Source organism: Heterocephalus glaber, unplaced genomic scaffold, assembly GCF_053883595.1.
Source record: "Heterocephalus glaber isolate CG9 unplaced genomic scaffold, H.glaber_assembly_v1.0 deba00001428, whole genome shotgun sequence".
Lineage (NCBI taxonomy): Eukaryota > Metazoa > Chordata > Mammalia > Rodentia > Bathyergidae > Heterocephalus > Heterocephalus glaber.
Window position 1 is genome coordinate 16,519,409 of NW_028258293.1, and position 144,179 is coordinate 16,663,587.

The window sequence follows — 144,179 nt, forward strand, 5'->3', positions numbered from 1 at the left end:
CCAGGCAGAAGAAACAGCTTCAGCAAAAGTGCAGAGGCATCAGCTTAGTGTGTGAGGCAAAGAGGGAGAGGGGAGAACTGAGGAGCCAGATGAAGATAGCTTTATGGACCATACTGAGGAGATCATATTTTAAGGCAATGGGGCAGCCAATGAGTGTCTAGCAGAGGGAGATGATCAGCGTGCTTTAGAAACACTGTTCTGGTCACATAGAATGAATCTGAGGAGTGCCAGAGAAGAGGAAGAAGATCTACTAGGGAGGCTGTTGGACGACTGGGGTGAGAGATTATGAGGACCACCAGAGCCAAATAGTAGAGGAGAAGGGTAGGGGAGAGATTGAAGCAATTTCAGAAGTACAAGGGGCAAGGATGACTCCTAGGTTGCTGGCTTGGGCAACCACATGTACTGAGACTATTGACTAAGACAAATAACATAGAAGAGAAAGTTGGAAGGTGGGAGGTTCCTCTTTGAGGGTGTTTATGATCCATCTTTGGGGGATGACAGGCCGACTGTAGAAGTATGGATGTGAAGCTCAAGGGAGACACAGGAGCTGAGAATATGGACTAGGGAATCACCCGAGGGGCCTCATGCTTGTAGGTGGGATGGTGCTAGAGTGCATCTAAAGTTTAAGAGAAAAGAATGCTGAAGGCAGAGCTTTATGGGACATGGGCCTGAACAAGCAGGCAAACACTAAAGGTAACAAAGAAAACTGGAAAAAGTACAGGGTACACTCAAGTTAGGGAAAGCCAAAGGAGGGGAGAGACTTCAGAATGCATGGCCAACAGACCCAGATGAGGCAGAGGAGTCAAGTAAGATGACAGCTTATGGAAAAGTTTCCATCCAACATGACTAGTAGAGTGCAATGTGAAGTGGCGGGAGCGTGGTAATGAAGTGAAAGACAGAAAAGGCAAACGACTCTTTTCAAGTTTGGAGGTGAGAGTAAAAAGGTGTTAGCATGAGAAGGAACCAGTGGAAGGCGTATGCTGGAGCAGGCTGCCAGGCTGAGGGGAGGGAAGCAGTAGGCAGGAGGGGTTGGAAGGAACAATTAGTAGGTAGATGTCCTGGAGCGGTCAAGGGGAGAAGGGCACTGAGCACAGGGGTCACCCTGACCTTGAGTGGGCAGAGCAGCCCTGCAGAACTGGGCTCTACTTTGGCTTCCTGTTCCGGTAGCCTCGGTGCAAAAGAATTTGCCCCAGCAGAAAACACACACACACACACACACACGCACACACGCACACACGCACGCACACACACACACACACACACACACACACACACACACACGGCCAGAGTTCATATGTGAATCTTCTGTTTTCTCCAAAAGGCAAATGTCTTGGGAAAGCTGACTATACAGCAGCTGTTGCCATATACTCAGCAAGTGCCAGTGCTTTGATGGAAGGTCTATAACTGCCCATAAATAATATATTACTAAAGGGATTTCCACAGACCTCCTCTGGCTGCCTTCTGGTTGACTTCCTGAGGCCACTATCAGGCAATCCTTGTTGGCAGGATAGTCACATGGGACCAGACCTTCCAAAGGCCATTCTTTCAATAGTTGCCTGGATCTACTGTCATAAAAAGGCAGCAATAGCAACTGTTCCAGAAATAGGAGGTATTTCTGAAGCAGGCAGAGAAAGTATTTTGGGGGTGAAGAGTAGAAACTGTAGTTGTCAGATTTGCCCCCAAAACAGCAGAGGCCTGGGAAACAAGGGTGGTAGATTGAGGCAAATCCAGGCCTTCTCTGTTACCACGAGGCCCAGTCTTTGTTCCCTTTTAGTAGCTGGAGCTCTCCACTGTGGGTCACAGTCTGCCAAATGGGTGTTTCACAGGCAGGTGCCCTTTTCTGGACTAATCTTCCTCTTTCTCATTCACTGTGACCTTCGTGGCTTGAATATCCTGATGACAAAGTCCCTTATCAAGCCTTTAATCCAGCATCTTCCAAGGTATGGAAGAACGTAAGAAACCACCAAGCAAGCCCAGCTGAAGAACATGCAGAAATAGCAGCCCTACATCCCAGGAGGAAGTGGATCCTCAAATGCCCTCAAAACCCAGCTCATTCTGTGCAAAAAGACCTGAGTCTTTGGACCAACAGGACTCCCACAGAGCCCAAGGTCTGGCTCTCTTGTGCCTACCCAACACATCCTGAGCCAGGCCTCTTCCAGGTAATTATCTGCCCAACCCTGTCCATGCCCTTGTGGCTAGTACTTTCTCCCATTGCCTGACTTCTCAGTCTCCCAGTTGTCTGACCCTGGCTTTGCACTCAGAAGCTGTAGTAACAACCAATTAGCTGAGACCTTCATGCTGTGGGTCTGATCACCTGCCTGTCACAATGAGAGCTATGTTCCCAGTGATCTCTCCCACACTGAATAAGTTCTTTGAGGACATAGAAGGCGGTGGAGCCACTATCATCTCCCCAGCACCCGATACAAGAAGAAATGGACAGGCGGATGGCTACAACCACATGCTGGAGTCTGCCAGATGACCCCAGCCCACCATCATCCCATTGAGGCACGCACCCTAATTACTACCTGGTATTTCAGAAGATAGGTCCAGTTGGTTCTAGTTTTGATATAGGAGTGTCAGTCAGGTTAGAAAGGTCAGCAAGAGGCAGTTACAGCAACTGTAACTGCCTTACAGTTGCATTTCCTTTGGTGGCATAGATGGAGATGTGTTACCACACTGCTCGTGGAAGACCTGCTGCACCCAGAGAGGGTGGTTGGCTGACAGCCTTAACTGTCAACTCCTTTGGGGGTCTGCCTCAGCTGTAGCAGAGTTGCCATGTCCCAAGTTGTGCTGAATCAGGTTAAGTCCTCATCTGGTGCCTGAGTGAGGCGGTGTATCAGGGTTTGGTCATTTCAGTTCAGTGCAAGGTATGTAACAGGCAATACTGATGCCTGGGCTTCCAGCTGGGAACTAAGGCTTTATAGGTTTGCAACATCATTTTGATGTCTTCTTCTACCCAATTTGGCTTCTACCTGCTTCTTTCCACAAGTGTTATTTAAAGCAAAGATAGTAATATATTGTGATTTTACATAATATTTTCAAAATAACAGTAGCACAAAGAATAGGAGGAAGATATATGGAAATATATTTTTGTAAGACTTCTGTTAAGTGGTGTAACATTAATTCAAGGTTGACTGTGTTAAAATGTTAGAAAACTAAATTTAGTAGTGTATATAAAAGATGATATGCCTTGGCTACATTGGGTTTAATCTTAGGAATTTGAGGTTGTTTTAGCATCTGGTGGCATTCACCGGGTCCACAGATTAAAGGAGACAAAACAAGTAATCATGATGTTTGTTTTATCCTACAACTGTCTTTTCCAGTCTGACAAACTAACAGTGAAAACCTGTTTAATATCAGGCCACTTAGAGGTGCAGAAGTGTGACCAAAAAATGGCAGAGGCATAGCATACATTGGCATACTTGTTTTCTGCAGCCACGACAGACATCATTAAACGACTTCATGGCATTCTTTTCTGCTGAGCCCCTTTTGGACTCACATTTAATACAGATACCAGTTTTCAGCTGATTTGCAATAATAGCTCAGATAAAATTTGGTTGTGATATCTGATGTGGACTGGGTGAATGATGAGGTGGAATTGATTTTCATCAGAACTATGAGAGCCATAATTCAGAAGATGAAGCTATCAAATAATTACTATTATGAGACTATTAAAAATAATAACAATAACAACAAAAACAATATATCAATACTAGCAATTGCCTAAATCCAGGTTTCTTACAGTTAAGAAAACTTAACTGTAACCTGAGTTTTTTGGGTTTTGCTGTTGGAAACATTCCTGACAGACTCGAGACCTACACTGAAACATTGAAGATGGAAGAGGGCAGACAGAACTTTGCAAGTAGAGGGACACCATGATCACCGCGAGAGGACACAACTTTGGCAGAACAAGAAGTGCTAGAGGCAAGAGTGGGGAGAACGTGAAGGGTGTGAAGCTATTGTCCAGATCATGAGCCTTAGGAATTGTTACGGATTTGCTCCTAGGGGGCTGAACAAACAAGGGCCACTTTGAGGTTGTAAGGGAGCTAATGGGATCAGGCTTGTGATTTAGAAAGCTGATTCTAGCTGCTGAAAAGAGCACACTTTGAAGAGGAAGCAGACTACAGACATGAAGACCAGTTAGTATTATCATAAACATCTTCTGGGCCACAGAGTTGTAGCAGCAAAGACAGAAGGAAGCTTACACATCCTCAGTATGAAGGAAAGAGAATGGAAAACATTTGGTGACCGATGAAAAATTTAACCGAGAAGAGGGAGCATGGAAGAATGATTATTAAGTTTCTAGCTCACCTGGTTAGATGATGGGGTCTTTACTAGCGGAACACAGAAGCCTAGGGGAGAGGTGTACAAATACGAGAGAATGTCCATTTTGGGTAGTCTCTTCCAGAGCTACGGTGATCTCAGGGAATGGATGAAGGGCATCACGACAGTGCTAGAACTTTCATCCTGGGGAGAAAAGCAGGTTTTGCAGGCAAAGATAATTTGCCTTCTGAATATTGGTGAGCTCAACAATGGTGGACTCAGAAATCTGGTGACAGCCATGAAAAGGCAGGACTGATTCTCACATACTGATGATAAAGCCCACAGTAGGCACTAGCAAGGAAAGTATCAACAAACTGGAAGAGAAAAAGGCAGGGTTTTTTGTTGTTGTTGTTTTGTTTTTAGTAGTCAGTAGGCTTTATTTCACCACAATCACGGTCCAACACTGCCCAAAGGTGTATGAGGAACTGTATGGCTGTATCTGAGGCTAGGCAGGAAACAACGTCCTAGGAAGGGACAACCTACAAACCTGAGCAAGGTTACGGCACCAAAAAAGGGTGCAACTACAACAATGGCGAGAGCTGTAGGGTAAGGGAGGAAGCAATTACTGGAACTATGAGCCATGCATAGGTGACAGAGAAGTACTGCCATTTGGAAGGCAGCCACTGTAACCCAGAGCCCAGAAGTGATTTCAGAAATAAATATCTGAGTCTGCTCTCTGGTCCTCCACTCCAGCCAATGACTCATTGGCTGAACCTGGTTGGGAGCCAGAGGGCAAAGGATCTCCAATGTGTTATTCACAAAGGTCAGCTTGTTGTGGCCACATGAAGTATGAAGAGAGAGGACGGGGTCTGGAGGCACAAAGAGAGAACACTCACCATAGACAGGCAAGAAGGGGATAGGCTGGGGACCTACAAAGTGAGGAATGAATCAGAAACTCAACCGGAATTACTAGGAAGTTCTAGCCAAGAGAAGAAAGGTAAAAGGGTAACCAGATCGTGTGAACGTATTGGTTTGAATTGCAAAGAGGGGAGGAGGGAGTAATTTGAGCCTAGACAACTCCGGCAACTTGACTGGAAACACTGTCCATTCTCCTTTTAAAATGAGAAAGCTGCGTGGAATACAAGCAGCAGCAAGCCCCAAATCCAGAACTAAGAACTTGTGACTTCATACTTCCTACGCACATGCACTCTGCAATTTCAGGTTGTAAATAGAAATGTTTTTGATGATTTTTGATTCTAAGGAAGCAACCTAGTTCAAATTGGAACACACACACACCCCGGCCAAATGTCTGTGTAGGTGGGATGCTTTTTCCTCCATTCAGTTAACTTTGTTTTGGGAATGTAAAGCTTTTATTAATTATAAGGCACTGGTTGTCCTAGTGTCTTTTCTTCAGTATTGAGGACTGCAGGGCTAGCGGGATGTGAAATACTGTAAGGAATCAAGTTGTATAATTAGAAAAAACTGAGTTTTACAGTTCAGATTCCTTGCTTTTAGACACAACCAAGAGGAGGGAAATTCCCAAAATGTTCTTGGAACAGAAATGGGTCCCAGGTCACATGCTATAAATCAGTCAACCTCAGAAGGGAAGACAGACTGCTTCGCAAGTCAGCTGACTACAGCTGGAAATGGAAAGGTGTGGCTGACAAGAAAATCCACGATGGGTGATTTGGAAAGTGGCCATCTTTCATCAATCTCTCTCCCTTTCGGTAAGAAGTCTGTCCTCCGGCGGGGAAATTTCTAAAGATCTTCACTCTCGCAGTGGGAAAGAGCTGTTGGTTTCAGAAAAGCACTGTGGGGAAGGGTACGCGAAGTGATACTAACACTGGAAGGAAACTACTTTTTGAAAATAATAATTTAAAACTACTTTGAAATATGTTCCACACATTTTTTATTCATTGTAAAACTTAACCCTTACAACCATTCCCCAGCTGGGCATTTCAGATGTGGACGTTGAGGCTGAGTTAAATGTCCCGCTCAGGACCACACAGTTGGTAAGCAGCTATCACAGGGCAAACTAATGCCTTTCCCACTCCACCACTGTGATTCTCTGGAAGAGTTTTGTTATTTTTAAATTTTGAAAGTGACTAGGTACTTTTTTTCTGCAGTAATCATGGAACATAATGTTAGAGATACAGATATGGCTTAGTCATTTACAAAAACAACAGGACGTTTGTACTGAAACCGCGGTGGTATTTGCTGAAAAATGCTTAAGAACTGCAACTTTGCATATTGCTGTCATCTGCTTTTTTAAATTTGGAAAAACAAAATGATGGAATTGTCTCCCCAAGAGCAGCAAAGACCTTTCCTGAAAAGGTTTGGGTTGTTCTTGAACTCCCTGAGAGCATCAAATCACCCACAAATCTTGTTATAAATACACATGCCTGGTGTTTCCATTTTCTGGGATAATAGACCCTTTGACAGGGCCCAGACTCCTGAGATGATACTGCTGCTTAGAGCAGGGAAAGTCAAACCTGGATTATCACAATCACTGGGAGAGAATTTTTAAAATTCACTTCCCTGGGGCTAACTTATTAGAAACTCTGGAGTCAGTCTGGAGAACGTCTACATTTAAAGTTACCCTGGAGCCAGGTGTGGTGGGTGGCACATACCTGAAATCCTAGCAGCACAGGGGAAGCTGAGGCAGGAGAATTTTGAGTTCACCCTGGGCTACAGAGCAAGACCCTGTCTCAAAAACAGAAATAAAAAAACCAAAAGAAACAAAAACAAAAAAGCTACCCTGGTAATTTTGGTCAATGGTTGCTACAGGACCCTGGTCTGAAATGAACTCTGGGTGAGTTGTAGGCTGCAAAGCCATCTGCATCATTTAGGGAGATGGCATTTTTATGTTTTTGATTTTGGGGGGGGGGTTGGTACCAGGGATCGAACTTGGGAACTTGCGCTTGCAAGGCAGGTGCTGGGACCACTGACCTAAATCCCCAGCCCCATAGCTGGCATTTTTAGATGGAGCTTTATTATAATCAGATTCAACTAAGCTCTACTGTGAAGAATGTGAGCTGTAAGAAGAGTAAGTACATGTGTGTCCTATTTATTTCACTTAAGAGGGCCTTGATATGCATCCATTTAGCTATAAATGACTCTAGTTTCTCATTCTTTATGGCTGAGTAGTACTCCATTTTATTAAAAAAACCCACATCTTTATCCAGTTTCCAGTTGATGGGCACTTGGGCTGCTTCCAAGCTTTAGCTATTACAAACTGTGCTGCTATGAACATGGGCACACATATATCGCCGTGGTAGGATTCTTTTAATTCTTTGGGGAAGATCCCCAGCAGGGGGATAGCTGGGTCAAATGGGACCTCTAGCCCTAGTTCTTTGAGGTATCTCCATATGGATTTCCACAGTGGTTGCACCAGTCTGCACTCCCACCAACAATGGAGAAGGGCTCCTTTCTCTCCACACCCCCGCCAGCATGTTATTGGTTCTTGATAGCAGCCATTCTTTCTGGAGTGAGGTGGAATCTGTGTTGTTTTCATCTGCATCTCTCGAATGACAAGTGATGTTGAACATTTTTTCATATATTTGTTTGCTGCTTTTACTTTGTCTGAGAAATGTGTTCATGTGTAAATACCGAATAGTTTCTCTAGTGTGAGAAACTGATAGTGTAAACAAGGGTTAAAATGATTAAAATGAATAATTGATAATTTGAAATAGGAAAAAACGTCCAAAGACAAAGGAGTGAAGGGAGGGGAAGGGGAAAGGAAAAGAGGGAAAGGAAAAACTATGAGAAAAGAAAAAACAAAATGGAAATGAAATCTATGTAAATAGGGAAGTGCGGAGGGGGTGAAAGGTGCACAGGTAATGGGGAAAAAAATAAGAACCAAGATATATCATGTACAGGTACAAACACCCAATGATAAATGTAAATGAATTGTATACCTAAAATGTACCAATAAAAGAAAAAAAAAAAAAGCAAATTTGACAAGTCTTTCCTACTTTACACTGATATCTTGTCTCTTTGCACAACTTTCATTTGCTGAGTTATCTGGTAAACAAATTAAAGAATCCATATTTATACATGGGACTGTGCAAACCTGAAATCAGGCTGGAAAATGAGCAATGGATCCTACATCCATAGTATTAACTTAGTGTTTTGGTACTATGCCTGCCACGCAAGACATCCACATATGCAGGATCACATTTTTAGTTTCAAGTGGTACTTTCCTGAGCTTCTCCCCAAACTCCAGGGATGCACACTAGTTGGACCCTATTTGGGGGTCCTGAGGATTGATTCTATAGGCCAGGGATTCTCCTACTTTATGTGCATCAGAATCCTGTTAAAACAGATGGTTGGGTCCTACCTCAGTTTCTGACTCAGTAGGTCTGAGGTGGAGTTCAAAATTTGCATTTTTGAGTTCCCATGAGATGTCCACACTGACCCTCCTGGTCTGAAGATCACACTTTCAGAATCATAGAAAAATGAAAACACAAACGTTTAAACACTGGTGTGGTTTGTATTCTCAAAAACTTAGTGACATTATACTAGTTTTTCCTTTCTCTTGAGTTGGTGTCATTTATAAAAGATATGTAGTAGGTCAGTTCATTAAAGCACAAAACTTATTCTTATCTGACTGGGTGTGCTCTGGCTGGGAAAAACTTTTAGTTTTTGATGGCCATTCTCTAACATACAATGAGCTGTGAGAGCATGCAAAGCCCCTCAGTTGTTCCCATGCTATTTCCCCAGTCTCATCTTTCCTTAGCCATCTTATCTTTCCAGTACCATAAAGGATTTCCTCACGATTCACACTTCTCAGCCTCTGCACATACTGTTCCAGTGAGGATGCTTCCGTATGCCACCATTCCTTTGATCAGACATAAAACCACAAGAGGGCCTAGGCCACTGAGCTTACAGTTTGATGATAAACATAACTGTAATATAAAATATTGCACCTAAGCCGTAAGAGGCACTCAGTATTTGTTGAATAGATGAATGCTAAATTTTTCAAATAAAAAATAAGACAGTACTATCAAAGAACTCTGAAAGTCCAGACATATTTGTATTCCTACAGTTACTTAGTTCTAGGACCCTCACATGTGTACCAAAATCTTCACATGTTCTAACCCTTTATATAAAATGTGGTTATTTCCACATAACCTCACACATCAGCCTGTCTACTTCAAATCACCTCTCATTACTCATAACATCTAATACGATGTAAATGATATGTAAATAATCATGCACCACATAACATTTCTGTCAATGATGTACAACAATATATATCTTAGGGCCTAAGTATATAATAAATACCTAGCTTTGTCTAACCATATGCTCATGTTCATACAACATAACTTAAGGACCTATTTTTCCAAACATATTGTTAAATGATGTAAAACTGTAGTTGTATGTATTATTTAGGCACTGATGACAAGGAAAATGTCTTGTGTGTACAGTACAGAAGCAATTTTACTTCATATATTTTCAGGCCACTGTTGGCTGAATCCATGGATACAGATATGGAGGACTACCTAAAGTTAAACAGAACAAGGTTGTGAGCTTTGTAGCTACATCGAGTTCTGCCACTACAAGTGTAATGTAGGGTAAGTTATTAACATCATATGCCTTAGTTACTACACTTACAAAAAAATAAGTCATAGAAGGGCCTGCAACAGAAGGCTGTTGTAGAGCATAAATAAGTTACTACATGTAAGATGTTTACAGCAGTGCCTGGAACACAGTAAGCACTCAAAAAATATTAACTACTGTTTTACAATGTAAAAGGTACAAGGGTAGTTTTGTTCTCAACAAACTAAGAAACAACTGAGAGAAATGACAGGAACCTGAAAAAAAGAAAAGCAAGAATACAAGATATGAAGAAAAAGAAAGCAAGGAATTAAGTATTAAATGTCAAACAATTAAATACTGATGAAATATATAATCTTCCTGGATAACTACATGAAACAGAACTATTTATCTGTATGCTTATGTACAGGTGTTTCCTTTTTTTTTTGGTACCAGGGATCAAACTCGGGTCCTTGCACTTGTGGGGCAGGCGGCGGAACCACTGAGCTAAATCCCAGGCCCCAGGTGTTTCTTTTTTTAAAAGGCAGCTGTATAATACTAGGTTGAGTCATATATTACCCTTATATGTCAAAAACATCAGGGCATTTCTATATGGTCCAACCCAACACTCTCTAGTTTCCCCTTGCTCTAAAGACTTATACAAGAGGGAGAAAGAATTAAGTTTCCTGTTCCACAGAAGATAATAAAGTACTCCTTTGATTTAAAGTCCACAGTAAAGATATTAAATCCATACCACTTTGACTTTTTTAAGTAAATGCATTTTAGTTATCAATTTGCAAAGGAGCATATCAAACAATGTTATTCAAATTTTTCTATAAGGAAAAAAGATAAAAGGAAGAACAGTTTTGCACAACTACACTTAACTGACAAAAATGATTTGTTTAGGAATTTCAGGGGTAGCAGAGATGTGTCCTAACAGGGTACCACCACAATAAAAGACAATCTCATTCTATTACTAGAAAATGCTTCAAGACAAAATTATTAATTTACCTAAGAAAATATTTCATACATCTTCTATCACAGACTATGAGTATAATTAAACTCATTTCTTTTATCAAGTTATGGAGCATACATTCCTTTCTCTCCCCAACGAAGAGAAAGTTCTCAAAGCAGAGCAAGCCAGCGGAGATGCTTTCAAGTCAGGATTAGGAAGAGGACACTTAGAAGACCTTTTATACTGAGCCTTCGCCAGACTAAGAGGGGCCCCCTTTTCCCAAAGGCTCAGTCTATTTTTACTACCAATGAATACTCCTTTATATGCAGTCTGATCAATTATTACAAATGTACCAATAAGTTACAATAAAAGGGCATCATTCATTGTAGAGAAGAGCACCTGGAGCTGAATGACAACCTGGCAGACTCCTGGTTTTTAAAAAAGCAGAAAACCCACCTCGTTCCAGCTAATACATAAAAATACTACTTTAACAGAAAGTTCTTGCTATCTGTATGCTTTTACCAAAATGCTGTGCGCAACCCAGACTTAAATAAAATTAGGGTATAAGAATGAATGAGGCACCTAAAGACGACAGGAGGTTTAAAGACTGCTTCCTGCTATTCTAACCACATTGTTTGGTGGACAAATGTTGTAACATGGAAATACAATAAATACTATAATGGAAATATAGGGATTAATTTATTACTTTTTGGTTTACAAACAAAGGCACCCAATAATGCTTCTATTTACTGCTTATAAAAGAGTATTATTTACATTAAAAAATTTTAAAAATCTGAAATAAGTTCCTAGATACACAAAGGGGAAATGAGATCTTTTCCTTCCCTGCTTCCAAGCTTTATTTACAGACTCAAAGAATAGTCTATGGCGTCCTGAAGTCAAAAACAAAAGAACACAACAACAACAACAAATCCCAACCACAGTGTCTTCTCCTCAGCATCGAGTTTTAGGACGCCTCAGTGTTGCTAGGTAAATTTAAATATGGTCACAACATCACAATTCACAAATGCATACACCAGAGCTAAGAGTGAATGGGGGGCACCCAAATGTTTTAGAATACAGTTTTATTAAATGAATTAAATGAAATAAATTTATTTTATAGGCGGTCCAGTTAAATGAGTTTGTGAAGAAAACAGAACTATAAACATTGTCCAGCAAATGACACAAACACAGTGGATTTCCAAAATTTTTAAATTTGACTTAAATCCAAAATCTAGATGGCATCAATTGTCAATCTATATACTTATTATATTAATTTTAGGACTTAATTTATTCTTTATCTTTCTTTCACAACAGAATTTCAAACACAAAAAATTAATGCAGTGGCCTCAGTACCCCACTAGTTAATATTTCTTTAAATTCTAAGGACAACAGAACAGTTCAGAAAACAAACTCTATGTACTTCACAGGCCTGCATAAGTTGTGCCCCTATTCTTTTGTAAAACACAAGTTGATCTGACTCTAGTTATTTGGCAGGAGTATAAAATCATACAAATTTCAGCACACTATGGAAATGTATTTGGAGATGGGGTGCTCAATGCACATTACACAGGCCACTTAAATCAAAGCCTTCATCATTAATCCCACTTTCACACACTCTCAAGGTCTCTCACACCTCATACAAGGTATGGTCCTAAACCAGAGACTATTTTTAGTATCATTCCAAAGAATATATAGGTATTTACATAAATACTTCTTTTAAAATAATGTTTAAAAGTTTTACGATAGAAAATCTAGCTTCAACATGGAAGCATTTTTCCTTTTCAAGATTATACACCTGCATATAAGGTGATTTCCTTTACATTTAGTTTTTCCAAAACAGCAAAATAAACTTCTTATACATGGCATTTTTACTGACAAAGAAAATTAGAATGAAAAGTTGTATGTAACTTTTTATATTGTGAATTGACCTCTTTTAACATATTCATGATACACTGCTAATGATTTAAATATAGTACAACTCCATTAGAACAGTGGTATGCTGAATGATCTGTTAAACCAAACGTATGTTAAAATAGTAAACTACTATTTATTGAGTTTTAAAGGGAATTATAATGTATCATTAAAATATGCAATTCTCTTGCTATAACTTGTTTCTATAATGCATTTCTTTCTAAAGCTAAAACCACATGCAGAAAAAATAAGTGATATCTTCAAACTCATTCAACAGTTTGCTTCTTCACATGGTATGTAAATAAAGTCCTTTATTTAATTTTATACACATTATGCATATTTTTCTTGAAGGAATTCAACTTTCAGTGTCAAAATTAGTATGTGTTTACACACAAGGATATTTTCTTGATGTTATTACTAGCTGGAAATACATTCTTCCATAATAATGCACTTTCAGATTTCATCTGATTTCAGATTTCATCTGAAAGATAGTACGAGCCTTTTTAAAGTCCTAAAACAATATTTATAAAGGGAAGACAGCACAAAAGTCTCAAGAAATCCTCATTTCAAAACATGAACAGAATGTCACAGGATTTTTATTTGATCAAAATTTGGACAAGAAAGTTTATTCCTACTCTTTTTGATGCTAACATAGTTTTATTGATATAGATTTTCAAACCCATTTAGATCCAATAGGGTCTTTAATATATAGCCTTCTGATTATAAAAGCAACAGATTAAAGAAATATGATATGTACCAGGCATTTAATCAGAAAAAGAAAAGTGAGAACATATTTTTCATGTTTGATACCCCAAATAACTTACAGAAGGAAGTAAAAATAGTTTGGCTATAGTTTTAATAAAACTAAAACCCACTACAACTGATGAAAAAAATCAAACATTTAAGGATCAAGTATCTACCAACTTAGCTAGCATTCTGTCCAAATAAATTCTTTCCACTGCACTGAATATTAGAAGTATATGTTAAGGCATTTTGAATTATTATGTTCCAGAATTGCACAGTTATACTGGTCAATGTTCCTATTTCCCTATTCTTGCCTTTATCCTATCCTTTTCTTTCCATGGATCAAAATGTTAAATCATAGTATTGGTGGCTCTTGTAGACAGATTTGAGCTGGCATACAACATTGTGCTCATTAGGTTTTATGAGCATAAACATTAAAATGTTACATAAAATGTACCATGTTTTACTCTACACATAGATCTAAGATGGTTTAATGTCTTGACAAAAGGTGAGATGACTTAAGTACATTTTACATTTTGTGCATTTAGACCACCAAATGCATAGATGTTCTAACGCGAAATTCTGGGTCTTCAGTATCTCATAGTGCTGGATGCTCTGAAGTATGACAGAAACTTGTAACACAGACTGACCACAAAGTACCAGATGTTTCTTGCCATTTGTGACCTTGCAATAAAAATGCGCCAGATCAGGATCACAAGGATAGTATTGAAACCGTAACGTATGTTCCGCAACCTGAAAAGCAAATTAAGAGACATGCTAGACAATATTTTCTAAAATAAAGTATTTCTGGATGGCAGCTCATTAATACTCAGGTTTAAACTAAATCATAGTTCAAATTCATATTAATCTGAAACATTTAAAAACTAAAGGTTCTAAAATTAGAAAGTTAGCAAAATTCAAACTAACCTGACTATACATAACCTGGTCAGTGGTGCATCAAACAATGCACTACCTCTATTTTAACAAGGAATCCAGCAAAGTGTTTGAGACTGTCTATTTGAATTATAAATTTACTCATTCAATAAATACTGATCACCATTCTTGTGTGCCCAGTAATGGACTAGGCATTAAGAATACTATACATAAAACAGACACACGCCTTGAACTTCCTACTACAGTGGTACCTCGGTTCACAAACTTAATTCTTCCCAAGATTCTGGTCACAAACCAAATTGGACAAGAACCAAATCAAATTTCCTAACCACTGAATTTGATACAGTTCTTGTCCAATTCAGCTTACAACCATAATCATGGAAAGAATTAAGTTCATGAACTGAGGTCTATTCATTATATACATCACGACACAGGCAAAGTACTGTAAATATATCTGACGCCTTTAGTTGTTTGCAACTTATCATACAAGTGAACTTATTATAGCTGGCAGTCACATGATCAAAGCACAACCCACAAGTCCTCATCTAAGAGTAAAACATGGCAATAATGAAATAATGTCACACAATTCGACACCAATATAGGAACAATGCGATAGAAAAAAAAGCTTTGAATAAGGAGTTAAAAGTTAAATATTCTTGTTTGCTTTGCCACTTAATACATATGTGTAGGTAAACACAACATTCTTGTATCTCAGTTTATTCAACAGGTTGAATGATATATTATCAGTAATTTTTAACCCTATTTTTTCTAAATTCAGTATATATTACTTCTTCAAAGAGACAAGATTCTAACTCTAATTTACAAAGATAAAATTCTATGTTGAATAATATTATTACATCTTTTCTCCTCTTTCAAGAATTATTTGACTAAGGCAAAATAAAACAAAACAAAAAATTTGTAAATAAGTAACTTCTAGTTTAAAAGTTTTTTTCTTAGTAATATTTTCACTTTTTCAATAGCAATATGAGAAGATAATAGTGATTTTTTAAACTCAGATTTATCTTAACTTCATGCTAAGGAATATATACATTGATAAAGACAGTAGGCTTGCACGATTTTAAACTAAATCAATACTGCCATAGTTCTAACCCAAAAGTAAGCACTTTTCCTAAATATAACAGATTAATAATACATCAGTTTACCAGAAACATTTGTGTAATATTTCATAAAGAAGACAAGATGTACTCAAACACATGAAAAACTTACTTGTTCAAATGTTTTCTAGCTGCAGGGAGACCAGACATTTCTTCATTCAAAACATATTTCTTAGTTCCCATGCAGTAGTTTTCTATATATTCTGCCCAATGTAATTGTCGTACATCAATATTGAAGGTCTACATGAACAAGAAGAAATTATTAAACTGAGCAATTTTTTAAAAAAACTTGTAAAAAATTCACTTCTTTTAAAGGAAAATCCCAAAAGACAAGCTTATAAAAGGTGTCAATACAATATTAACTACTCTTATTGTTCAAACAGATCTATGTATTCTTTACTTCTTTATTTCTAGTTTCCTGTCTATCTGCCTTCTCCCCTTTCTTCCCGTACATCCAAGAAAAAACATTATGAAAGCTAGCTTATGAGTTTAGATAATAGTTACTAGATAATTTGGTGAAAATAGTAGACAAATCAGAAAATGTATCTTCATGGCAAAATAAGAGGACTATCTACTGCTCAGTGCTCCTTAGGATACAGACAAATGACTGTGATTGTGTGTGCGCATAAACTGTTCACTATACCATCACTCACCTAAAAATATTAAATTTGAGGGAGAAAAATGCTACTATAAATAAATCACTAAAATATGAAAATTAACACTACACTAACATGAAGACTTGCCTTATCAAGGAGATATTACGAGAGGATATATTTATGTGTGTGGAGTTCCACTAGGAGAGAGAAAAGAATGGAACATAAGCAGTATCTAAAACACAATGCCTGGACATTTCCCCAAAATGATGAAATATCAAGCCACACAAAATGAAAACAAGATCAACCATATACACATACATACATAGGTATATGAGAATACATAAGAAAAAGAACATCTCTTGGATTACCTCCGAGAGAACAAGTATTAGACTACCACCTGATTTCTCAACAAAGCAATGGAAGCCAAAAGACTGAGACAATGTTTCCCAAGTGGCTCAAAGGAAATCACTGCTAACACAGATAACATATAATAGTGTATAAAATTACTATATAACATAGCTTACAAAGACGTCTACACCAGTGTAAATATCTTTGAAAATAAAGGTGAAATAAAAATGTTTCCAGAAAAACACAAACTGAAACAATCTGACATCAGCAGAATATCCACAGTAGAGGAAGTACACAACAGAATTTTTTACAACAGAGGAATCAGTCTAGAATGAAGATTGACTCCAGAAAGATGGAAGAAGAAATGAAGAACAGTAAGAGGGTGATTATGCTGGCCAATCATATGCCATCTTAGTATTCTACTATACCAGCACAAAACAGACTAAGACTGGCTATAAAAAATTATAATGCCTGTCAGGCTTAACTTATATACAGTTAAAATATGTACCAACAGTAGCAGACAGGCACTGGTCCTTCATTATCCATGAAAAGTGTTAGTATGAATTATATTAGGCGTGGCTATATTAGAAAAGATACTGTTATCTCAGAGTACCTACCAAAACAATTTTTAAAAAATAAATGCAACTAAGATAGATGGGAAAAACATGAAATTGCAATACAAAAACAAAAAAACACAAAACAAAAATACAACCTAAAAAGGGCAAAAAAGAAAACAATGTGTGATAAATACAAGGCACTAAGAGATTTAAGCCACGGGGCTGGGATTTAGCTCAGTGGCACCATGCCTGCCTTGCAAGTCCAAGGCCCTTAGTTTGATCCCCGGTACCAGAAAACCAAACCAAACCAAACAACAACAACAACAACAACAACAACAACAACAACAAAAACCCCCACAAATTATCAGGAATTATGTTATGGATTAAGTCTTTCAATAAAAGATCAAAAATTACCAGACTGGGGGGGGGAGAGAAAAACAACTAATGCTGCTTACAATAAACACAGCTAAAAGATAAGCTGACAGGCTGCCATAGGATTTAAATACATCGTTTAGATTTTGGCCCAGATATAAAATTAAGGTTATTCTGACAGACAGAATGGTATGAGATGTAATAGGAATTCTAGAAGACAATAAGAGAATGGTGCAGAGGCCATATATGAACAATGTCTGACACCAATCTTCAGATTCAGCAAGCCCAACCAGCACAAAGTATATTTTTTTAATTTTTATTTTTAGTATGTTTCTAGTGCATAATGATTACATTCATTGTGGGGAATTGGTATATTCCATAACATATCTTAATTTTCTTTAGAAATTACAGATACATTTTTAGTAAAAATGCAGACCACCAAACATAGAGGTAAAAGAAGCCAGGAATAATTAATCTTCTATAAAAAAAGAACAAATTATTGTCTTTTCAACAGCAAAAATATAGACAAAACCTAAAAAGAAAGTTATCTCTAATGTGCTGAACTCATGTTATAAAACCTAGGGTCTCAGGGCCGGGGATTTAGCTCAGTGGTTCCGGCGCCTGCCTCGCAAGCGCAAGGTCCCAAGTTCGATCCCTGGTACACAAAGAATAAAAAACAAAACAAAACAAAACAAAACAAAAAAACCTAGGGTCACAATCAAAAGCTGGGAATTAACTACCAACAACCCTGAACTAAACCATATTCTGGTATTTGGATATATACCAGGCGCAAAACAAAAAGATCATAAAGATCTCAGAACAAAGACATCGGTAAATATATAGCTAAGTCTAAAAGACTGAATGAACAAAACTATTTGTACTTATGAGGCTTAAACAGAGAACTGAAATCCATACATGGTTGGAGGTGTTAATCACAACAAAAACATTTTATGGTCCTAAACATCATTAAGGAGGAGCCACTGAAATTGCTAACTTAGACTCTTAGGTATACATGTTAAAATACCTAGATAACCTCAAAAAGAACATATATAAAGAGCTTAAGTTTCAAATGAGCAGAGGGCAAAACGTAAAATGACAAAAAGTAAAAGTGTATGAAAAACAATTCTGAACTTTTTTTTCAAAATTCAGAAAGCAGGCATTTGGAGGAAAAATACACAAAGATGTTAAAGTCTCTGAATTAATCTTGGGGAAAGGAAGAGGTTAACATTTTGATTATATTTTGAAAATGCCTTTGACACTGTCAAATATTTTACACATTCTAAGACAGAGCACTTTTTATCTCCTCACCAATAACTATGACTGAAGCTCTAATGAGACCACAAATAGATCAATGATTTTCTTGTTGCGTAATAGTAGAGGGTAATATCTATTTCTGAGGTTGCTTAGTGGTTCTGCAATTGGTATACTACTTGTTTTCTAACATAAAACAGATAATACTTGCCTTTTTATCTTCAGGGTTTAGTTGATTCATTAACATATTGACATTATCAGTATTCCAAACCCAAGAATTACTTGTGAAATATTCAAGAAACACCATAGCTTTGTGAAGACGTGTTATTGTTCTCATCATCCTGTATGACAAAAATGGATGGATTCATATAGTGCCTAGATTAGGAAAAATCCCGACATGTCAAGAGTACCAATTTTCCCCAATATAGAAATCAGTATTAAAATTATAGAATGTAACAAACCAGCAGGCAATAAGAGCATTTCTGCATTTTGGGAAAGCATTTAATCAATACAAAGTGGGGGGTAAAAAACCCCAAAATAAAACTTCTTTTGGAAGTAGCAGCAAATGAATTTACTACTGCTAAATAGAGTTCTACTGACATGGAATCCTCAACATATATCCAACATCTTTAAGGTCAAATTTTATATACAAAGTATTAATCAAATAAATTACTTAAATTCATTTTCCCTTGCTTTTTGTTCTTTACATTTTAGTTCAGCTGTATTTAAAAAGATTTTCTGTGAACTCATAACATACTTTGTCATAATCCCAATTCTTCAGCATCAGAGAAGCAAAGTATGCAGAAATACTCATTGCCATTTAGTTAACTCTATTGAAAAAAATATACATATATACACAAAAACTTTCTTTTTAACACTGATTGGCCCCAATTTTGATTATCTGTATGTGCTGTGAAATCAATGACTCATGCTGAAAACTTTTGAAACATTTACTCTTCTCCCCATACCCCTCACCAAAATCCCTTTTACAAAAATAAGGAAGAGTAATACTTGTTAGTTATTAAAAAGGGCAAGGAACCATAATCTTTGTAACTGTCATATTATCACTCACTGTAAGTCACTGATAGCACAACAGTAATCTTAGCAGTAACAGCTATATGATAATAATTACCTATCATAAGTAGGGAAAGAGGAATATTTAAAAATAGTAGAGAAATACTTAAAAATAATTCCATTTATATTCCCACAATAAGAATGAGGATTATGCATAGTTTATAAAGTTCCCAAATTAAAGGCTTTAGGGAATATGGGAGAAAATTACAACATTAGAAATAGAGAGGAAAAAAGAACCCAAGTTCGATCCCTGGTACCAAAAAAAAAAAAAGAAAAGAAATAGGAAATCAAAACAGTATCATCAGCTAAGCAACTCTGGTAACACATTCAAGTACGTTTAGAAGGAAACTTTCGAATTTAGAATTCTGAAAGAAAAGGCAATATTGACTATGTAAAGAAAAACTATTTCATTCAATAAAGTAATTCCAAAATAAAACCTCCATTAAACATGATGAAAAATTATCGAACATCAAAAGTTGTATCTGCACAGCAATAATTCACACACAAAGAACCTGGGTGCGGGGGCAAAAAGATAACTATTTGTAGAAAAAGGGCATTTTTCTTAAAAGAATGAGAATAACAGATTTGTAAGTCAATAACTGCTATCATAGCTAGTAAAGTATATTTGACTCTCATCACACACACAAACACACAGTTAACATGGTTTTCCAATATTTGTATTATCCTATCCTATCTATCTATCTATCTATCTATCTATCTATCTATCTATCTATCTATGTTTTTCTTCCCAACTCCTTGGCAATTCTCACCTAATTTGTTTTCGGCCTGCATCAAAAAACCAGAATTAACCCTAAAGTGAACCCTAATCCAGCCATTCCAAAAATGATTGCTATAAAAAATTGAGAGAGGGGCTGAAAGTCCAAATATATATGAGAAATTTAGAGAATTATCAGGCAATAAAATACTAGACTGAATACTATGGAGATAAAAAGAAAATCTCTACACCTCTATTCTTTGATTAAACATGCCATAAAAAACTGACTACCTGCCATGTACAGTCTCAGTATTTATTCTCCATTATGGCAACCTTTAAAATATAACCGATCACAATCTTTTGGAGTAGTGTAAGATCTTAATGATCATCTTCTCTCAGGTTTCTTAACCTCATCTATAATATATTCTGAGTCAGGTAATTCTTTGTGGTGGGGGCTGTCTCGAGCATTGTTAAGATACCTGGCAGCAACTATAGCCTCTACCTACTAGATTCCAGTAGCACCCCCTAACACTAGCTGTGATAGCTAAACATAGCTCTCAATTGTCCCCAGCTGAGAACCACACAGATAAAAAATATCAAGTTCAGAGAAGTGAAGCTAGAGTCATGATAAATAACTACAAACAAGACCACAAGCTGTATGTTTAGATGTTGTTTCCAACAGTGACAAAATGTTGTATTTCAAAAGCAAGAATAAATAATTTATACTGCTTCTACATGCAGTATCACACATCCTGGTCCCCACTATTAACCAAGAATCCATATGATGGATATCTGAGTTACACTATTTATAATTATGTTAAGATACACAGTAATTCAATTTTTATCTAGCTGACACTCAATGTAAATGAGTAAAAGGGGTACTCTGAATGACATGAGTTCATTAGGCATTGTATTAGGGCCCCAATATAAGGTGGAAAGCTCAGTGCCTTGGCTCACTAAATATCTGAAGAAATTAAGTGATACAAATTGTAAGATTTCGTACTTAACATTTATAAAATTGTCTAAAAAAACAACTGGGCCAGGGATTTGGCTCAGTGGCGCCCGCACCTGCCTCAAAACACGGCAAGGTCCTGTGTTCAATCTTCGATACAAAAAAAAATCTTTTAGGCCCTTGTTGCTTTTAGTCTATACTGTACTCTCCAAGACATCAAGGATCATGCCTCCTTTGATATTCAGAAAGCCTCCTATAGGACAAATCTCAGATAAGATATTTCATTGGATGCTTCTGATTTAGGGAAAATTTTAATTTCCAAAGATGGCTGCAGTATGATCTCCCATTCTACATGCTTACCTACAATGTCAACTAGACTATCTTCCTCTCATCAAGGAGCAAAGGTCGCTTAAAACTAACAGAATGAAGTGGAAATGACACTATGACTTCTGAGGCTATGTCAGAAAAGGTGGTAAGAGTTTTCTGCTTTGCTCACTGGAATACTCACCCTTGAAACCATGTAACCATGTATGCTGTCCAACTGCCCCTGAGGCTCTCATGCTTCAAGGAACCTCAAACTAGTCCATGTGCAGAGACCACATGGAGAGGCTCTCAGACTACACGAGAGAAAGAACCCGAGCCTCCCTAGTTCCTCTGCATGTTTCTTCCCCTCTACAATCAGTGTACCTGCCCCAGTATTTGTTTTACTGCTACCATTTAAAAGACCCTGAGTCAAAATCACCCAGCTGTTCCTTCTAGAATTTCCTTCAGAAATTCTGACCCATAAATAACTTTTTTATAACATTAAGTTTGTGGTGAGTGGTGATGCAGTGCTGAAAACAGTAACAGAGCTCAGCACTACTGGAAGTGACAGGCTGCTAAAATGCAGATCTAAAACATATAGTACTGGCTTTAGAATTAGGTGGTAGACAAAACCTGTAAGACCCTTAAGGAGCTCATTACTGAAATCTGAAAGGACCAGGAAAATAATGCTAGTAGTGGAAGATGTGAAAGGCTCTGAGGAAGCTGTTGGTGAGGGCTCACACTAAAGAAAATAGGAGCTGGCTGTAGCTCCATGGTTACAGTGCTTGCCTAGCATGTGCAAGACTCTGGGTTCAACATCCAGCAACCCCCTCAGCCCCAAATAAAGTATTTTTGGAAAGTGGAAGAAAAAACAAAACCATCACTTGTGGTAACATGGAAGATAATCGAAACTGCATCTAATAAAACTCAATCCAGCCAATGTTTTTTGAAAGACAAAGATGACTTATAAAAAGGATTATTTGTTGAAAAAAATTTGGAGAGACTATGTCAACTTCCCCATTGCTGGAAATAATACCCAATGCTCACAACTTAAAGGGGGAGAGGTTTAATTCAGCTCATGTTTTAAGGGGATTCAGTCCATGGTCAGCTGGCTCCAAGGCAGAAACATCATGGTGGAAAAGCACAGTGGAGTAAAGATGTTTATTTCATGGTGGCTGGGAAGCACAGCACGGGAACAGTACCAGAGAGAAGAGGCAAGATGCCATATACAGTACCAAGGCCACACCTCCACAACTCACTCAGACACACCCAAAAGTGTGCTCCACCAGTCCCCTCAGTGGCTCCAAAGCCAAGCGAGCTGACACAATCAAGCTAACCATCACAGTACATAAAATGCCAATAAGGAATTCTTGAAGGATGATGTGAACATAAGATCATCCACCCATCTAGCATAAAGATGAAACATTCTTTAAGACTTTAGAATGTCCTAAAGTAGCACCTCATAGAATCTTTCAGACAAATGGTTTCTTCAGATCTTAAAAACATGTCCTAGAAACACTATTGTATGAAAAGCAGGACCCAAGAGGCAAGGATTTAAGATCTAAAGGTGCTGTCCACAGCAACCTCAGACGCTACATCAAGAACATACCCTTGTTCCAAAGAGATTTGTGAATATGGCTTTTGTCTAACGGAGTGGCTTGCTTTAAAATAAATACACAAATCCTTAATAAGTTTTTAAAGCAATCACATCAATTTGCATGTAAAAGGACAGAGAAAAATACAAAATGAAAACAGTTCTCTATCAAGGATCAGCAAACCAAGGCCTACCTACCAAATCCAGCTCACCACCTATTTTTGTAAATAAACTTTTACTGGAACAGTCATGTTACCCTTTTTTTTTTTTGACAGGGTCTTACTAAGTTCCCTCATTTGAGATCCTCCTGCCTCAACCTCCCAAGTAGCTGGGATTATAGGTGAGTAGCTAGGATTACAGCATGCACCACCGCGAAGTTTGCTTTCATTCTTTAACAGTAAAGTTGAGTGGCAGCAAAAGAACCCAAATGACCCACAAAAACTAAGAAGTATTTACTACATGGCCTCTTAGAAGAAAAGTTTGGTGAAACTGCCCTGGACTCCTAATTTTCTAGAAACAAGAAGCAGAATAAATAGGCTAATTCGTTTTATACGTACACTTTTTTTTTTTTGGTACCAGGGATTGAACTTGGGTCCTTGCACTTGCAGCAGTTGGCAAAACCACTGAGCTAAATCCCCCAGCCCATGCACACCATTTTTTATGGAAAAAGGATGACTCAAGAGACCAGAATCAGTAGCTTCTACAACGTTCCAGAGGTTAGGCCTGGGTCCTAATCAAGAAATCAACACATATCTGACTGGAACTCAGAACTGCTATGAATCAGTGCTTATGGGTGTCTCCTGTCATGGTTTTGGTCTAGATGTCCCCCCAAAGCCTCATGGAGTCTCAGCTGGGGCTTTTCAGAGGTGGCTGAATCTAGAGTGTGTGATTACTAAATCAGTATACTGATTGGTTTGGCACTGTCCTAATCCTGGTAGTCTGGATACAATATAAGGGACAGAAAGAGGCTTGTCTTCTCCCTTGTCCCTTTTGCTGTCTTCTACCACCATGAACTGTTGCTCCTCTGCCATGTGCCACCCTGCCTTGGAGCCAGCCGATTATGAACTGAAACCTCTACAAACTGTGAGCTAAATAAACCTTTCCTTCTTTGGGTGTGTAGTATTTTGTCTCAGCAATGAGAGAAAAGTAACTAAGACATCTCCCACGTTTTCTCTTTTAAACACTGAAGCCATTACACTTCTCTCATTATCACATACTGCATGTATGGAGAGACGGTAACTTGCTTTAATTCACAGGTTTAAGACTAATACTTAAGGAAATATACTTGGGGAGCTACATTTGTAATATCATTCCAAAATAGCCTAATCTGCAACTGAATCAGATTTATTCCACTGGAATCTTGGGAGAAAGAAGTAGCTGTACTTTCCATGTGGAGGAATTTGAATTGTTTTGACCAGAAGGTTGACTGTAAGAGATTGCACTTTCCAAAAATGACTGCAATATACCTTTTGTCTCACTTGTCTGTTTATAGCATGATCCTGACCATTTTCTATATTCCCTTCCCTTGAATCTAAGAGGATATGTGATTAAGTGAATGAGGCAAAAGTGATAACGCACGACTTCCTCAGACAGGTCAGGAAAGGCAATGTAGCTTCTACTTTTCTGGCTGAAATACCTGCTCCATAAAGCCTCTGGCTGCCTTGTACAAGTAAGTTTAATTTCCTTAATGCTACCACTTAGCCTTGCAAAGAACAAATATGAAGTTATACACTGTATGAAGCATCACTGACTCCTGGCCCTTAGTCACTTCAGGGTGTCCACATCATCATTTAGCTCTTTCAGCTTCATCTGGCAACAACATGAAAGCCCCCAAGCTAAGACTGCCCAGCTGATTTCTTCTCAAATTCCTGATCCTGAGAGAAATAATATATTGAAAGATAATAATAAAGTGACTAGGGCTGTTTTAAGCCACCAAGTTTAAGATGATATATTATGCAGCAATAAGTACTCTGAACCACTCAGTAAATATGGCTAGTCTTTTTTTTTAAGTTTACTGAGCCCCCTTTCTATGTATAAGACAATGTGATATATTTAACCTTTTACTTTTTTGGTACCAGTTTTGATTTTTCTGCCCTAAAATGTAACATCATTAATGTACAGAAAACATCATTATTTTCACCTGCTTTTTGGCCATGAACAAATGCTGCCAATGGTAAACATTCCATTTTACAGATCATTCTAGAAAAACTTGAAAACATTTTCTTTAAAGTTGTTTAATTCCACACCTCTCACATATTTCGATAATTAAAATAAAGGTTAGGAACATGGCAAGCAAATTCACAGGAAATACATAAAATTAACTCAGATTCTGATACACTATCACTGGCAGATACCTCACTTTTATCTTTGAGCAGTTGATGGAAGTTCTGAAATTAGCATCTTCTTTATCTACATAAATACTCAAATCCTGAACTCGCCAATCAAAGGCTCCACTGTAATACCAATGTAGTTAAATAAGTATTTTTATAGTACATTTCACTGTAACTGTGTGGCAAAGACAGGAGAGCTTTTTGTAGGCTTTCAATGAAAAGAAAGAAAGAGAGAGAGAGAGAAAGAAAGAGAAAGAAAGGCTACTATGACTATAATAAAATACAAAGTCATTTGTTGTTTTTAAACTATGCCATCCTCAACCTGGAAAATTAGTCAAAAACTATAATTACCATATCATAAGCTGAATCGGCAGATATTTCAAGTAATTTTCTAGAACTCTCCTTTACTTTTCATATAAAACTGCATCATCCACCTAAAGCAAAATATTTTATCCTTAACCCCATGTAAAAACTCACCCCTAGGTTTTTAGGGGGAAAAAGAAAAGGGCTCAATTTCAGCTTATAATAACAATGACAATCCTGGATGTAGGACATTTCCTACATTATGTGATTTTGGTGAGTCAATGGCCCAGTAAGATGAGATCCATAGTCACCCTAAAATCTCAAATTTCTAAGAAATGTCCTAGCATCTTGATTGTGATTGTGATTGATCAGATTAGTAATTCTAAAGGTAAAGCTCATGCTGACTTTTTGTCTCTCCAACAAGCTTCCACCACCTTACCAATACATAGTGTATTTACTGCTATTCTCCTTACCGCGGCTTCTGACCTGTCAACCTGAGAGCAAGATCGAACAACAGTGCAGGTACTGTATGTCTGACACCCCTCCAATAATGTAATAACAGGCTGTTGGAACAGAACTTAAGACTGGGGTGCCTGAGTACTTGGTTATAAGGATTCATCCTCAAGAAATGAGTTGAATAACACGCTGTAGGAAAAGCATCAAAGCATTTTGAACATTATTATTCAGAAAAGTACCTAAAATTAGATCTAGAATTCAACATGACAATAATTTATCATCCAAACTTTAGAACATATTAGAGTGACTTACAACACTACCTTTCTTTCCTGACAAAAGTCTTAAATTCGAGTGTCTTCTCATTCACAAAAGCCCATTAAGCCTTATCGTAAGCATAAACAGATACAGAGTTAATAGGCATTTTAGTGTAATCATGGGTTGTCAGAGGAACAGATAAGACAGAGCTAGTCATCATTACCTTGGGCTTCTTCCAGTCATCCTGAGGTAGGTATCATACAGGAATGCTGGGGCCTTATGGCTTACAGCAATCCAGTAATGATATAAAAGGTGATTGGAGGTTAGATTTACATTGGGCCGTCTGAAGGCCTGTTCGAGAGGATTCCTCTTGAAAGTGGAAATTACATGGTATTCTGAGGAAGAAAAGTTGTGTAACAGCTTTGATAATAACCATGTAATGAAGTTTTGAAAAGAAAAATTGTTTTTACAATACAAAATATTTTACCAAAGATGTCAGATATCGTTCATTTAAAAAAACAAACTTTTCTAGTCTCTATAGTAGCTAAGAGAATATGGGGATCAGACAGCTGAACTCAAGTAGTTTAAAAACTGTCACTATTTATGAATTTTAATTAGATGAATGAATTTTTACTAAAATTCACTCAAAATCTTTGTAATGCTTTACCCATGTCAGTTTACAATGCATGTCACTTTCTAAATTTCACCTCTCACAATAGCTTCTTTCTTTCTGTTCCTCTTTCCAGATTCTTATTACTGTACTTACTTACAAAAGAAAAGGAAAATAATCATCCTTTGCTTATGATTAAGTTGATCAAATTAACATACATCAAACAAGCTTAAAACAACCCAAAAGTAATCTCTGCTGTAATTTATTTAGGTTTTTCACTGTCAACACAAACTTGGTTATAAAGTATGTCAATACTTTAATGGAAATATATATTGAGATGGTCACTAAAAAATTATGCTCAAGTTAGTTTGTCACTAAATTTTAATGCAACAGAAGACTAAAAAATCTTCACTCATTTTAAAGTCTCAATATTATTGAAATAAAACTAAAATAATTATAAAAATCACTCTAGATTTTATTTACTTTTATATGCTTTAATGTTTAATCTTTAAATTTAAGTAAAAATGCCATAGAAAAACCCTAAAACAAATGTCATGGAAGATTTACTTTAAAATCAAAATTGTTCTGCAGGTGTAACAAAAATTATTCAATCAGAAAACCTATTACTAAAGCAATGCCATAAATTTACTTTAAACATGAAATCATTAACCAACAATTTTAAAAAGTTTCAATAAGCTTCAAGTTACACTATTCCTATTTTAAAACTAGTAACATACAACATACTAGCTGCTGTGGTGTGAATTTAAATAAGATTAAGAAAGCTCAGTGGAAAACATTCTGCCAAAATGTATCCTAACTCCTTCATTTATTACTCTAAAAACAACTTGATCTAAAATCAACTGTGGTAAGTGGAAGTGATACTGCCTTTGAATTGGCAACATCAGGACTGGGGGTTCTCATGCAGAAGAAAAAAAGCACTGTTCCCATGCCACAGCTTAGCTATGAGGGCTGCAGATGGCAAGAGAAAAAGAACCAGGCTCAGTCACAGGTGGAGTTAATAGGAATATTCAGTAGGGCATTTTGACATTTTGGAAACACTACTGAATCTGGACCACAAGGCAGCACTGGTCACCATTATTCTAATATGGTAAGTAAAATAAGAATAAACTGATAACTCAGGGCTTTAATGCCTCATGGATACTCTAGTATTAAAAACTCAATGGACATTTAAAATTCTTTAGATATATTCTAGCATTCAGAAACACAGATAAAATCATACCAACTTCACCCCAGTGGAAAGGATTAGTGCTGCCTGTTGTACAATTATACACCATGATGTTTCTTGGTCTGTAAAGACAAAGATGAAAGCAATGAAACAGAAAGAGACCAAATTTATTCAATTTAAACCTTCACAATACTAAAGTATGAAGATCTCAGGATAATGGGTACCTTTTCTATACTCATTGTGTGTATTCATGTTTGCTACTTTGAACTACACTATATCCCTCCTCTACCCTCCAAAATTATAAATAAATACAAATTTTCTTTTCACATTTTTTTCCCTTGTATTAGTAGGACTGTCTTGTTTATAAAAGTAAAGAAAACAGTAACAATCAATCTTAGCTCTGTCTTATTTTCACAGGCTCAAGTTGAAAAACAAAATGTGGATTAAGTTCCTTTTTGTCAAAACAACATATTCATATAATCATATTCCTCCTTTTAAAAGGATATAAAATACTTACTTCAAAAATAAGAGCAGTTTATTAACTTTGAAAAATTAAGTTAATAGGAAAGTTAAAGTTTAGGTGTTTCCTGTAAATGCTACTATTGTCTTTTCAAGGGATGTTCCTGCATTGATGAAAGCTGCTCTAGAGGGCCAGGTTTGAGATATATAAACCATTCTCTGAATTTCAACTCCTTGTCAAACTTAAACCAGATTTTAGTTGGGATTAAAATATCATCTTTGGGGAAGGCTTTTCTCCCTTACTTTTAATTACTAATGAACTTACATATTCTGTAAAATGTACGTGAGAATTAACATTAATTTTTCACTACTACTGATGGTCTACTGGCCCATGCGTTTTTTGCCTGCAATATAGCAACTTCTGCAGTTGATAGTGATATTGACTAAATATTGGTATGGCAGTATCAGCACTAAGGAATTAATTAACACTAGTAGCTCAATTTTCCCTTCTCGGTTATTACATATTTAATAAGCAACATCATCATCTCATATACCTATTAACTCCAGAATACCAGGCTGCCGCAAGACTTGTGTTGACAACTACATCTACAGGAACGAGATCTGCAAGGGCGTTGTTGGAGGCACGCATTGTTCGAAGAATTCCTTTCCCTGCCTTTGTTGAAATTAAAAACAACACTTTAAGATATATAAGCCAAAGTGTGTGTGTGTGTGTATATATATTTAATTTAAAAAGAAAAAGAAAACAGAAAAATAGAGAATATTAAGTAAATCAAAAAGCTTACTTACCGCAATAAAGAGACCACTTGGTCCATTGAAGTTATCAATCCATCCCTAATGCCAAAAATTAAAAGGAGAATGAAGGGAGCTTAGAAACATGATCTAGAGATTATCCGAAATCTACAACTCCAAATATATACTTCATAATTTTCTTTCAAAAACTAAAAAGTCTACACTCAGTCCAGAATATTGTCCCAGCCCAAACAGAAGTCACCTTCCTCTGGGATAGTAAATGACTAAGTAAAATATTTCCAAGGGGTTATTTTTCCATTATTTCTCTACAAAGGGTATTTTATAAAAAGGAGTGTATACTTAATTGTACTAACTTAAGCCCATTCTGTTCAAGTTCGATTTTATACTATTTACTAATGTAGCGACCTGACTAGAGGTAAATTTACTGAGTAAAACAGGAAAATAGAGTAATTATCCAAGCAATAAGAGATGTTATCACTACCACTACACAGATCTAAGGTTGTTCCTAAATCAATTTACCTTTTAGTTTATATATGTGGTTTGTTTTATTCTAGGGATTTACAAATAATGTAACAGCAAGTTATCACAGAAATCTCTTGCACCTTGCTTACTTTGTGAAATCTACCTCTTGAAGGGCCTCTTTTTGGTAATAAAAAAGCAAATGAAATCATGGTCTTCCTACTCAATACTACAGCTTTAGACATAACTTTTGATAAGGATTTTTAAAATGTTGATCTACATTTCTACATACACACCATCACATTAGAAATAAAAGTATCAATAATACTATTTCTTCCTATGAACAGCAACAGCTTTGCCACTGTTAGCCACATTTGGCAAACAGTACCTACTCTCAAATCAAAACTGCTAAGTCTTTTTATGTAGTTATGGCTTAAAATCCTCAATTCCAATTATTCATAAAATTTCTAACAACTTACAGGAAAAGGTTCTTTCCAACTGGCACCAACAATTGACGGCCTTATAATCGCCACATTTAGCTTTGCTCCTTCTTGCTGTACAACATATTCTGCCAAAGCTTTTGTGTATATGTATGTATTAGGTCTGTCTCCTATTAATTTTGGTGTGATATCATTTACTAGGCCATCATCCATCCATCTGTAAACAAAGAAACTGCATATAAAAATATTTCCAGGTATTTTACTATAGAATAAAAAAAACCTATTAAGGTGAACTTTGAACATTCAAACATATCTGTTTGTTCTTGTTACAGTCTTATTTGAAATGAATGACTTTATTTTTCAATTAAAAGTGGCTTTCTAAAAAGTCAAAATAAAAACCAAAAAACAGGCATATGTTTCTTTGACTCAAATTATTAGACAATAACTTTTACGAAAAAAAGTCTTAATATAATTAAACATCAACTACAGGTCCATAATCTCTTAACTGCAACTTCTACATCCAAAAAGGTCTGACAGTCAAGAGTTCTCTCATAAACTATATGGAAGATTACAAAAACTGATGTAAAATTATTTACAGTCTTTTACAAATATCATTTAGCTTATAAATAACATACTCAAAAAGATATGTCTCACATTTTCCCTAATATGTGGAATCTTAAAAAAAAAGATGACCTGAATGTGGAAAGGAAATTATTACTAGACAGGAGAAAGGGAATAACGATGAGGGAGAAAAAGAGGACTACGGGGGAATGGATATAATCAAATGTTATATGCACACATGAAAATAGCACATTGAAACACAGTATTTTGTAAACTAATAAGCACAAATAAAAAATTTTTTAAAACCAAAAAACCCTAAGAAGATAAATAAAAATATCATTTAGCTTAAATTGTCACATACTTCATGTGTTTGATCAAGAATGCTACCCCAGACCAAAGTGAAATTGCTTTATATTACACAACACATAAATTGTAGTTTCTAAGGCCCAAGTAAGTTCTAAACTATAGCTGGCCTCAAATATTTCACATTAGGAATTATGTATAGATCTGTACAGAAGCACCTAACAGAGTAACATGTTAATTATATATTTGCAATTCACATACATTAAGAATATAAATGGTCTAATAATCTAAATACTTAAGATTTAAACTTAAGAAGCACTAAAACTGTATGTCCTCACAAATAATATTAATAAGTACTAGAATAAACAACGAAAAAGACAATGTATTGAAACATGCTATGAAAATTCAATTAACCTACTTTGAGGTCACAAAATTCCTCTAATTCTCTCAGTATCTCTGAAAAAAATGGTCTACTCAGATCATCTGCAAAAGTAATGTGACAGACTAGTTATGTCTATAGTGTTTCCTGGTCTAAATTTCTGATTCTTGTATGTTCTATACTTGCTTGTAGATTTTTTTTCCTTTTGTCTATGCTGAGCATAAAAGTGAACTCATTACTGGCATACTCTAATGATATACACACTAACTGATAGGGAAGCATAACATGGAGATGATCGAGACAAATTTTCTTCTGTATGCAGAAGTACTTTTTATAGGTGGAAGGAAAAGAACATTATATAAAATGAAGGGAGACTGCTATCCAACTTAGGAAAAATTCCACAAGGGAGATGAGTTTTGAAAACTGGGAGTTTGCTGAGCCTGGTGGCAGAGGCCTGTAATCCTAGCACTCAGAAGGCGGAGGCATGAGGATCACAGCAGGACAGGCCAGCCTGGACTACACAGTGAGTTCAATGGCAGTCTGGACTACAAAACAGGACCTTGTCTCAAAACAAAACAAACAAAACCTGAAAACAGGGATAATTAATAAAAGAGAAGAAGAGAAAACAGCAACCCTACAGAACTAGAGCAGATTTTAGCCAGTAAACCTTATGATCTGAGTTTACAGAGGAAATCCAGGAGTTACCATAAAACTACCCGTTAGCAAGGAAAGGTGATAAATAATTAGGTTACAAGCTCTTTCTTAGTCCCTTAGATGTTCGTATATACCAATAACAAGAGAAAAAATAGTGTGTTTCATTAACTTCAATAATCAACTTTTCCCAGAAATAGTGAACACTTTTGACTACGACTAGTTAGAAAAATGAAGTGTATATATATATATATATATATATATATATATATATATATATATATATATAGACTCTGATCTTGTTTATTTCACTTGATAAGAACGGATAAGCTGAAGCAAGTAAGAATTGGGCCATGGTATATGCATATTTCACTTAATACACATCCATCATGTACTTAAAAATATTCACGTAATAATTACTGACAGGATCCCAGTCCTCAGAAAGATGGTAAGCAAAATCCTAGGGAGGGGCTGGGGATGTAGCTCAGTGGTCCCGCCGCCTGCTTCGTCAAGTGCAAGGTGCCGAGTTCGATCCCCAGTACCAAAAAAAAAAAACCAAAAAACAAAAACAAATCTCTGATTCCCTAATAATTAAAGACTCTTCTATAGATGCGCTCCAGTGGTGGTGAACCTATGCCATGCATACCGCAGCTGGCTATTTGCTATCATTGAAAGATCTAAAAGGTTCGCCATCACTGATATACTCCACTCTATGGAGGGGGAAAGAAGGGAAGATGTTTGTAGCTTTTAGTTAATTGGAACCTTGCTATTAAACAGCCCATCACTTATCTCCAGAGGTACTTTTTGTTTGCTAGGACTGATTCCTGAAAAACAGAACCCCTAGTATGATGCATGAACTGTTCAGAGGCTTTTCTTTAACCATCATACATGAATAAGTATGAAAGTTCCACAGACTTCACTCAGACATAAATCTATATAATAAAAAATAATATGGCAGATATGCAATTATTTGTTGAATAAAGGAAGAAATAAATGTATACATGTGTGTATGTGCAAGTGTATGAAGGAGAAAGGGAAAAAGAAAAAAATAAAACTTTGGAATTAAAGCAATGTATATGAATTTCAAACAAACATACTCTAAAGAATCAATCAGCTTCTTGGGATCTACAGGGGGTGGATAGACTATTTCATCAATATGCTTTCGATTGCAGTAGGCATATGCTGTTGAGACATGCATGAACACTTCCAGATTCTTCATTTGTTGTGCAAGGAGAATAAGCTGTCGTGTAGCAATCACATTTAACTGAACAGCGTCTCTGTAAAAGAAAAGTGACAATGAAATATTGGAAATCTATGTTACTTATATTATCTGTTTAGAAAATCTTACTTTCATTAGGGAGGTACATAGACACAAACAGATTTTTTATTCTTTACAACTCATCCTTTAGGTCTGATTTTTTATATATTTTATTTCAGTACGAAGTACCTTCATTCTACCTCTAGGTTTTAAAAGAAATTTTGTGATTATAAAATAAACTTCATTGTAGGGTTGAAAAGTAAATGTACACATTAAAAATTAATTGCCAAAAATATATTCAGATAATTTCAGTCTTTAGCTTCTCTGTATACACTGTGAACTCATCCTAAATGTCTTCTGCATCTTGGTTTCTAAAAGTTTTATCTTTCATGATATGGACAAGTAGAAAAAAACTCAAATGGCTGAGTAATTTTAAAATGCTAAGGTACAGTTATCTGTAAAAGTAAAATTGCCAAATAAAACTCAGGAATGTTAAATTATATTAATATATAATTCAAAGAAAGTTCAGAAACATTATTATATTATCAAAAAAGAATGTGTATTTTTTCCCTCACTGTAATAATAGCACAAATACTTTTAAAAGAGTACCTTAAAAACGCAAAGGAATATTATGATAAAACTTTGTTATAAGGTATATGCAGGATTCCAAAATGATCTATATATTTCCCTTCTTAGAATTTCAGTGAAGTAAATAATTCCACAAAAGCGAAAGTATAGGGCCAGGGATTTAGCTCAGTGGTTCTGCCACCTGCCTCACAAGCACAGGGTTCTGAGTTCAATCCCGATAGAGGGTTGGGGATTTAGCTCAGTGGCACAGTGCCTGCCGAGCATGTGCGAGGCCCTGGGTTCGATTCCCGGAACCAAAAAAGAAAAGTAAAAAAAAGACCAAAAAAAATAAATAAATAAAGCCGACAGAGTCCAAATAGTCATTTTGAATCAAACAGTTCAATAAAGCAAGTACAGCGTTTTATCACAATTAAAGAATATAGTCTTTAATAGGATCCTTCATATGAAGACCATAAGAACACAGAAAATCTGTATGAATACAAAAAGCACATATTATCACACGAAGCAGGATTGAGAACAAAGCACTAGAATCAGACTGGGCTCAAATCTTGGCTTGCCCCACCTATCAGCTAAAATGAAAAGTTACTCAAGCACTCAGGCTTCTCCTGTCAAGATTTCTTCACCTGTAAATGGGAACAACAATGGAATCTACCTACTATAGTTTATAAAATGAAATGAAACAAATAGCTTGCAAGCCTTTTGTATTGTTCCTAACATAGTCTCACAATAGGCAGCCAATAAATATTAAGGTAATAAACGCTGGGTAGTTTTTGTTTTCTACTGAATTTTGCTTACAGCTTTTTAAAAAATGTTTGCTGAAAAGCTCTACTATACAACATCAGGATGATAATCAATAAATAACAATGTATTCTTCAAAGTCACTGAGAGTAGATTTTAGGTGTTCTCATCTCCCCAAAACTGGTATGTGAGGTAATGTATTATTAGCTCAATTTAGTCATTCCACAATGTGTACATACTTCAAAGTATGTTGTACATGATATATACAATTTTTGTCAATTAAAAACTAAAGGGGGAGTGAGATAATACCAGTGATAAAGCTGGCATAGTACTTACAGTGTTGAACAACATTAAAAATTGACACAACTGATCAAAAAGAAATTAGGACAAAGAACCAGGAGTTATAGAAATGACATATTTATTAATCTGGGTAACCTAATTTTCAGGGAAAAAAATTGTTCTCTCTACTTCTTAGAACAAAAAAAAAATTAAAATTCTTTAAATTTATTATATGAAATGATACACTGTATCAATGACAGAATGTCATCAAATCACTAAAATTAGTCATAAAAATTAGAAATAAGGAAATTGTTTCTATATTAAATTTTAAAAGTAAAATTAGAAAGTCCATGTTTATAAAAATGTTAAACATTCAAAAAGAATTTTTAAAAAAAATAAACATAGTTTTGTGCACTTTGTAAAATAATTGTGGTATTTAGAAGGAAAATGGCAAGTCTATTGTCATTTGTATACTTCAGTCCGCTTGACTAAAGCAGTGCTTTGATATCTATCTTGTTTGCAAAACAGGAAGGAGGAAACTACTGTTTGGGGACAGGTATATAGAGAGTATTTTGTTACAAGTTTCTGGGGACAGGACAAGAAGTTCTGGGTCACCAGAAACAAGGAAAAACTCATAAAGGGGGAAGGGGGACACCTATGCCTTATTTTTTCTTATAATTTAGTAATGTGTGAGAGCTTATGAAAAAACAAAAAACTTCAATGAAATTGGAGTGGAATCTTTTAATCACGGATTTTTTTCCTTATCTCAACTGAGGGCAAACAAATCTATTCAAATAGAAATCTAGCCAGAAAGTCATTTCACAGAGAGGGTACTATCCACTGGACTATTAGGGAATGTGCTGCTTTCTTTTGCATTTGCAAAACAATGGGTGCAGAGCGAGTAATGTTTTGGATATTCTGTTACTTGCTTCTGAGGGTGGTTTCAGCTTTTCTGGGTCACTGAAAGGAATAATTTGACAGGCACACACTCCAGTGTCTTGCCTCCCTCCGCCCTATTTGAAGAGCTCAACTTGAAGCTATTTTGTGCCACCCTAAGTTAACTCTAGGTATCTCTCTGCCAGGCTATTATACCCCAACCCAATTTCTGTTTTGCTAAACTTCAGGCTGAGACCCTGACACGTTTGACCTGACATAGTACTAAACAAGAATGTTTCATTATGTTTTAGCTCTAATGGAGCCATAAATGCTAAAGACAGGCTTTTGGGAGAGGGGTGGAAAATAAGCAAATCTTTGCAATTATGGTTTTTCATTATATATAGACAGAGAAACCACTTCAAAAAGAAAAAAAGAGAAAGTTCAACTTGAACTGCCAATAAATTTTCTTGTTTACTTGTCTTAGAAAACATGTAGGGTTCTTCAAAATCTAGATAACACTTCTAAAGACCTTTGACCAGCATTCCCATACCTGGCATAACATACAACTGGGATTTTATTAAAGATACAGACTCTTAAACCTCAGATACTTTTAATGTCTGAAATGAAGCTTGTGCAAATGCATTTTAAATAAGTTATCTGGACCATTTTGATACAAGTCTCTTTTCACCTCATCTCACCCCTGAGAAAACAATGCCTAGGTGAGCCTGTATCACTATTATAATGGCCATTTTTTTTTTACTTTAATACAAACACACATTTGGCAACCAAGGAATCAATCATAGAATGGAGGACTTAAGATATCTGTAATTTTAAAGATGTCTCCAAAGCTGACTGTGCGAACAGTGGTTCTATAAGTACAATACATGTCCAACAGGAACTAAATCACATCTAATATTCTTTGATAAAAATAAGAATTCTAGGGTGTTATTTTACAACCAGAGGGTCAGAATTTAGCAATTGCAGTCCAGAAATATGTATTTTTAAACACATTTTTCTATAACTTTTAAGATAAATAATACATTCTGAAGTTTTACAATGTCTTAGCTTCTTGGTCTTTTCTAATCGTCAATCTTTATTTCTATTTGTTTTAGAAAATGTACTTCCATATTTAAACCCTAGGACTTATCACTCAGAATTGCTCCACTTTTGAAACCTCATGAGTTTTCTCCAAACCATACCTTCTGTCCATCCATCTCTCCCTTTAAGACTGTTGTTTTTTGTTTATTTTTTGAACTACGCACAGTGGCACACAATGCATGTCATCCCAGCTTGCTTACTTACTTGCTTTTCTTTTTTTTTTTTTTAAGACAGGGTCTCGACATGTACTTCAGGCTGGCCTTGAACTACATATGGCCTTGAACTATTACTACTCACTATGTAGCCCAGGCTGCCTTCGAACTTATGGAGATCTTCTTGCCTCAGCCTTGAAAAGTGCTGGGATTACAGGCATACACCACAAACTCCCAGAACAATTAATAATTTTTTTTTGGTACTGGGGATCGAACTTGGAAACTTGCGCTCGTGCAGCAGGCAGCGAAACCACTGAGATAAATCCCCGGCCCAACAATTAATAATGTTTGATGGAAATGTGGACAACTTAGCAAGATTCTGCTTCAAAGTAATTATAAAAAGGACTTGGTAGTAAAGAGAGCTCTTGTCTAGCATGCAAAAGGCCTTGTATTAAGCCCAGTAACACTTCCCCCCCTACCCACACACACACAAAGGCTTTGTCATCATAATGGTCTCCAGCTTCTTGATACTTCTCTATTGAACCTGTCCTACCTAAGGAATAGCAGACCCCATAGTCAACTACTTCCTGTATTATTCTTAATACCACTTCTCCCCTCACCTTCTCAGTATTTACAATTCCTAATCTTCCTATCAATTTTTTTCCCATCTCAAGATTTAGGGACCTTATCTAAAACTATATCCTTTCAATTCTCATAGCACTTGATGTATGACTACACCACATTGTTTTCTCTATGATAGTTATTTAAGCCTTTCCTATCTCCTCTAATAGACTATATGGACTTGGTGAATAGAGTCTACGTACAACTGTATCTTGGTTTCTCCCCAAGATACCAAGCATAATGTATCCTTCTTCCTGGGCACTAAAAGCTTTGTGCAATTTTATATTTCTGAATTAATTTAACAAATGGTTATAAGGAATAATTATTTTTTTAAGAGGCTACTTATAGTGCCACCTCTAGTATTTTAGAATATCTGGCTCAAATCTAAAGTCCTATCACCATTTAGATGTCAACATCTATTAAAATTACTGCACAGAAATAATTTTGATGCAATGACTATGGCTTCGTCAGTGAATACATAATATACATGCCTTAACAAGAAGAGAAAAATACAGTATCAATCCTCTTTACTACAGTATCTCTAGTATAAGAATATAGAACAATGATGAAAAGATGTCCTTTTTATTTATGGTAGCCTCCCTTATCCCAAGGGTAACTGAAAAAGAGAGAACACCCTCTTTGTAAATATTATTTTGATGAGATTCACCCTCATTAATACTGCCTGTTAACCAATCAAATTTCCCTTTAAAACTATCTAATTTCTCCCTTTAAGTCAATGAAGACTGTAACAATTAGCCATTATCTATATACTTTTTTGTCTTGAAAACATGCTAAGCTTAATAGAGCTTTGTGAACTCTTTTAGTTACTGAGAAAATAATGAAGGCCAGAACCATCAGAGAAAAATATCTGTAACATTAACTATTTTATACAAATGAATTTTGGGAATGATAAAGCACTAAAAACTAGGGATTACATTCACAATCTTGGAAATATTAGTTTAAAATGAACTGTTAGGGCTGGAGATTTAGCTCAGTGGTTCCGCCACCTGTCTTGTAAGCGCAAGGTCCCGAGTTTGATCCCCAGTACCAAAAAAATAAAATAAAATAAAATAAAATAAAATAAAATAAAATAAAAATGAACTGTTAGATTTATATGCAAAAACATATACATGCAAAGAAAAACTTTTAATGGAAAATAAAAGTTTTATTAGTTGATGAGAATACTGATCCTTTAAGATTTAAGTGTTGCTTTGAAAATACTGCTTTTGAAAATATTTTTACAAAGGTATTTATTTGTAAACATTTTTATTTGAAGATTAGTATGTGTTCATGGTAGAATATATACAGTTTATATAAAACTAAAAACCTACCTGTAAGTACATCATCCAAAAACAATTATTAGCCAATATAGAAAAACATGTACATAAATACAGACATAATACATACACATTTTGTGAAAATAAGATATTATCTAGTTTTATGACATTCTTTGATCACCTCTGAATCATGAACACATAATCGCTGCACAGTATTTTACTTGTTGGCTGCACAGAAAGAACCAAAAGGGAAATAGAGCAACTGCTACATGTTCAAATTTTCTTTGGTAAATAAGCAAGCTGACACATCATTTAAACTTATAAAGGAAGAAAAAATCTTTTGAGAAATACTATCTTAATTTTATAGATGAAGAAACCTAAAGAAGTTAATAATTTCCCTGAACTCATCAGTTAATAAATAAGTCAAGAGGAGAACTACAGCAATTTCCAAGCTTCTTTTCTTTTCAATACAGTGCTGCCTCAGCTTCTTAAGTGTAAAATGGATTTGGTTATTTTACACTGGGCAACAATAGCATGGAATAACATAATGCATGAAAGCACTGCTGCAGAAATATAAGGGACTTTACAATGACCAAACATACTGTAATGATCTGGCATTACATACTCTCACATATTATGTAATGTTAGGTTGATACTTCTATATTTGATAAGATGATATGGCAAAAAATACCACAGTCCTTTGTAATTATAACAATTTAAACATTTTAAAAAGGAGGCCTTCAAACAGTTTTGAAACCTTAAAAGGAACCTATACTGTTTTAACTATTGTAAGACTATAAATTAGACAAATATCATAAACCCTGTATTTTTGGATAAACAATCAAAAAGAATGGTCTGAACTAAGAACCATTATTCTAAATGCATTATCATTATATTTTTTTAAATAATGAACACTTACACTGTTCTTTCTTTTTTTTTTTGGTACCAGGGTTCAAACTCAGGTCTTTGCACTTGCAGGGCAGGCGGCGAAACCACTGAACAAAATCCCTGGCCCTACACTGTTATTTATTTTCTTGAAAGAAACATGCTCAAGTCCAAAGTATTTTCTAAATTAAACTTACATCCAATGTAGCTTGCTTCTAATTGCTACCAAAGCAGTGTTTTTAATCTTCTCCAATTATTTTATTTCTTTGTTTGTTGATGCAGGGTCTCACTGTGTTCCACGTTGGCCTTGAACCAACTAAGTCCAGGCTGGCCTCAAACAGGCAATCTCCTGCCTCAGCCTCCCAAGTGCTGGAATTATGAATGAGCCCACCACACAAGGTTTCTTCTTGATTTTTAGCCTTTCTCTCACGTTTAAATTCATGACAAGCACTTGTAGTCAACATACAAAGTTATCTTGTGTTTTTAAACTGATAAATACTTTTAATATTCTATAGAATGAATGCCACAGTCAACAAATATATGGCAATCAGTTTCAATCACTTTCAAAACAACTTGATTAAAAAGTTCAAATATTACAAATACTTGAACCTACCTTAAATTTTCATTAAACCGTACTGTAGCTGCACAGTGGAATATAATATTGGTAGAATCTATGATGACTTCTTTATCTTCTTCACTAAGAGCCAGTTTAGGCTGGGTGAGTTCACTGTTGATTGCTACAATTTTCTCTCTAAAATCTGGATTTTCATCTCTTAATCTGTCAAAGAGCTATCAAAGAGGAGAAATGTTTATTTTGGGATATTTTTCCATTTTCTAAGACCCACTATAAACCCTTTTCCCCACCAAAGATGATATTTTTAACAACTTACACTATACAATTCCTAAAGTTGCTATTATTAGAGAAAACATCCTATGGGACAGAAAAGTGAGAGTTTGCAGAGGTGAATACAAACTCTACACACTTTGGTCATTTAGATTTTTCCTCAGAGTAGACTTAAGCAATGTGTCAAAACAATGTTTTAAAAGGATCATTCAGATTTCTAAAATCTAGACCTTAATTTATCACTTTATTTCATTTTAGTTCTATACCTTTTTAGTAGAATAAAGTACTATGATTCACATTCAACCTAAAATCTTAGAACAAATTTTTAAAAAGAAAAGTTGGGAAGCAAATATATAGACTATAAATTAGGCAAACTTTGGAAAAAAAAAATATAAGATTTAGATTGAAACTGCAACATTTTTTTATATCCAAAGGAATAAATTTTCCTGGATAACCAATTGGATCATGAGATAATTAAAGTGCAGAGGCACATTCAGTTATGAATAAAGTTTTAGTTTTTTATGCCAAACATAACAGAACAACACCTATGCTACCTACAGCTCCATCACATTATGATTCTCCACTCCAATTACAGCCCATCCTTGAAGTTTTAACAAGATTCTTAACCTGGGAAGAATGACTATGTATTACAAACAATGCCCACTTTCACTTTCCTAAACAACTTTCATATTTAACACTCTCTCCCTCCACTATTCCTAATTACTTGAATATTAGTGTCTTATTAATTAAAAAAATTTTACTAAGCATTTCAAATTAGCCAAGTACCTTCTATATTGTGAGACAACAAGAAAATGGACTTTCCCTTCAAGTTGTTTACACAGTCTAGTACTAAAAACTAGACAAGTAAATGGACAATTTATAGTATTATAAATAGATTAATAATATAGCGCTATGAGACTGCACTGGACACATGCCAACCCACCTTAGTAAGACCACATCCAACTTCTCAAGGAAATGATGATACTTAAGCTGAGATCTGAAGGAAAATAACACATGCATGCATGTGTACGAGCACTGGGGACAAAAGTGAGGGAGAGAAGGGCCTGAAATTATAAAGTAGAAGACTAGTGTTCCAGAATAAAATGAAAAAAAAATTTTAGAAAGATTTAGGAGGTAACATCAACTGAAGTTGGCCAATGACTAGATTTGAGGGATGGGAAATGTAAACTGCAAGAGAACAAGGCACTACATCTGTTTTGCTTAGTACATAGGCCCTAAAAAGCAAATTGCCTAGAAAAGACACAGATTTGATAAACACCTGTTAAGTGAATAACTTCAATGACTGAAAACCCTGGAAAGAAAGAAATAGTTTTGAACATAGGAATTAAGTCTTGTGAGTGCTGAGTGTAAAGTATCTAGATACCACTGTAGAGTTATTGGGTTCGTGGGTCTTGAGTTCAATGGAGAGAGCGCCAGAACTAACACAGGTTTTACTAACCACACACAGCAGCATTAACTGAAGCCCTGAGGAGAGACCACCCAGACAGAAACAAAATGAGCAAAACCAAAACTGTATGAAGCTATTTTCAAACCTAATTTAAAATATAACCATTTAACTCACAGAGTGCTGAGTGACTGCCTCACTGGACCTATTAAGAAGAGATCAAGACTTAGGCCAGAAACCTGAAGAATATCAATATTTAAGGTACAAGCAGAGAAAAAGAAACCTAAGGAATGACCAGAAGAGTACTTAACACTTTGGATTCATATTTCATTCTCCTGATTGTTGATGACCGCCACCACTAGAATATACACAATCATGCTACTTCATTTTCTAGCTACCATCTCTTCATTCAAGATCATCTTTCCCAGTGATTCTCACTCACCAGGACTCTATTTCCTATTTTATTAAGTTCACTGATGCCTTTGGAATACACTTTACTGCTTTTCCACACTTTACTTTATAATCAACTATAGTATTGTATGTATTGTATTTTGTGGTGCTAGGTATCAAATCCAGGGCCCCGCACATACTAGGCAAGAGCACCACTGAGCCACATGTACTTCACCCCAAGATCAATGATTGATTCAGTCCCTATCATCCAATGAAGTTTCTTTTCCCTGAGACATTTTCATGCATCAGGAATTCTCAAGTATGGATATTTTGGCCTCCAAAGACATTTGGCAACACCTGGAAACATGTTTTCTCGTCACAACAAGGAAAAGGGAGGGTGAATGCTGCTAGTACCTAGGGGTAGAGGCCAGGAAAATACATAGGATAGCCCCTTACAGTAAAGAACTTGTCAGCCCAAAATGTCACTGATACTGAAGTTGAGAAACCTTGCTACAAGTTAACGTTCCCCTATGGTATATATTCTTTGCCTATGTTATTACTGTTTCAAAATCATACTAGGACTTAAAATACATACTCAATGCTACCTGACATAAAAAGGACTCAATTTTATTAATTCACCAGCAATAGTATACACGGGGAAAAAGTGGCCCCAGGATTAAGTGGTGGAATATGGCAGGGGGAAACTGGTGGCACAAGTAATAAGTGTATTAGTTACTTTTGTATTGTACAAAAAACAATGATACTGGGACAAAATATCTGACATACATAGCTTAAAGGTTTACTTTTGGCTTAGTTTCAGAAGATTCAGTCCATGGTCATCTGGCTCCAAGGCAGAAACATCATGATGGAAGGGAACAGTGGAGCAAAGCAGCTCATCTCACAGCAGCCAGGAAGCAGAGAGTGCAATGAACAGTCAGAGAAAAGATAGTCCCTTCAAAAGCATGCCCCCAGTGAACTATTTCCTCCAACTCAGAAACACTTCTTAATAGCCCATTCAGCCGTGAACTCATTCGTGGGTTAATCTATTGATGAGGTTAGAGACCTAATGATCCATTCAGTTGCTCAAAGTCCATGAGCTCTGAACATGAGACTTTGGGAGAACATTTTTAGATCTAAACCATAACATGGAGTTATCAATTTTAGTCAAGTATTTGGGGACAAAACATTTTTATAATGGTCATATGTTCATCAAAATTTCAGACCTTAAGTACAAAATACTCATTTTCTTTACAAATTAGACTTACTGTTAAGGAAATTTTAGAAGCACTGCCCTAGAGATCCCAGAGGAGATGCTCAACTCCAACATTTCAACTCAGGCCCTTCATTCCTACACCAAGATTATTCAGGTCTTCTATTCCTAACCAAGATTACTCTGGCCCACCATTCCTACACCAAGACAACTCAAGCCCTCAATTCCTACACCAAGAGTATTTCAAGCGTTCCATTCCTACCAAGCCATCGACTTCACCAATTGCTGTTGTCCAGTTCCCTCTCAATACTTCTACAATTCCTTCCTTCCCTCCTCCCTCCTAAAAATTCTCCAGAAACCAAAGACTCCATCTCATTTATCCCTGAATTCAGTGCCCTATGTCAAGTCAAATGCCCAAGACTAAATAGGCATAATAAATGTTTTCTTAAAAATAAGCGAAATTGGGGCTGGGGATTTAGCTCAGTGGCACCAAGCCTGCCTTGCAGGCGCAAGGTCCTGAGTTCGATCCCCAGTAGCAAAAAAAAAAAAAGAGCCAGGGTTTTAGCTCAGTGGTTCCAATGCCTGCCTCACAAGCGCAAGGTCTCAAGTTCAATCCCCGGTACCAAAAAGAAAAGAAATTGAATCCCTCAGTGGCAGAATGAGATGTTGGGAGGCAGGTATTAAAACACATCCTTATCAATAGTTTAAGATAAAATGACAAGATTGGTAAACAAAGGGCAGAGAAAGCAACAAAACTCACATGCAGGCATTTTTACTTAGAAAAGGCCTGGTGGTCATAGAGCCTCCTCGATGACTCTTTTCTCCTAGGTTTTTTTAAAAGTATACATTTGTAATACATTCAGTATAGGTAGTTGGTACATATACATAAGACATTTTAATTCTTTTTAGGTCACCACCCTCAAGTTCTTTTTTTTTGGTACGGGGGATCAAACTCGGGACCTTGCTCTTTCGAGGCAGGCTGTGGCACCACTGAGCTAAATCCCCAGGCCCAACCCTCAACTTCTCTTAATCCACTTCATACTTGCAAAACAGATTATTTCCCTGTTTCCTACCATCCATCTTTTATTGTGCCTTTTATTTCTACTTTGAGTTTTTCATAGGTTTTTTTTTTTTTTTTTTTTTTTTGGTACTGGGGATCAAACTCAGGATCTTGCATTTGAAAGGCAGGTGCTGGTGCACTGAGCTAAATCCTCAGCCTAGTTTTTTATGGATTTTAAGGGAAAAAAAGGATTCAACAAAGAATTACAAAAGAAAAAATTACATGGTTAAGGGAGACTAATATAGACTAATTTGAATAAAAAGTGTAAAGATAATTTCTAAATTTGTGAGAAATACTCTCAAATTCTAGGGTCAAAAAAAAACCCAACATTACAAGGAGTATTTGCCACACAGCATCAAAGATATGGTAATGTGACAGGACAATTAGTTTCAATACAAAGAACTCTATGAGTTCATTCAAAGTGAAAAGTCTGAGGTTGCTCTAGAGAGATTTTCTACAGTTTGGGGTTTTTATTAACAAGCCTATAAAAATTTAGACACTTACGTGAGTATCCTTCTTATTAAAAAATAAATGTTATAATGGAAATTCCTTTTTGAGAGATGCCTGCAGTGTACCAAAATCAAGCTTAAGAGTTTTCCAATCCAAATTTAGAATCAATGAATGTCACATAAACTCATTCGAGAGAATTTACATCCTTACTATGATTTTGAAATAATTTTACTCTGGCTCATTTCTAGTTTTTCTTAGCAACATTTTTCTAAAGACTCAAAAATATATGACATCCTGTATGACCTCTGTCATCTTTCAAATACTGACTTTCAAATGTGACCACTCTACTTCCTTATACTGTTAATGAAAAACAATTTCAGTCCTTATAAATTCAAGCGTTATCAAAGCGCAACAGGTAATTCAAAACTATCTAATTATTATCTGAAGACTATTTAAACTACTAAAGACAACCTGCCTCAAGTGTCCTGAAAACATAGTTTAAGTATCTACCATAAAGGTAATTTAAAACTTGTGAGAAAATTTTACCCATGAAAAGCTTTTTCTTCTGATTGATTCCATCCTGTAGCAACTTAATTATAATACTGAAAAATTAAGTTTGTATGCTTACCATTATTATTGGTACAAGCACACACTTTTTTCTCCTCTGCAAATGATCATTCTCAACTTACCTTGCCACTAAGAACTTCTTCCACTCGCTCCTGGGGTGTCAGTCCAGCTTTCTGCCTCACCAAAACATACACTGACTTCACCTTAGGACAAGACCTCAGCAACTTTTCCAGAAGCACCTTTCCCAGAAAACCAGTAGCTCCTGTCAGGAGAACATTCTTTCCTTCATAGTATTCTGGGATTGAAACCATTTTGACCCTAAGAAAACATGACAAATAAAGTATTAGTTCAAGGATTTATGTTCATTCTTAGTAAAAATTTCTTGGTATTCATATATAGTAAACATTTTAAAAGGAAGGCAAAAATCAACATAAGCATTAACCACAGAGGATGCTAACCTCTGGTTCAATAAAGTAGAAAGAACAAAAAAGGTTATTCTAACCTTGTGTTTTTCCCTTCACCTCAGACAAGTAACTCACCTTTTCTGGGCCAGGGTTCTTTAGTACAGTTTGTACTAAAATTCCTTCCAGCAATAACCCAAATCTTTATTCAACCTCTGTTAAACCCTAAACACAACTGAATAGTGTTTCTCTGTCCCCAAAGGAATTTATAACACCAAATGCAGGTCAGCAGTAAGACTCAATTGCCTACTAGTGTAACATTGCTAGGTGTCATATTCACCTATCATCACCAGTTGAAACAAGAAGAGGTAACACCAAATTCTTTCTCTTACATGTCAGATAATGACAATATATTCAAAAGGTGTTTAAATTTCCCTTTTAAAAAGGCATAGTAAGAAATACACAGGATAATTTATGCTCTCTACTCAAATTCCACTGAAACATCAGAAAAGCTACACTAACAAAATAAACAAAAGAATCATAATGAATGAAAAACAACCAAAAAGGTGCATGCAGTATGTTACCACCTAAGACTAAAGCACAACGGAAACAATGCTCTGTACTACTCAGAAATGCTCACGCACAGGATAGAGTATTGAGATGCCTGAAAAAATAAGAAGTTTCAATTATATTTGTGTCTTAGTTACACTGAAAAGGAGATCCATGTACTGTATATGTCCAAATTTTTCATAATTAAAAAAATCTCTTAACAATGTGAAAAAATAATTCCATTAAACAAGCAAAAAGGGATTGGCATGAGAGAATGAAGTAGGAGAATTCCTATAAGAAAAACTGAGGCTCAACTGACAGAGAAGCCATAGCAGAATGAGCAACCCAAGCAAAACATTTAATAAAGGACTACTATAAGGAAGTAAGAGTTCCCTTTACCAATCCCCTAGAGCCTAGGAGACAAACCCCAAAAACAGAATGAAGAAACTTGATTAGGAAATAAAGGTAATTAAAATACTGCTCAAAGAACAGAAGAATCACTTATGAGCCTTACTTCCTGCATAAATTCTGACTCCAGGCTTACTATCCAAATGTGCATGCAGATAGGTGCTAGAGACAAAAGAGAAGTAGGGCTAACCATGAAGTTGCTCCAATATCCACAAAGATCAGCTACCAAAACCAACCATCCTAGTCCTTCATACATGAGAGATTACCAAGGATCGCTATTCAAGAAATATGTACGAAAGAACCAAAGTGAAAAATCAATCTAATTTAATGAAAAATTTAGAGAACTTAAAGCCTTAATAAATATCCTTCGAGGGCCGGGGATTTAGCTCAGTGGTTCCACCACCTGCTTCGCAAGCGCAAGGTCCCGAGTTCAATCCCCGGTACCAAAAAAAAAAAAATTAGGTAAATATCCTTCGAGCCATTTTCAAAAATATTGTATCCTTACAATAATAACTGCTTTAAAAAAGAAGAATATGAAAGCATTTGGAAATCAGCAAATTCAAATATAGGCAAAAATATCCAATAAATAAACTATTGGAACTATCACATGAATTCAACAAGTTCAACAGATACAAAGTTTATATGAAAAACAAATTTCTATATACACCAGCAATAGAGAATGAAGTTTAAAAAAAACCAAAAAACCCTAACTTACCACTTCTAATACCACCAGAAACATCAAAGCTACAGAAAATAACAACTACTGGCAAAGCTTTAGAGAAATCAGAAACTCCTCATGCGACTAGTAGGATGTAAGGTGGTTCAGCTGCTGTGGAAAGTAGTTTGGTAGCTCCTTAAAAAGTTAAACCTAGAGGGCCGGGGATTTAGCTCAGTGGTTCCGCCGCCTGTCTCACAAGCCCAAGGTCCCAAGTTCAATCCCAGTACCAAAAAAAAAAAGTTAAACCTAAAATTATCACATGACCTACCAATTCCAATATTAGATATATACTGCAAAGAATTAAAAACAAGTATTTAACAAGCTAACACAGGTTTACAGCAGCACTGTTAGGCAAGCTCTCTACCATCAAGCTATACACACCCTCAGCCTGGCTGCATTGTTCTTAATAGCCAAATAGCACAAACAGCCCACATGTCATTCAACAAATAAGTAAAGAAACTGCACCATATATATATACAATGGAAACTATACAGCCTTAAAAAAATAAGTCCTGACCCATACTACAACATGGATGAGTCTCAGAAACATGTCAAGTGAAGAAGTCAGACCCATAAGGCCACATAGTGTATGATTCTATTTACATGAAATATATAGAATCAGTATCCAGATAAATCCACAAAGACAGAATGTAGACTGGTGAAGGAGTAGAGAGAAACTGCTTAAGGGGTTTTATTTTAGAGTAACTGTTTTTGAATAGAGGTGGTAGCTGCACAACATCTTGAATGTACTAAAAGTCAATGAAATGTTCCTTTTAATGGTGCTATAGTTTGAATGTACCCCCTCCAAAATTTAACTGCCGCAATACGGCATTGAGAGATGGGGGCCTGGGCCGGGGATTTAGCTCAGTGGTTCCACCGCCTGCCTCACAAGCGCAAGGTCGGGAATTCGATCCCCCGTACCAAAAAAAAAAAAAGAGATGGGAGACCTTTAAGATGTGAGCAGGCCCTGGTGGCTCCAGAGTAACTGCAACTCTCATCTACGGCTGGATGAAGTACAGACTTACTTAGGAAAAGTGGCATTACCTACTATATAACTGAACAGTCACATATCCTAAGATCTAGCAATTCCACTTCTAATTATTTACTCACCCAACTTAGTATATATATGTTCACCAAATAATGAAAAACAAGTATGCTTATAGCAGTATTATTCCCATTTTCCAAATACTAAAAGCAACCCAACTGTCAACAGTGTATTGTATAAGCCACAGTATATTCATATAATGGAATATTTTTAAAGTAAACTATTGCTACACACAACATGGATGTATTTAACAAGAGAACACTAGATCAATGAGGCCAGGTACAAAGAGTATATTCTATACAGTGCCATTTACATAAAAGTTCAAAAAATAGGCAAAATTTATCTACTGCTAAAAGTCAAAACAATGGATCTTGAAATTAAAAAAATTTTAAATTACCAATGGAATTTGTGAAGAAGGCTTCTGTGATATTGGTAATGTTTTATTTCTTAATCTTGATAGCTCAAATATTCAAGGTGTCCAGGACTTTCTTTTTAATCTTTTGAGTTTTCTGGTGGTACAGTATTAGGAATCAAACCCAGGACCTTACACATGCTAGGCAAGCATTCTAGCACTGTGCTACAGCCTCAGGGCCCTTGGGCTTTCTTAAAGTACATTTTAATTAAAAGTTTACCTAAAAAGATAAAAACAAAAAGCCAGGCCCAGTGGCACATGCCTATAATCCCAGCAGAATTCCAAATTCAAGGCCAGCCTGAGCAACTTAGTGAGATCCTATCTCAAAATGAAAAATAACAAGGGGTAGGGATACAGCTCAGTGTGAGGCCCTGTGTTCAATTTCCATTGCCACACACATAAAAAATATGAACAAACAGGGTGACTGTATGTCCTGGTCTGCCCATAACCTAATTCTACCTTAATTTTAAGCAAAGCCCCCTTTCTCAAAAGTGTCCCACTGCATAATAAATTATATGGTTATCCTAGTTGTAACCTGTTCCAGGTGTAAGACTATTTCAAGATCTCAATATCTGAAAGCCTAGCCAGAACTATTAAAGTTCAAATGTCACTAACTGTCATGGCTGTATCTAGATGTCCCCAAAGCCTCATGTGGTTATAGGTGGGGCTTTTTGGAGGTGGACGGATCTAGAGTGAGTGATGCTGGGATTAATTCACAGTGCAATGCTAGGATTAAGAGTGTGAGTGCCACCTGAGGCAGATAGCCTGTATAAAATATAAGAGACAGAAAGAGGACTGCTGGTTGCTTGTTGCTTTCTGCTTTCTGCCTTATTCCTGCCACAAACTGTTTCTCTGCGATGCCCCTCTGCCATGTACCCTGGCTTGAATCCAGCCAACTATGGACTGAAACCTCTACAAACTGTAAGCCAAATAAACTTTTCCTCCTTTAACTTTGGGTGTCAGGTATTTTGTCTCAGCAACAAGAAAAGTAAATAAGATACCTTATACAGAACATATGAAGAATATTTCTGCATACACCTAAAAATGACTGGTATTAATCACAATTACACACTGCATATATGTTAGTGTCCTGAGAAGAGAATCAGTTATATTTAATTCTGTAAGCTTCATTTTCTTCTTACGTAATTTTTTTTGAGATAAGCTCCCACTAGGAAGCCCAGGCTGGCCTCAAATTCACAATCTTTCTGTTTTGGCCTAACCTGCACCACCATGCCCAGTCATAAAAGTATTTTCAACAAACTTCAAGCACCAACTAGATATCAAATCTTTTCCTTATCTATCTATCTATCTATCTACCTATATTTAAGTAGAAAGATATCAAGTAGTTTTCCCTGTAACCATTGAGGATTTACAACTGCTATGTAATTGGCTCAACCAAAAACAAACAAACAAACAAAGCATAAAACCACAACTATGTACTTGATATACTTTCTTCCTTCATTTTCCAGGACATTGCCCTACCAAAGCCTAAACTGCAATACTATTAACACCAAATGGCAGAAAATTCTTACCAAACAATTCTCTCTTCCTCAAGCTTAACCATATAAAGATTGCTTGCTTAAGAGACTTGTAGAATGAAAGTCTTCTTACTGGTCTCGGGAAACCAGTTCAAAGTTATTTACATAAGATTTTACACTACTGTAATGACTTAGTTCTTCATGAAGGAAAAAACAATTCCCACAACTTACAACAATGCCACCAAAAATTTTACAAGCACTCAATATTTTTAAACTTTGTTTCCAGGAATTCTTGGCTTCCCCAATTCAACCTACTAACTTGCTGGCAAAATCAATAAAAATGGGACTTCACTTCAGGAAAGTGCAGACTGTTCACATCTTCCACATCATCTTGCCAGTATGCAGAAGCTACTGGGAAAACAAAAGCCACGAAAAGAATGCTGCCAATCCTTTCAGAGCATGCTATTTAGATTTCTACTACAGAGTACAAGATCTAAAAGCTTCTCTAATCTATTGACAAATAGCTGCAGTACTAAAATACTGAGAAGAAAAAAACCAGCATTACCATTCACCTTCACTTGGAAAAGAACAGACAAGAGTGGCATTAGATATTTTCTTCAGAAGGTACTGGATACTTTGGTTCAAAAGTGGAGAAGCAAAAGTCTTTCTTCGTGAAGTCCAACAAAATGCTAAGTTCCAATCCTGGTGTGGTAGTGGACAACTATAACCCCAGCAGTGAGAGGATCCTAACTTTAATCACTTTTGAGAAGTACTGCAAATTCAAGTCCAGCCTGAGAAATTCAGTGAATCAGCAAGACCCTGTCTCAAAATTTAAAGGGGGTGGGGTGGGGGGTGGAATGAAGCTCAGTGCAAAGGGCCTAGGTTGAATCCTCAGTATAATTTTTTAAAATGCTGAGTACCAAATAATTGCCATTTTCACAGAATTCACTTAGGCTACTTTACACAAAAGTAGATTTTCCCAGTGATTGTAAAGGGGAATATTTTCATGTATTTCCATTTATAATCACATTAAGAGAAATAAACTGTATTGCAAAGCTATTTAATTAAACTACATTCACTTGCTAAAAGTTCAACTCCAGATTCTGCTACTTAGAAACTATGAGATCTTAAAACCAGTACCATTCTGAACCTGTTGTCCTTTTTTGTAAAAGAAGAATTCAAATCTTATGGGCAAATAGAGCCCATAAGAAACAGTCACAGAACCAGAAAAATTCTAAGGTAGCACTCCACACAATATAACTGCACCTTTTAACTATTTATTCATCTAACAAATATCTCAAAATTAATGGAATCCTAATCACATTGTCTCTTAAACATGATTAAAGTCAAAATTTTCTCTCTCCAACTTTTAAATGAGTTATTTAAATAGATAAAGCAACTAAAGTGAGAGATTGCAGTTTTCCAATAATCAGCAAAGCACCAAAATTTACCATTAAAAAAAGGCCAGATTTTTCAGTGCCAAGAAATAGGAAATATATTGACTGGTTGTTTCAGACACTTGCTAAACAATAAGAAATATGTACACATATATATGGAAATTGGGGTATTAGGAACAAAGAAATAAGCAATTCCATGGGCCAACCACATAAAATAAGAATGAGGTTTTACATAAGGCTGACTGGAAATGAGAAAAATATACAGAAAAGGGAAGAAAAAGATATTAAAAAATTTATCAAGCACAAACTGTACCTCTCATGCCCTCAGAAACTATCCACCAAATCTTCAATGATTTTTGTCTGTGGTCACTCAGTACACCTGCATGGGCAGACAAATCAGAACCAGTTTCTTCTAACTAAGCTCCTATTTACAGAAGGCAAAAAAAAAAATTCCTAGCACTAGAAGCTCAGAGGAAGTGTAGCAGGTTGGAATAGGTGGTCTTGAAGGTCCTATCCAGTTCTGAAACTGTAGATTCACTGCAGGAGGAAAAAGCAGCCTTATTTACTTTAAAGCATTCTGGCTTTTACTAATTTTATATAACAGACAATCTGCTAAACAGTTTTAAAATGAAATGAGGCAAGTTCTAACTGAAGAATCTTTAAAAATTCCAGACCATTCTACATTCAAAGTTGATGGACAAACTGGCAAATCAGTATAAAACTTTCAGTCAAGTGGTTCAGGTAGACTTATTTTCTTTTTAAAAAAATATATTTTAATTTGGTCTATTAAATTTACAAAATATTGTTTCAATGTAGTATTTTCATATAAGGATATAACAAGTTTTGATCATTTCCCTCTCCCCTAATATCCTTTTCATATCCCTTTGTAGACTCTTAAACCATTAAAATTCAAAGCCAATTAGACTTCACTAAAACTTCCCTGAGGGCCACTTCTAGAGGCACCTAACCAGAAAGAGAAAAGACAAGTCTACTGTCAAATCATGAACTGAACTCAGGAGACTATCCAGGTGGACTTCATATTACGTTATTCTCAGGTTAAGAAATAAGCATGTATCAAAGATTGTGAAATCTAATTCTTATCACACCACACGACTCACAGAAAGACCTTACCTAGAATCATTTACTAGAATATAGGACATTGGGGTTAGAAGACAAAAATCTCTGAGGTCTTGCTTAAGAATAGCAACAAATTCAAACACTTTTCTATAAATATCTATGTCAAAGTAATCCAATGCGGATCGATGTAATTTGGAAATTCATATTGGACTTATCTACCATTGAAAATATAGTGAACTATTAGGAAACTAAATCTCATGTCAGTACTGAGTGAAATCAGGTTCTACTTATAAACTGCTTCCTGAAAATAAGGTGAGACTTTTGATGAAACAATGCTTTTCAGGTAGATAACACAGCGCCAACATGCAGTAAGCAGTGGAATTCTGTGTCTAGCAGGCCAGGGTTGGAACCCAGGCTCACCCATTTATCTTGGCAGTAAGCTTATTTACACCTGTTTGGTTCTGTAGTTTCCTCATGTCTAAAAATACAAATAATAAACTCATTTACCCACCTCCACCTCTTAGCATTTATATGAGAAATGAATGATAGAAACACACAAAAGACTGGGCATACAATTACCTTTCCTTATTCATTTTCCTTTTTTGTCTATGGACAATATGGTCCCTCCACAATCAGTCTGATCTATAACATTTCAGAAACAGTCTAAAATTTTTAATGGTACTTTTTTCCTAGAAAGAATAATTTATTTATGGGTCTAATTTTTAAACCAGTAAAAAAAATTATTGCAAAAGACAGACCAAAATCTATTTTATTTTTGGACTACACATTCAATTTTCACATGTACATATACTCATTTTTTAATTTTGGGAAAGAAACTAATGATTTTAGCAAAAGCAGACTTACACTACATACCTAAAGGCTTGTCAAAACAATTAAACCATACCTACTTAGTGCCTGAAAGACAAGTTAAACCTTCAAGTGCTTTAAAGTCAGGAAATCAATATACACAGGTAATCTCTCCTCCCTGGTTGGTCTTAAACGTTGATTTTTTTGTTTTTGTTTTTGTTTTTGGTACCAGGGATATAACTCAGAACCTTGGGCTTGCTAGGCAGGAGCAGTGCCACTGAACTACATCCCTGGCCTGAGCTACATCCCTAGTTTAAACTTGTACATAATGATTCAGATCAACTGGAGACATCACAACATTACTAGTGCAACACAAATGGGTACAATCACTTTGGAAAAACTGGAAATATTTATAAGACATAAGCATACTCTGTGACCTTGCAATATCCTCAGCAATATAACCAAAATACAAATGTACATGGTCACCAAAAGACATGAACAGTAAAGTCCAAAGAAGTATTTGCAACATCATAAAAGTGGAAACTCAAATATCCATCAACAGTAAAATGAATAAATAACATATTCTTTCATCCATCATTAAAAGGTGCTGTTTTTAAATGCCCTTTCTTAGAGCCTACTATAATTTACAAATGGCCCTATAAGTTTCTTCCAAATTTAAGAATTATAGTTTAGTCTAAGGTGAATTGTCTTAAGACCACACTTTGAAAAATACTGTCTAGGACATTTTCAAAGTAAAATGGAGAAAATAACAAGATTCGAAATATTTTGTTAATTCCAAAACTAGTACCTGTCAGGCCCAGAGAGCAAAGAACTTCAAGTTGAAGGCTGGGCCACATCCAGGCACTGTGCTTCAGAAAAAGGACCAGACTGAGCTTTACAACAATAAGAAGCAATGTGAGGCCTACAGGATAGCCTGCAGCCAGTTATATGGTAGATGAACTTCTGAAGTATCACCTACTCAAAGAGACGCAACTTATTCTCAATTCTCTCAATGTGAGACTACACTAGAACAGCAAATCCTAGGGCCAAATCTCTCCCATTCCCTGCTTTTGTAAATAAAAGACATCTTCAAATTATTTTAGCCTACATCTGAGCACAACAGGAGGGTTCAGGCACAACAAAGACCGGACAACTCACAAATCCTAAAATATTTCCCATCTGCCCCTTAACAGAAAACATTTATGGACCCCCAGCCCTAGACCAAGATCCTGAGTTCCTGCCTCAGTTCTTGGAATGCACTCTGGTTTCCCACAGCCTTAAACACTATGAGACCCTGCCCTCTTGGCTAAACTCCTGAAAATCTGCCTAGCTCTTGCCACTCTCTCTCTCGAAACTAACAGTAAACTGAGAGTCACTAGTGAAAATTCTATTGCAGCTCTAATAAATCATGAATCCCCAAGAACCCTCTGCAAATGAAACACTGCCGTGATAAATAAACCCACTTCTCAAGAACCCTGCTCCAGTTCCTCCACACATAAAATCCCAGACCTCAAAATTCTTTTTTTTTTTTTTCTTGTGGTACTAAGGATTGAATCCAGGGGTACTCTACCTCTGAGGTGTACCCTCAATCCTTATTATTTCTTGAGACAGAGTCTTGATAAGATGCCCAGGCTGATCTCAAACTTGCAACCCCTACTGCTCAGCCTCATGAGCAGGTAGAACTGAGATGCACTCACTCTGCCAGCTTCCAATATTTTTACCTGAGGCTTTCCATTAGCACTTCCCAAACATTAATGTACTCGGAAAGGACATGGAGACCTTGTTAAAATGTAGATTCTAATTCAATAGGTCTGGGGTGGGTCTCAGATTCTTCACTTCTGAAAGATCTCTTTCTGGGTAGACCTACCTCCCAGTGCTAGTTAAGGTTCACTGTTCCTGAAATGCCAAGGTTATTTTATAATCTGTAATGATCTGTTTTACTTAAGAGAAATGACAAAGAACAAAGAAAGTATCAAGAAAATTTCATCTCTCACATTCCAAGTATGTACACCCACACACCCTTTACATTATATACCCATGGTCTTTCAAAACACAATGTTTCAAAATGCTATTAACTGGCCTGAAAAGAGCATATTCTATCAAAGACAAAGGGTCAGTTTCTGTAACATAATCTAATAAATCTAACAATTAGATGATCAAAAGATACAAATGAAAAGTAAACAAAAATACAAATGGCTCTTGAAACACCTATAAAGATGTCCAACCTTCCACATTCAGAGAAATACAAATTAAAACATCCACTTTTCACTTACTAGACTTGCAAAGACCAAAAACAGTGATAAAAGTATACAGAGGAAACAGAAATTCAATCTTCATGGGAGCAATCTGGCAGTATCTATCAAATTTTAAATGCTCACTACCTTTGACCCTGAAACTGTGTTTCTAAAACTTGACCCTGCAGCTATTCTTACATGTGTGTAAAATCATGCATTCATTGCAACACTGATAGCAAAAGACTGAAAACCTGAATGTCCACCAATCAAACAGCAGGTAAATAAAATGGCATGTTCCTATAATAGTATTCTGTATCTAAAAACAGAAAGAAATGTCTCAACATATATTAATAAGGGATAGTATTCAATATAAAATTTTAAAAACAAGATACTGGATAATATACCTCTTTTAAGGAAAAGGAATTTTTAAAATGTATGGATATATTTATACATACAAGATTATTCCTGAGCTGGGCATGCAGGTGCACTCCTGTAATCCCAACACTGTAAGAGACTGAAAAGCCAAGGGTGTTGGCAAATGTCTGTAATCCCAGAACTCAGGATGCTGAGCAGGAGGATCCCCCGAGAGTTTGAGGCCACCCAGGGCTACATAGTGAGTTCAAGAACAGCTTGAACTACATAGCAAGACCCTGTCTCAAAAAAAAAGAAAAAAAAAAGAAAAAAAAAGGAGTATGGGGAGGTAGCTCAGTGTGAAGGTCCTGTTTTCTATCCCCAGTCTCACACACACGTTATTCTGGCAGAATAGTCAAAAAACTGGAAGGGCTGGTTGCCTCCAGAGAGGAGAACTAGGTAACTATGGATCAGAGATAAGGGCATTTACCTTTCACTGTATATCTTTTAACATATTTTTATGCCTATGTATTATCTATTTTTAAAAATCAGTATTTTTTTAAAGCAGAAAATCCAGATTATCAAAAGGTACCCCAAAAAGAGAATCTGAAAGCACAAACTTTGCCCCTTCAGCCATTCTCCAGTAACTTCTTACAACAATTACAACCTGTATTTAGTAAATATTTTGAGAAATTTCATAAATGAAAATAAGAATAGCACTACGCCCGGGGAAAAAAGGGCACTAGTTTTCTTTCTGCTAATCTTTACTACTAAATTTGTCCCATTTCTTTATTAGATGGAAAACCATTTAGATTAAAAAGCAGATGCTTACTTGCATAGGAAGTCACTTCAATAGAAAGTGAAAAAATACTTCCATCCTGTAACGTTGATTTTTAAAATAAATTTTATTTTATCCCATCACCCCCTTCAAGCCCTCTCCCCTCCCTTTGTACAAAAGCTTTCTTGATATAGGATATCTCTCTTCTACTTCCTGAGGGATTCACCTCCTTCACAATGTTTACCATGTTCATAAAGCAGTAAAGTACAAAGAACTACCAAATACAGTACTGAAGTCTACTGGCTCTACCTGTACTCATTTTTCTGCATGTTACTGCACAGAGCAACCAAGAAAGGATCTTTGTAAGGACTTATGTCTTAGTTACTTTTCAGTCACTGCTGAGACAAAATACCCAGCATCCAAAGTTAAAGGAGGAAAGGTTTATTTGGCTCAGAGTTTGTGGAGGTTTCAGTCCATAGTTGGCTGGCTCCGAGGCAGGGTGGCATGGCAGAGGGGCATTGCAGAAGGCAACAAGGCAGCAAGGACCAAGCAATAAGGGACAAGCAATGCCAACAGCAGCCTTCTTTCTGTCCCTGATATTTTATCCAAGCCACCCACCCTTAGGGCAGTAGCACTCACACCTAGGGTGGGGCACCTTTAATCTTAGGATCACACTGTGAATCAATCCTAGCATTATACACTCTAGATCCAGCCACCTCTGAAAAGCCCAGCCTATGACCAAATGAGGCTTTGGGAGGACATCTAGATAGAAGTCATAACAACTTCCCTATAGGTTTAAGTTTCAGGGGCAGCACAAGTCTGCAGACACCTTGATTTCATGCTGGCCTATAGAACCAAGAAACAATAAATCTGTTGTCTTAAAGAGGCAAGTTGTGGAAACCAATAGAAGGCTACATACCACAGTAACCAAAGAAGATAAAGACCAAAAGGCCTTCTAATGATGAATATGTTTTTATGTCATAATACATACATTATGAATCCTTTTCAACACACAGGAAGACAGCAGTTACAAAAATGCTCTCTATTAAAACAAATGGGGCGGGGGGAGTCAGGGATTTAGCTCAGTGGTTTTGCTGCCTGTCCCACAAGTGCAAGGACCTGAGTTTGAACCCTGGTACAAAAACAAAAATAAAAACAAATGGGATGGCTTTTCAAAATGGATATAGGAAAAAACAGTAGAAAAAAAAGCTTTATATGTGAACAACGAAAGGTCAAAAGAAGGCATGTGTTCAGATTCAGAATAAATCATTGGGGTATATGTACATTTACTGAGGGTACATCTGCACATTCAAGTGTCAGTACGTAGCAGCACATTTAGGAAAAATAGTACTGATTATTTATCACTAACAAAAAATGACTCTAAAATTTACTGTCTTCTAATCATAAAATTCACTTAATTCTCTCACAATTTTTGTGAGTCAGAAATCTGAAAAAGGGCTCTGCTAAGCAATGCAGCCGGCTGAACAGTTACAGCTCTCCAGACTCCACCTTTTGCCTCTCCCAATGAGGTAGTTGGGGATCCTTTACAAAGCATGATAATTACATAGACTAATTACATAGCTTCGGAAGCTGCTAATGTAGATCAGAATTCTAGTAACTAGGTAGTTCTTTCCCTTTTCTGAACTAATCTTGGAAGTCACACAGTATAATTTCTGTCATGTTCTACTGACTGTAAGAGGAGGTCTGAAGATGGCCCAGATTTAAGGAGATATAAATCTACCTCAGGATGGGCAAGCACCCTAACGGCTTTTCAATGTTAGATCCATTTCCACAAGCTATTTGGCTCTGGCTTTGACATTCCCCTCGTCAATTTAGCCAATAGTTTTTTGCAGGTCAATATGCAAGCAAAAGAAATGAAGGAACAGTATCTTAATACCACTGAGTTCTGAGAACCAGTCAGTATTCACATTCCCTGTAGTATTATCATCAGTGCCAGCTACCTATAAAACTGCAGTTGAGAAGCTGAGGATGCAGCTCAATGGTGGAACACTGGTCTTCTATGCTTGAGGCCCTGGATTCAATCCCCAGCATCACAGGGAAATTTTTATTTTATTTGTTTGTTTGTTTTGTGGTTGTTTTTTGAGACAGGGTCTCACAATGTAGTCTAGGCTGGCCTAGAACTCACAGCAATCCTCTTGCCTCAGCCTCCCAAGTGCTGGAACTACAGGTGTGTGCCACCAAACCCAGCAGGGGAAAAATGTTTTAAAACTGCAGCAGATGCCACTGTAAACCTAAAGTCAAATACTGTCTCACAGTGCAAACTAATCTTTGGTACACTGTATGTTCTCCCACAATGCAAAACTAACCCTGGTATCCCCAAAAACCAAAAAGATCATGGACTCAAGGTCAAAAGATCAGAGTCTGACCCAAGAGGTCCCTGGAGCTCTGTGAAGAAGTCGAGGGATCTCACTGGGATACTTCTCCATTCCTCAAGGGATCTCAGGATTTTCTTTCTGGAGAACCAATGGTCTAGTTAGTGTCTTTTCTACTATACTTTGGTAACTATAGGATTTTTTTTTAATGACAAATAAAATTGTATATATTTATCATATAGGTGATGTTTTGAGACACATTTTGGATGGAATTTTTGTTTTGATTGCAGTTCAACTTAAAAGAAAATTTTCTCTGAAAGTTATAAGCAACAAATAAAAAAAATACAAAACACAAAGTGTACAAAAAAAACCCCACAAAGTGTACAATCTACCACATTCAAGATGTTAAGAATAGCGGGTTCCTTTTTCAAAAATTAAGGCTTATCAGGCATTTTTCCACAAACAATAGTTCTAGCATCTTAGTTAACATTTCTTTTTCCAATAAAAGATGCTAGTGTCCAACTCTGTTGTAAGCACCCATTGAAGGAGATATAATGACCACTCTGTTTGCCAAAACAGGCATTGGTATAGCAATATTCAACTCTGTGCCCTATTTTTCCAATGTCTAAGGTACTTCTTGGCAGTTCTTAGGCCACTATGCAACTATTTTATATACTGATGTTATTCCATAAAGCAGGGTAACTTTCACAAGAACTAACATACTTCTAGGATCTTATTATCCTAGAAAATTTTAGACAATGAGGAAAGTCAAACTCAAAATTTTTTGAGTAATGTGAAGATCAAACACAAAGACATATTGAAAAGTGAAGTTCTACTCCATCAGAGAGGAAATATCTAAATTTTTTGCTGACCAGAAAACTTAAAACTTTTTCAATAATAGCCATTTTTTTGTTTCTGTTTCTGAGCTCGAGGCCTGTATCAGTAATGTAATTACTGATTAAAGCCTACAGAAGGGCTGTAGTTTTGTTATACACAGGCTGGTAATATAGAATAGTAAGTAGGAAGAGCCATCTAAAATAAAAATATAAACAGTTATATCAATTAGCTAAATTACTTAAATGGGGGAGTCGCTACTTGGAAAAATGTATTAAATTCCATTTCAGGATGAAGAAATTTTCTTTAAGTATTTCCCGTAAGTCAGTCATGCAGTTCTTTTTTAAATAAACTATTATGCTATATTCTCCTTACTTTGATAAAAATGGTTTTACAGTAAGAAATTTTTATCCTAATATCGTCACACTCAGTGAAACAGTGTATTAATACATGAAGGCATTCTAGTATTTTAAATGTATTACCAAAGATAGAGCTTTCAAACTTTGCCAACACAACAAAGAAAATCCAAATATTCTGATTTGCTTAAAAATTTAGGAATTGGCTGGGGATTTAGCTCAGTGGCACCACACCTGCCTTGCAAATGCAAGGTCCTGAGTTTGAACCCCAGCACCAAAAAAAAAAAAAAATCAGGAATTGTCCATTGTCCATAAAATAACTGAAGATTAATATAAAATATTTCAAATTGGTCTAGGGATTTAGCTCAGTGGTTTCGCTGCCTGCTGTGCAAGCGCAAGGACCCGAGTTCGATCCCCGATACCAAAAAAACAAAAAACAAAAAACAAAAAAATATTTCAAATTACCCAGTAAAAATGACGTTACAGGAAAATGTACCATGTTTACCCTGAAAACTCCATGTAGACTACATAAAGTTTACCCCAAAACTGACTTAGGCAAATTATTAATTATGTGTATTGTATAGACTAATTAAAATCTCTAAAATCCCATTCATGAATATTAAAACATCATTTAAAAGAAGGTAGAATTGAGTATTTTGTTGATTACAGAAGCAGTTAACTCCTGTACGCTGTAAATCCTACTTGTGTGTGTCACTTTCTTACACTGCCTTATGAATCCGTTTTTCAAGGCTAAACCTAAAAACAGGTTTCAGTCCTTCAAGGAAGCATTCCTGGTATACAAGGCTGAGAAATTATACCCAACCAGACTGGGGAAATGCATTAGCATTATCAGAGACTATAAAATGTCCTGGGGTAAAGAAACTCACTGAACTCTTTTTATATCCTGCCCTTCACAAATTTCTCAGTACAGCTGGGGAAACAATGCTCATAAAGAGATCATGATCACCCATTCTATCAGGCTAGTAAGGTAATGACTCAAAAAATGGGCTGAATCTCCTGATAAACAAATGATTTAGAAAGCATGACCTTCCTTTGATCTGTAAGACTATCTGAATAATCTATTAAACTAGTTACAAGAATAGGAAAATTACTAGAATATACCAAAGACTTCTATTTGTATTCAAACTGTCACTTCAATTGTTACTGCAACTAGCAATGCTGCCAAGCTCCTACCAGAACACTCAAAAGTTGTAATTCTGAAACTCTGAAGAGCTACACTATCAGTTAAGTTGTATTGTCTTTAACTGGTCATGGTTTTCAATTACTGCCATTATTCTTGCTTTTAATTAAAAGTCCCATTAGTTTGGCTTCATTATTATCAATTTAGTTTGTTTTATTAAGTCTACAAAGAATATATTGTACAACTGCATCACTGGTGTTCTAAGTAATCTAAACTTTAAGGTAACAGATTCTGTGCTTCAATTAGGAACCACCCATACCCCTAACTGACAAAATCCCCCCAAAAAACTCTATCTTGATAATTATTATCATTCCACTAGAAAGTAGAAATTACTAACTAAAAGATCTAGCTAAAATTCTGAGATTGAAAAAGCTTGAGTGAGGTCACTAATAATAGGGACCAGACTTCTGACCTCCTGGCCATAGCACCCCAATGTAGAGGAACTCAAAACAGGATCAGTTGCCTAAGTAGTAGTAACTTCTTTGCATTTGGATGTAAATGACCCCTACAGTCTCTAATTCTGAGTAAGAAAGAACAGCTTCCAGGAATGTCTTAAAAGGGCTAAATCCCAAGGGGCCAGGGATTTAGCTCAGTGTTTCCGCTGCCTGCCTTGAAAGCGCAAGGTCCCTAGTTTGATCCCAAGTACCAAAAAAAGGGCTAAATCCCATATCAAAAACTCTTCTCAAAGGTCCTTTCCTAGTTTATCTTTAAAACTTTGCCAGGTTCATACACACACCATGCAACTAAATGCTCAGGCAGAAATCAGCTCAGCAAGGTATAAAAATGAGAAGAGAAAATCTGATGATTTTCTGAATTCTCAGTAGGTTTTCAGCTTTGGTAGGGAATTAAGATCTTAAGAAGTCTAGACTAATAAGCCTTGTAACCGTGGGTTATTACACTAAAAATGGGGCAAAATAGGCATGGCAAAGTGAAAACAGAGTATAAAAATTCAATGAATTTTTAGTCTATTTATCAAAGTCAGTGTTAAAACCCCTGGTGGTTAGACACTTCCTTTTCGGGCTACTGAGTTTCATAACGTAAAGACAACCAAAATAAGTAAGTTGAAAGATTTAACAAGTAACAGATTAATAGTACTAAATTCACCGTTGGGCTTGCCATAACCAAGTGATCTTGGTCAAGTCAATTAACCTCTCCAGCACTCAAAGAGATGCTCTATCACTGTTAAATGTTCTGGCTCACAAAAGTTTGTATTTCTACTATGTAAGAGTAAGCTGTTTCCTAATCTAGAGAATTATTAACTCCAACAGGTCACAAAGGTTACCACTTTAAAGCAATTCACCTAATATCTATCATCTTCAAACAGTCTTACACTGCTCTACACAATCAAATGTCCCGTTACCAGCAAATTCACCTGATTCCTATCTCCTAAGGATCCTGCTTACGCTAATAACCATCATGATGATTACATTTTTAAGTGCAATACAGTTTTTAAAAACAGATTTCTAAGAAACTTATTTAAGGCTGTTCTTCACAGTAAGTAAACACTGACTGCTTATGATCTCAGAACACCATGACTTTAAAAGTTATTTCAGGGCCGGGGATTTAAGCTCAGTGGTTCCAGTGCCTGCCTTGCATCCCCGGTACCAAAAAAAACCACAAAAAAACAAGTTATTTCAATACAGATGACAAAAAAATAACATCCTTTCCTCAACAATTTATAACTGCTTAAGGGCAAGATAGGTAGAAAAAAAAAACTTTCTTCCTTTACCTTTAAGAAAAAAAAGAAAAGGTTTTTATCCACTTATTTATTCTTATATATTCCACTTAAGTCAATTCAGGATGGGCAGCAGCCACACTATAAAGTACCATACACCTATTCCAAAATCTTTTGCAACATCATTCCTACATATGAAACTAAGTTATTTGATCCCAAGAACCCAATTAAGAATTGATCTAACTTTTTAAAATCAGGCATTTGCACAATAAGCTTCAAAATTTGATCATTCCTATTTTTAAAAATCTGTAAAAAGTGAACACAATACATGAAATATAATTAAATTTGGCAGCATGCTTTCTGCCTACATATTAAAGAATGAATTATTAAACCAGGGTCCACAGACCCCTTAGGTTCTGACTGGGTTCTGAGTCTTAGTAAACCTCTAAAATTTTATTTTTTTTTATTTTTTAATTTTTTTTTGGTACCAGGGCAAAATTTTATTAAAAATTAAACGTGAGGGCCGGGGATTTAGCTCAGTGGTTCCACCCCCTGCCTCGCAAGCACAAGGTCCCGAGTTCGATCCCCGGTACCAAAAAAAAGAAAAAATTAAATGTGTGTGTTTATATTCCTAAAGAAGTAGGACAAAGCTTTGAAGAGATTTTCTGAGAGGCTCCAGAACATTTTTGCATTATGAAATATACTTGAAAACTTTATTCTCATCAGAATACCTCATAATAAGATATAATGGTTATGAATTCCTTAAACCTCAGGATTTCCCATGAACTATCCATGTCAACATTCCTGACAATTTCATGAAATATAATCATATAAAGCAGGTATTTTGGGGCTGAGGATGGAGATCGATGCCAAAGCACTTGCCTAGCATGTACAAGGGCTTGGGTCCAATCTCTAGTACTGCAAAATGAATGAATGAATGAATGAATGAATGACTTCAGGTTTGGTTAGAAAGGCAAGACTTAACAACAATACTACATTCCTAAAGTAGACACAGTAAGTTCCCAACTTACAAACATTCAAGTTGCAAACTTTCACAGATATGAACAAACCTCAAATTAAGGACATTTGTAGATGCAAATAAATCATGAAAGTAGCTCACATGTCTGCCACATTTGTTACAGTATTTGTGTGTGTGTGTGGTCCAATTTCTAGTACTGCAAAATGAATGAATGAATGAATGATTTCAGGGTTGGTTACAAGGGATTAACAATAATACCACATTCTTAAGTAGATATTTCAAAATACTCTTAAAATCGTCAAATGGTTAACACTGAAGTTAAACAAATGTGCAAGTACACAAAAGAGTTACGACTTAAAAGTTTTAAAATGACATACCTGAAAGCTGACTGTACATGCTCACAAAGAATATTCTAGCTAGTGGGTCCCTAACACATTCACTGAGCTACATCCCCAGCCTCTAGTCAGCTCTTTGAGTGTACATTACTCATGATTTTTTATTAACTCATTCATTCACTAACAATTTGATGGATACCTGCATTCTAAGACATTCTGTCTCAATAAATGTATGACACCAAAAATAATCATTTTCTCTAATAAACTAAGAATCCCACCATACTCAAAAATGACAGGGAAGGAAGACAGAAGAAAAAGAACAAAATAGTCAGGAACTGTATCTAGTATCTAAAGCATCAATGTCTTTAATAAAAAAGAAGGCACAGCCGGGCAAAGTGGAACATGCCTGTAATCCTAGCACTCAGGAAGCTGAGGCAGGAAGACCACTCTGAGTTTAAGGCCAGTCTGCACTACAAAGCAAGACCCTATCTCAAAAAACAAACAAAAGGCACAGAGCTTGTATAATTTCAACTGGCTTCAATGTTCCCCTCCTCCCCCCCTTTAGCAGATGAGGAAATTAAAGCCCAGAGAGGGGGAAGTGACTTGCCTAAAGATACACACCAAGATGCTAACAAAACCAAAATTAAGTCAAATCTGCTGATTCACAATTCAATGTGAATTTTCTATGATGCTTTTCCATACCATAACATTAATTAAAGAAGATAAGCTATTAATATATGCTTCAATTCTATATTGCATCATTGGGGGGGGGTACCGGGGATCAAACTTGGGACCTTGCGCTTGCAAGGCAGGCACCGGAACCACTCAGCTAAATCCCCAGCCCATCATCATATTTAAAAAAAAAAAAAAAAAATAGGATAAGTAAAGGAGGAGAGACTGGGAAGAAAGTGAACACAACAAATATTATTGGTAAGATGGGTATATGAAAAGCTATATATGAAAGCTGTATGAATCTACCATACTTCCTCAGTTCTGAGACACGACTTCAAGACCCAGTACCTAGTTCATAAACATTTTGAAATAGACATTGTAAAATACATCTCCATTTCAAAATATATTAAAATGTAAAAATATACAAAGTGTACTTAAATGGTGAATGTTTAAATAAAAATTACTACAGCTAGGGCCGGGGATTTAGCTCAGTGGTTTTGCCACCTACTGCGCTAGCGCAAGGACCTGAGTTTGATCCCCGGTACCAAAAAAAAAAAATTACTACAGCTAAAAGACACACTGTCATTCAAAATACTTTCCTTTTCTTCATTCTTGCCACCTGAAGCAGTTGTAGAAGACTTTTGTAAGCATCTTTAAAAGATGTGATCAAAAATATGGTGAATGTTGGTGACAGGTGTCACCCAATGGAAAGGCAATTCATAAAAAACGTAAGTGTGGGCTGGGGATTTAGCTCAGTGGTTTTGCCACCTGCTGCCCAACCGCAAGGACCTGAGTTCAATCCCCGGTACCAAAAAAATAAAAATAAAATTTAAAAAAAAACGTAAGTGTGTCCTCAACTATCTTATTCACCTGAACTGGCACTGTGCAATTCCTGGCTCTAAACTAAAAATGACCATGGACGGTAAATATTTTCAATCAATGCAGAACATCAAAGCAGCCATGACAGTGCAACTAAAGACACTCGTGAAAGTGCTTCCAGAACTGCTTCAGAAAGTAGTAAGAATGATGCAGTAAGTGTATTTGAAGTGCAGGGGAAATACTTTTATGGTAATGTGTCTTTTACTCTAAGAAAATTCTTATTCATCATATTTTTAATCAGACCTTGTACATCTCTAAAGAGAGAAAATGTAATATAATGTATCCTATAAGACATGTTAAAATCAGTATCGTTTATTTATTTAGGGGGGTTTTTTTGGTACCAGGGATCGAACTCGGGTCCTTGCGCTTGTGCAGCAGGCAGTGAAACCACTGAGCTAAATCCCCGGCCCAGTATCATTTATTTAGAGGCAGTGTCACAAGGCACAAAACTTGGACCAAGAATCCCACTTCTAAAGAAACAAACAGTTACTAAATACCTAAGATTATGTGGTATTTTTTTTAAGTGTAGGAATTAACAAATCCTTGTTACTTGTTCTTTTTTTTTTTTTTTTTCCTTTTTGGTACCGGGGATCTAACTCGGGACCTTGTGCTTGCAAGGCAGGCACCGGAAAAAAATCCCTGGGCCTTTCTTGTTACTTGCTTCATGAGTTCTGGCGTAAGACAAAACAAGGTTTCAATGCTAGCTCTGCCAACTTGGCTCTCAGACCCTCAGAAAGTTACTAACTTCTCTAAACAACATTCTCCTCATCTATAAAATGGGGCACACACAAGAGAATTATATTAAAATTAAATGTCATTTAAAGAATAGAATATAATGCCTACATGAAACAGAAATCACAATTTCTCTCATAATCCCTATGGGCAAAATGAAATTAAAATAAAAACTAGAACCCTGATGTGGTGGCACATGCTTATAATCCCAGCTCTCTAGGAGGCTGAGGCAAGAGGCTCCCAAGTTCAAGCCCAGCCTGGGCAACTTGAGCCATGTACTCAGGGAGACTGTCTCAAAATAAAAAATGAAAAAAAGGCTAGGGGTGTGGCTCAGTGGCAAAGGCCCTGGGTTCAATCCCTAGTACTGCAAAAGAAATAAATAAACATTGATTTGCAAGGCACTTTCCTCTGTATTTAGAAGACTGGAATCAGTCAGTACTGATCCAAAGGCAAATCTTTACTAGTCTGCTTGGGAATAATTATTTGGTAAGTAAGGCTTATTTTCTTTTGTTTCACCCTGCACTAAAGACTGAACCTAAGGAGGATTGAGCTACATCTCCAGCCTTCTTTTTAAATTTTATTTTAAGATAATACCTTGCTAAATTGTCCTGGCTGCCCTCAAAACATGAGATCTTCCTGCCTTAGCCTCCTAAGCAGATGGGATTACAGGGGTTTGCTACTAGGCCTAGCTGAAAAGCTTATTTTCTTGATATTTGTCTCTGTTTTAGAGAAAACAGCGATGAATTTCTAAATGCTTTAAGTTGATCAGTTCAAAATTCAGTACTTTCATGCTGTCTTACTGAACTGAAACTCTAAGCCCATTACAAATTTACCGAAGAGAGGAACTATGGTAACAATGCATGGGAAGAGAATAAGGCTTTAAGGCCAAAAGAAACAGTTAAAATGACTCAATTCTATGAATAGTTTGTTTTCTTTTTACATTTCTTTCTACCTTAAACTCTTAAGAAAACAAATATTTAGGTGAGTCAAGACCTATCACTTCAATTGAGGGTACTTTAGTAATCTGATCCCTCTGATTAAGCAATAACATCTTTCAGTATGTATGGTTTGAGTTCCTACCAATTAACAACCCAGACATTTCCAAGATGAGAGCAGCCCTTGGGGCCGGGGATTTATCTCAGTGGTTTCACAGCCTGCTGCATAAGCCAAGGATACGAGTTCAATCCCCGGTACAAAAAAAAAAAAAAAAAAAACAAAACCAGAGAGCAGCCCTAATAAAATGGCTCATATGGAGCAGACATCTTTTCTCTCACCCCAGGTTTAGAATGACATATCCCCTAACAGCTCATTTCTGTTGAATGATTTTTACCCTGTAATTATAAAAACAATAATGCTCATTTTAAGAAATGTGTTAATAAAAAGTACAAGCATTTTAAAATCACTTAGAATCTTTCTAGCCAATGATTAAAAGAGGCCCCACTATCATCTTTCCTATGAATTTGATCATATTAGCCAAATACTTAAATTTGTACAAAGTACTTGACACTAAGCATTACTAGTCCATACCTTAGTGTCTTTCATCCAGCCTTGAGAGACTACATCTTCATTTCTTTTGTGCTTAACCCACTAGTTGCTTCTCAATCAGTGTTCTTTCGAGTCTGTCAGCTAAATATGTAGTTTGTTGCTGAACACTTCCTTCTTCCTTAAAATTCTTTGGTCGTTAAGTTTCTTAAAGCAACTTATTCCTTTATCTCTATACTGGCTGTCCTTTAACAATCTCCTAAAAATTACTCAGGCCTGACCTTTGGATTTTGTCAACTATGAGTTCCCAGCACTTAGCACAATGCCTGGCATCAAGTATATGCTCAATTAAGGTTTACTGGCTGACTTTACTAATCCTGACCTGCCACTTAATAGCCGTGTAACTCTAGGCCAGTTAAACATCTCTGAAACGCACGTCCTTTACCTCTAAAGTACAAATAATCAAAAGATGATGCTACGTGGAAAGTTCAAAACAGTGTCTGGCACAAAATAGCACCCAATAAATTTTGCTGTTACAAATCAGTATGATCTAGTGTAAGACTCAAAAATATTTCTGAGTATTGTGTTAAGACTATCAGATGTAGGGGCCGGGGATTTAGCTCAGTGGTTCCACCGCCTGCCTCGCAAGCACAAGGTCCCGAGTTCGATCCCTAGTACCAAAAAAAAAAAAAAAGACTATCAGATGTATTTCATTACTTCTTGATTGTAATTTTCACAACACTGTCTTATCAAAAGTATTTTGTGTACTTTACTGCCTTTTTTCCACCCATCAACTGATCTAATTCTTCTCTCCTAATTACCCCAAAGAATTATCATTTACCAACTAAATTGCAATAAGATGTTAAGTTGATTCCCACAATGCTAAGTGTTCAGTGAAATCTTCAATTCTCTTTCATTTTCACTTGTGATTCTTGTCCATAGTTGTTCATTTGTGGTTTTTCATTTGTGATTCTTGTCCATAGTTTATACCATGTTCAACTACTGGACTGTCACTCTTGTCTTTCAACAACCCATACCCCAACTCTTAGCTCAAATAATGGCTCAAAATTCACCTTTTTAAGGAAATCTTCCCTAATTAACTCCACACCAGTTGGATTATCTCTGCTCCAAGAGACCTCAGCATTCAGGTATTCTGTTATACTAAAAGTAACATGTGATCACAGAAATACCAAGAAAAAAACTTCCACAAAATTATTTCTATACCCCAAAGAATCATCCATTATTTATAATGTATTGTGCATCTAGTGAACAAGGAAACATTCTATACAACTGCTCTCTTTGGTTTCTGTCCCTGACAACATAACTTTTCACAGTCCTTTTGTCCTATTCTCCAACATAAATTAACTCTGCTATTTAAATCCGCAGGAAATGTGATAGTGGGCCACCTTTCCTACCACCTCTTCCCCAACCTCTGTGCACACCCCAAAAATAAGGAGTTTGAAGACTTCAAACAGAAAGGCAGTAGCAGTGGTACACAAATATCATGTCTTTCCTTCCTGAGTGAAAAGAATTTTGATCCTATTTAGTTACCAAACTCTTCTCAAGGCTGAGAAATTTCTCAAACAACAACACATAATCAAATTCCACTGCATCAAAAAGATTGATCCTATAGAATAACAAGAGGGCGGGGGATTTAGCTTAGTGGTTCCACCACCTGCCTCAGCAAGCGCAAGGTCCTGAGTTTGATCCCTGGTACCAAAAAAAAGTGTATCTTCAGCACCTATAGAATAACAGGACTGTAATTATACATGAATTCTGTTCCATCCTAAAAGATCTTGCAACATTTTTATGCAATATTACACATACTCAAGATAATTGAGAAACTTCCCTATAGGGCAGATTTTACAAGACTATCTTCTAATGCTGTCTTTGAACATAATTCTTTTTTAATGTAAAGGACTAAGCTATTGCTTACTGCCATCCAATCAAAAGCAAACTAGGCCACTTTCTTTCCTGAGAGACTAAGTCTGTGTGCTGTTAAGGCAAAACAAATGTACTGTCACGTGAGTGGAAAGAAGGGTGGGGAGTCGGGAGATCAACCTTAAGTAGTGAGAATTAACAGATCAGAGGGTTGGGCCCATCATGAGTAGTGAATGAACCTATGAATCTGACCTGCGGTCCCCCCCCCCACTCCGTCCTTGCTCAACTGTTCATAAACGATTCACAGCCTTCACCTGTCATACATAAATCTACCTCGCTTGCAAGGTGTGTACTCTCTAACAGGCCAAATAACGCCTCCTAGCGAGCCTCCCCTCCACACCACAGTGAACCTGTGCCCCTAGACACCTTCCGGTCTCGGAAGGCGCCTCTCACTCCAGATCCACGTGTCCCGAAGGTCCGGGGACCTTAACCTTCAAATCCCAAGCCAGCTCCCCTCGGCTTCCCGCTGCCTGGCCCCAAGCCCCACGGATGCCCACTTCCGAGAAGACACACCTCCGCCTTCCGCCTGGACACTCTTCTGAGCATCACCTCTCCCCATCACTTTCTTCGTCCCCAGCCACCGGAACCCTCCCCGAGACACTCAGGCCTCCCTCGCTCGCGAGCCCGCTCCCCGCCAATCAACCGGCCCACCTCCGCCACCTCTCGGCGGCCTCCCACCGCGGGCGGAGCCAGGCTCCTCGCCCCGGCCAGCCGAGCGGCACCGTCCGGCCGAGGAGGGCGCCCCCGCTCCGGGCGCGCTAGAGGGAGGGCGGGGGCGGGGCGGCCCCACCTCGGCCCTGCCCCGGCTCCCGCAGCCGCCGCCCCAGCCAGACACCCAGGAGCCCGCGGCTCAGCCTCCAGGGGCGCCCCTGCCTCTCACCCAGACGAAGAGGCTCAGGCCTCGCCGTTCCCTGGCACCTCAGCGAAGGCTGCGCGCCGCCGGCGTCGGGCTCTCCTCACTCGCGTTTCCACCGCCCCCGACCGGCTGCTGTAGAGCGGACGGACAGCCGCTCGCCCACTGGCTGTGGCCTGCGCTTGCGTCATCAACCCCGACCGCCCCTCGGCATGTGACTGGCTGGCGCGGCGCCCCCTTTCCACGTCCGCTCCCGATTGGCTGTCTTGCGCACCCTCGCGGGGAGGACCACTCACCCTCGGCCTCACTCCAGCTTTCCACCCCCCAGCCGAGTTTCCATGGGGGGTGGGGGGCGGGAGCGAGAACCAGTGAGACGCGAACGGCCAATGGGGGCGCGGAGAGAGGCCCGGGAGGTGGGCGCCGCGGCGGCCGGCGGGGGAAAGCTCAACCAATGGGCGCGCTCCCCACATCCCGGGCTCCGCAGCGCCTCCCCCGGCCGCTGGTTCCGCGGATCGCGCCCAGCGCCACGCCCGGCTGCCCGCGGCTCTAGCGGGGCGCCCGAGCGAGAGGCGTGGGGCGCGCTGGAAGCCGGAGCGAGCGCCCGCGGAGCAGCCATTGTGTCGTCTCCGGGCTGCCTACGTGGAGCCCGACTCGCCTTTTGGGGGACCCCGGGGTGCCCTCAGAGAATCTCCACTTTGGTCCGGGTCCCCGGCGAGGGCGGGGCCGTCGCTCTGTGGACCCGGGACTCTCTCAAGGAAAAGCTCCGGTGGGGAGGACACAGCCCAGAGTGTCCTCCGGCTTCACCGTACAGAGGCCAAACCGTGCCGCTTCCCACTTTCTCCAAAACTTAGGGATGGTGAGGGAAGTTAGAACAGTGGTTTCCGCTGAGGCATGCGGGCATGTTCTATGCGAAGGAGCGCGAGGAATCCCAGGTGAACGTGGAAACGTTCTTTTCCTCGATCCGAGTGGTAGTTACAGGGGTGTTTGCAAATGCACAGATTCACTCTGCTGCATACTTCAGGTTAAGTGCACTCTAGGCACCTCATGAACCAATAACTCAGTTTTTTAAAGTATACAGCGATCCTAAGAGTTACCCCGTAATTCGTAGTTCCCACCAAGCCTTAGCCATCACTAAAGATCTACAAGTCGTTGAAGGAGGGAGGAGGATTTACGAGAAGTCAAAATGTGGGAAAGCTTCTGGCACTGTGAATAGCAGGCACTGGTTGGAAATTTAAGGGCGGGCCAGCCTGGCTCGTGGTGATTTTTCTTTAGCGAATCCGAGCTTATTTCAGTGTCTGGCCCTGTTAGTAGCACAGAATCACTCAGGACTGCCTCCAGTTGGAAACTGCAAAAGCTTATCGAACTGCCTACTTTGTGGCATATTTAAATTCTGAGCCCAGGAAACAAAACTTGCCCTCAAAGAGCGCATAGAGCAGAGCTGTAGAGCCGTTTCACAAAGACAAAGTTAACACAGTTGTTTACCTTCAGAAATGGCACATCTACTATGTTAGTCAAAACAAGAGTGTGGGCCTAGAACCCACTCAGTCTATTAGCTGAGTTGTGAAATAACCAGGGTCAGGTAAAACATTTGTTAAAGTGGTTTAATTATACCCTACTGTCTTCGTTACTGTCCTCATTGCTGGCACACAATACACAAAACCCATCACTTAAAGGAGGAAGGGTTTATTTGACTCACAGTTGGTAGGGGTTTCAGTCCATAGTTCACTGGCTGGCAGAGGGGCAGGGCAGAGGAGAAACAGCTCATGGCATGGCAGGCAGGAAACAGAGATGAAAGGAGGAGGCAGGCGGATATTACCCTTCCAGGCCATGCCCCTAGTGACTCACCTCCTCCCACTAGGATTCACTTCCCAATGTCACATTTAGCTATAAACTGACCAATGGAATAAACCACTATTGACTGTTAAGCCCCCAGATCCAATCACCTCCCAAAAGCCCTACCTGGGATCACATGTGGCTTTCAGAGAACATCTAGATATAAACTATAATACACCCCTCAAAAGATAACTGAGGCGGTGCTGGGCACAGTGACTAAAAGTTGTCCCAGATGCTGGAGGCTGAAGCTTGAGGATGGTTTGAGTAAAATAGCAAGATCTCATCTCAAAAACAAAAACTAAGCCCAATTCTAGATTACTAAACTACACCAGGATAAAAATCACAACATTCGTATTTAGTCATTAATTTGTTTAGTTCAAATGAATGTCTCTGTTTAAAGTGCACATCACTAAACAGGCACATAAAGTCAGACGTGGCAGTAGTTTCCAGCACATGGATGTAATGAGACAACAATTGCTTTCATTGAGCTTTATGTTTACAGGTTCAGTAGCTATTGCACATGAAATGTAGTTGACAACACTGAAAGGAATGCAGTTCTCTTTGTAGTTACAGTGGAGATGTCATCACAGATATCTAGAATGCATCACAAATAGTTACTGTCATACCATACAGTTTCAGATAACTTTCCTCAAGTAAGCTAAATTCTGGTAGGGGAGTTATTCTCTGCAGTTTATTTGATGATCTCTACCTTGCCCTGCACCCATTTATGGTATTCAGAATTGGTCTGCTTTAAAACTATTTTTAAAGACTTAATGAAAACCCAAATGACAAGAAGTCAAAATTTCTAACATTTCCACTGATACATAGACTGCCAGTCTGGGCAGGTACAGACAGGTCCCACATCTCTAAAAAGAGAAACTTAGTATCTGTTTTGGGTGTTTCAGAGATCTGTGAAATAGTTGTTTCACTCAGAGGTGAATAATCTGCTGCTCAGACATTCCACAGGGTTAATCTAAGTGGAGCAGAATGGAGCTGCTATGTTTATGGCTCTTCTAAAGTACTATGTGTTCTAATCATTGACTTTCTTTTTGCAGCTCTCTCTTCTAGACCTTGTTCACTGCTGTTGTCCTGGTGTTACTTTCTTCTCGCATCTTAGGAGGAAGAGGCACAGTATTAACAATATTTCTTAAGACATATCTGTTATCGATTTTCCAATCATCATTGTGAAAAGAAAACTTGTTGGCCAATTTCTTTCCACATCTGATTAGTTTGTCACTGTTTTGCCTATCCTTTGTGGATGGCATTGACATGGTTTAAACCCCACTTGGGGACAGTGGTAACCAACTAGAATCCCAAACCAGGGAATTATTCTTTTCTTTTTCCTGTCTCTGTTTCTTCTTTTTATTTATTTCTTACAGATTTACTCCCTTTGTATATAAGTTAGAACAGAGTTGCAACAGATGCTCAGATGTGAGTCTCACTACTTTGTCTTTTTATTTTAATATTAGCATCTCCAAGATGTAAGCCACATTCTGTGACCCACCTATTTCCTGTTCTTTGAATGGTGGCTTTTGAGAACAGTGCCTAAGGTCAGTACTAGTCCAGGCTTAATCTTCTAGGTTAAGTCTCCTCCCAGACATATTGCAAACCTGAGCCACAAGCTGGAAAAACTTCAAGCAGCCAACCACACCTATGTGTAAAAAAATTGTTAGTGTCTACAAAGGTCTGACTATTTGAGGAAATAAAATGTATTTGACTCGGTCATTAATCTCTTATTGCAAAGTAGAACACAGTGCAAAGATTAGTTTCTCCGTAAGCAAAGCCATCTAATCAGCCCAGTATGATTTTCCTAGAACAGCCAATGCTGACTTTTTCCAATGAAATCAGCAATAGTGGATTTGAGAAGAATAAAGCATTGTGATTCAGGGTCCTGAATCTAGAACTCAATTCCTAGGTTAGAATATCAGAATTATTGCTTACTACCTCCATGACTTTGCACAAGTAGTTTAACCACTGGGCCTCAGTTTCCCAGGTTTAAAGTAAAAAAGAGGTACCTACTTCAAATGGGTGCTTTGAAGCTGAATATTTTTAAGCACTTAAAAGAATTTCTGGCACCTGGTTATCCTTATCTAAAATATTTGTTAAATCTTAAGAAAAAAAGTGAAGTACTTTCCTAAACCAATAATAAAGTCTACCTTTTATTTTTATAATATTCCAGAAACTTTATAGATATTATTTTTAAGCCTCACAAGATAAGGATTAGTAGCTGAATTTTAATTTAGCTGAATTGCTTATGATCACATAACTAATTTGGAGTTGTGAATTCTAACCTAGGTATGCTAAGTCCAAACTTTTGCCCTTTCACTGAACAACATTGGTTTCTAAAACATCCTTTCATCCATTGTTCTCATGACTCTAAATGCTCTCCATTTTATTTATAGCCATATTATTTTAGAGCTGATCTTTTTTTTTTCTTTTGGTACGGATTGAACCCTTGCACTTGGGAGGCAGGCACATTTTAGAGCTGATCTTAAGAGTTACTTTACCCATCCCTTCATCCTTTCATAAATAATCAAATCAACAGTATAAGAAGTTCACTTACACAGCTCTTGAATGCTAACCAACCATTTGCTGATCAGAAAATAAACATATTACTTATCACAGTGTCTTTCACGTAGTAATCAGTCAACATTAGCTCTTTTTGTCATTGTTCACCTAGTCATTCATTCATTAACAAGCACCTGTGAAAATTAAAATGAACGAGAAATCATTTCTCTTGAAGCTCACACTAGCAGTGCCAATAGCCACATATGGGTACTGAACTCTTATCATAAGGCTGGTTCAGCTTGAGATGTGCTCTAAGTATAAAAACTGTTAATGACTTACTAAAAGTAAATAAATAAGATAGAATAGCTCCTTACTAAATGACATATTAGTTTTACACTAAAATAATATTTGAGGAATATTGTGTTAATTAAAATATATTATTAAAATTATTTTCATCTGTTTCTATTTTACTTTTTATACATGATTATTTGAAAAGTTAAAACTACATGTGGCTTGTATCATATTTGCCTGCTCTGGATATTTCATATAAGTAGAGTCAAATAATGCATCTTTCATTTAGCATAATGTTTTTAAACATTATGGTGTAAACATGGTTTCATCCATATGGTACCATGTATCAGTAATGAATTTTTATTACTGAATAATATTTTATTGTATGGCTTTAGCACAATTTGCTTAGCCATTTATCACTTGGTAGACATTTAAGTTGTTTCTATTTTTGGCTACTAGAAAAAAATATAGACATTCAAGAATGATTTTTTTATTTCTCTTGGATATATGTACCTAGCAGTAGAATTGCTGAATTAAATGGTAACTCTAAGTTTAACTTTATGAAAAACTGCCAGACTTGTTTTTTATGGTGGCTGCACTATTTTACATTCCACTGGCAGTGCATAAGAGTTCCAGTCTCTCCACATCTTTGCCAATATTTGATAGCCAGTTAAAGCAGGTATCTGGTCCCTGAGATAAGCCTACTCATAGACCTATAGATATAAAAACCAGTAGTACAGGGCTGGGGATTTAGCTCAGTGGATCTGGCGCCTGCCGCGCAAGCACAAGGTTCCAAGTTTGATCCCCAGTACCAAAAAAAACCAGTAGTACAAAGTTTAAGGAAGGATGTGAAGAAACAGGAACTCCTTCATGAACTGCTTGTAGCCTAGTACATTGCACTTTGAAGAGCAATTTTGCACTTTATAGTAAAAGCAAAAATGTAAAATTCAGATATTAGATCTCTGTATCTCTGAGCCCTGGAAAGAGTGGTTCCAGTATCCCAAGGAATGTGTGGGTAGAAAATTATGACAGCTTCTAATTACATATATTGTGGAAAATATATTTATACTGAAGTGGGAAAAATGAGCTTTACTATAAAGTTGGAGGCTGGCTATATTAGTTTTTTGTCACTATAATAAAATACCTAAAATAATCAGATAAAGAGAGGATGGGCTGAGGGTGTAGCTCAATGGTAAAACATTTGCCTAGCATGTGCAAGACTGTGGACCCTGAGTTTAATCTTCAGTAGTAGCGCGCGCACACACACACACACACGCGTGCACACACACACCCAAGAGGAAAGGTTTATTTTGGCTTAGTTTTGGAAGTTTCAGTCTATAACCACCTTAAGCCTGTGGCAATACATCTGGACAGGGAGCAAGTGGTAAAGAAAAGTGCTCATCTCATGCTCATGGAGAAGCAAAAAGAGGAAGAAGAGGGACCAGATTCTCAGTAACCCCTTCAAGAGCACAGAGCCAGTGACCTAACTTTCTTCCAGTCAGCCTTATCTCCCAAAAGTCCCATCTCCTCTCAGTAGGGCTGGGCACCAAATCTTTAATACATGGGCTTTTTTTTTTTTTGGTACTGGTGATCGAACTCAGGACCTTGCGCTTTCGAGGCAGGCACGGTGCCATTGAGCTAAATCCCCGGCCCAACACATGGGCTTTTGAGGGACATTCAAGCTCCAAACTAGCACTGGCAGGTTCATTCAATCCATATATTAGATATCAACTCCAAAATTGAAATTTCCAGGTCTATTCTCCTTCTTGAACTTTGCCTGTTAAGTAGCTTCACTTGGGAATATATGATTCCATAGAAAAGATAAGCAGAGAAAGAATTTAATAATTTATTAGTAAAACAGATTCATCAAGAGAAATAGTAACATATGCATATTACTTAGGGTTACCCAGCTAAACAACAGACTTATACCTTGAAGTGCAGGAAACATATCTTTCCTCACTGACACTCCCTTGAGGTGCCATTCTGCTCCCTCCCCAACAGTGAAAGTGGGCTTCTCTTGGAGCCAAGTCACTGCCATTAATGCAAGAGAAGGCAGCAAGGGAGTAGAATTGGGTGTGGAGTGGCTGGGGAATAGGGGCAGACAGCATCCTTCTAGCTAAGGAATAACTAGCCACAGACTGAATCACGAGATGTGAAATTAAACAAAGACCGTAGGAAGAAAGTTCTATGGAAAAGGCAGAAGCAGAATGTCAGGAGTGGGAGAACTGGAGTCAGAAACTGTAGTGGAATGGCGTTTTCCCTTTTCACTTTTCTCTTCCTAAAATCTCAACTTGGAAATTTCCAGTCCAATCTCCCTTTCTTGATCATAGGTAGTATAAAAGTTAGGAGGAGGTGACAGAAAAAAATATAGTGTGGAATAATACCATGGCACCAACAGGGTGGTCTTTCGCTTTCCTTTCTAGCTTGCTTTCTTTCACTCCTCCCATCTCTGCCAAAGAAATGGGGACCAGAATGGAAAAGGAAACTGAGTTGAGACTCTGGAACCTGGGTAGAGAGAGCAGCTTCCAGATATGATATCAAGGAACTCTTCTTCATCTATCATGTAAATAGAAGGAAATTCCACACACTCTACCCAGTTCTGGAATAGAAATACACAAGGATCAAGCATTCATAAGTCTAAGACTGTCTATATAACAAGATAAACATGTCGGTTGAAAAAAACCCCTTTCCATTACTTTAAAGTGTTTAATATACCATAGTAGTCATCCAAAAAAAGTTATGTGTAAAAGGTTTGAGAAGGGCCACAATTTAGCTCAGTGGCACCGAGGCCTGCCTCACAAGCACAAGGTCCTGAGTTTGATCCCTAGTACCAAAAAAAAAAAAAAAAAAAAAAGGTTTGAAGAATGAAAAGGAAACAAATATTTAACACCCCTAGTTTTCATTTTGGCTTGATACAAGATGCCCTGCATCCTTGTGCTTTAATCACTAACCTCTTGTAAATTATAGTAGCAGTTTTGGAGAATTTTGAGAAGTAAAGTTCCCAGTAACAATAGTTACTAAAAATTATTGACAACCAGGATAGTTATATTGGTCAGAAGAACTTGGAGTTCAAGGAAAAGTCTTAGAAACTACAAAAAAAAAAGTGAGAGGGCCAGGGATTTAGCTCAATGTTTCCGTCTCTTGCCTTGCAAGCACAAGGACCCGAGTTTGATCCCTGGTACCAAAAAAAAAAAAGTAAAATGAGAAAGTGGGAAGGACCTAATACTCGAAATACAAATGAAATGAGTATTTCTCTCTTCATCTCTGCAAAGTGGAAAATCAGGTTACACGAGATGATAAAGAAAAGAACAAGAAAAGTACACAGAGATTTAAAAAAAAATTAGTCATACAGAAAGGAGAGTAATTTTCTTTCAATGTGTTAAAAAGACATAGATGTGGGATCCTAGAGTTATTATTTATTATTCTCTAATTTTCAAGAATAGGCAACAGCTTTTACTTAATAAGAACATCAAAGGTGAAGGGGATGTCATTTTTTGAAAATAGCAGGAACTGATATTCATATTATCCAAGAAAAGGAATTGCAAGGTATCAGAAATAGACTTTATTGTGTGGTGTTCCTGGAAGAGGCAGCTTCAGAGAACCAACAGGCTAGAACAATAATGGGGAGTTAAATATAGCTAAGCACATTGTGATAATTAGTGGGGTTTTTTGGTACCAGGGATTGAACTCGGAACCTTGTGCTTTCGAGGCAGGCAGTGGAACCACGGAGCTAAATCCCCGGGCTGATAGTTAATTTTGTATGTATTGACTTGATTACGCTATGGTACCCTGTTTGGTCAAAACATCAGCCTAGATGTTCTGTAAATGAATTTTTTAGATATGAGTAACATTTAAGGGCCGGGAATTTAGCTCCGTGGTTCCGCCGCCTGCCTTGCAAGCGCAAGGTCTGGAGTTCAATCCCTGGTACCAAAACAAAAAACAAAACAAAACAAACATTTAAAGCGGTAGATTTTCAGTAAGATAGACTGTCATTTATAGTGTGAGTAAACTTTGCCCAATTAGTTGTGGACTTTAAGAGTAGACTGAGTATTCCTAAGGAAGGAATTCTTAAGACTGCAACAAAGAAAGATGCTTAAATTTTCTACCTGCTTCCCTGCAGAATCCAGACTTAAGACTACAACATTTACCTTACCTGAATTTTTAGCTTTACCAGTCTACCCTACAGATTTCAGACATGCCAGCCCCCAGCCAGTATGTTAAATACATTCTCTCTCTCTCCTCTCTCTTGATTCTGTTTCTGTAGAGAGCCCTATTTAATGTACACATCAGAGTATAACACATACACAGTGAATTTCTGCAGATTCCAGACTTAAGACTACAACATTTACCTTACCTGAATTTTTAGCTTTACCAGTCTACCCTACAGATTTCAGACATGCTAGCCCCCAGCCAGTATGTTAAATACACTCTCTCTCTCTCTCCTCTCTCTCTCTCGATTCTGTTTCTGTAGAGAGCCCTATTTAATGTACACATCAAAGTATAACACATACACAGTGAATTTCTGTAGAAATATCCAGCACCCATCTCACTGTGAAAAATGGTGAAAACTTGCTTAGTGTTTACTTTGATCTAGTCATGGTTCTATAACAAAACACCTAAGATTGGATAATTTATAAATAAATAGAAGAAACTTATTTCTCACAGTTCTGAACAATGGGGAGTCCCAGATGAAGTCAACAGAGTTGATGTCCAGTGAGAACTGCTCTCTTCTTCCAAGATGGCACCTTATTACTATGTCCTCATGTGATGGAAGTTAAAGGGGCATCACTAGTTCTCTCCAGGATTTTTGTTTTGGTTTGGTTTTTTGGTCAAATTAGAAATTGAACTCAGGGTCTTACCCAGGCTAGGCAAGCACTCTACCACTACCACTGAGCTCCATTCCTAGCCTCTTTTTTTTAAAAAAAAAATTGAGACGGTCTTGCTAAGTTACTCTGGCTAGCATCAAACTTGCAATTCTCCTGCCTCAGTCTCCTGAGTAGCTGGAATTGCAGGCATGTGTCACTATGCCTGGCTGTCCAGGACTTTTATAAAGTGCTAATCCCATACGTATACGAGGGTGCAGCCTTCACACCCTAAGCACCTCCTCCCAACTCTTAATATTGCTACATTGAGAAGTAAGTTCATCATGAATTTTGGAGAGAACACATACATTCAAAATCATACATGGGTATTGTCTCTGTTTTGATACAGTTTTGGTTCCTATCTTTGTATTGTCCAAATCCTGCAGAGCCTTCATGTCTCATTTCTGTTTTTATTTTATGTCAGTCTGTACTTAGATGTTCTGTGTCTGCTACCCCAGATTACCACAAACTTAGTGACTTCAAACAATACAAATTTATTATTTTACAGTTCTAGAGGTCAGTCTAAAATGGGTGTCAGTAGAGCTAGTTTCCTTCTGAAGGCTCTAGAAGACAAGAACCTCATTAGAGTCCAGTAATAATTCTCCTCCTTCTGACAAGTTATAATGTCCAGAAAGGTTTCCAGGTATTGTGAAGTATCCTATGAGGCAAAATTACTCTCAGTTGAAGTTACTGTTGTAGATCAATCATGGCAATCTTGTTCTCTTTTATCAAGTGAGTTACTTAGAGAAGGGCATATGATATAGTTATGACAAGATGGGAGAAGTCTGGGGGTTGCAAATAGAAATAAGAGTGTTCTAAGGAAGATTTTCCTTGCTGGCTGGGATACTGGTGTGTATTTATTTAATTCTTTTTTTTCTAATAGTAAAGATTGGTTCGTTGGTGGTAGTTTATACAAGTCAATATTGTTATTATTGGGGGGGGTACCGGGGATTGAACTTGGGTCCTGGAGCTTGCACAGCAGGTGGCCAAATCACTGAGCTAAATCCCCAGCCCACAAGTCAATATTATTACTCCCCAAAGAAGAACTCCATTTTTTATCAGATTTCAGGCCCACAGAAAGTTGAATGGAATTGAACCAAGTGGCTGTAGGGATGACTGAAATTAATCCCACTTCTTGGGAAACGAAGCAGTAGCCTGCTAATTCCTAGCATATGCTGTCCCACCAACTGTTAGAACCATGGTCATGGTATTCAGGAGGGTATTAGTTATCTCACCCTATAGGTGCACTGCAAATCCATTATCCTCTTGAAACAGCTTTTGTTTCCCTGGAAATTAATTTTAAAAATATCTTTTTGAAGCAGGGCTTATAGTTCCCGGGGCAATCTTATGAAGAGCAAGCAGATTTTGCAATATCTTAGCTCAGTTTGCGGTAGCCTTAATTCTTGAAGCTGAATATGAAAGATCAGAAAGATGAGACTAGCCCAGGTACTAGGTCAGCTGCTGAATCAACCTTGGGACTGACTACCTGAAGATACTAGAAATAAAAAAACTGTCCTTATTGCTTAAAACATTGTTTGTTAGAGATTTTGTTATTTGCTGCTCGCAGCATAACAACTGACGGGATTGAAACTGATAGGGATACATGTTAAACATTTTCCTCCTCCTTGCAACATACCCAAATGGCTATAACTATTTAAAATGCTACTCAGTATCAGTACTGAGGAATCGAAGAAAATTGTTCATGAATGCTATACCCTTAAGAAAAATTTAATAATAATTCAAAAAACTAAAACTCAAGTACCAAATAAAACAACAGGAGATGGAATAAAAGATTGCAGAATTAAGAAAATAATTCAAGGATCAAAATAGCACAACTGTTAAGTAATGTACAACAGTGAGAGACAGACTGGACATAACTAAAATGACATTTCTAACACAGAAGGAAGACTGGTTAATCATTACAATAGCAAGGGAAAAGAACACCAAAGTTAAATCAATTAGAAGTTAATCACCGTGGAGGACAAACATTATATAACATAAGACTAATTATTGTCCCTGAAAGAGCAATCCTTAAAAAATGGAGCAGAGGGCCAGGGATTTAGCTCAGTGGTTCTGCTGCTTGCACTGCAAGCGCAAAAGACATCTATTTTAGAAAGAAAACTACCTCTACCTTGAAATAGCACAATCATGTATATAGAAAATCCTAAAGAATCCATCAAAACCATCAAAATTGAATGAATTAATTTGCCAATGTTCTAAAAACTAGATCAGTATACAAATGTCAATGTATATTTCTATATACAAGCAGTGAACAGTCAGAACATAAAATTATGAAAACAACCGTATCAGAGTAGAATAAAAAATAAAATATGTAAAAAAAAATAGAATTTATTTTAAAATGCTGAAAGAAATTAAAGAGAACCTAAATAATGTGAAGACATTTATTTTCACAGATTGGAAGAATTTATTTATTTTCCATACTGGGGATTGAACCCAGGGTCTCACTTATTCTAGTCAAGCATTCTACTACTAAACTACATCCCAAGCCCTATTTATTTATTTATTTGGTAACAGGGATTGAACTCAGGCCCTTGCACTTGTGAGGCAGGCATGGTGCCACTGAGCTAAATCCTCAGCCCTCAAGCCCTTTTTATTTTGAGAGAGAATCTCACTAAGTAGCCAGCCAGATCTCAAAATTATAATTCTCCTACCTTAGTGTCTCTAGTGGCTGGGATTACAGACAGGCACCACCGCACCCAGAAAGATTAAATATCATTAAAATAGCAATATTCCTCAAATTGATCTGCACATTCACTGGATTCAGGGCAGTCTCCACCAGAATTCCAGCTGTTTTTTTTTTTTCTGGAAACTGACAAGCTGATCCTAAGAGTCACATGGAATAACAAGAACCCAGAACAATAAGAACAATCTTTTTTCCCCAAGAAAAGCAATCTTGTAAAGATTATTAGAGGAAATAATATCATTCTCCCTCCAAACTCTGTCCATTTCCCAATCTGGACTCACACTTCAGGGCACAAGTGATGCTCCTGCCTCAGCCTCTCCAAAGCATAAAGGCAGAAATATGAATTAATGTAATTCAATTAAAAGTCTAGAAGTAAACTCTTTTTTTTTTCTTGGTACCGGGGATCAAACCTGGGACCTTGCACTTTGTGAGGCAGGTGGCGGAACCACTGAGCTAAATCCCCGGCCCTAGAATTAAATTCTTATATTTACAGTCATCTGATTTTTGTCAAGAGGCCAAAATGGTTCAATGGGGAAAATAATAATCTTTGCAATAAATTGGGCTGAGACAACTAGATATCCATGTATAGGAGTGAATACGGACTTCCTGCCTCACATCACATGAAAAAGTGAACTCAAAATTGATCTAAGACATAAATATAGGAGGGAAAACTAAGCCAGGTGTGGTGGTGCATGCCTATGATCCCAGCACTCTGGGAGGTGAGGCAGAAGAATTACAACTTAGTGACTTAGCCAGATCTTGTCTCAAAATAAAATTTATTTATTTTATTTTATTTTTTTGATACCGGGGATCAAACTCAGGTCCTTGTGCTTGCGAGGCAGGTGGCGGAACCACTGAGCTAAATCCTTGGCCCAAAATAAAATATTTTAAAAGGCTAGGGATGTACCTTAGTGCAGAGGCCCTGGGTTCAATCCTCAGTACTGAAAATAAAAAATTAAAACAATAAAACTCTTGGAAGAAAATATAAGTATGAGTTTCTATTACTTTTGATTAGGCAGTGGTTACTTAGAACCAAAGAACAAATTTATAGATTGTATCTTAGTAAAAACATTTGTGTTTGAGTAGTGAGAAAATAAAACAACAAATCACAAAATGGGAGAAAATATTTACAAGTCTGTCTCTGATAAGATACTAGTATTCAGAATATATAAAAGATACTTTCAATTACACAGTACAACACAATCCAATTAAAATATAGGCAATGAATTCTCCTCTCCCAAATTAACAGAAATGGTTGGACCTTGGAACAGAGGCAAAAGTATATAGCTAGCCTGGACAGAGTGTATCACTGAAGAGCAGACACTAACTAAAGAAATCTCCAAGCCAGCAACAAAGTTTTTCTAATAAAATCAACCAACAAACTGAAGCACATACACACACTAAAATAAAACAATATAAATAAAATCAATAAAAACATGAGAAGACAGGCACAAAATGTCTCCAAAAACTCTCACCTCCCACAAAGCTGACCCACAGGGCATCAGTAGTGATGAAATGAAAAGACATACAGCTTAATTATTCAAAATGATGAAGGAGGAGATAAAAAGACTAATAACATGCTCAGTGAACTTACAGAAGATATAACTAAACCGATAATAGACCTGAAAGTCAAAATAATCTGTGAGTTCATAGAAGACATTAATAAAAATGTAGCTGATTTAAACAAAATGATACAAAATATGAATGACCAGGATAGCAGAGACCTGAAGTCCATAAAAAGAAATCAAACAGAAATCAGGAGATCAAAAATTCTCTTTTAAAAACTCTTGAAAGTAAGGGCAAAAGAACTGAGCAATGTGAGGAGAAAGTGTCAGAACAAGAAGATAGTATTAATGCCAATGGCCATATACACAGAGTTATCTTAAAAACAAGAGATTTGGCCACCTGCTGTGCAAGCTCAAGGACCTGAGTTCAATCCCCAGTATCCAAAAAAACAAAAAAACAAGAGAACATAACAATGGATCCAACAGCTGCTAGGTAATGCAAAAAATTGGAAGTAGTGAAAAATCAGAAGACAGCACAAGTAGTATAAGAACCTGCTTAAAGAAATAATAGCAGAATACTTTACAAATATGGGAAAAGAAATAAATATACAGATATGTGAGGAATATAAAACACAAAATAGCTACTAACAGAAAAGAACTTCTTGATAATGTATCATCATCAAACCCTCAGAAGCCCTGTTAACAGAAGAACAGAATCTTAAAAGTTGTTAGATAAAAACAAGCAATTCCATACAAAGGAAAACTTATTAGAATAACAGCAAACTTCTTAACACAAACCTTATAGGCCAGAAGAGCCTAGAGTGAAGTATTTCAAGACCTGAAAGAAAATAATTTCCAATACAGACTAATATACCTTCTAAAACTATCCTTCAAAATTTTTGGAGAAATAAGGTATTTCCATGACAAAGAATACCTTATGATACTCATGAGCACCAAACCAACACTCCAAAAAATTCACAAAGATACCATAGAATCAAATAATAAAGCCAATATGCCAAATAGTTTAATAGAATAAATGCAACAGGCAGAGTGAATAGTTAAACAGAGGAGGAAAGGGGTGGGGGAGAGTGAATCAGCCACAAAAAAATAATGCAATTACAGGAATAAGTCAATATATTTCAGTAACTCTTTCATGTTAGTGATCTCAATTCACAATCAAAACAAAAAGAATAGCAGAATGGATTGAAAAAACCCAAAAGTATGCTGTATATAAGAAACAGAATCCAAAAAAGAAATTATGAACTAAAAATTAAAAAATGGAAAAGAACATTCTATGCAATGGGAAGCCAAAAACAAGCAAGAGCAGCTATTCTATTTTCAGGAAAAGTAAACTTCAAGGCAAAACTGATCAGAAGAGGCAATAAGATGACTACATATTGGTGAGGGAACAATTCAACAGAAAAAGATAACAATTATAAACATATGTACACCAAAAACTGGTACACCAAACTTCATAAAATAAATACTACTAGACATAGACGGTCAGATAGACATGAAGTCTTTTAGAGTGGGAGAACTCAATATTCCACTGTAACAAATAGACAAATAGAAAAAAAAGAAAGAAAGAAGTATCAGAGTTGAGAAAAACCTTCGAACAAATGAATTTAATAGATATCTATAGAATGTTCCACCCAACAACAGAGTACATATTCTTCTCAGTGTTGCATAAATTTTTCATCAAAATAAACTACATACTAACCCATAATGCATGCTTAAGTAAATGTAAAATAATCAAAATGATCCCATACATATTATCAGATCATAGAGCAATGAAACTAGCAATCAAAGACAAAAGAAACCACAAAAGTTATCCAATGGAATGGAAATTAAGCAATACCCTCTTGAATAATCAATGGGTCACAGAAGAAATCAAAGATGAAATTAGTTTCTGGAAGTAAACAACAATGCCAGTGCAGTACACCAGAATCTAGTAGACACAATGAAAACAGTTCTAAGAGGGAAGTTTATAGCTGTGTGTGCCCACATCAAAAACACAACAAAACAGAGGAAAGCCAAGTGAATAACCTAATGATGTGCCTCAGGGTCCTAGAAACAAGAACAATCTAAATCCAAAAGTTTTCCAAGGAAGAAAATTACAAGGATCAGAGTAGATGTTAATGAAATTAAGACCAACCCCCCCCTCAAAGAATCAGTGAATCAAAGAGCTGATTCTTCAAGAGAATAAACAAAATATACAAACCCTTAGACAAGCTTACCAATAAAAGGCAAGAACCAAATCAGTGCAATTATAATTGATAAAGATGAAGTCACGATGCACATCACAAAAATCCAGATGAGTAGTAACAATATCAAAAATCTGTACTCCAAAACAGTGGAGAATTGAGAAGAAATGTATAAATTTCTAGGTACATGTAAATAAAGTAACAAAACTGAATCAAGAAATATATAAAGACCATGAATGATTCAAAAGCAAACAATGAAATTGAAACAGTAACAAAAAACTTACCAAGAATAGCTAAGAATCTGATTCATTCGACACTGAATTCTACAATTACTTTAGGAAAGATCTAATACTAATACTCCTCAAACTCTAATTGAAATGGAAAGGGAAGAGGCACTCCCAGTATCATTTGTGGAAGCTAGAATTACCATGATTTCAAACAATACAAGGACTCAGCTAAAAAGGAAAACTACGGGCAAATCTCTTAGTGAACATAGACATGAAAATCCTCAACAAGATATTGACAAACACAATAAAACAATCAAAAAGATCATATATTAAAATTAATTGTGCTTCATCTTAGGAATGAAAGTATGGTAAACATATGCAAATCAATAATGTAATGCATCACATAAACAGAAGCAAGGACAAAAACTACTTAATCATCTCAGTAGACACATTAAAACCTTTGACAAAATCCAACATCCATTTGTAATAAAACCCTGAAGAAAATAGATAGAAAAGTTCCTTATATCAACCTGGTGAAAGTCATTTATGACAAACCTACCGCCAATATTAACTGGGGAAAAGCTGAAAGCTTTCCTGCTAAAATCAGGAACAAGTTAAGGATGTCCAGTATCACCACTTCTGTTAAAAATAGTACTCAAAATATTAGCCAGAGAAATCAGGCAAGGGTAAGTAATAAAAGGAATATGTATAGGAAAAGAAGAAGTCAAATTGTCAATATTTACAGATGACATGATCCTCTACATAAAAGACCCAAAAAATTCTACCAGAAGATTTCTAGAATTAATAATCAAATTCAGTAATGCAGCAGAATACAAACTGACCACAGAAACATCAATACCATTCCTGTACAATGAAAATGAACAAATCAAAAAGCAATGAAGAAAGCAAGACCATTCACAATTGCATCAAGAATAATTAAATACTTAAGAATTAACCTGAAGAAGGAAGTGAAAAACCTCTAAGTAAGGCCCCCAATTTACGAATGAGTTCCATTCAGGAAGAATGTTCACAAGTCGGATTCATTCCTAAGTCCACCACGGTGAGTCTTATGGACCTTTGACACAGTATACAATGTAAACACACACACACACGCACACCAATACTGTAAAAGAACTATTTTTACTTTAAGCACAGTAAGCACACAGCAACACAACTGTGGAGTGTCTGGCAGGCACATGAGCTACTTCCTCATGCTTTTTCCCATCTGCCAATGTTTGTTATGTGAAGTCTGTTTGTATTTGTGAAAGTTCAAAACTCGAATGTTTGTAAGTCAGAGAATTACAGTGCTCTTAAAAAGAGATCAAAGAGCATATCAGAAAATGAAAAGATATTTCCTATTCCTGGATAGGCAGGACCTGTATTATCAAAATGGCCATTCTTTCAAAACTGATATACAGATCTAATAAAATCTCAAATCAAAATCAATCAGGATTTCTTACAGAACCAGACAAAACAATCCTAAACTTCATATGGAATTAGAAAAAACCCAGAATAGCAAAAGCAGTGCTGGGCAATAAGAGCAAAGCAGGAGGCATCACAAGTCTGGACTTCAAGTTAGATTACAAAGCTACAGTGATTAAAAACAGAATGCTACTGGCACCAAAACATATGGATCAATGAAACAGAATAGAGAATTGTGGAAACAACTCTAGGTACATTCAGCTATCTGCTCTTTGACAAAAGAGCAACAAATATACACTGGAGGAAAAATAGCCTCTTTTTATATGTTTTTTTTTTTTTTACCCCATTCTGGGAATCAAACTTGGGACCTTGTGCTTGCCAGGCAAGCATGGCGCCACTGAGCTAAATCCCCAGCCCAAGATAGCCTCTTTAACAAATGGTGCTGGGAAAAGTGGGTATCCACATGCAGAAGATGAAACCTAGACACATGTTTTTCATCATGCACTAAACTGAAATCAGGGTGGCTCAAAAATCTAAATGGTAAAACAGAAACACTGAACCTACTGGAAGATAAAGTAGGTAAAATTTTTGAAGACACAGACATAGGCAAGGACTTTCTTAACAGAACCCCAATTGTACAAGAAATAACATCCAGAATCACCTGAATCATGATCCAGGATCATGTCAATTTAAAATCCTTTCAGATAGATACTAATCTAAAATCAAAATGGATCAAAGATATAAATATAAAAATAGAAATAATCTGCTGGATGATAGACTAGGTGAAACTCTAGAAGACATAGATGTAGGCAAAGACTTTACGAACAAAACCCTGATCACACAGGAAATATTACAAAAAATCAACAATTTGGATTACATCATATTAAAAAGCTTCTGAACAGCAAAAGAAATCACAACCCATAGGATGGGAAAATTTTTTTTACTAGCTACCTCTCAGACAAAGGATTAAAATCTAGAATACATAAAGTATTTAAAATATCCCCAAATTTAAAGACCCAATCCAAAAATGGGCCTTTGAAATACTCAACATCACTGGTCATTTGAGAAATGCAAATTAAAACAACACTGAGATTCCATCTCACTCCAGAAAGAATGGCTATCATCAAGAAATCAACCAATAACAAATGCTGGTGAGGATGTGGGGGAAAAGGGACCCTTCTCCATTGCTGGCAGGAATGTAAACTGGTACAACCATTATGGAAATCAGTATGGAAAGTCTTCAAAAAACTAAAACTAGAGGTTTCATTTGACCCACCTGTTCTACCTTCTAGGTATTTTCGCAAAAGAGTTAAAAGCATTATATCACCATGATATATGCATACCCATGTTTATAGCAGCACAATTTATAATAACTAAGTCTTAGAAACAGCCCATGTGCCCATCAAAACTTGAATGGAATAAGAAACGTGGTATTTATAGACAATTGAGTACTACTCTGCCATAAAGAAAGATGTAGGGAACAGGCAAAGGGGACATTACTAGAACCTTTGCAGTTAAGTCCTAGTCTCCTACAAGCCACGGCATCACAAGGTGAATTAACTTATTATACAGAAAAGGTAGAAAAAAATGAGACTTTGAGAAGAAGCTGAGCTTTGGGCCTGATCAGTGCTGCTCTGGACAGCAAAGACGAACGCCCCCAGTTTAACGCACCTTTTATTCAGTACATCAGGAGAAACATCTAACAAATGACTTGCAGAGAGTTCAGTATATCGGGATAAACAAGAAGTAACAAGTGACTGGAGGGAGGGGGGGAATCCAAGAACAATGAAGAACTGAGTAGATGAAGATTTTGTTCCTCCCAGGATGTCTTCAGCTGGTGTAATCTTGTCCTGGAGCATCACAGCATCACTGGACCATTGAGGTCTCAGCTGTGACCGGAGCCCAAAATGGAGTTTTGTCTGGAAATCCCAGAACTGGGCTGTAGGCAAGAGAACTAGGCCTAATCAAATGATTTTCCCCCCAAATGATGTAGAATTGCTCCTGACAGAAAGATGAAACTTGAATAATTTGTAGGAAAATGGATGCACCTCGAGACAATAATCTTTTTTGTGTGTGGGTAGGGTACCAGGGATCAAACTCAGGACCTTGTGCTTGCGAGGTAGGCTCAGCACCACTGAGCTAAATCTCTGGCCCTTGAGACCATAATCTTAAATAAATCAGACACACAAGTTTGAATATTGCATTGTTTCTCTTGTGTGAGAACCCCCAAGGATGAATAAGGAAGATAATGGAGGACACTACTGGGAATTAGGAAGAACATGTTCAAATGGGAATGGGAACAAGGGAGGGGGAGGAGGAAATGAAGGAAGGGAAAAGGAAGAAAAAAGAATAGAAAGAAAAAATGGAAACAACTTGTGTAAATGGGGAGGGGAAGAAGGGGTGAAGGGAGGGAGGAGAATGAGTAAAAAGAAGAATTAAGACATATTATGTGCAGATACAAATTCCCTATGATGGGAATCAATATGTATGATTAATATGTATATGTGATCAATATGTATGACAAATATGTACTGATAAAACATAAAGTTAAAAAACTAATTAAATGTTTTAAAATCCTTCTGCATGGGAAGGAGACAACAAACGAAATAAAGAAACAACCTACAGAATAGGAAAATATTTTGTCAACTATTCCTTGGAAGGAATACTAACATCTAGAATATATAAAGGACTAAAAAAGTTAGGCCCTCCGACAAAAGATCCAATCAAAAATGAGCAATTAAAGTAAATAGATACTTTTTAGAAGAAGTATAAATGGCCAATAAATACATGAAAACAGTGTTCAACATTTCTGGCCATTAGAGAAATGCAAACTAAAACAAAACTGAGATTCCATCTTACTCCAGAATTAATGGCCAGACAGAGAATAAGAAATAGGGAGATAGATCATTTTTACTAGGGAAGGTGACTAAGAAATGGAGGGTGGAGGGAGGGAAGAGGAAAAAGTTGAAAAAGAATTAAATGTGTTATGTACATGTAGCAAATTAAATTATGAATGTATGTATTTAGCTCAGTGGATCCAGCGCCTGCCTCGCAAGTACAAGGTCCCAAGTTAGATCCCCAGTACCAAAAAATAAATAAATAAAATAAAATATGAATGTAATAATTATGTTCTGCAAACATGTACTAATAAAAGTAAAAAATTTAAAAATGTGTGTTTGAGAGAATGTCAAATCTCTGAACATTCTGGAATGAAGTCGAGCTGGAACTTCTTGAATTTGCTTGAGAAGCCTTGAGTAACTTGCTCCCATTTCCAACACCCTATCTTTGTAAAGCAGGGTTTTCTTTTTTCCTAGTTTTTATTTTTTATTAGTACATGTTTATTCGTACACATTGTATTAGTATATGTTTTATTAGTACTAATATTTTTATTAGTACGCATGTAGCATTACATAATGATAACATTCCTTCTGGGGAATTGGTACATGTACAAAAAACATATCAATTCTTTTCCCACTCCCTTTCCTCCACATCTTCCCCCCTCCACCTCTTGATTCTCCATTTTGAAAAGATCTGTCTCCCTATTTTGTATTGTCTATCTTTTATTTTGCTATTTATTTTTATTTTGGGTTTTACATAGATGAGAAACAATGCCATTTTTAAGCTTTTGTGTCTGATTCATTTCACTGATTTATTTCACTTAAAATTATGGTCTAGAGGTGCATCTATTTTGTTTTATAAATGACTCATTTATCCTTCTTTTTGGCAGAATAGTACCCATTTGTATAAATACCGCATTTTCTGTATCCATTCATTTGTTAATAGACATATAAGCAGCTTCACAAAATTAGATATTATGAGTTGTGCTGCTATGAACATAGGTGTGCATGTATCCGTGTAGTATGATGTCTTTAATATTTTTGGAAAGATACCTAGAAGGGGAATAGCTGAGAAAAATGGAATTTCTAGCTTTAGTTTTTTAGGAAATAATCACACTGATTTCCATAGTGGCTCTATTAGTTTACTTTCGCAATAACAATATAAAAGGATTCCTTTTTCCCTGGAGACTCTCCAGCATTTGTTATTTTTGATTTCTTGATAATAGCCTTTCTTTCTTGAGTAAGATGAAATCTCACTGATGTTTTAATTTGCATTTCTCTAATGGCCAGAGATATTAAACATTTTTTCATATGTTTATTGGCCATTTCTACTTCTTCTGAAAAGTATCTATTCATTTTAGTTGCCAGTTTTTTGATTGGGCCTTTTATTTTGGGTGATCTAATAATTTTCAGTTCTTATATAGTCTAGATTAAAGGATTCCTCTGCCATACCTCTCAGCCATACCAACCTGCCTCATAGCCAATCAAATATGGACTGAAACCTCTCCAAACTGTGAGCTAAAATAAGCCTTTTCTCATTTAATTTGTGGTTGTTGGCCACTGGGTTTCAATGCTGAGACATATAACTAAGAGAAGTGGGTTCCAGAAAAGTGGGGTCATTGGTGTGGCACTACCTGACCACATGGTTCAGAAGCCTTTGGAATTGGTTTGTGGGAGGAGTTTTGAAAGGTTCGTAGGTGCAGGGCTGAAGAAGCAGCCCTAGAAAGCTGTGTGCCAAGCTTGATGGGAGATTCTAATCAGAGCTCAGATGACCAAAATCCTAATAAAAAAGCTATCAAAAATGACAAGGATCAGGAGATTTCAGTTGGAAACAAGGACTTCATTGGTAATGGGACTCCAGGCCTTTGTCTTAATCCCTGTCAGACAATTTGTTTACATTTTGCTCCTGCGCTGAGACTTTGGGGATGAGTGAAATAAAGAACAATAGGCTAATTAATTTGGTGGAGGAAATTTCAAAGCAGCAAACTATTTAGGATGTGGCATGGCTACTGTTAGGGCTTTTAGCCAGCTCTACCTTGAGAATCAAGAACAGAAGTTAAAGCTGAATGATTTTAAAAAATTTTGAGTTTCATCAGAAAGGAAGCTTCTGTGAAGTTGGGGCCTGCAAAAATGGAGCAGAGGAGAGCTTGGTTGCTAAAAAGATTAGCACTAAAAAGAAGCTACCTACTTTATAACAGAATAATGAGAAGGATCCCTTGAGGGTATGTGAGAAATCAGTAAGGCCCCTTCCTTGGCAGGCTCAAAATCCCAAAAGTGAAAGAGTTTGCTTTGAGAACCATCCCCCATGCTTCAGAATGGTGGCGACCTAGGGAATTTGTTCCTTGGAATTCAGTTCATAGTACTCAGCCATCTAGGCATTTAAAGACATCTAAGTTCATGATAGAAGGAATCCTGGCTACTACTCCAACTGATGCCAGACCTTGATGTCATCCAAATGATGCTGGTTTATGTGCATGCAGAATGCAAGTGTTGTGGGGTCAGAAAGGTCTGGAAGATTTCAGAGAAGGCCTGGGAGGCCAGGCAGTATGCCTCTGAGAGAGCAGTTTGTGAAGGTATGATAATGAAGCTGAAAATGCAGTGGAGACCCAAGGATAATGAAAAAGAGAAATGTGGAACATCTGAGGAAGGCTGCAAGAAGAGAGAAAAGCCAGCCCAAGAGAAGCCATGAAGACTACAACTGCCAGCGATGCCACAGAGGCAGAGATACCCAATCCTTTTTGTTTGTTTGTTTGTTTTCTGGTACGAGGGATCTAACTCGGGACCTTTCACTTGCGAGGCAGGTGGCGGCACCACTGAGCTAAATCCCTGGCCCCCGATCCTTTTTGAATTTCCATTTTGCCACAAATTGCCTCAAGTCCTGGACATGCAACTTCAGGATTCAATGTTTTTCCTGCTGGGTTTCATTCTTGCTTTGGATCCATTCCTTTCTATCCCCCATTTCTCCCTTTTAAAATAGGAATGTTTGTCCTATCCCTTTGTATGTTAGCAGTGTTTAATGTTCTTCTGATTTTTACAGGGGCTCACAGCTAAGAGTTTGCCTTCAATCTCAGAGGAGACTTTGGACTTGGACTTTTCAGCAATGGTGAAACTCTTAGGACTTTGGAAACTCTCAGGGGGTCTAAACGGATTTTTCATAAAGAGATATGCATGAGTTTGGGGGGACCAGGGCAGAATGTTATGGTTTATATCTAGACTTTTCCCCCAAAACCTCATATGGTCATAGCTTAGACTTTTGGAATATGATTTGATCTGGTAACATGATACTTATGAATGTATTAGTCCACCAATGAGTTTATAGCTAAATATGATATTAAGAGGCAAGGTCTTGTTGTAGGAGGTGGGTCACTGGGTGCATGGCCTCAAAAGGTGCATCTCTCTCCCTCCTCCCTTGATCTCTCTCTTCTTTCTGACTCCCATGCTACAAATAAGCCTCCTCTGCCATGCCCTTTAGCCATGCTGCCCTGCCTTGGAGTCAGTCACCTATGGGCTGATATCTCTACAATCTGTGAGCCAAAATAAAGCTTTCCTCATTTCAATTGTAGGTGTTGGATATTGTGTCTCAGTGACAGGAAAAGTAATAAGACAGTGAGCATGTTTCAAAAATATGGAGAATATTTAAATTTTGAAATTTTATTACGGCAAAAGACACATTGCCATTATTTTCCCTCAGAATACTCACATTGCTTCAGACACACTTATCCCACTGTTCTTACCACTTTTGGGGGGAGGGTGTACCAGGGATCGAACTCAGGACCTTGCACTTGCGAAGTAGGCAGCGGCACCACTGAGCTAAATCCCCAGCCCTGTTCTTACCACGTTTTGAAGTGGTCTGGAAGTCCTCTTTCATGTCTTTATTTGTCCTGTCATGGCTGCCTTGATGTTCTCAATTGATTCAAAACATTTTCCTCTCACTGTCATTTTAGCTTTAGGGAAGAGCCAGAAGTCACATAGTGCCAGATCTGATGAATAAGGTGGTGGATGATGATGATGACACACTATAGTATTTTTAGAAATCTCCCTTTCTGTTCGATGCCACTTGGCAACAGCATTCACTATATTTTTTTTTATCACATATCATAAGGACACTCACCAAAGAGGATTTCCAGGCTGCTTTAGAAAGTAGCAGGAATGATGATACAAGTGTGTTTGAAGCAAGAGGGAGCATTTTGAGGATGATTAATAGCAATGTGTCTTTTACTGTAATAAATTTTATTTAAACATTCTCCATATATTTTATCACATCTTATTTGTCCACACATATATATGACCATTGCAGCATTGTTCATAATAATAAAAAAGTGATAATGGCTCAAATATTGATAAATATATTGTTATCTATTGATGTGATGGAATATTAGTTTACCAGGAAAGAAAAGTACTGACATATGCCACAACATGGATGAAACTCAAAAACATTATGATAAATGGAAGAAACTAAGTACAAAAGGCCACACAACCATATATAATTCCATTTGAATGAAATGTTCAGAAAAGACAGAAAAAAAGATTAGTATTTACCAGGGGTTGAGGTGAACAAAAAACAGCAACTAATGAAACTGTTTTGGAATCATATAGTGGTGACATGTCCATAATTTATGAATATACTAACAACCACTGCGCTGTGTTCCTTAAAAGGGTGGATTATTTTATAGCATGTGAATGAAGGAATGTTGTGGCACTTATATTAGTGCTGTTTGAGCTGATCTTCTCAGCCACATCAGGCTAAATCATTAACTGAGAAAGGCAATAGATACAGTATTATGACTTTCCTCTTCCCACATGGAAAATGCCCCAAGAGAAACCTGACTGAAAGACAAGAGTATCCAGTTGACCCAAATACTCCCAGAGAAGCAATTTGGTCTTTTCTTTTTTAAAAGGTTTTAATAATTTCTATAGAATATATAAAAGAAAAGCAAAACAATGCCCTTTCCTTAGCAATCTGCTTTGGGATACCTGGAGTAAGGATACTTATAGGAACCAAAAGACAGAAACCTCAGTCCTGTGAGAAGGCATAGAGGGATTCAGAAAAGAAAAAAACCATGTTGCTTAACAGTTGTCAGTGTTTAGCTCTTCAGTATTCATCTTTCTCCTCTTCTTAGCAACCAACTCATGGAGAATCAAATGTAATTCTGGGGTCTGAAGCAACAGAAATTCTGCAATCAGCTCTCTAGTGTGACTTGGCAAACTATTCTCTCTGCCTATCTCCTGCCTTAAATGTTTCTCTCCCTACTACCAATTGAATTCTTTAGGCTTTATCTTTTTTCCAGTTCACAGTTTCTGTATGTGCAAACTTATAATTTTTATCTTTAACACACTCATAACCTCTTAGAAGAAAATATTTCCTTTGTACTTTTAGGTTCTATGACTGATACTAAGAATTAAACTGATTTGAAAAAAGATTAATAGGAGAAAAATATATACATTTTATTTAATATTTTTGCATGCACACAGGAGCTTTCATAGTAAAAATGAAGATCCAAAGAAGCCATTAGGACAGTGTCTTATATATATTTTCACTTTTAATGTATGTTACTACTTCCTATTAATTTTACAAAATATTGTTTTTAATGTAATATTTTCATGCATGCATGTATTTTGATCATATCCAACCCCTTTATTATCCTCTACTGCAACTCCTTCACCCTTATTAGCTCACACTTGTTGAATAATAGGGTTTTCTTTTCTACTTTTACATCATCCTTTTTAGATTCTAAATATTAGGGAAAACATGTAATGCTTGTCTTTCTAAGTCTAACTTATTTTAGTTAACATGATGGTCTTTAGTACTACCTATTTTCCTGAAAATGACATAATTTTGATCTTTTCTACATCTGAATAATAATTCCATTGTGTATATATACTACATTTTCTGTATTCATTCATCTGTTGATGACACTTAGGTTGGTTCCATATCTTGGCTACTGTGAATTGTGCCACAATAAACATAGGTATGCAGGTATCCCCATAGTATGCTGACTTTACCTTGGAGTATATATCCAGCAATGGTACAACTGGGTCACATGATAGTTAGTTCTATTTCTAATTTTCTGGAGAACTTCCATACTATTTTCATAGTGGCTGTATTAATTTACATTCCCACCAGTAGTGTGGAAAGGTTGATTTTCCCTCCTCATCCTTGCTTGCTGTTGTTTTTTGTATTCATGATGGTAGTCATTCTGACTGGGGTGAGTTGGAACCTCAGTGGTCTCCCTGCCCCCCCATACTGGGAATCTAACTCAGAACCTTGAGCTTGCCAGGTAGGTGTGGCACCACTGAGCTAAATCCCCAGCCCGCCTCAGTGTAGTTTTGATTTGCATTTCCTTGATGGCTAAAGATGTTGAACATTTTTTGTACACTTATTCACTATTTGTACTTCTCTATTTGCCGATTTATTGATTGGGCTATTTGATTTTTTGAAGTTAATTTCCTTGAGTTCTTTATATATTTATATATAGATATTTAATTCTCTATCATAACTGGCAAAGATTTTCTTTCATTTTATAAGCTTTCACTCTGTTGTTTCCCTTGTGCAGAAACTTTTTAGTTTTTTTATTTGTTTGTTTTGTTTTTTGTTTGGTACCAGGGATCCAACTCGGGACCTTGTGCTTGCGAGGCAGGTGGGGGCACCACTGAGCTAAATCCCTGGCCCACTTTTTAGTTTGATATATTCCCAATCACTGATTCTTGTTATCATTTCTTTTTTTCCCCCCCATTAAGTTTCTTGGTACATTTTAGGTATAAAATACAGTTACATTCATCATTGGGATCTTGTACCATTACATGAGTATCTTGGTTCTTATTTTTTCCCCTTCCCCTGCCCTCCCTTCACCCCCTCCCCTCTTCCCTATTTGCAAAGATTTTGTTTCCATTTTTTCCCTTTTCTCATATTTTTTCTTTTCCCTTTTTTCCTTTCCCCTACCCCTCCCACTTCCCCTGCTCCTTTAGACCTTTTCTTCCTATTACACAATATCAATTATACATTTTTAAAATTACAATATCAAGATCTAGGAGACATTACCACAGATTTTACAGAATTTAAAAGGATATAGAAAGCATATTACAAAAATCTTTTTGGAAATAAATTTGACAACTTCTAAGAAGTACCTTGGAAGACAAATTAATGAAACTAACTCTGGAGGAAATATAAAATTTGAATAGCACCTAGTAAAGAAAGTATATTCCTAGCTTAAAAACCTACCTATATGACAACAGCAGGCTCATATACATTTTAACTGTTAAATTATATCAAACAATTAAAGCAGAAAAAAGAAGGAACACTTCTCCCCTCATTTTAGGAAATCAACATTGTGCTAATCCTAAAACTGGATAAAGATAATAGAAGAAAAAGTATGAACATAGATAGAAATTTGTTTAACAAAACAAACTATTAGAAGTCAGATCTGGCAGGATGTAGAAAGTGGTTTTGTTATAGGGATGGCAGTGTTGGTTCAGCATTGGAAGATCCACCTCCAAAAGTCATCATTTTAACAGAGGAAAGGAAAAAGCCCTATGATCCTGTCACTAGTTGGAGAAAAAGTATTGGACTAAATTCTGCAGCTGTTCATGGTGAAAGCTATCAGGAGACTAGAAGTAGAACAGAACTTTTTCAACAGATTATTGTTATCATTTCTTGTGCTATTGGAATTTTATTCAGGAAGATTTTGCCTGTGACTATGGCTTCAAGTGTTTTTCCTATGCTTTGTTCTACTTCAAAATTTCAGATACACCTAGGTCTTTCATCCATTTTTGTTTGATTTAATATAGGGTAACAGATAGATATCTAATTTTAATATTCTGCATATATATAATATACATAAGTTTTCTAGTTCCCTTTTATTAAAAAGCTACGTTTTCTCCAGTATATAATTATTGGCTCCTTTGTTAAGAATCAGATGGCTGTGCATATTTTTCTGTGTCCTCTGATCTAGTCCATTGGTCTATATGTCCGTTTTTATTCAAGAACCACACTGGCTTTGTAGTATAATTTGGAATCAGGTATACAGTACCTGGATGCCTCCAGCTTTGCTCTTTTTACTTAAGATTATTCTCACTATTCTGGGTCTTTAGTATTTTCATATGAACTTTAGGGCTCTTTTCCTAGTTCTGTGAAGAGTATCATTGGAACTTTTATGGAGATTGCATTGAACCTGTCAATCACTGTTGTTGGTAATATGCCCATTTTTTTGTTTGTTTTGGGTTTTTTTGTTTGTTTTTCGTACCGGGGATCGAATTTGGTACCTTGCGCTTGCGCTGCAGCGCTGGAACCACTGAGCTAAATCCCCAGCTATATGGCCATTTTAACAATACTAATTCTTCTAATCCATGATCATGGGAGGTCTTTCCATCTACAATCTTTTTAAATTTCTTCAGAAATCTGTAATTTTCCTTGCAGAAATCTTTTACCTCCTTGGTTGATTCCTAGGTATTTAGTTTTGTTTTTTGGTTTTTGTTTTTTGAGACAGAGTATCACTATGTAATTCAGCCTGGCCTTGAACTCACTGTGCAGCCCAGGCTGGCCTCAAGGCAGTTCAGGATCCTGCCTCAATTTCCTAAGGGCTGGGATTACAGGTGTGTATCACTATGCCTGGCCTAGGGATTTGTTTTTGAAGCTATTGTGAATGGAATTGTTTCCCTGCTTTCTTTCTTAGTTCATTATTAGTACATAGAAAATCCATTGATTTTTTAAAATGTTTATTTTATGTCCTACCACTTTGTTGAATTTGTTTATCAGCTCAAAGTCTTTTGGTAGAGTCTTTAGGGTCTTTTAAGTATAATCAGATAATCTGCAAGTGGGGACAATTTAGTTTCTTTTCCTATTTACATCACCTCCATTTCTTTCTCTTGCCTAATTGGTGTAGCTAAAATTTCAAGCACTATATTTTATAAGAATGGTTAGAGTAGCCATTCTTTTTTTAAAACATTAAATATTTATTTGGGTAACATATTTAAGTTAGAACTACAATGTTGACAATGCAAAATTTTAACACAGATCACAAGTGTACACAAAATAGTACTGGTACAAAGGGCAAAATGGTGCTAAAACTTAGGCTAAAGAGCTGCTGATTTTAAGAAATCAAAAGGCCTGAAATCACTATACAAAATAAAAAAGGTATTAAATACTTCCATCCACAGAAGTATTTATTATTGACTATATTTAAAAATTATTTGCATAGCTAATTATATATTAAACTGTAAATGATCATTATACATGAACTCCCTCTCAGAAGACAATTCCTGGGCCGGGGATTTAGCTCAGTGGTTCTGCTGCCTGCCTCGCTAGTGCAAGGACCTGAGTTCGATCCCCGGTACTGTAAAACATCTAATTTCATTGGAAAATGTGTATTTACTGTCAGTAAAGAAAACAGTTAATGATATTACTGTAAATATCAGAAAGGCTACCAAACAGAAAAAAGAAATAAAATTTCTTCTTTGTCTTCAAAGGGCTTTCCTTGTAGAGTGAAGCACTTACCTTGCTGAACTGAATGTATTATTGGAGACTGTCCTCTGTCAAAGTGAAGCTCCTGAATCATTAGACTTGGCTTTACAAATCAAAAATGCAAAGAAATCATACAGTGCTCTTATTATAGGAGACCATCGTGTCAATTACTAATTCTGTTGTTCCAGAACACCATCCAAGACACTTAATAAAAGAGACCAGATTGGTATGATCAATACACATAAAATGAGAAAACACAAACTGTTATGCGACCCTACTCTTGGTAATATCTGTGCTGTGTGAAAGGACCTTTAGCAAGTGACACACGGCTAAAGATTCAAAGTGAGTCTACAGCATGGGATAGCAATATAATCTTCAACTCAGAAGCTGCCTCAAGAGCAGGTGCATCTTCAGTTAATGTAACAGGGAAAGAAACCCATGGATTTCATTTTATTAATTGTATCCACTTACAAACCAACCTAAAGTCACCAGATGTGTAGATACAATGAGATTTTTGTTGTTGCTTATAGTCTAATCGAAGCAATGATAAAGGAAATAGATCTATTTAAAAACAAATAGCAAACCAAATAGCTATTTCTGTCTAGATTAAGAGACAGCACCAGGTGCGGGATTCACATTTTGAGTGGCCACTAATGGTGCTGCTTTAATGATCTGGGGCTTGTCTAAGATTCTGGTGTTGCATCCAGCAGGGGCCTGGAGGGAGGTAGGCGTCCCCTGTAGTGACCCTCCTCCTCTCTTTGGGTCCTCATTGTCACTCTGGCAAAGAATGAAGTGAGGCTCTTAGCGGAAAACGGGGGGGGGGCGGGGAGGGGGGTGTCAAGATATGGTGCAAAGAGTTTATTCAAAGTGGGGCAAATGCAGAGGAAGCAGAAGGAAAGCTAGCTTAACAGCAGAGTGGTGCTACAAGGTAGGGGGCATCCTGCTTGGGATGTCTAGTGGGTTTGAGGCGTACTTCATACTTAAAGGGGTAAGCTGGTTTCTAAAAATAACTGTTTCACTGATTGGTGTGGTTTAGGCCAATCAGGGTCTTAGACTTTGTTTCTGGGAAGGGGACAAGGTCAGCTGGGGATTTTTTAAGCATGCAGCAAATGTGAGTAACATTTTCAAAGGAATACAGTAGGGTACATTTTTCAAGTACGTGGTACGTGATTTTACAATCATCACCCACAGATAAGCATGTGATGATTTTACAGTGTTAGTCATCTAGGCTTTTGTCTATGTCCCTCTAATCTGCCACTACCGTGGGGCAGATTAGAAATAGTTGCCCTTTTCTACAATCCAAATAATCCATGTTTGGTGACCAACACTGTATTTAGGGGACTTTATCTATGCCTAGAACTGAGTTGCTTGCTGACATAGTAAACAGCTTAGAAGGCCTCTCTTGATGTCTTTGGGCAGGTCCCATGCATGAGGTTGAACATGTTTCCACAAGCCTTGTTCACAACAGCCATTTTAACTAGCATAAGAAGGTTGTAAATCACAAACAACATCTCATTCCTCTGCTGCTTGGTCAGTTTTTTGCATTTAGCCCAAAATCCTGAAGCCCACGATGTTGGTCATTGCAGGGGCACTGAACACATGCATGAATCCTGCAGCTGTTCTGTTGAGCTGTGCTACATTCATCATTGCTTCTTGGTATGCCAACTCCACATCTTCTTGGGTGACCACTAGCTCAATTTTATTCCATGTTTCAGGAATATCCAGCGACAGGTACACAGAGACATCAGCTTTTGTTCCCAGGGGTTTTGTCAACACAAGCCCAAATCCTAGTACTGCATTGTCTTGGCATGATAAATGCATTGAGTTGGTCGACAGTTGTAGTGAATCCTCTCAGAGCAATCAGGGATTTAATATTATTTGGCCACATATTTCAGATGTTCCTTCCTCTGCTGTATCTTTAAAACATTTTATAATTAGACATATCACTTTATCCCTTTCCCTGACAGTCATTTTATTACTGACTCCAAGAAGGATCAGCACACTGTCACATTCTAAGATTCCTGTTGTGCAGAGGTCACTGAGGACATTTACACATACTATCCCACCTGTTATGTAGAATAGGATAAATGTAACCCAATGTAACCCATGGTCTGAAGCAAGGAAAGACCACCATGCCTCAAAAGAATGACATAAGTATCCATTCTGATGCCAGGTCTTGGCCAAACTGCTCATGTTCTTAGAAGTGGTTCTCTTGTAAGGACTCAACAATTTCTGCAGGTTATCTTGGGGCACTTTGCATCCCATACCCCTCAGTTCAGTGAACCTGGTTAGCTGGAAGCTTTTATCCAATTCATAATTTTCTAGGTTAAAAGACTTCATGTAGACATAGTTCTGGGGCCCACACTCCCCACAATTCAGCCCCTCCCCTTCCTTATTGTGAGCTGGGTTCCCTACTTCTGATACACTGGTTCACTTTTCGCCATCTGCCTCCTCCTGAAAATGAGCTGGAGATGTTCCCAAAATGCACTGGGGCACTTTAGGCTCCCTTTGGGAAAGCCTGAATAAAACTGTTGCCCCCTGGGTGCCACAGGGGACTTGGCCTGGGAACTGGGGTGCTGTGCTTCTGCCAGCTCTGCCTCAAGGGTTAGAGTGGCTATTCTTGCCTCATTACTTACTTTAGATTCAGTTTTTCCCCATTCAGAATGCTATTGACTGTGGGTCTGTCATATGCAGCCTTCGCTATATTGAGGATTGAAGTACAATTTTTTTTTTTGAGACAGGGCCTTGCTATGTAGTTCAGACTGGTCTGGAACTCACTATGTAGCCCAGGCTGACCTTGAACTGGTCGCAATTCTCTTGCCTCAGCCTCCTGAGTGCTAGGTTTATAGGAGTCCGCAACCATGCCTGACTGAGGTATAATCATACTGAGTTCTTCAGGGTTTTAATCATGAAAGTATGTTGAATTTGTTGAAAGCTTTTTCTGTAAATTGAGATGATCACATGATATTTATTCTTGGTTGTATTTATGTGATATATTATATTTATTGATTTATGTACTTATGTGTTAAAAAACTGAGATGAAATCAGATTGATCATGGTATATGATCTTTTAATGCGTTGTGGAATTCTGTTTGCAAGAATCATATAGAGGATTTTTGCATCTATGGTCAACAAGGTTATTGGTATAGAGTTTTGTTGTTGTTGTTGTTGTGTCTTTGTCTGGTTTTAGTGTCAGAGTGATGTTGACCTCATAAAATGAATTTAGAATTGTTCTTTCCCTTTGTATTTCATGATATAGTTTGAGAAGAATTGATGTTATTTCTTCTTTAATGGTCTGATAAATTTCAACAGTAAACCCATTTGATCATGGGCTTTTCTTTGTTGGGAGATTTTTTTTTTTTACTATTTCTATTTTGTTGCATGTTATTGATTTTTTAGGCTTTTATATACTCTTGGTTCAATTTTGGTAGGATACACATGTTTAAAAATGTATCCATTTCTTCTAGATTTCCCCCAAATGTTATTAAACTATAGCTTTTCCAAAAAGTTCCAAATGATCCTCTGCAATTCAGTGCTGTCTGTTTTACCTCCCCGCCTTTTCACGTCTAATTGTATTGATTTGGGTTTTCTCTTTCTTTTGGTTAGTTTATCTAAAGATTTATCAGTCTGCTTATATTTTTTGAAGAACCAACTCTGTGTTGTATTGATCCTATGCATTGTTCTATTTCATTAATTTCCGCTCATATATTTATTATCTATTTCCTTCTGTTGTATTTGGTATTGGTTTGTCCTTTTTGTAACACTTTGAGATGCATTATTAGGTTATTTATTTGAGCTCTTTGTGAGTTTCTGAGTATGCACTCATAGCTATAAACTTCTCTCTTGGAGCTGCGTTTGCTGTATCCTAGGGATTATGTGCATTGTTTCCTTTTTCATTTGATTCTAGGAATATTTTAATCTCCCTCTCAATTTATTCAATGATTCCCTGATTGTTCAAAAGTGAATTGTTCACTATGTTCTTGTATAGCATCTCTTGCTGTTGATTTTTACTTTCATTCCATTATGATGAGATAAGGTGCAATAAATTATTTCAATTTTTTATATTTGTTAAGACTTAGTTTATAACCTAACATATAATCTATTTTAACGTTCCATGAGTTACTAAAAATGGTTAAAAATTGATAATAATGGGCCAGGAATTTAGCTCAGTGGTGTTGCCGCCTGCCTCACAAGTGCAAGGACCCAAGTTTGATCCCCAGTACCAAAAAAAAAAAAAGATAATAATAATAGTAATAATGAGTCAAGCATTATGGCATATGCCTATTGCTGGAGACCCCTGTAGTCAGGTTCCAGTACCCACCTGCCCAGTGTGTGACACAGGCCTGAGAATGAAAATACACTAAGAGACAGAACTAAGAGAGAGAAAGTGGGGTGCCAGGACGACCAATGCTGGTGCAGCCGACAAAGGCCCTGGACAGTCCCAGGCACTGACTTTTACTGGCAATCCATTCAGGTAACGTCAACATGTGTTTTCTATGGAAATTAATGTAAACAAGACTCAGAAAGGACAAGACAAAGCATTCTTGACTTAGGAATAGACAAAATATATGATTGTAATTGGAACATTGTCTTTCTAGTCTGAAGGTTTGAGTTGTGGGAACGGAATTTGGGTGCAAGTTACTCTGACCTTGGCACATAGGCTTCAGCCAGACTCACTTCTATAAACAAGCCAATTGTGGGATTAACTTGTTATAGCCTGCCTTGGGTATAATCAATATTACAGTCCTCTGCACCTATAGTTCTAGCACTGTGGCAGGATGAGGCAAGAGAATTGCAAGTTCAATCCCAGCCAGGGAAACTTAGCAACTTAGCAAAACCTGTCTCAAAAAAACATGGGGCTATGGGGCTGGGGATATAGTTCACTATGAAGTCTCTTTTTCTATTTTCTTGTAATACACACACATGCATACACATAAGTGATGGTGATGATGATGATGACAATGACAACAATGATGACGATGATGATGATGATGGTATAGGGAAAGGGAAAAATAGAAGAAATAAATTTTTTTAATAAAAGAAAATTCAAGAAGGAAGAAAAAAGTGAAATGAAAACCCAATTAAAGAATTAAAACATTACAGAGCATGGTGATGTGCGCCTATAATCCAGTACTTGGGAGAGTGAGGCAGGAGGATCACCAGGAGTTCAAGGCCAACCTGAACTACATAGCTAGACTCTATCTCAAAAATATATATATATACATATATAAATATATATATATATATTTATTTAGGTAAAATAACTAGAAAACACAGCAAACAAGAAAAACACCAGTAAAAAGAAGAAAGGAAAGAAGAAAATAAAAGAGGGGGATAGAGAAGAAACAAAGAAAAAGAAAAATGAGACCAGAAAAATTTATGCTAAGGTGTTTGGATAGGTAGTTTGTGTCCAAGATCTGTAGTATTGGAATCCTCCAGGCACAGAAGAATAGTGAGTTCCAAGTGGGTCCTGTGTGTCTACACCTACTTAACAGGTGTTGCTATGTGAATGCTGAGCCCTACCCTGACTTTCCCACTGTGGGGCCAGTCAATGGTATGCTGTCTGCTTTGGGGCTGTATTCACTCCAAAGACTTTTAGTGTTTGTTTATGCCCATCTGTGCACCCCCAAGTACTGCTACCCCCAATAACTTTGTGATTTGTGAGCTAATGGGGTGCCCCACTTGCTCCAGAGAACCTCTTGTCTCTGCACCCTGGGACATGGCAAATATCCAACCACAAGTATATCCCCAAACACACTGACAGTTGGGGAAAACAGACCACTGAGTTCCGTGCTGGAAGAGGGTAATAAGAGGGACCAAGCAATCTTCTAGCTCAGGCATGGTGCTTTCCGACCCAATCCTTTCAGAAAATTACATGTGATGGGCCTGATTCCTCACCACAGAGAGCAATGCCCCATGTTCTCCACAGCCTGATCTTCCTGCTACTTAAGTTTCTTGGGGAGTCTGTGCCTAGACCACCCCACAACTGACTTTGGTTATCTCTTACCCGGTCACTGTGGCATGGTGTCCCCAGGGACCCTGAAGTGTGGTTCTGTGACTTTTGACCCCTGGAAGAGCTCAGTCTCAAACAAGCCCTCTCTCAAAATGGTTTCTGGTCTTACCACTCTGAGATATGGCAAGTGCTGCTGTAGATTTCTTTTCCAAAGCCAGCCTGCCATGAAAGAGGAATCACTTTCATAGTATGCGAATGTATCAATTCCCAAAATGAATGTAAACATGTATTACAAACATGTACTATAAAAAAATAAAAATAAGCAAAGTGTTAAATAATAAAAAACTAGGAGTCATTATCAGAGTAAAATTCTATGCTATATTTATAGCTTACAATAACCATAGTTTTTTCCTGGTCTATTATCAGTGGAGCTGCTGGCCCTTCCTGGACTTACCCGGTACTCAGAGTCAAGTTCCCCTTCTTTCAGGAAACCACGGTTGGCATTGCAGACTGCTTTACTCCTTTCTCTATGCTATCTTCCTGTGTTTGTGTGATAGTGATCTTCCTGTTACCTATTACTTGATTCCCCAACATCTTCTCTTTCTTCTCACTGAGTATCTGTTTTCCAGATGTCTCAATTCCAGGTCACAAAGAGACTGTAAACTGTTGACTGCTTCTGCTCTGCTGTCTTGACACTTGACTATACTTTTTATTTATTTTATTTAATTAATTTATTTTTTGAGGGGGTACCAGGGATCAAACTTGGGACCTTGCACTTACAAGGCAGGCACTGGAACCACTAAGCTAAATCCCCAGTATACTTTTTTTTTGTATTAAATGCTTTTATTGGTACATTGTAGGTATACAACACAATTAATTTCTCATTGGGAATTGTACCTTTACATGATGCATCTTGGTTCTTATTTTCTCCCCATTCCTAGCCCTCCCTTCCTGCCCTCCACCCTTCCCTATTTACAAAGACTTTATTTCCATTTTTTCCATTTCTTATCATTTTTCCTTTCCCTTCTTTCCTTTCCCCTGCCCCTCCCACTACCCCTACCCCTTTGGAACTTTTCTTCCTAATTTACATTATCAATTATTCATTCTAATCATTGGTACATTTTAGGGATACAATATAATGACATTCATCATTGGAAATTTGCACCTTTACATAGTCTCTCTTGGTTCTTATTTTTCACCCTTGCCCAGCCCTCCCTTCAACCCTTCCAGTCCTCCCTATTTACAAAGATTTTGTTCCTATTTTTCCATTTTCTCATATTGATCCCATTCCCTTCTATCCTTTCCCCTAGCCCTCCCACTTCCTTCCCCTTTGCCCCTTTTCTTCCTATTTCACATGACCTATTATACATTTAGTCCTTATTTACACTTTCAGTTTCTCACAACAGAGAAACTATTTGGTGTTTATGCATGTGTGTCCTATTTATTTCACTTAAGAGTATTGCCTCAATGTGCATCCACTTAGCTATAAATGTCTCTAATTTCTCATTTTTTATGGCGGAGTAGTATTCCATTTTATTAAAAAACCACATTTTCTTCATCCAGTCTCCAGTTGATGGGCATTTGGGCTGTTTCCAAGTTTTAGCTATCACAAACTGTGCTGCTATGAACATGGGTGTACATATATCACTGTGGTATGATTCTTTTAATTCTTTGGGGAAGATCCCCAGCAGTGGAATAGCAGGGTCAAATGAGACTTCCAGTCCTAGTTCTTTGAGGTATCTCCATACTGATTTCCACAGTGGTTGCACCAGTCTACACATCTACCAGCAGTGGAGCAGGGTTCCTCTTTCCCCACAGCCCCACCAGCATTTGTTATTAGTTGATTTCATGATAGCAACCATTCTTTCTGGAGTGAAGTGGAATCTCAGCGTTGTTTTCATTTGCATCTCTCGAATGACCAGTGATGTGGAACATTTTTTCATGTATTTATTTGCTATTTCTACTTCTTTGTCTGAGAAATATCTGTTCATTTCAGATGCCCATTTTCAGATTGGGTCTTTAAATTGGGGAGGTCTGATCTTTTTAAGTTCTTTATAGATTCGAGATAGTAGACCTTTGTTTGAGGAAGAGCAAGTGAAGATTTTTTCCCACATTGTGGGTTGTCTCTTTGCACTGCTGTTGGTTTCTCTTGCAGTGCAGAAGCGTTTTAATAAGAAGAGATCCCACTTGTTGATTATTTGTGCTATTTCACAGGCAACTGAGGTTTTGTTCATAAAATCTTTTCCTACACCAATATCTTCAAGGGTTCTACCTAACCTCTGTTCCAACTGGTTCAGAGTTTCTATTTTAATATTTAGATCTTTAATCCATTTTGATTTCAGTTTAGTGCATGGTGAGAGATATAGGTCTAGTTTTAGTCTTTGGCAAGTTGAAACCCAATTTTTCCAGCACCATTTATTAAAGAGGTTATCTTTCCTCCAGGGAGGGTGCTTGGCTCCTTTATTGAAAATGAGATGGCTGAGTGTGTCTGGCGTTGTTTCTGCATCTTCTAATCTGTTCCACTGGTCCTCAGGTGTGTTTCTTTGCCAGTACCATGCTGTTTTTATCACAGTGTTTTTGTAGTATAGTTGCAGGTTGGGGATTGTGATACCCCCTGCCATGTCTCTGTTACCTAGAATTACTTTTGATATTCTGGGTCTGTTCTTCTTCCAAATTAATTTTGGGATTCTTTTGTATGAAGTCCATGAAGTATGTTGCTGGGATCTCAATTGGAATTGCATTAAATCTATATAGCAGTTTTGGAAGTATGGCCATTTTCACTATATTAATCCTTCCTACCCAGGAGCAGGGGATGTCTGTCCATTTTCTGATATCATCTTCAATCTCTCTTTTCAGAGTGCCTTTTCAGAGAAGAGGTCTTTGATTTCTTTCATTTGGATGATTCCTAGGTATTTCAGTTTTTTGGATGCTATTGTGAAAGGAATTATTTGCCCTATTTCTCTCTCAGTGAGTCATTCATGTAGAGGAAAGCTATTGATTTTTGTGTGTTGACCTTGTAACCAGCTACTTGACTGAATTTGGTTATTAAGTCTAGAAGACTTTTGGTGGAGTTCTTGGGGTCTTCTATATAGAGTATCATGTCATCTGCAAATAATGACAATTTTACTTCTTCATTTCCTGTCTTTATTCCTTTTATTTCTTTCTCTTGTCTAATTGCTGTGGCTAATGTTTCCAGAACTATATTGAACAAGAGTGGTGATAGTGGACATCCTTGTCTTGTTCCTGATTCTAGCATGAAGGATTTCAGTTTGTGACCATTTAGTATGATATTGGCTGTTGGTTTTTCATAGATGGCTTCTATCAGTTTGAGGTAGAGACCATCTATTCCAATTTTTTGTAGGGTTTTTAACATAAATGCATGCATGTTGGATTTTGTCAAATGCTTTTTCTGTGTCTATGGAGATAATCATATGGTTTTTGTCCTTGGCTCTATTGATATAGTGTATTACATTGATTGATTTTCATATATTGAACCATCCCTGGAATGAATCCCACTTGATCAAGGTGTATGATCTTCTTGATGATCTTCTGCATTCTGTTTGCCATTATCTTATTAAGGAGTTTTGCATCTATGTTCATTAGTGAGATTGGCCTATAGTTCTCCTTTTCAGTTGGGTCTTTCTCTGCTTTGGGGATCAAGGTGATGCTTGCTTCCAGGAATGAATTTGGGAGTATTGCTTCCCTTTCAATTTCACTGAAGAGTTTAAACAGTAGTGGCAGCAGTGCCTCTCTAAATGTCTTGTAGAATTCAGCAGTGAAGCCATCAGGGCCGGGGCTTTTCTTAGTTGATAAGTTTTTAATTACATTTTCAATTTCATTGGTTGATATTGGGTTGTTCAGAATTTTTAGGTCTTCTTCATTCAACTTTGGTAATTCATATGTATCTAGGAATCTGTCCATTTCTTCTGTGTTGTCCATCTTATTGGCATATAGGTTCTGGAAGTAGGTATTGATGATCCTCTGGATTTCTGCTGGGTCTGTTGTCATTTCACCCTTTTCATTCCTAATTGCATGGATTTGGGCCTTTTCTTTCCTTTTTCTGACAAGATTGGCTAAGGGTTTGTCAATTTTGTTGATTCTTTTGAAGAACCAACTCTTGGCTTCACTGATTTTTTTGTATCGTTCTCTTAGTCTCCATTGCATTGATTTCTCCTCTGATCTTTATAATTTCCTCCCTTGTATGAGTTTTGGGGTTGTCCTGCTCTTCTTTTTCTAGAAGCTTGAGGTTCAGCATCAGGTTGTTTAATTGGGTTCGTTCTGTTTTCCTAATGTGCATATTCACTGCTATGAATTTCCCTCATAAGACTGCTTTCATTGTGTCCCACAGATTCCGATATGTTGTATTGTCATTGTCATTTAATTGAAGGAACTGTCTGATTTCTTCTTTAATTTCCTCTGTGACCCATTGGTCATTTAGAAGTGTGTTGTTCACTTTCCACGTGTTTATGAAATTTTTTGAGTTTGTTTTGCTATGGATCTCCAATTTCATGGCACTATGGTCTGATAATATACAGGGGATAACTTCAATTCCTTTGCACTTACTTAAACATGTTGTATGTGTGAGTATGTGGTCTATTTTGGAGAATGACCCATGTGCAGCTGAGAAGAATGTGTATTCTGATTTTGTGGGGTGGAAGACTCTGTAAACATCTGTTAAGTTCATTTGTTCAAGAGCTCGAATGAGTTCTAGTATTTCATTACTTATTTTTTGTCTAGTTGATCTATCTATTTGTGCCAGTGGGGTGTTGAGGTCCCCCACTACAATTGTATTAGTGCATATATGACTTTTCATGTCCATTAGTATTTGTTTTATATAGTTGGGTGCACTAGTGTTTTGTGCATAGATATTTATGATTGTCATCTCTTCCTCTTGGATTCTTCCCTTTACAAGGATGTAGTGTCCTTCTTTGTCTCTCTTAATCAGTGTTGGTTTGAAATCTACTTGATCTGCATTGAGGATAGCTACTCCTGGTTTTTTTTGGGTTCCTGTCGCATGGAGTATTGTTTTCCACCCTTTAACTTTCAGTCTATGAGTTTCCTTTTGAATTAAGTGTGTTTCTTGTATGCAGCATATTGTTGGATTTTGCTTCTTGACCCATTCTGCCAGTCTATTTCTTTTGATTGGTGAATTGAGACCATTAATGTTGATGGTTATAACTGAAACATATTGACTTGTCATTGCCATGACTTTTTCTTTTTGTTGGGTTCTCCCCCTTTACATTTAATTTCTTGTGGTGCCACATGGGTTTCTTCTGCTTTGCTTTCTGGGGTTGTGATCCTCAATGTCTGTTCCTAGGATATTGTGTAAAATTCTTTGGAGTGCTGGTTTGGTATTCACGAAGTTCCTCAGGTGCTCTTTGTCATGAAAGTATCTTATTTCTCCATCCATTTTGAAAGATAGTTTTGCAGGGTACATCAGTCTGGATTGGAGGCTGTTTTCTTTGAGGGCTTGGAATATGTCACTCCAAGCTCTTTTTGCCTTGATGGTTTGTGTTGAGAAGTCTGCTGTGGTTCTGATGGGATTTCCTTTGTATGCGATTTGTTTCTTTTCTCTCACTGCTTGGAGAACTTTGTTCTTCTGTTGTGTTTCTGGAATCTTAACAATTATATGCCTATGTGTAGATTTTTTTGATCAAGGCTATTTGGAGTCCTATATGCCTCACTTATCTGTATGTCAAGCTCTTTTCCCCTGCTTGGGAAGTTTTCTGCCATTATTTCTGTGAAGAGATTTTTTATGTCATCTGCACTCTCTCCTGTTTCTTCATTGAGCCCAATCAGTCTTATGTTATTCTTCTTTGCATCATCTAGCAGCTGCTGGATTGATTTCTCATGTTCCCTTATAATTTGGAAGCAATTTTTCTTTTCCTGGTCATTAATTGCAATCTTATCTTCTACATCTGAAATTCTGTCCTCACATTGGCTCATTCTGCTGTGCAGACTTTCAATGGAGTTTTTCATCTCCTGGAAATCTATTTGCATCTGTTTTATGGATTCCATTTGTTTCCTATTTTGGGATTTCATCATGTTCCTCAGCTCCTCTCTAGATTTATTAATCATGTCTTGCACTAGGAGCACAATTTCTCCTGTTATCTGAGAAATTATTTCTGATTTCATTTTTTCCAGATCCCCTTTTGTTGCCAGTTCAGTGGGTCCAGTTGGTTGAGTGTCAGAGTGTTCCATCTCATTTCCCTTTGGGGTTGCTGTAGGTGATCTGGAAGTCTGGTTTTGAGACTTATTTACATGTTTTCTCATTTCAACTGGGGCGGGGGGGGCTGTTGGCGCCTGCACAGATTACCTCCTCTGAGCTGGGTGAGGTGGGACAGGGGCCAGGAGCAGCGGTAGGGATGGTGACCCAAAAGCCCTTTCCTGTGGGCTGGGAGCAGCGGGAGGGATGGTGGCCTGGAAGCCCCTTCCTTTGGACCAGGAGCAGTGGGACAACGGCTCAGAAACCCCTACCTCTGGGCCAGGAACAGTGGGACTCAGTACCTTGGTCTGGTGGTCTGGTGTCCTCTGTATCTTTGTAGTGTGGAACCAGGTGGCTACCTGTCTGCAGCGGGGTGATTCGGTGTCTTCCACATGACTCAGGACCTCGGTAGGGCGTGCACAGACCTTCCTGTGTGCAGCGGGCTGATTCGGCATGTTCCCCCAGTATACTTTTTATTTTAAACAAAGGACGGCACATTGAGAAGTGGCAAGATCAAAGGGGAAAAGGGGAGAAAAACTGTGAGAAAATGACTATGAAATATATGGGGAAAAGTAATCGAAGATAAGGGTTATGCAGTAGGCTTATTTGTTCAGGTTCATTTTAGCATTAACTTCTCTCTGGTCATAAGAGCCTCCTGGTCCCTAAGGTCATTTCTCTCCTTGGAAATGTTATGATCTGCTTTTAGGTAGAAAGGAAATGCTGTTTCTCAAGTATGTTCAGTTCAAAACAATCAATTTGTCAAAGTGACATACCTTGGAGTGGCATGACTGAATGAACCCCATTGGCCCTCAAAGCCTCCCTTTTGGACTTCTGAGCCTCTGCTTCTTTCTCCAATTTACTGAATCTTTCATTGTTCTGCAATTCTGATCTTCTGAGTGAGGAACTGTTTCCCCTTCTTCTCTAATAATCTAGAATGCCACATTGGGCTAGGACTAGGATGAAGTAAGCGAGGCACCAGTGCAAAAACATTCAAAAGGCACACACTCAGTGGTGCCAATCCTGTGCTTGCACAACCCTGAAAGAGTGAGCCCCTGATGCAGCACCCTGAGAGCCTCGCCTGACTCATCATTGTACAGGCCCTGTGCTATGGGGAAGTCATGCCTTATTATTTTTAAGTTTAATAACTTTTTATTTTTCATTTTTGAAATTAATTTTATTGGTACACTTTTGATACACATAATGATCACAATCGTCATAGGGAATTTGTACCTGCACATAATATATTTTCATTCTTTTTTCCCTATTCTCCCTTTTCCCTTCCTTATTTACAAAAGTTTTGTTTCCATTTTTTCCTTTTCCCTTCCTTCCCTCCCCTCTCATCTCTCCCTTGTTCCCCTTCCCATTTGAACAGTTTCTTCCTACTTCCCAGTATCTATCATCTATTTTGGTCCTTTATGCTTTCCTATTCTCACACAAGAAAAACAATGCAATATTTAAACATATGTGTCTGACTTATTTCACTCAAATGTATGGTCTCAAGTTGCATTCATTTACCTAAAAATGTCTCATTTATCTTTTTTTTTTGGTACTGGGGATCAAACTCAGGACCTTGCACTTACGAAGCAGGCAGCAGGACCACTGAGCTAAATCCCCGGCCCATGTGTATCCTTCTTTATAGCAGAGTAGTACTCTATTGTATATAAAAACCACATTTTCTTTATCCATTCATCTGTTAATGGGCATGTAGACCGTTTCCGAGATTTAGCTCTTACAAATTGTGCTGCTATAAACATGGGTGTGCATATATCACTATGAAATGGTACTTTTAACTTGAGAAGATATCAAGAAGGGAAAAAGCTGGGTCAAGTGGAACCTCTAGTTTTAGTTTTAATTTTTTTTTTTTTTTTTGGTACCAGGGACCGAACTCGGGACCTTCCGCTTTCGAGCCAGGTGGTAGAACCACTGAGCTAAATCCCCAGCCCTCTAGTTTTAATTTTTGAGTAATGTCCATAGTGATTTCCATATTAATTGTACCAATTTACACTCCCATCAACATTGGAGAAGGGTTTGTTTTTCTCCACAGCCTCACCAGCATTTGTTATTGGTTGATTTCTTGATGATAGCCACTCTTTCTGGAGTGAGATGGAATCTCAGTGCTGTTCTAATTTACATTTCTCAAATCACTAATGGTGGTGAAAATTTTTTCATATATTTATTTGTTGTTTCTACTTCTTCATCTGAGAAGTGTGTGTTCATCTCAGATATCCATTTTTGGATTGGGTCTTTAAATTTGGGGGGCCTGACTTTTTGAGTTCTTTATATATTCTAGGAAGCAGTCTTTTGTCTGAGGAATAGCTGCTAAAAATGTTTTCCCATTCTGTGGGTTGTCTTTTCACTCTATTGGTGGTTTCTTTTGCTGTATAAAAGCTTTTTAATATGATGAGATCCCAGTTGTTGCTTCTTTATAATTTTTCTAGTGCAATTGAGGTTTTCTTCATAAAGTCTTCAAGAATTTTGCCTATTTTATCTTCCAGCAGGTTAAGTGTTTGTTTTAATATTTACATTTTTGATCCATTTCAATTTTTAGTTCAGTGGATGGTCAGAAACATGGGTCTAGGTTGAATCTTCAGCATGTAGAAAGCCAGTTTTCCCAGCATTATTTATTTAAAAAGCTATCTTTCTTCCAGAGATGATGTTTGTCCCCTTTGTCAAATATAAGATAGCTGAGTGTAATTGGAGTTATTTCTGCATTTTCTATTCTGTTCATTTGTCTTTGAGGATATATATATATATATATATATATATACACACATATACACATACACTCATGTATATTAAAATATATTTATTTATATATATTAAATATATATATATTGTCAATACCATGCTTTTTTAAAAATCACAGTAGTTCTGTAATATTACTTCAGATTTGGGATTGTGATACACCCTGCCTTACCTTTGATGCCCAGAATTGCTTTTGCTATTCTAAGTCTCTTCTAGTTCCATATGAATTTTAGGATTGTGTTCTCCAGTTCTGTGAGGTATGCTATTGGTATTTTGATTGGGATTGCATTAAATCTATATAACAGTTTTGGAAGTATGGCCATTTTTACTATATTGGTTTTGCCTGTCCAAGAACAGGAGATATCCTTTATTTTCTGATACCCTCTTTGATCTCCCTTTTCAGAGTACTATAGTTTTTAGTGTATAGGTCTTTCACTTCCTTTGTTAGATTGATTCCTAAGTATTTTCATTTTTTTGATGCTACTGAGAAAAGTGTGGCTTCCCTAATTTCTCTCTCAGTGAATTTGTTATTCATGTACAGGAATGCTATTGATACTTAAGCATTGACTTTCTATCCTGCTACACTGCCCAATTTGGTTATTAATGTTAGGGGACTTTTGGTGGAGTTTTTGGAATCTTCTATGTAGAGTATCATGTCATTAGCAAATAATAATAATCTAACTTCTTCCTTTCCTATCTATATTCCTTTCATTTCTTTCTCTTGTCTAATTGCTCTGGCTAATGTTTCCAGAAGTATATTGAACAGGAGTGATGATAGAAGGCATCCTTGTCTTGTTCCTGATTTTGGAGTGAAAGCATTCAGTTTTTGACTATTTAGTATCATGTTGGCTGTTGACTTGTCCTAGATAGCTTTTATCAGATTAAGATAAAGACCTTCTATTTCAATTTTCTGCAGAGTTTTTTTATTGTGAATGGGGATTAGACTTTGTCAAATACTTTTTCTGCATCTATTGAAATGATCATGTGATATTTGTCTTTGTGTCTGTTAATGTGCTGTATTACATTTATTGATTTGCGTATGTTGAACTATCCCTATGTCCCTGGGATGAATTCTACTTGATCATGGTGTATAATCTTCTTGATGACTTGCATTCTGTTTGCCAGTATCTTATTGAGGATTTTTTTCATCTGTGTGTGTGTGTGTGTGTGTGTGTGTGTGTGTGTGTGTGTGTTGGTAACAGGGATCGAACTCGGGACCTTGCGCTTGTAAGGCAGGTGCCAGAACCACTGAGCTAAATCCCCAGCCCTCTTCCATCTATGTTCATTAAGGAGATTCTCTTTTTTGGTTGAGTCCTTCTCTGGTTTTGGTATCAGTTTAATGCTTGCTTCCAGAAATGACTTTGGGAATATTGCTTCCTTTCAATTTCATTAAAGAATTTGAGGAATAGAAGCATTAGATATTCTCTAAATTTCTTTTAGAACTCAGCAGTGAATCCGTCAGGACCTGGGCTTGTCTTAGTTGGTAGTTTTTAAATTATGCCTTCAATTTCATTGGTTGTTACTGGGTTGTTTAGAATTTTTATATCTTCTTAAGCTTTGGAAATTCATATGTATCTAGGAATCTGTCCATTTCTTCTGAGTTTTCCATCTTATTAGGGTACAGGTTCTCAGAATAGGTATTGTTGATCTGGATTTCTGCAGAATCGGTTGTAATTTTGCCCTTTTCATTCCTAATTGTCATGCTTTATTTTATTCCTTTGTGAGGGCCAGCCTAACTCTTGCTAGAATATCTTGAGTAAATTTCTCTTCCATAAAGGCCACTCCTCAAATTCTAAGACTCAGGGAAGGAAAATTGCTTTTACTTTTCTTACAGAATCCTGATTTTATGCTCCAGCATTTCTCTTTTCCCCAACATGGTTAAAGGTAGATTCACATTTTCTTTTCACCCCACTATTGGGTTTTCCTTTTTTATCTTAGGCTCTCATGACAGGGTTCCTCTGAAAATAATAAGCAGTAAATTTTCCAATTTTTAACAATTTAGTTATCAGTATCACATACAGACTTTCATCCAGTCCAGTTTCTTTGGGCAATTGTGGTTTATCTCCAATTTTAATTTCCTATTTTTAATTATTTGAATAAAATTAGATCCATTTCCTCATAATAGTGATTTTTAGGTGTAAGGTATTCTAATTCCAAATTAGGGGAAAATGCTTTTTGAATGTTTTTCAGGGACATTGCTCTGATAAAAAACAGACTTACTTAACTTTTTTTAAAGAACACTTAATTCGTCAACATAAATTCACTGTATTAGGATATTTTCATGGTCTTTCTCAAGAAAAGTTGATAGATACTGGACTTACCACTAAGAAATCATATAAAAATGATGCTGGTCAGAACACAAGGTGGCAATCTCCCCAAAGCAAGAGTTTGTTTGTTTGTTTGTTTTTTCCTTCTTGGATGACAGAAAGTACAACATATCAAATGAAAAATTTCCTGCATCTAATATTATGGTAGTGGCAATGAACTTTTTTTTTCAGTCCTACTTTGGGAGGCTGAGGCAGGAGATTACAAATTCAAACCCAGAATGGGCAATTTAGAGTTACTGATACTCTGTCTCAAAAAAACACAAGAAGGGCTGGGGACATAGTTCAATGCAAAGGGACTCAGGTCAATTCCTAGTGCCACAAAAAAACCCATAATAATAAAAATTAAAAGACAACCCCACTCTACCAATTGCTCAGACCAAAGCAAACAAAACGAAACAAAAACAACCAAAACAACAATAACAAATTCTGTATTTTTTTTTTCTTACAGCCAATCCTATTTCTTCTAGCTTTAAAACAAAAGTTGAGTCTTATCATTTCTAATCACTACCACTTCTACTATCCTGGCCCAAGCCACCATGGTTCTCCCCTGGATTAGTTAACAGCCGCCATTTATTTTCTTGGTTTTACATCCCTGTTTTCCTACATATCCTATTGTTAAAACAACAGCCAGAATGATAATGATCCTTTTAAAGCATAATTCAGGTCAGGTTACTCTTAAAAACACACCACAACACTACGTTTCCAATCAGTGAGAAAAGGATAGATATTAATATTTAGCATTGGATGTAATTGGGAGAATTCTGTGCCAAAAGCTTAAGAAATTTGATTTAGATTCCCATTTCTGCTGTAACAAATTAGCACAAGCACAAATATATTTTCTTAAACTTCTGAGGTGAGATATCTCATATCAAGATGTCAAATGACATGTATTCCCTCTAAGGGGTTCAGGAAAAAATATGTCTTTGATTTTTGCAGCCTCTAGAGGCTGCCTGCATTTTTTGTGACTCTTGATCCATTCCTTGAATAATTCCAGCCTCTTGATTTTACTGTCAATCTTCTATTACTAGATAATTTACTCTGATATCCTTCCTCTTACAGGGTTTTGTTTTGTTTTGTTTTTGGTACTGGGGATCGAACTCGGGACCTTGCACTTGTGAGGCAGGCACCAGAACCACTGAGCTAAATCCCTGGCCCCTCTTATAGGGTTCTTTATGACCACATCACACTCACCAAGATAATCTCCCCATGTAAAGATCTGTGATTTTGCTATAGGAAAAATATAATTCCCAATCTACTAGATATCAGATGTGCTGTTCATATCCCCCAAATATTGAAGAATGAATTCCAAGGGACAAAGGTTAGGGAAGAGCAGGAAAGGTTTATTAAGAGACTTTCTCCTGAGAGACAGGAGGGGTCTGAAAGGAGTTGCCACTGAGGTTCTTTGTCAGGGGTAATTTATACAGAAAAATCATAATGGAGGTGTATTGTGCATGAAACTTAGGACTACTAGTATAGTTTCATCAAAAAACTCTAGAGATGTTATACAACAGTGTGCATATAGTTAATGATACTGTAATGATACTGCACTTAAAAGTTAAGAGGTTAAATTTACCTGATGTGGGTTTTTTTTAGCCATGTACACACATCTATGAGAGAGGGAAGATCGGGGGAGGAAAGGGAGGGGGAGAGAGAGAGAGAGAGAGAGAGAATTTTCCCAGATAAAAATTGAGTTTGTTTCTATTAGACCTTTTCTATAAGCAATTCTAAAAGAAGCCCCTTCAGGCAGAAATAAAACAACAGCACGTAACTCAAATCCTGTAACTCAAATCCATACAAAGAAATAGAGAACACTGGCAGTGGTAACTACATAGCTGAACACAAAAATCAGTCAGTGTATTTTTGGTTAGTAACTTCTCTTTTTTTCTATTTGATTTAAAAGATAGCTACATAAAACAATAACTAAATAAATAAATCTAGGTTGGGCCAGGGATTTAGCTCAATGGTACCACCCTTGCCTTGGAAGCACAAGGTCCTGAGTTCAATCCCTGGTATAAAAAAAAACACAAAAAAAATCTATGTTGAGGGTACTCACATGTAAAAATATGACTTATGACAATGCCATAAAGGAGAAGGAGCTATATTGGTGCAAAGTTTTGTATACTATTGAAATTAAGTTGACATAAATTGGAACATTTTATTCTTATTAGTTGTAATCTCCAAAGCAAGTACTGAGAAAATAACTAAAAAATATATAGTAAGAGAAAAAAGGAACAAAAATGCTGCACTACAAAATGTTTATTTAACACAACAGAAGGCATTAAAGGAATAACTGAGAAATGAAAGACCAATAGAAAACAAATAGTCAAATAACAAACACAAATCCTTTATCAGCAAACAGATTAAATTATAAAATTTTGGGCCAGGGATTTAGCTCAACGGCACCATGCCTGCCTTGCAAAGACAAGGTCCTGAGTTCAACCCCCAGTACTGGAAAAAAAAAAACTATAAAAACTTAGGGCAGAGACTGTTAAAATGGATTTTTTAAAAGAAAAGTTGGGGCCAGGGATTTAGCTCAGTGGTTCCGCCACTTGCCTCACAAGCAGAAGGACCTGAGTTTGACTCCCGGTACCAAAAAAAAAAAAAAAAAAAAAAAAAAGAGGGCCAGGGATTTAGCTCAGTGGTTTTGCCACCTGCTGCACAAGCTCAAGGACCCAAGTTCGATCCCGGTACCAAAAAAAAAAAAAAGAAAAGTTTATCTGATTATACGCTATCTACAAGCCCCATGTAGATGGAGGAAGAAAGGAATAAGAAAGATATTTTGATACAAACAGTAGCCAGTAAAGATTTGAGATGACTGTTCTAATATCAATCAGAATAGACTTAAAGACAAAAATTGTAACACAAAGAGGAACACTACACAATAATAGAAAGGCCAATCCATCAAGAAGATACAACAATTGTAAACATATATGCAACTAACAATAGATCCCCAAAATGTATGAAATAAAAAATGAGAGAACTGAAGAGAGAAGTAGTTCAACAATAAAGATTGAAATAGTCAATATCCCACTTTCAGTAATGGATAGAAAAAATAAACAAAAGATAAACAAGGAAATAGATCTGAACACTATACTATACTACAGACACTAATTATTAGTCACCTAGACTTAAAAGAACATTTCTACTGACAGCAATAGAATACCCATTCTTCTCAAGTACTCATTCTTTAGTATGGAACGTTCTTTAGTAAGGAACATTTTTTAGTATGGAACATAATTTATACCATAAAACCAGCTTTGAAGTAGCTTGTCTGACTATAATAAAGTGGAATTATAAGTCAATAAAAGAAGTAATTCCTGAAAATTCACAGATATTTGGAACATTCTTTAGCATGGAGCATTTTTTAGTATGGAACATAAGTTATGCCATGAAACCAGTTTTGAAATAACTTATCTGACTAAAATAAAGTGGAATTATAAATCAAAAAGGATGAAATTCTTAAAAATTCACAAATATATGGAATTTAAACCATATGCTCTTAAACAACCAATGAATCAAATAAGAAAGCACAAAGTAAATTAGAAATACCTTGAGTTATATAAAAAGCATGCATACCAAAATTTGCAAGTTGTAGAAAAACTGTGCTCAGAAGGAAATTTATAAATGCAAATGCCTCTTTGTAAAGAAAGATCTCAAATCTATCTCACATTTCCATTTTAAAGTACTAGAAAAAGAAGAGCTAAATAAACTTAAAGCAACTACAAGGAAGGGAACAATAAAGATTTGAGCAGAGACAAGTAAAATAGAAAAGAAAGTTTTAAAAATCAATGAAATCTAAAGTTGGTCTTGTTTTGGCTTTTTTTTTTTTTTTTTTTTGTACCAGGGATCAAACTCGGGACCTTGTTCTTACGAGGCAGGCGCTAGAACCACTGCGCTAAATGCCCGGCCCTAAAGTTGGTCTTTTGAAGAGACCAATAACATTGCTAAACTTTTTGTGACCAAGAGAAAAGGGAGAAGAAAAAAAAAATAAAGGAAAAAAAGGAAGAAGATTCAAATTCCTAAAAGCAGAAATGACAATAGAAACATTGCTACCTATCTTACATAAATTAAAAGGTTTGTAAGTTCTTAGAAATACAAAAATTACTAAAAGTGACTGCAGAAGAAATAGAAAGTCTGAAGAGGCCTATACCAAGTAAAGAATTTGAATTAGTTATCTAAAATTTCCCAAAAAGGAAAATCCAGGACCAGAGGGTTTCACTGGTGAATTTCATCAGACCCTTCCCAAACTTTTCCAAAAATATAGGGGAAAATATTATTTCCTAACTCGGGATATGAGGTTGATATGATAATAAAACCATTAATTGTACACAAACTGAGCTTGTAGTCTCACGAAGTTGAAGAATGAAATTGGTGGACAAAAGGAGCAACTTAGGAGAGATCTATCGGAAATAAGAAGAGAAATGTCTCCAGCCAACAGGATGCAATTCTGGATGGAAGTTCAAATTATTTTCTTTGTCCTGCTCTTATATGAATAAGCAGAGAAGAGGGAAAAAACTCATTTCAGAGAAAATGACTGTAAATAACACTGGTTATTTTGTGTTTCTAATGTTTCTCAAAGTCCAATCCAGAGGTAGGAAAGAACTGTCAGCTAATTTGGCATATTCTGTCTAAGAACCTTCTTCCTGGGAAGAAAGGTCCTTATCTCTCCATTCTAATACTAACTTCTTATTCTTGTTTTCCTTTACATTTTTGAAATTAACTAGCTGCTTGAATTAGCTATTTTATTTTATATATATATATATTTATTTATTTGGTACTGGGGATCAAACTCAGAACCTTGCACTTGCAAGGCAGGTGCAGGAACCACTGAGCTAAATCCCCAGCCCTAGCTATTTTATTTTATATAATTCTATCTTAGACTGCCTTAAATATCTATTTATAAGCTAAATAATAAACTATTGGATCCTCCCCTTCTGATGAAGTATCCCTAACTGCTGGGATGAAGATGAAATCTAGCTACTCCTGCTGAAAGAGGTCAGTGTAGAGGGCCAGCAGTCAAGTATTTTCTTCAGAGAGTTAATCTAAGGAGTCCTCAAAAGAAATTAAGTTAGGGTTCAGCAGTTATGGACTCTCAATGTAGTGGACTTAAGTCCAGCACACTTATCACTGGTCCATCTATGGAATGACTATTTGGAGTCTGACAATCTCTAAATGAGAAGAAGCAAATTTCACCAAGAGATTACGAATGCACATCCCTAATTTCGGCAGGAGTTTCCTAATCAACCAGGAAATCGTTGGTAAGGAGCATTCATCCATACAGCATTCCTAGTGTCTGGGGTGAGTTTCTTATTCATATCAGGGCTAGGGCATTCAAAGTGGGCCAGGGAAGGTGAGTTTGCTGAGTGAGCTTTCTGGGATATGTTTTCATTCATTTCTTCAACTTTACGTGATGATTGGGTCCTCCAAGCCTAATGGAGGTGGTATTGAATTCCCAAGGACTGGGAGATTCCCTGCAAGACAGTGGTGTGTCTTAATTACTTTCTAGTTGCTTGGACAAAATACCAGACACCCACAAGTTAAAGGAGGAAAGGTTTATTTTAGCTCATAGATTTTAGAGGTTTCAGTCCTTAATTGGCTGGCTCCAAGGCAAGGTGGCGAGGCAGAGGAGAAACAGTCCATGGCAAAGCAGGCAGAAAGCAGCAGCCTTCCTTTTCTTTTATTCTGTTCAGGCTATAAGTCTGTTGATTGGTGCCACTCACACCCAGGGTGAAGTTTCCTATTACCCACACCCAGAATTATGCTAAACCAATCAGTGGACCAATCCAGTTATCAAACACTCATAATTCATATTCATACACCCTAGATCCAGCCACCTCCAAAAAGCCCCAAGTATGAATAAAAAGCCCTGCCTATGAGCACATGGGGCTTTGGGAGCTCATATTTATATAAGCCATAACAGGGAGCCATTATCACTCTGAAGTCTCCTAGGAAGTCTGAATCTGAGAATAATCTCTGAAGTTAAGGTCTTTATCACCTCTGAAGCCTTTTTTCTATCCTGCAAGGGAAAGCTTCCACCCAATTAGTTAAGGTATCTAAGAGGTACTGGATCTCTTTACTTTTGGAAATGTCTTAGTTACTTTCTTTGCTGAGACACACTACCCAATACCTACAACTTTGAGGAGGAAAGCTTTATTATCACTCAGTTTGTAGAGGTTTCAGTCCATAATTGACTGGCTCTAAGGCAGGGCAGTATGGCAGAGAGGTATGGCAGAAGAGGCTTGCTTATGGCATGGCAATGAGAAGTAGACAGAGGGATCAAGGGAGCAGGGATGGAGATATACCATTCTAAGCCATGCCTCCATTGAGCCACCTCCTCCCAATAGCACATTTAGCTATAAACACATCAGTAGACTAATCCACTAATGAGTATTGTATTCCCATGAGCCATGCACCTCCCCAAAGTCACGCTTATGAGGCTTTGGGGAAACATCTAAATATAAACCATAATAGTGCATGTGGGTGAAATCTTTTTCCCAGTACTCTCTTGAATATCTCCCACTATGTTGGGTACTAGGGGAGGGGTGCAATCTTTTTATTTTTTCCCCCCATTAAGTTTATTGGTACATTTTAGGTATAAAATACAGTTACACTCATCATTGGGATCTTGTACCATTACATGAGTATCTTGGTTCTTCTTTTTTATCCCCCTTCCCTTGGCTTCCCTTCACCCCCTCCATCCTTCCCTATTTGCAAAGATTTTGTTTCCATTTTTTTCCTTTTCTCATAATTTTTCTTTTCCCTTCTTTCATTTCCCCTACCTCTCCCACTTCCCCTGCTCCTTTAGACCTTCACTTCCTGTTACACAATATCAATTATACATTTTTAAAATTACAATATCAAGACCTAGGAGACATTACCACAGATTTTACAGAATTTAAAAGGATATAGAAAGCATATTACAAAAATCTTTTTGGAAATAAATCTGACAACTTCTAAGAAGTACCTTGGAAGACAAATTAATGAAACTAACTCTGGAGGAAATATAAAATTTGAATAGCACCTAGTAAAGAAAGTATATTTCTAGCTTGAAAACTTACCTATATGACAACAGCAGGCTCATATACATTTTAACTGTTAAATTATATCAAACAATTAAAGCAGAAAAAAGAAGGAACACTTCTCCCCTCATTTTAGGAAATCAACATTGTGCTAATCCTAAAACTGGATAAAGATAATAGAAGAAAAAGTATGAACAGAGATAGAAATTTGTTTAACAAAACAAACTATTAGAAGTCAGATCTGGCAGGATGTAGAAAGTGGTTTTGTTATAGGGATGGCAGTGTTGGTTCAGCATTGGAAGATCCACCCCCAAAAGTCATCATTTTAACAGAGGAAAGGAAAAAGCCATATGATCCTGTCACTAGTTGGAGAAAAAGTATTGGACTAAATTCTGCAGCTGTTTATGGTAAAAGCTATTAGGAGACTAGAAGTAGAACAGAACCTTCTCAACAGATTAAAGACATGTACTCCATACTTCCAGTGAGAATGCCTTATATGAATGGAGAAGATACAATGCTTTCTCCTTCAGGTGGGGAACAAGGGCAGATATGCTTACTCTTCATTTGTTCATTAAACTTTGAAACATAGGCCCAAACCAAAATAGTCTGGCAATAAAATGACACAATTAGGATAGGATTGGCAAGGTAGAAGCAAAATCTTTATATGTAGATGAAATGATCATCTACAGAGAAAATACTAAAAAATCTCTAGGAGCCCCTAGAACTTGTATTTGAATTTAGCAGGATTAGAAAACACAAGATATATATAAAAATTCAGGTCTATGTATACTTGGTAGAAATGAAGAATTGGATATTGAAATTTAAAAGTTATGTAGGAGTACAAAGGACCTAGAAAAGTAAAAAGAAAAAGAAAAAAAAACAATGTTGGAAGATGTTTAGTACCTAATTTTAAGACTTCTTCTAAAGCTACAGTAATCAAGGCGGTGTTGCTGTAAGGAAAGATATATAGATCATTGGAATAAAACAGAGAATCTAGAAATAGAACCACACATATATGGCCCACTGAGTTTTGAAAGATTACTTAACATTAACATTTTATAGAATATAAACTCAATTCAAGAGCAGAGAAAAAGACAGTGTTTTCAGCAAACAGCACCAGAACACCTAGTATCTGTATATAAAAAATTAACCTCAACCCTTTATTTCCATACATAAAAATAACTTGAAAGGATCTATGAACCTAAATATGAAATACTAAACCTATAAAACTTTAAGAAGAAATTACAAGGGAAAATATTTATGAGTTTAGGGTAGGCAAGAACTTCCTAGGATACAAAAAACATGATGTATAAAAGAAAAAAATTGATAAATGAGATTCCATCAAAATTTAGAACTTTAAATGACGTCATTAAAGTAAAAAGTAGTCCATAAACAGACCATATTTATAATGCATATAACCTATGACCAGAATGAAGAACTCTTACAGGGCTGGGGATTTAGCTCAGTGGTTTCACAGCCTGCTGCACAAGTGCAAGGACCCGAGTTCAATACCCTGTACCAAAAAAAAAAAAAAAAAAGAACTCTTACAGCTCATTAATAGATAATCCAATTAAAAAGTAGACATAAGAAGATGATAAATAACCAGTACAGCACAAGGAAAAGTGTGCAACTCTAGAATCAGAAAAGTACTGATCAGTACAATAACAAGTTTGAATTATACACTCATTAGGGAGATGAAGTTAAAAGTTTTTAAAGCCTTGTCATGACTTTTTCTTTTTGTGGGATTCTCCCCCTTTGCATTTAATTTGTCACACCCAATGGATTCATTCTGCTGGGTTTCCTGGGGTTGTGATCCTCATTGTCTTTTCCTAGAGTATTGTCTAAAATTTTTTGGAGTGCTGGTTTGGTATTCATGAAGTTCCTGAGATGCTCTTTATCATGAAAGTATCTTATTTCTCCATCAAGTTTGAAAGATAGTTTTGCAGGGTACATCAATCTGGGTTGGAGGCTGTTTTCCTTTGGGGCTTGAAATATGTCACTCCAAGCTCTTCTTGCCTTGATGGTTTGCATTAAGAAGTCTGCTGTGATTCTGATGGGCTTTCCTTTGTATGTGATTTGTTTCTTTTCTCTCACTGCTTGTAGAATTTTGTTCTTCTATTGGGTTTCTGGAATCCTAACTATTATATGCCTATGTGTAGATTTTTTTTTGATTAAGGCTAGCTGGAGTCCTATGTGCCACACTTATCTGTATGTCAAGTTCTTTTCCCCTGCTTGAGAAGTTTTCTGCCATCACTTCTGTGAAGAGTTTTTTTAATGTCATCTGCACTCTCTCCTTTTTCTTCATTGACTCCAATCAGTCTTATGTTATTCTTCTTTGCATCATTTAGCAGCTGCTGGCTTGATTTCTCATGTTCCTTTACAATTTTGAAGCAATTTTTCTTTTCCTGGTCACTAATTGCAATCTTATCTTCTATATCTGAAAATCTGTCCTCATTGGTTCATTCTGCTGTGTAGACTTTCGATGGAGTTTTTAATCTCCTGGAAATCTGTTTGCATCTGCTTTATGGATTCCATTTGTTTCCTATGTTGGGATTCCATCATGTTCCTCAGATCCTCTATTTTTTAATCTGTGTCCTCTCTAGATTTATTAATCATGTCTTGCACCATGAGCAAAATCTTTGCTGTTATCTGAGTAATTATTTCTGATTTCATTTTTCCCAGATCCTCTTTTGTTGCCAGTTCAGAGAGTCCAGGTGGTTCAGTATCAGATTGTTCCATCTCATTTCCCTTTGGGGTTGCTGTAGGTGATCTGGAAGTATGTTTTTGAGGCTTGTTTATGTTTCTTCTCATTTCCGCAGGGGGTGGGGTGCTTCTGGCACCCACGCTGCTCACCTTCTCTGCCCTAGGACTGTGGGATGGCTGTGGGGGAGCTTCCTTCCAGGTGTGGGACCAGCTCAGCTTCTCTGCCCTCGGAGTGTGGAATGGCGGCAGGAGAGCGTCCTTCTGGGTGATCATGTCCAGGCATTTTTTACACTCCATAACTTCCTCACCCTCTGCTTCTCCAAAATCCTTCTTTCCTTCCTGTCTGCACCCTCTCTGCTCCCACCTGATACTGACTCCTCCCTAATGACAGATCCAACTGACTTTGCTTTCCCCAGGAAGCCCCTTGTTGACCTTGCTCTCCCCAGGCAGCCCCCCAACAAGCCACCTGCTGTGGCCACTGCAGCCACTTCTCCAACTCTCCCAGTGCCTCCTGCAAATTAGATACCACCTCCTGGCCCTAAACGCCCCCCCCCATACACTTTACTGAACATCTGGTCTGGATTACAGTTTGGCCCTCATCCCTTGCCCCCTGCCTCTTAGTTTCTGCTCCATGAAGTGGCAGGAGTGGAGGTAATAGTCTGAGACAAGGTTCCTTTCTGTCAGACCTCTTCCAGATCATCCAGTGTTTGGGATCCTTCTCATTGGACCCCACCCAATATATACTAGAGTTCCAATACCTGGGCCAGTCATATAGCCTCATCTGGACTGATTTAAATGACACCCTTAGCTCTACTATTTCCCCAGATGATTAGGAGCAAGTACGGTCCCTGTCCCAGTCCTCTGGGGACAACCACAGGTACCTTTAGCCCAACCTTCCAGGAAGTACCTCAGCTGTCCCCTGAGAGGACCCAAACTGGAACTATCTGGCAGGAATCCAGAAAATAGGCAGTCATGATCACATGTTTTCCTACCTAGTAGAAGGACTTCACAAGGCAGCCCATAAAGCAGTTAATTTTGATAAACTTAGAGCAACCACTCAGACCATTTTATGAAAATCCAGCCCATTTTATGGCTCACCTGGCCACCACCCTTAGATGATTCACAACACTAGATCCAGAGTGGCCAGAAGGACAACTTATTCTTAAAATGCCCTTATCACCCAGTTGACCCTAGACGTTCACAAAAAATTACAAAGACTGGAGACTGGCTCTCAAACCCCACAACAGGAGCTAATTAATCTGGCCTTTAGCCTCTTCAACAACAGAGACAAAAGTTCTGGAAAGCAGCACATTTCTGAGCTGCAGGTGCTAGCCTCCACCATAAGAAGCCCCCCAAGTGGTTGGGCACAAAGGGAACAAAGGCACCCCTGACCAGAAACACCCCTCTGAGACCATGCTTCAAATGCCACCAGAACAGTCATTAGGCTAAGGAATGCCTGAAGCCCAGGATTCTTTACAAGACATGTCCTTCTGTGGGGATTCCCGCTAGAAGTCAGACTGCCCAATGCTGGCAGCTGCCTCCAGGTCCCACAACCCTGATCACCTCCTTCCAGACTTTCTTGGCTTGGCTGTTGAAGACTGAAGCTACCTGAAGGCCTCAGAGGCCCCTGGACCATCTTGGATGCCAAACTTCAGGTAACTCTTTCAGTGGAGGATAAGTCCTTCCCCTTCCTTATTAATACAGGGGCCACCCATCTCACTGTTCCTTCTTTCCAAGGACCAGTCTTCCCAGCCCCAACTACTGTTGTGGGCATTAATGGCAAAAAAATCTGGTGTCAGTTGGGTCAACACCTTTTCCCATATTCATTCTTAGTCATCCCCACCTATCCTGTTCCCCTTTTAGGATAAGATATCTTGACCAAGTTGTCAGCTACTCTGACCATCCCCAGAACACACCCAACACTTATAGCCACCCTAATGTCTCTTTTTCTGCTCCCCCTTGTATCTCCCATCGTCTCTCCTCATCTCAACCCCAGAATTGGGATACTTCCTCCCTTTCCCTGGTTTCATCCCAACAACCACTTACTGTCAAGCCAAACCACCCCTACCCTGCCCAAGGACATTATACCATCTCTGACTTGGGGACTTTATGGGGATTAAAACCTATTATTTCTCACCTATAACAACACAGTCTCTTAATCCCCGTCAACTCCCCTCACAACACCCCCATTATCCCAGTACAGAAGGTCAATGACACTTACAGACTGGTACAAGATCTCCATAGTATCAATCAGATTGTCCTTCCCATACACCCTATAGTCCCAAACCCCTACATACTTTTGTTCTTGTCCCTCCATCTACCACTCATAACTCTGCCTTAGATCTAAAAGACGCCTTTTTCACTATTCTCCCGCACACCTCCTCACTGCCTCTCTTTGCCTTCACCTAGACAGACCCTGACACTTGTCAGTCTCAAAAGCTGACCTAGACCATCTTGCCAGGGGGTTTCCAGGACAGTCTCCTCTACTTCAGTCAGGTCCTTGGCCATGACTTGTTCTCCTTTCATCCCTCTTCCTCTCATCTCATACAATATGTAGATGACTTCCTCCTTGGCAGCCCCTCATATGAGTCATTCTGTAAAGACACCCTGTTATTATTACAACATCTAGACTCCAAGGGCTATCATGTATCTCTCTCTAAGGCCCAAATCTCTTCCCTATCCATCACCTATCTAGACATCAGTCTCCACAGACATACCCAAGCTCTACCTCCAGACCATATCCAATTTATGCCCCAGATCCCAACCCCCACCACCAAACAACAACTCCTGTCCTTTCTCAGCATTACAGAACACTTCCACCTCTGGGTTCCTGGCTTTGACCTCCCCACTAAACTCCTCTACAAATTCATAAAGGGAGACCCTGCTGAGATCTTAGATCCCAAGATTTTCCCTCATTCATACTTTCAGTCCTTAAAAGAGGTCCTAAAAACAGCCCACTCTTTAACCCTTCCAGACCCCACCCAACTCTTCAGTCTCCATACAATTGAACATATGGGATGTGCAGTGGGGTTCTGTTGCAGGGTCAGAGCCCATGTCCAATCAAGTTCCTATCCAAATAGCTTAACCTCACCATCTTGGTTTGGCCACCACGCCTACAGGCAACTGTCATAGTGTCCCTGATGCTCCTAGGGGCACTCAAAATCACTAGACATGCCCCACTCACCCTCTACTCTTCCCACAAATCTTCAGGAACTCATATCCTCATTGACCTCTCACATTTTCTTTCTGCCCCTCACTTTCTTCAGCTCTGTGCTTTTCACAGAAACTCCCATGATTACCAGTGCCTTGGGCCCCAATTTTAACCCAGCCTCTCACCTCATAAACACTCTGGCTCTTCCTAAAAGGCCAGAGCCACATGGCTGCATGTCTCTAATTCACCTACCAACCTCCCCTTTCCCTCACATTTCCCCTTCCCGACCCTGACTCCCACCATTGATGGGAATTCATATAAGCCTAACCCGAGATCCCCTGTCAGGATGAGATACACTATTATCTCCCATGATTCTACCATAGAAGCTGCAACTCTCCCTCCATCCACCACCTCTCAACAGGCCAAATTGATCACTCTGAACCATACACTTATACTAGCTAAGGGCTTACAAGTTAACATCTATAGATTGCAAACATTCATTCCATATACTACAGAACAATGCTGCCCTCTGGGCCGAAAGGAGTTTCCTCATCTCCTGAGGGTCTTAATTCCCCACTCATTAAATCCCTTCTCCAGGCCACCCTCTTGCTGACTCAAGGCTTCATTTTAGGGACATCAAGAGCTTTCAGACCTCATAGCTCCTGGCAATGTCCTTGCAGACAAAATTGTTGAAGAGGCAGCCAATCTCCCCTCCACACTCCTAAAGTTCAGTATTTTGCCTTTTCTGGCATTACCCCAGCTTATTCCCTTTCTGAACACCAACAATATCAAGATCTTCCCCCCAAATGTAGATGTTTCCTAAGCCAGGGAAAATTTCTTCTTCCCACTTCACAGTCCCCACCATTCTTTCATTCTTTTATCACAATTTTCATGTAAGTTACAATCCCCTAACCTGACTGCTTGAGCCTCTCACCTGCTGTCCCTCCTGGAAGATCCTTCTCAAAACCATCACTGCTCAATGCCCTGTCTACCACACAACCACACCTCAGGGTTTTCTGAGACCCCCTACTTTTCTACACATCAAGCACAAGGTTTTTCTCCTACTCAGGACTGGAAAATTAACTTCACCCACATACTGCAAGTGTGAAAACCAAGATACCTCCTGGTCTGAATCAATACTTTTACTGAATGGATTGAGGCCTTTCCCAATGTCTCAGAAAAGACCTTAGCCATTATCAATTCTCTTCTAGATGATATTATCCCCTAGTTTGGCCTTTCCACTTCCATTCAATCAGACACTAGCTCAGCTTTCATTAATCAAGTCACCTAGGAAGTGTCTAAGTCACTTGGTGTCCAGTTGAACCTACAAACCCCATACCAGCCTCAATCATGTAGAAAGATAGAGAGACCTAATGGCCTCCTCAAGGCCCACCTTACTAAGCTCACGTTCCAACTTCCTAAACACTAGGTTTCCCTGCTCCTGATTGCTTTCCTTCACATCCGAGCCATCTCTTGGAACCTACGGGATACAGTTCATTTGAGCTTTTACATGGCCATACCTTTCCACTCAGGCCAAACTTCAGCCTAGAAGCCTGCCCCATTAGAGACTATCTGCTGGTTTTGCAACAAACCCAAAAAGAGATAGGACATGCTGCTAACCTTCTCCTGCCTTCTCTTGACACTCAGCCTAATGAGGATAGCTTGGTCAACAAATTGGTCCTAATTAAAGATTTAAACCCCCAGTCCCTACAGCCCAAGTTGATAGGACCCTTTCTTGTCATCTATAGCACCCCAACAGCTGTCTGTCTACAAGACCCTCCCCATTGGGTACCTTGCTCCAGGGTAAAGCTGTGTCCTGCTGATAACTTGCCTGACCCCGTCCTTGTGAAATCACAAGTGATCTCTCCCCCTTCCTTCAGACTCTCCCAAATTCCAGAAGATGCATGAATGCACTGCCTCTGCATATCCTGCCACTTCACCCACTTCCTTCATTCAGTCTGCCTTGATCTTTCTTGGTTTTTCCCTCAGGCCCCCACCTTCAAGTCATTCCTTATGTGGATAGAAGATCTCCTTTTTCATGGCATTCTGTGACTTCTCAGATGAGATTGAATTATTTTTCTTCCTTCTCACTCTTTGTCTGGCTAAACCTCCTGTTCCTTTTGCTGCACTTTATGTTCACACTCTTATCACATCTCCCATTGATCTCCAACTATCTATAATACCCTCCAGTTTACTTATTCCTTATTAAACCAGTCCTGTCCTTCCCTAGCCAGAGATTGCTGGCTCTGTATCTCCATGTCTGCAGCCACCTATATGGCCACTCCAGTCCTTCACCAGGTCTGGGTCCTTACTAGCCACACATATCTCCCCAATATGAAACAACAGGCCCACTCCAACTCTTAAACAAAAAGTCCCTAATTGATTTCCCCCACTAATGATATGACCAAAAAACTCAAACAGGACATACAGCCAAATCCTTCAGTCCTATATTGCTAACTTCTCTGTATACAAGAGCTCAACAAAGCCCATTGATGGCCCTATAACCACTGACACTAGTCTGACCTTCCAAGCCTCTGTCTGCATTTAGCATAGTCTGTCTTCTGGTCCACCACTAGGACATCTATACCCCATCAATGTAACTATACATTACTGTTACTGGTCCCAGCTGACCATGACAATTACTGGGTCAGTGGGATGACCCATTCATTCAACCCATCTGCTTTTCCAGCCCTCCCAAGGTTGCAGCAAATCATTGGTCAATAAATAGTCAGATCTCTGTAATGGCTGCTATTTCCCATGCATTACAATACATCCATTGACCCCCTGTCACCAATCTCCCACTAGCTCAGATTACCTCCTCTTGTCTACCTTTAACTACTCCTCACAATGGCTTCTAATATATACCAAAAGATTCTTCTTCCAGTGGGAGGACAAAACAATAAATGCCAGTGACATCCCAGTTGGGGGTTCTTCCAATCTCTGATGGGAACTGCCATATCAGGTACTCTGGCCATCTGGGAGAGAGAAAACCAGAAACTCTTACATCTCTTTAACATCCATAACCAATTCTGCTTACCAAGCCAAGGCATATTTTTCTCTTGTGGGACTTCCACTTACTTGTGCCTCCCCATTACCTGGACCAGCACCTGCACACTGACATACCTCAGCCCAAAAACAGACATTCCCACAGGAAACCAGAGCTTGCCTATTGCCATTAGAGCCCCAGATCTAACAATACAGAGCCCTACAATTAATACCTATGCTTGTAAGTCTGGGTGTCATCACTGCAAGTTTATCTACCTCCCTGTCCTACTATCATTCTGTATCCAAAAATCTCTCTGATAGCCTCCAAGAAGTCACTAAATCCATTCTTGTCCTACAGACCCAGATAGACTCCCCAGTGGCAGTTACCTTCCAAAATTGTAGGGGCCTAGATCTTCTCACAGCTGAGAAAGGCAGCTTATACATCATTTGAGAAGAATGTTTCTTTTATACCAATTGGTCAGGCATAGTGCAAGATGCAGCAAAAAACTCTAACTGAAAAGTCTTCAGAAATTAGACCTTGGACCAATATTTGGGGCTGGGCCACATGTCTCCTTCTTCTCTCTATTCTTCTCCTCCTCTTTGGGTCATGCCTCTTCAGGGTTTTCTTTCCACAATTCCTACAAAATCAAGTTCAGGCTATCACCAGTCAATGCAACAAATGCTAGTTCTAACCATCCCCCTGTAACAGCCCATCCCTCAAGAACTCTCTCCCAATTGAGATGTCTGTACCATGCATATATCTCACATGAAGAAGCCATGAGAAACAATGCTCATGTCCTTGACTCCCTCCCTTTATAACAACAAAAAAATGAGAATGTCATGCCCAGTGGATAAAATCATTCCTGGCAAATACAACAGGAAACCACAAAGAAGATCAAAGACATCACAACCCAGCTCTTCAGCTCTAAGAAATCCAATTATATCTGCACTGCCCATTCCTAGAAATGTGACCACACTTTCTCCACTCCACAAACTCCTCAAGGCAGGAACTCCTCCCCAGACCAGCCCCAGGGAGTCACCTCCCCTTAAAGCCTTTGTTCTCTCCTTACTGAGTGTTGACTCTCTTTTCAGACTCAGCTCATTTGCACTCAAATGAATAAACAGCCTAGTTGCTCTCATGAAGCCTGCCTGGGTGGTCTCTCTTCTCTCTACACCTTTAACACACTAGCAATTCCAATTTTTGTACAAATGCAAAAGAATTGAAAATGCAAGAAATTATTCAGAGAAAAAAATGTATAAGAATGCTTATAGAAGTATTATTCATAATAATAAAAAAGTAGGAAAGATTAAAATACCTATGACTAATGAATAAATAAACATGATGCAGTATATTTATATAGTGGAATATTATTCAGCATTTAAAGGAAGTACTAATACATGCTATAACATGAATGAATCTTGAAAATATTATGCTAAGTGAAAAAAGCCATATACAAAAGGCCACATATTATTTGATACCATTTGTATTAAATGCCCTGTATAGGCAAATTCATAGAGATATTAACAGATTAGTAGTTACTAGGGCTGAGGTGAGGAAGGAGGATAGAGTGAATGCCTAGTGGATGTGGAGTTTCTTATTTCGGAGATGAAAATGTTCTGGAATAGATATTGGTGATGGTTGCACAGCATTGTGAATATACTAAAATCACTTAATTGTGTAGAGTAAAATGGTAAATTTCCTATTATGTGAATTTCATTTCAATTAAAAATGTTGAAAGTATAAATTGACTTCACCCACATGTAAAACTTCTTTTCAGTAAAAAGTTATTGGTGGTGATGGGGGCCAGGGATTTAGCTCAGTGGTGCCGCTGCCTGCCTTTCAAGCACAAGGTCCTGAGTTCAATCCCCAGTACAAAAAAAAAAAAAAGATATTAGTGGTGAGAAAAGGATCACCCATTGAGAAAAGGGCAAATGATATAAATGGATAACACATATAGGAACTATAAATAGCCCATAACAATACAAAAAGAAACTGAACTTTACCGGTAAACAGAAAAATGCAAGTTGTATCAATAAGATAGTAATTTAACTCAGTAGATTTACAAAGTGGAAAGACATCAAGGGTATCTAATATCAAGGGTAAATATTAAGGGTAGCTAAGGGCTAGAAAAAGGTATCGTCTCATTAATGCCAGTAGTAGTTTAAACTGCAGTCATTATTTGGGAGTCTGTGGCAGGAGGCCCACAAGTTTAAGGCCAGCCTTGGCAACTGAGTGAGAACCTTTCTCAAAATTAAAAATAAAAAGAGCTGGAGATATGGAGATGTAACACATCTGGGTTAAATCCACAGCACTAAAAAAAAATTGCAGTCATTGTGGCAATTTGGTAGTAAATTTGGCAACTTGGTAGTAAAGTATTACAATTCTAATGCACACACACCCTGTGACTCAGCAATTCTACTTCTCTATCTTTAAACAAAAGAAATAACTTACAGGTCCATAAGGAAGTAAGTACAGTTGCAGTATTGTATGTAAATGCAAAGAAGAATAAACTGTAGAGAAATAAATCGTGATAGACCCATACTACAAAATACTATGTAAATAGTAAAACATATAATGTATATGGAAAGAAATATAAATGAAAAGAAAACAGTTTCAGAACATTCTTTATTGATGTAAAATCTAAGCTAAAGTACAAGATCACACCGTTTCCCATGGAAATATAAACATGAATGTGTATAAATGCAGATAAAAACATCTGGAAAGTTAAAAATGAGTAATATCAGTGGTTACTTATGGTGGAAGGGGACAGGACCAAATTGCTGATGGTAATCAAAGGAGATTTTGGCCTTATCTAAAATAGCTCTCCCATGGAGAGATGATACTAATAATAAAACAAGAAAGAAACAGATTCAAATTCATGATTTAAATAGTGAATATTTGTTTAACTCTAAAGAGAATTCTAAGCCGGTCAGTGTTGTCTGAGTTGAAAAATGAAAGGTTTCAATTTCAATTTGCATTCTAATTTGACAAAGAGGTAATAGAGGGAGCAAGAAAAATACACTTAATCTAATTTCTGATTTTTATTTTACTCTGCCAAAATGAAGGCAAATTGATCTCAGGTAATTCTTTAAAAATGCCTCCAATAAATTATTTAGTCATACTGAAAACCCAATAGAAAAGATTTTTCCAAACATCTAAAGCCAGAAAATTCATCTGCTAGGGATAATCTTTCGAGAAACATTTAAATTGGGTCATTAAGATTTATTAACAAGAAAGACAGGGGACTGGTGATTTAGCTCAGTGGTTCCGGCGCCTGCCTTGTAAGTGGAAGGTCCTGAGCTTGATCCCGGATACCAAAAAAACCAAGAAAGACAGATGTCATAGAAGGGGTGTTGTTGTTGTACGTAATTATTCATTACAATAGACTATGGTAAGAATGGAGGAAGGACAAGTTAAAAAATTAAAAGGGAAAAATTTAAAAAGTAGAGGACGGATCTTACTGTAGAATATCGATTGTGACATAATAGAAAGAGCCCAGGATCTGGAGACAATAACCTAGCCTAATTTTGACTCTGCCACTTTCAGTGTGACTTAGGCAAACCACCTTACTGATTTGTAAAGTGAGAATGAGAATACCTACATTGCTTACCTCATTGGGTTATAAATAAAGGCATTGTAAACAGAAAGATACTAACAAGCTAAAAAGAATTCCAAAGAGTTAGAAAGCAGTGAAAGAGATCAAGTCAATAATGTGAAATCCTCAGGGAATGAAGAGTTGACAAAAGGCGTGGGATAGACTGTCCAGAGAAACACACTCTAGACCAAGAATAGCTTCTGCATAGTAATGAACACCTGTATGGGATTACAGCCCTGTTTCCCTAAATCATTTCAGGAAAACTCTGGACTCACCAGCTAAATAATTCCTATCAATATAGCCATAACTGTTTCACAGGTTTATTGATGTAACTGAAATATATCAGCCTCTCCCACACACCTGCACACACACGTGTTTGGGGGAATTATGTGTACAAGTGTGATAGTATTGAGACAGACAAGAAACACTTGAGTCTCCCCTTTTTCATGTGACACTAGAGGTGGGGCTATGGTTTAGATGAGAACTGTCACTCCACTCCCCTTCACTTCCCTTCATTACTCCACCAGTCCCCTGAGAAAGGACTGGGGCAGTTTGCTTCAGTGTCCTTCTATCACTCTTAAAGTTACTTCACAGCTATTCTCCAGGCTCCTCTGACAAGAAGTGATACTTAGGTCAGCTGTAGCTCCCCTCTCCCCATGTCATTCCAGATGCTGCTACCTATCTGGAACAGTAGCAAGGAAAATACCCCAATGTGGCAGAGATCAGAGTCCATTATTAACATCGCTGACATCCTTAAACCCAAATAAACTATGGATGACATAGCTAGCCCTCGTAAAGATTCCCTGGTTTTGGCACCACCATTTTCATGGAGCTGCAATAGCTGATAATCAAACAGCTTGAGCCGATATTCCCCTGAACTGCCACCATGAACTGTGGCTGTCTGGATGCCCTGCACACACTCCATGTGATGTTTACCCTGAGTGCAGTGCACTTGAATTTGAACTGACCAGTAGCATTGAATTGGACCAATCAATAGGCTTTGATCAAAGGCTTGCATATAGACCAATATGGACCAATCAGCAGGCTTGGCTATGAACCAATCACAGGCCTGAAGCCACTATATAAACACAGCTCCTTTCACACTTCTCTGGTTGTTCTAGAAAGATTCCTTTTCTTGTGTGCTGATCCCTCTGTGTTGCAGCACAAGCTCTGTTCAAATAAAGGCTTGTTCCTGTGGTCCTATAAATCTGCTCCTGATTTATTTCTTGGATAGTATGAGCTTTGGTCTTGTAAGTCTATTCAGGATTCCTGTCCTGCATAGCGTGAACAGAACACACACTTTTAAAAAGAACTATAAACAGTAGGAGCTGTTATCCCTGATGAGCTCCAGTGACCCACAGCCAATGAAGATCAGCTGCAGTATGCAGCACCTGATAGAGTCCACTGACAGGATCTGGCACAAGTGGGCACTGATCATCAGTGGCTGGCAGTGGCAGAGACTTGCCAACAGCAATATTGACTGGTGGTATCAGAAATCAACTGGAGTTGACCTACAGCATCAGGGGACAGAGGTGTAACACTAAGGTTTGTGGGCTGTTGGTGCTCCAAGTTTGTAGCTGCTAGTAGAGCTACTCTTTGCCAAGTCATGATTTCTATCTGAATCCAGCAAAAGAACTCTCAACTTATGAAGAAATAAGGTAATTCCATGACAAAGAGCACCTCAAAAAATTTGTAACCACCAAATCAGCCGAAAAAATTTCTCAAAGATGTCCTAGAAAGAGACAATGTAGCTGAGAATGCCAAAAAAAATCTAATAGAATGAATACATCAGGCAGGATGAACAGTTAAACAGAAGTGTATGTGTGGGGGGGGTCAGCAACACAAAAATCATTCAATAACAAAAATAAGTCATTACCTTTCAGTAATAATTCTCAATGTGAATGGTCTCAATTCCCCAATTAAAAGATTGGCAGGATGTATCAAGAAACAAAACCCAATGGTGTACTGTATACAAAACCCCTTTTATTCCAAAAAAGAAATTCATCGACTGAAAGTCAAAGGATGGAAAACAATATCCTGTTCATCAGGAACATGAAAACAAGCAGGAGTAGATATCTTATTTCAGTCAATGTAGACTTCAAGCCAAAATTGATCAGAAAAGGCAAAGAAAGTTACTATATATTGGTTAAGGAAATAATTCAACAGGAGAGATTACAATTATAAACATATATGCACCAACTACCAGTACACTCAACATCATAAGACACTACTATACTTAAAAGATCAGATAAATACCAACATGATTTAAATGGGGGACCTCAATGGCCCTTATCTAATGATCTAGTTCATCATGACTAGATGAATTAGACAAAAAGTCACCAGAGAAATACCAGAGTTAAACTAGACTTTTGAACAAATAGACTTAATAGAAATCTACAGAGTGTTCCACCCAACAACAAAATAGACATTCTTCTCAGCAGCACATGGGACTTTCTCCCAAAAAAACCCAAAACACATACTAACCCATAAAGCATGCTTAAGTAAATGCAAAAGAATCAAAGTTATGCCATGCATATTATCAGATCATAATCCAATGAAACTAGAAATCAATTAAATATAATTCTTTCTGATATCATGTGAAAATGGTCCTCAACACTGATCAATATCTGATTTTATAGGTCTAATTTTAGAGGCTAACTTGCCTCTTAGTGTTTACCTTCCATATTAGTGCATTTAGGAGGCTGCCTTTTGACTTTATGACAAAGAAGCTTCATAAAGAAATTGGTGGAGGGCTGGGGATTTAGCTCAGTGGTTTCACTGCCTGCTGCACAAGTGCAAGGACCCAAGTTCGATTCCCAGTACCAAAAAGAAAGAAATTGGTGAAAGCGGAATTAAGATGAATAGTCTGATTTTAGAATTCTTTCAAAAACTATTTGCAAGACTTTTGATCAACTGATTGCATATAGGGAATGAAATGAGCCAGATGCCAGAACCTAATGACCACGGGACATGTTACCACTAAAAAATAAAGTTAAGCGGCCAGGGATTTAGCTCAGTGGTTTTGCAGCCTGCCTCGCAAGCTCAAGGTCCCGAGTTCGATCCCTGGTACCAAAAAAAATAAAAAATAAATAAAGTTAAAAGGAAGCTGATATGGAGTGTAAAGACAGTCAATACTTGAACATAATGTATGTAAGATGAAGTGATATTTGAGTACATGCAGGCAGGAGAAGGTGTGAGCCTAGAAAAGATGAGGTCAGAATAGGAATGGTTGTGAAATTTGTAAACAAGGACTAGAATAGCTGAGGGCATGTTCCTGAAGTTTTGTGGAAAGAGAAAAGAGACAGAGGCTGGAGAAACCAGAGATCAGACGGTCAGATATATAACATCCAGGTGGTATAATATGACAAAAGCTGTGGAGGACAGAGTTCACAATGTAAGGAACAGGCAACCGTTACTAATAAAGATGTTACATGAGACAAGGTAAAATAGATCATTGGATGTGGCAACACAGTGGTCCTTGAAAGAACAGTGTATATTGAGGTAAGGATGCCACATTTCATAATTGAAGAAATATTTTATCTACATCACATATAAATGACTAGTATAGATCACTTGTATAGTTCCACAATGAAAAGAGGTACTGACCATACTCAGAATCTCAGAATCTCTTTTCTACTTTGAAAGTGTTATATTTGATGGATTGACAAATATTCTCTTTTTTATTTTGGAATAAAATGTGAGAGTATTGATGTGGGAGTTTTTCAACTGAACTTAAAAATTAATGACAAAGTAGTTAAGAGAGATCATAAAGTTATTTTAGATAATATATTTTATTGAACAGTCTTGGTTTCTTAATATAATATTTAAAAAAGTGTAGGCTTTCAAAAGTTAGAAATTTCTTTTATGATTTTCAACTGCTACCCTCTAAATAGAAACATCACAGAATCTCATAATACAAATTAATAGTAATTATAAATATGTTTATAATTCTCAATATTCACACCTAGATGTTGTTATGTTCATTTGTGAGGTATGTTACAAGTAATCTGCTTTTAAGAAAAGTTAAGTGATGGCACATGCCTACAATCCTAACACTCTGGGAGGCTAAGGCAGGAGGATCATAAGTTTGAGCCCAGCCTGGGTAGCTTAGTGACTTAGCAAGACTCTTTCTCAAAATAAAAAAATAGAAAGGTAGTTCAGTGTGAAAGTCCTGGGTTCAATAGCCCCAGTAAGATAACAACAAAATAAAAAGAAGGAATAAAAAGGAGAGGAGACAGACAGAGAGAGAGAGAGAGAGAGAGAGAGAGAGAGAGAGAGAGAGAGAGAAGGGACCAATCTCAGCTGAGTTCTTTGCAGAAATTAAGTTAATTCAAAACTCATATGGAAGTTCTAGGAACCTACAATAACCAAACAGTCAAAACACTGTAAAAAATAAATTTGGAGAACTCAGCCAATCTTATTTTATTTTATTTTATTTATTTATTTTTGGTACTGGGGATCGAACTCCGGTCCTCATGCTTGCACAGCAAGCGGTGAAACCACTGAGCTAAATCCCTGGTCCTCTCAGCCAATTTTAAAACTTACTGCATAACTACAATAATTAAATGAATGCCATAAGATAGAAATAGCAGGGGAATTTAGCTCAGTGGTTTCGCTGCCTGCTGCACAAGTGCAAGGACCCGAGTTCAATCCCCGGTACCAAAGAAAGATAAGAAAAGATAGAAATAGCATATAGATAGAGATCAATGGAATAGAATTGAAAGTTCAGAAATAAGCCATTATATTTTACGGCCAGTAGATTTTCAACAAGTGCATCAAAAAAATTCACTTGGAAAAGAACATTCTTTTCAACAAAAGGTACTGGCACAACTGAATATCCATGTGTAAAAGAATAAATTTGCATCTCTACCTCACACCATACACAAAAATTAACTAAAAGTGAATACAAGTCCTAAATCTATTCACTAAAAGTATAAATCTTTTAGGAGAAAACATAAGTGTAAATCTTCATGATCTTTAAGTTATTCAACTCTTTTTATTCTATGAAAAAACCCTCAAATTTCATAACAAAATAATAAGAGAATAACAATAGCTAATATACTGTGCATTATCTTCAAAGTAGTTACTCAGAGTACAAGACATAAACCAAAAAGATTCACACAAAAAGAAACAGATAATAAGACAAAACTTTCTTTTCAATGATCTAAGATAAACTATTAGTATAAATGAAACAAATAAACATATATAAAAATATTTTTGAAATAATAAAATATATAATTTGGGGAAGTATATGAACTTCTCTTCTTCCTATTTATCTCTCTTTTATTTTGCTCTTTATTTGTGTGTTTATATATATTTTGTATTTCTCACGTAAGAGAAACCATGCAGTATTTGAGTTTGTGTGTTTGAATTATTTCACTTAACATTGTTGTGCCCAGATTGTGAAGTCCCAAAGACCACCAGGAGGCCGTTTCCGATGTAAGCACACAAGGGTCGTTTATTCAAGCTTAAGCAGGGACTCTCAATTGTCACCGACACAGCGGATCGAGATTGAGAGCCCTGAGTCCCAAACTAGCAGGGTTTTTATTGAGAATACAACAAGCTTTGGTTATTAGTAGTCAGGTGATTGGTTAATACTTAATACATATGAAGTGTAGGGTTTTGGTTGGCTAGGCTTTGGGGGTCGAAGGGGATTGCGTATTGGTTTTTGTGAGG

General features: G+C 37.4%; 1 protein-coding gene and 2 pseudogenes across 3 annotated transcripts; all 3 read right to left on the reverse strand.

Moving 5' to 3' along the window:
* Positions 1 to 11,438: 11,438 nt before the first annotated feature.
* On the reverse strand, positions 11,439 to 73,749 carry Far1 (fatty acyl-CoA reductase 1). 3 transcript variants are annotated; one of them, XM_021263833.2, is made up of 12 exons: positions 73,666 to 73,749; positions 46,166 to 46,361; positions 40,731 to 40,906; positions 33,443 to 33,622; positions 30,491 to 30,668; positions 29,589 to 29,633; positions 29,336 to 29,454; positions 28,377 to 28,444; positions 26,750 to 26,921; positions 18,756 to 18,885; positions 15,533 to 15,660; positions 11,439 to 14,164 (listed from the first exon to the last, which is right to left on the reverse strand). In XM_021263833.2, the coding sequence occupies exons 2-12, from the start codon at positions 46,352 to 46,354 to the stop codon at positions 14,002 to 14,004; spliced, it is 1,548 nt and encodes a 515-aa protein (XP_021119492.1). In that variant the 5' UTR covers positions 46,355 to 46,361; positions 73,666 to 73,749; the 3' UTR covers positions 11,439 to 14,001. The 3 variants fall into 3 exon arrangements, with proteins under 3 accessions (XP_021119492.1, XP_004851519.1, XP_004851518.1); XM_004851462.4 differs by lacking the exons at positions 26,750 to 26,921; positions 73,666 to 73,749 and adding exons at positions 26,289 to 26,460; positions 71,997 to 72,310; XM_004851461.4 differs by lacking the exon at positions 73,666 to 73,749 and adding an exon at positions 71,997 to 72,158.
* An 8,836-nt stretch (positions 73,750 to 82,585) lies between these two features.
* Positions 82,586 to 101,978, reverse strand: LOC147827986 (cytochrome c oxidase subunit 7A2, mitochondrial pseudogene; annotated as a pseudogene).
* A 447-nt stretch (positions 101,979 to 102,425) lies between these two features.
* Positions 102,426 to 103,996, reverse strand: LOC101705919 (selenide, water dikinase 1-like; annotated as a pseudogene).
* Positions 103,997 to 144,179: the final 40,183 nt, after the last annotated feature.

Bases quoted from the DNA above. Each gene is read 5' to 3' on its own strand.
- Far1 (XM_021263833.2), bottom strand. From the start codon at position 46,354: ATGGTTTCAATCCCAGAATACTATGAAGGAAAGAATGTTCTCCTGACA. The intron at 30,669-33,442 runs GTATGTTTGTTT...CTTTGTTTACAG, and splicing joins AAGCTGATTGATTCTTTAGA to ATGGATGGATGATGGCCTAG. The intron at 18,886-26,749 runs GTAATGATGACT...TTTGTCATACAG, and splicing joins ATGACTGGAAGAAGCCCAAG to GATGATGAGAACAATAACAC.